The sequence below is a fragment of the Solanum dulcamara genome, chromosome 4 (assembly GCF_947179165.1).
Source record: "Solanum dulcamara chromosome 4, daSolDulc1.2, whole genome shotgun sequence".
Taxonomy (NCBI): domain Eukaryota; kingdom Viridiplantae; phylum Streptophyta; class Magnoliopsida; order Solanales; family Solanaceae; genus Solanum; species Solanum dulcamara.
Window position 1 is genome coordinate 39,528,783 of NC_077240.1, and position 144,179 is coordinate 39,672,961.

General features: G+C 36.5%; 3 protein-coding genes across 4 annotated transcripts; 2 read left to right on the forward strand and 1 right to left on the reverse strand.

Moving 5' to 3' along the window:
• The first annotated feature begins 15,737 nt into the window (after window positions 1-15,737).
• LOC129887347 (GTP-binding protein SAR2) lies at window positions 15,738-17,896 on the forward strand. Its single transcript, XM_055962411.1, has 3 exons — window positions 15,738-15,992; window positions 16,888-17,019; window positions 17,320-17,896. Exons 1-3 carry the CDS (start codon window positions 15,864-15,866, stop codon window positions 17,638-17,640), a joined length of 582 nt encoding a protein of 193 aa, XP_055818386.1. The 5' UTR covers window positions 15,738-15,863; the 3' UTR covers window positions 17,641-17,896.
• A 3,270-nt stretch (window positions 17,897-21,166) lies between these two features.
• LOC129887348 (calmodulin-binding transcription activator 5-like) lies at window positions 21,167-41,435 on the reverse strand. Of its 2 annotated transcripts, XM_055962413.1 has the most exons (14): window positions 41,330-41,435; window positions 40,958-41,216; window positions 37,973-38,098; window positions 37,414-37,529; window positions 35,568-35,656; window positions 35,355-35,400; window positions 31,251-31,413; window positions 30,794-30,913; window positions 30,626-30,687; window positions 24,860-25,255; window positions 23,687-24,384; window positions 22,466-23,009; window positions 21,739-22,041; window positions 21,167-21,638 (listed from the first exon to the last, which is right to left on the reverse strand). In XM_055962413.1, the coding sequence occupies exons 2-14, from the start codon at window positions 41,019-41,021 to the stop codon at window positions 21,594-21,596; spliced, it is 2,772 nt and encodes a 923-aa protein (XP_055818388.1). In that variant the 5' UTR covers window positions 41,022-41,216; window positions 41,330-41,435; the 3' UTR covers window positions 21,167-21,593. The 2 variants fall into 2 exon arrangements, with proteins under 2 accessions (XP_055818388.1, XP_055818387.1); XM_055962412.1 differs by having other exon boundaries at window positions 40,958-41,415.
• Window positions 41,436-65,270: 23,835 nt separating this feature from the next.
• Window positions 65,271-65,594, forward strand: LOC129884207 (uncharacterized mitochondrial protein AtMg00860-like). Its single transcript, XM_055958545.1, has one exon. The coding sequence runs from the start codon at window positions 65,271-65,273 to the stop codon at window positions 65,592-65,594; it is 324 nt and encodes a 107-aa protein (XP_055814520.1).
• The last annotated feature ends 78,585 nt before the right edge of the window (window positions 65,595-144,179 follow it).

Genomic DNA, 144,179 nt, shown 5'->3' on the forward strand with positions numbered 1-144,179 from the left:
ACGCAGGTAAGCAAAGGAACAAAAGATATCTGTTGGGTAAGGTATTGAAGTAGAACTGAAATGTAAAGTTGTAAATTGAAAGGAAGAGTAGACAGGAAAGTGTAATAGGGGAAGTTCCAGTGGACGTACGAGGTAAGTCCATTTTCATACTGTTGATTGTAGGCGCCCTGTGTGGCTGCGATATGATATGATATGATACATATATATGTATCTTTATACATGTTGGCCCTGTGAGGCACTGTTGGTATTTTCTGCGTACAGGTTTGAGATTGTAAGAAATACAGAGGGAACTCTGCCCAAATATTCCTAGAAATAAAAAGAGAATAAGATACAGGGCTGTAGTATGTCTTAAAAGGTCGTGCCCATAATAATGATGAGATTTGGCTAAACCAAGAGTATGGCTGACCTCGAGAAATAAGTTAATTACTGAATTGATGGCAATAGAAACTAGGAGGTCGATATTGATATGGTAAACCAAAGTTGGAAAAGACTTGTGACCCTAGGGAGATGATTTAGAGAATATTGGTAGTTTTGGATAGAACGATATATTAAGGCCCCGACGGAATTGATACACAAGGATAAACTATGATGAACTATATTTAAAAGGAGTAACAGCATGATTAAGACAAGAGTGCAAGGGAAACAAAATTGTGACGGATATAAAGTATTAATAGGATAGCTTGGGAGATATTAAGGTTAAGAATAGCTAAGAAGGGTAAGTAACCTATAGTAAGGATCATGAAAAAAGTTAAAAAGTGTTATACTATGGGTGGAATATGAACAGGATATGATATGAATATAACAAGGATTGTTATGAAAATAAGTAAAGCCTAGTGAGAAAGTGGCTAGTGATAGGACATGATCCTTGTAATAAGAATATAAGGGTAAGTGTGAAACGTAAAAGTGGACTAGGGAACAAATAAGAAAGACATATCAGGTTCCGTAAGGAAAGTTGCAAATAAAGATTATGCGATAACGGAAATGATAGCGAGCACAAGGAAAGAAAGAGTAACCAAAAGGAGTAAGGAAGAAGAAAGCGAGATAATAGTGTAACAATAGGTCATGACATGTGTAGCCAAAGATACAAATGCTAAAAGTGATGAAACTATGAAAGACCAAGCTGTTGAAGGATGAGCAACAAATAGAATGGGTGTTAGGGAATGATTGGTATGATACGAATAAAGATGGATGGAAAGAATACATTTTGGAAATAAGAAAAAGGATTATGTGGAAGTAATGTGTTCCGAATAATACAGAGGTAGTATAAGATCCCTCTTGTGCAGAATAAAATATAGACATAGACAGGATAAATGATAAGAGAAATCTACGGAAGCACCCAAGATAGATATGATTAAATGAATGTAGATACGGAACGAAAGGGGAACATACAATATGAACTTAAAAGTGCAATACGACTACATGGTTATAAGGTAAGGCCCTGATTGAGGCGAACTTGGTAGGTTCTTGAGAAACTTAAAAGCCGGTGTTGGGTACAAGTAAGGGCAAGGGGTATAAGGTACAAAGGGGTGGTACATGCACACAACGTCGCCCTGACAATAGTGGAATCCTTAAGAGACAAAGACGGTAAACTTAAGGAATAAATGGTGCAATATACATTCATCCCAAGAAACAAAGGATATAGGCTGGGATAAAGCTACTCTTGCAAGAGAACCTTGGACAATTATCGTCGGAATATAATATTTCCTAATTGAAATTGGAACGACTAAAACTGCTAATTAACTTTTGATAAAGATAAGTGAAGTGTGACCCTGGATGAGTTGTTCCATGGGTCACATTACACAAGTATAGATTAATAGATAAGATATCGCACTATGTATGGAAAGGTTCTCGTCGCTTCGTGACTTAGTCAAGGTTTCATACGTACAAAATCAAGTTATAAAGGATGAAGAAATAGATGGACATGATACGGTACCAAGCAGATTAGGAAAAGAGATTGGATGAGTTTTGAGATTTGACAAAGGTAGAAGTACCCCCCCCCCCCTAAGGGGGGAAGTGGGTGAGAAGAATGCAAGGGAAAGATGGAAATAATGAATACTACATTATAGGGGACATGGATGTTTAAACTTCAAGAAGATCCCGTGCTGAAGCAAGTTAGAAGGGCTAAAAGCCAACAATAATGAGATAGAAGTCAGAATGGTATTTAAGGCGGTGTCAAGAAATTTTTGGCAAAACCCTACATGATATAACGTTATAAAATGGATATGTATACAAAAGAAAGGGTACAACTAGATAAGGGTATCGAATAACTCAAGAGATTGTGTGAAGGATAACGATACCATGCGGGGTTAAAAGCCAAGATGTTGGCTATAGTGTTGGTCAAAAATGATGTTGCGATAGATGAATAACCAAGGAAAAAGGACAGCAAGCCTCCTAGGATTGGAAGTGAGAAGATCAAGGAGTAAATAAAAGAAAATAAAGAAGTATGATAAGATGGGATAAGTGAGTTTCAATGTGGATGATATAGGTGAAGCAGAATGAATCTAGAGACTAAAAAACTACGTCTACCTCATACAAGTTGTACCGGCAGGGTTATGCAACCTATGAATGTGTATGTGTTACGTATAGGGACAAGTGAGTAAGTACGTGGTAAAAGGAATAAGGGTTCAATAAGGACAATATAGTTATAATATTTTGGATATGTTACAGAGAGGTAGAGAAGAGATATTTGTACTTGTTCCCTATATCCAAAGGTAGTCTAAACTCCTAAAAGGATTGAAAGACAATGATTATAGAGAACTCTTAAAAATCCTCGTAAAACCCTATAAAACGAGTTAACATTCGAGGATGAATGTTCTAAAGGGGGGAAGAATGTTATATCCCGTACTCTTGTACCTTGGAAGGTTCTTAAGCTTCTTAAGTTTCTTAATCTTGTTAATTTTTTAAGTTTCTTAAAAGGTTTGTAAGCTTCTTAGAAGTTACCGTGTGAGCTGGATAATCTATAACGCTACCAAACAACTCTAAGGAAAGGAGAATGTGACACCCCATAGTAGGAAAGATTGGAAATATGGTTATAAGAATCCAGAAGAAGTTGGAGGCCAAGTTATGAGTCGTAGGACTCGACGTATGTACATAAGCTACCTACTTGAAAATCTTACATACTAAAGCTACTTGAGTGCATACCAAGCTTACGTAGCAAGGATTACATAGGTTCGTAAAGTAAGATGAGATTACAAACCAATGAGGAGGAAAAGAGAGTGACACATGGCAGCATGAGGGAGTGCCACATGGAAGCAGCTGGGAGTTCCACATGACAGCAGCTGAAGCAAGGGGGTGGCCCCACCTGCCACGTGGCATCCCCTAATGAGAGGAGAGGGTGCGTAGGCCCTATGAGGGCTTGACATGTGTCACCACTTAGGAGTTAACATATGTCACCCCCTAAAGTAGCCTATATATATAAGTTTTATGATCATCCTTATCCAACAATTCATTCTTATCTTCAAAATTCTAGAAAACTCTAGAGAAACAAAAAAGAGAAGAAACTCTAGCTAGAAGAGAAAGAGAGCCACAGTTTTGGAAGGAAAAAAGAGGTAAGTTATCCGATTTCATTTCATAAATTAGTTGTCTAAGGTATAACACGAAAGTATGAAGGTGTTATTAATATAAATTTATGGCTTGGAGCAGCACCAAATGGACAACAAACAGCCACGAAGTTTCAATCGCGCTAAAAAAACTTTAGAGGTGAGTTTTGGCGAGTTTCAAGCAAGGTAAGGTTTTCCCTTTCAAATTGAAGTTTATTATGTGGTTATAAGGTATATTACATGTCTTAAATAATGTTGGAGGTGGAAAATTTTCATAAGGATTGTTGACGTTAGAAACAAACTAAATTGAAGTCGTTATAGCTAAATTAAAGTCGAGTAGTGTGTTGTGATTGTGGTGCTGTGGTTATAGCTAGTTTGGTTGTGTGTTGCAGGGATGGAAAGTGATTTAAAAAGGGTGTGGGTGCTTCTGGTTTCAGCCACATGACCCTCCGTTTTATATTGTTAAAGATTTTACGAAATAAAGGTTAAAAACTCTATTTTGGTATCGTAGTTTTAAGCGAGTTGTTTGGAGTTTGTATTGTGTAAAGTTGAAGTGATTTACTTGTAAATATGCTGCAGGTTGTTGTTGATGGTATGGTTGTTGATATTTTGGCCAAGTTGAAATCTCGGGGATGTTGAAGTTATAGGGGAGATGCTGCCCGATTTTTGGTAACTTCGGAACTAGTAATAAGCTAGTCAAGGGAAATGGATAAGGAAATGATTCCTATGGATATGTGGTTGTAGAGTTGGAAACTGTAAAGGGAAAGGTCATTAACCTTATATTACTTTCATGTTAAATAGGTTCAAGAGACGACAATGCGAACGTGTTAAGAGTAATCCATAAGAGGTATGTAAAGCTTGTTCTTTCTCTTGGCATGTCGTTGGCATAAGTATGTAAAACTTATTCTTTATCTTGGCATGTCGTTGGCATAAGTATGTAAATCTTATTCTTTCTCTTGGCATGTCATTGGCATAAGTATGTAAAGCTTATTCTTTTTCTTGGCTTGTCATTGGCATAAGTATGTAAAGCATATCCTCTCTCTTCTTTTGACATGTCTTGATATAAGTATCACATGATGCAATCTTTGGGGAGTATCCCATCCATAAAGCTCCGAGCAAGATTTATGAGTCTTACCAACTTCCTAATGTTAGAACTTCCATAATAATGGAGCTACGGCTCTCAAGCCTTCTAGATGATGGAGGGTAGTAAGTATGTGAAGCTAACTTCTTTTTCTTGGCATGTCTTAGCACAAGTATGAGATGCGTATGAAATTTGGGAGTAATTCTATTCTTAAAACTCCAAGTATGGTTCATAAATATTATTCACTTCTCGATGGTAGAACTCCTATACTAGTTGAGTTATTGCCTCTCAAGGCTTCTATGTGATGGAAAGTAGTAAGTGCGTAAACTATCATCTCTTATCGTTTGGCATATCCTAAAAGTAAGTGATATGTATACAAGTTAGGGTAATCTCATTCTTAAGTTCCGAATAGGATTCTTGTCTCTTACTCATTTTCTGATGTTAATGCTCTTATGGTAGTTTAGCTACTACCCTCAAACCTTTTGTATGTAAAACAGGAATTGACGTGTAGAAGTCCATATGCTCACAGACGCTATAGTGAGTCATGTCCTTACTTTTATAAGCTCATATTCCTAGGGACTCTATGATGACCAATGCCTCTGATTTCATAATCCTTTTGGCATTACTTGATAAATGCCTATGATTCCTGAGACTCTAGTTGATACGACCCCTAATGACACTTAGAGGGCACTTGGGATAAGTACCATTCTGAACCTCAAAAGATAGTCCAGTATGATCGTTTTATTGAGTCTCAAATGATAATAGAATGATTATGACATCGAGTCCCATAAAGGGTCGGATATGGTATATGATGATTATGACATCGAGTCCCATAAAGGGTCGGGTACGGTATATGATGATTATGACACCAAGTCCCATAAAGGTTTGGGTACGGTATATGATGATTATGACATCGAGTCCCATAAAGGGCTGGGTACGGTATATGATGATTATGACACTGAGTCCCATAAAGGGTCGAGTATGGTATATGATGACATGATGACACCGAGTCCCATAAAAGGCCGAGTACGGTATATGATAATATGATGACACTGAATCCCATAAAGGGTCGAGTATGATATATGTATGTAATGATATAATATGATGATATGGTGTTGAGGTATGATATACGATTATGGCCTCGGTCCCCATAATGTGTCGGGTGTGATATATGATAACGATGTGCACAATTTGTTTCGTCAGACATAGGTACAGTGCGTTATTGAGTATCATATTATTTCCTAGATCTCTACTTTAGATGTGACTTCATTTATGAAATATTATGCTTTATATACTCAGTACATATATTGTACTGACCCCTTTTTCCTCGTGGGGACTGCATTTCATGCCCGCAGGTCTAGGTACTTATTTTAGAGATCTGCCGGCTTAGGCTTTTCACTCAGCTCTTTTGGAAGTGCTCTATTGTCCCGGAGTCCGGCCTTTTGGGAAAAGATCTAGTGATATATGTATTTATCCAAGGGTACGATAGGGCCCTATCCCATCATATATTATTGTAGATATTCTTAGAGGTCTGTAGACATGTGTGGGGGTGTGTGTAAATGTGATCCAGCCATATGTGGTTCAGCTGTACTAGTGCAACTTATGTTTTGGAATGTCCCCTTCCCAATGGAAGCCTTGTCGGCTTGCATGCCCTTATATGACATGATGCAAATGAAAGAGGCTATATGCTGATGAATTTTCTATCACCCTTTGGATTCTTATGTATAGTTCTTATAGTTGGCAATTTTGTATATGGGGGTCCAGTTCAGACCCCAGTCACGACCTATGGAGTTGGGTAATGAAAACCTGTATTCAGGAAATACCAGTAATGCCATGCAAGGCCAACGTATATGTACATCCATATCGTATCATATCAAAACCATAATACCTCACAGGGCCAACATGTATATATTCATATCACAGCTACCCAGGGCGCCCAATATCAACCACAGTATAAAATGATGGGCTTACCTCGTATGTCCAACTCGAACTGCACCCGTTACACTTTCCTTTCTACTTTTCCCTTCAATTTTCAATTTTACATTTTAATCATATTTCAATCTTCTTACCTTATCCAGCATGCCTCTTTCATACTATTACTTACCTGTATACTGTGTAGCTTCCAATATCATCTGTCACTTTCTTCTGTCGATGTCGTTCTTCAACTGAAACCAAAGGTTAGTAAAAAAAAGAATTTCATTTCCTATGGTTGGGTTCTATCGCACGATCTAAGACAAAAAAGAAAGATAACATCCTAAATTCCCTATAGCCTCCTGTTTATAGATATTATGCATAACACACCAATAAACAGGACTCTACTAGACACAGTCTGTAGACATTCTGAGGACCAAACCACTCTGATACCACTTTTGTCACGACTCAACCCCAAGGGCCATGACGGGTGCCTGAACTGGACACTCACATGTATCCCTGCTAACTATAAGTACACATGCCTCCTATTTGAGTTATAACATACCAATAGACAGCATAAGGCAACACAACGTATAAGCCAATAAGTCTATCATAACATGTAGGGTCACTTCATAATGAACACACGTGCGAGCCGATAAGGCTGCCACGACAAATAGAACGATCCAAAACATAAGACATATAGGCACAATTGTACACCCGTACATATATAACCCACATACATGTCCACAGACCTCTAAGAGTAAGAACAATAACATAAGGCAGGACAGGGCCCCCGCCGTACCTATGAACAAATAAATATATACATCGAGGGTTAGTATCAAAATCTAGGCCCCAGCACAATGGAGCACCTCTGAATAACTGAGTGGGACTTCTATGCTGGCAAATCCCCAAATTGTGTATCTGTACCTGCGGGCATGAAATGCAACCCTCCTCCCCCCGAGAAAGGGGGTCAGTACGATATGTGTACTGAGTATGTAAAGCATAAAACACTACAAGGAGCGCACAGTTGATATAGGGATGTAGGGAACAAGTATAACAATTAATAAATCACTGTACCTGCATCTTATAAAACAATGTTATGTATCTCAGTGTCATATTCCGTATCTGTCCCGTTGTGGGACTCGGTGTTACAAATATATCATTATGTCATCATATGCGTATATATACCATACCCGAACCTTTATGGGACCCAGTCAATAATCATGGCATCTTACCATCATATACATATATCATACCCAGCTCTTTGTGGGACTCGGTCATGCCCGGCCTTTTATGGAACTCGGTCATACCCGGCCCTTTATGGGACTCGGTTATACCCGACCCTTTATAGTATTCGGTCATACCCGACCCTTGATGGGACTCGGTCATACTCGGTCCTTTATAGGATTTGGTCATACCTGGCCCTTTATGGGACTCGGTACCATAAATATTTCATCATAACAGCATAACTGATATCAAAGACATATCAAGAGAGAATAAGGGTAGCTTTACATACTTATGCCAAAAATATGCCATGAGAAAGAAGGTAGCTTTACATACTTATGTCAAAGACATGCTAAGAGAAAGAAGGTAGTTTCACATACTTATGCCAAAGACATGCCAAGAGAAAGAAGGTAGCTTCACATACTTATGCCAAAGACATGCCAAGAGAAAGAAGGTAGCTTCACATACTTATGCCAAAGACATGCCAAGAGAAAAAAGGTAGCTTCACATATTTATGCCAAATACATGCCAAGAGAAAGAACCTATGTAATCCTTGCTACGTGGCACTCTCTCATGCTGCCACGTGTCACCTTTTTTTCTCCCTCGTGGGTTCATAATCTCATATTACTTTATGAACCTATGTAATCCTTGCTACATAAGATTGGTATATACTCAAGTAGATTAAGTATGTAAGATTTCCAAGTTGGTATCTTACGTTAATAAGTCGAGTCCTATGACTCATTACTTGGCCTCCAACTCCTTTTGGATTCTTATAACCATATTTCCAATCTTTCTTACTATAGGGTGTCACATTCTCCCTTCCTTAGAGTTGTTTGGTAGCGTTATAGACTATCCAGCTCACATGGTAACTTTTAAGAAGCTCAAGAAGCTTTAAGAAGCTCAAAGAAACTTAAGAACCCTTGTAGAAACTTAAGAACCTTTCAAGACTTAAGAAGCTTAAGAAGCTTAAGAAGCGTTCCAAGGTATAAAAGTACGGGGTATAACACTAATGAGGAGGTATGTGTGTCTAAGAAGGAATACTAAGTCACAACCAACTCCCCTACCGAGAGTCAGATGATGTGGAATAGAAAAAAGCAGCACACAATGGTTTTAGAGTCCATGAACGTTGCTGCACCACCTTTACACACATCCCCCAGTTGAAGATGGGGAACAATCAGTAGCAGAGGACAGTGATTAAAATCTGGGATCCCAATCTGGCTCTAGGTCCATATCTAAGGGAGGAATACCGTAACTCCCATCAATATCCATTCAAACAATCAGGAAACCCAACCGGTGTTGTTGAGTACATGTTTAATTATTATCAGATAAGACAAGAGTTGAATGACCGACATAACTCCAACTAGGCCATTACTAATAAGTCGCGTGTCTTGACATCCAGCCTTGATGCGGTTCCAAAAATTTGAGACTTATTATACCGGCATCAATGTGAGTGGATGACAACCCCCTTGGGCAAATACAGTCTAGTGATAGTCCGTGAATTCTACGCCTCCTATATGGCCATGATAAAAAAATGCACCGACTACAGTAAAGGAGTTGGAGCAGCCTTCTCTATTGATCACACTAGTTTAGGAGGTCCCAGTTAATCTTTTTGAGGAGATGGTCTGACGGGTCCTTTATGGATCAAATTCTTAGCTGATCACCCTGATAGATGAGTTTGATCATAAGATGAAAATAGTCCAAAATCAGAATGTGATAAAGGACCCGGCATAACGAGAGGAGTTGATAAGGTACATCACTGGTTATATTTACAAGCAAGGTATTGTCGCAAATTAGGTATCCTTTCCTACCCCAATCAAAAGAGCCTCACTTAACTTTGTGGTAAAGTTTTGGTGGGCCATCATCAGACACCATCTTTTTCTGACTATGATCGATAACCATTTGACTCCAAATAGAATGGTGATGGTAGCTTTTTTGATGGACGGCTACGAGGTCGACTTCTAGAAAAACATCACTATCGAGATCCAAGAGAGAGCAATCTGAAGGATCACCACCATCCCATTCTTGTGCTTAATTGCCAAATTATGTAAAGAGTCTACGGTGCCAATGATACATGGGGTTTATAGGGTTTATACTATGATCGAGGTGACTTAGACTCAAGATGTTAAGTTGATGAAACACGATATAAATCCAGTTGCCCAGCGACAAACCCATGACCAGAGGTAAGTCTGCCTGAGATGTCAGAGCTAAATGCCAAGAGAGTTGTACTCAAGGAAGAGCATACTGGGGAGACGTGTGGAGTTGACACCACGACTGCCCTACCTGCCACCATCCCTCTCTCTATCATTCTGTGACTATATTCGGCCAGCTTAGTCATTATTTCGGTCGGGTATCTTCATAGTTTGGTATAGAGGAAGACTCACATCGAGACATAGTTAGCCATACTAGACAATAACCTAAGTTGTGGGGCTGAGAAGCGATAAAGTAGTTTGATGAGTGGGATAACACTAAACTATAAGCTATACTAAATGAGCGAGACTGTGGCATAAATGGCCAGATAGATGCCTTCGAGTGGAGGGTGACTGAGCATTTTAGGACCGCACTAAGCTTGTTAGGACCGAGCCTATGTTACAAGCTGAGAAAGTCCTATTGTGATCCTAAGTCAATTATTCGAGATTCTAAGTATTGAAAATAAGGGCAAGCCTATGATATTATTCATGAATGTTTGAATTTCTTTTGTGAGAGTGAGCGTTTACCGAGTCCCTGTTCTTAAAGAAATATGTTAATATCTGTGTGAAAATGCGACTTTTTTTTAGTGAGGACACAAGTAACATTATTGAAAAATAATTATCTTGGTGATTGTTGTTTGTGTATGAAAACATGTTCATTGGTATAGTGATGTCATAAATAGATCCACATGAGTTATCTTGATTTGAGATAATAATTGCACTAATATTTGAATGAAAAGTTGGAGGGTGTTGCGAGTTGAAAAGCCATGTGATTATCGCAAATTCTTGATCTTATTTTGCTTAGTATCGTCGTGTGATAGTAGCATTACTTGAGGACAAGCAACCATTTTAAATTGAGAGTGATGATGTACCATGAATTTATGGTACTTATAATGCTTTAAACTTAATAAATTTCATGTATTTTAAGAATTAGTTAGTAGACTTGATGTTGTTTGTGTTTGTTTTATAGAAAAATAGATCGTGGCGATAAGGGATGAAAAATAGTGAAACTGCTGCTGCAACTTGGCATCTACGAGGCCAAGCTACGAGTCATAGGTGGCATTCGTAGAAGCAGTGGTAATCTATGAAGGCAAGTCTGGATTTACGATAGGTGTCTACGAGCCATAGAATGAATCATAGAAGCTGAGCAGAGACTAAAGCTCAAGGACTTGTCCTACGATGGAAATTAGAAGCGTAACAATTGTTACAAGCCGTAAAAGTTGCCCGTAGGAAAGAGATGATGAACTGAACTAAAGAATGTGTTACCATTGGGTGTATGACTCGTCACTTGTCCTACGATTCGTAGGAACGGGTCGTAGGACCTTAACCGACCTAATTTTTCAGTTTTTCCTAATTCATTTTATTTTGGATTAGTTGTATATAAACAAGTTTTTTAGATTTTTGTTAGTTTGTTATGCACGTTTTTTGGGTTTGAGATTAAAGCATAAACTACTTTTGGATTTAATTCTTGGATTCTTGGATTTTTACTATCAAAGTTTACTTTCTTATTCAATTGAAGATTTTGGATTTTCATACTTGTTATTGTAAGTGCATGATTTATTTTAACTAAATTATTATGAATTGTCATCACCCAATTATGAGTTGCTAATTCCATAGCTAGGGTTGTGGGAACCATGAAGAATTAATGACGTAGACCTAATAAAACATAATTCTTAAATAGTGTGACTGCATGTATTTTTCTATCCTTCACTTTGATTATTTTTTAACGAGTGCATGCATTACAACTCGCCTTATCCTTACTTGCTGAATCAAGGAGGTAACAGATAGGAAAAGGTATTATACAACGATATTTGAGGCCATCAACCCTCATCTAATAGCTTAAATGGATCAAGGGATAGCTAATCTGGGATCACTGGCAAGGCTTAGTAAAGCATACATCTGTAGACGGATCAGGTTGCATGGTGATAATCACTTATTTGCTGGATCAAGGACCTAGGTGAAATTAACTTACTAATTCTGCATGTAACACACCAGAAAGGAATTCTAATATAAGGTTCTACATAGTTAAGAATTTTTGGGGAACACATAAACTCTAGTTTCGTCTTTCATTGGAATAAATCAAATTAAGTTGTTACCTGATACTTGCAATCGAATCAATTAATTATTTTTATACAACCCCCCTCTCCCCGCTTTAAGGAAATAATCTGATTATAAAAACAAATAATAAATAATTAACCTAAGTCTAAATCATATTACTCGTGAGATCGATCATAACCTTCATTAGGTTCTATATTTGATCAAAGACCATTTTATACTTCTTCGGGGAGGTATAATTTTGGTGTATTTGCTTCCTTCTCATAATTATGGTAAGCGTCCTCATGTATTTACCCTTATCATTAATATATACGACATTCACCTTCTATGTAGGGGCACCCATCACATGCTTAGTTAATAACTTCATTTGTGTCATTAACTTTTTCATTCTTTCGTCTTTAGCTTCTTCTTTGAGTTTTCTTTTAGTTGAAAACTTTTGGGTTGATGCACTGCTTACTACCTTAGCTTCTCTAGTATTCCAAGCCTTGTTTATCTTGATCAGCCAGTCAATCAAAGTATTTAACTCCTCATAAGTGTGGTCTATTAGTGAACCATCTGCAACATTATTGGCCATAGATTTGTTGACTGCATATAGTAATCTATAGAAGCTTTCTATCAACACTTTATCCGATAGCTTGTGATTCAAACACTGAACTACCTTCTTTTTTAATCTAAGCCAAGATTCATGCAGCGCTTCACCTAGCACGTGTTTGAAGTTGCTAATCTCATCCCTAAGTTATATATGTCTACTTGAAGGAAAAAATCTCTCCAATAATATACTTGTAAGTTCCACCCATGTAGTGATAGATGCTTCTAGTAACTCCCCAAGCCATGTAATTTCTTCACCAGTTAAGGAGAATGGAAACAACCTCAAATATGATTCCTTCTTGAGAGATACACGTAGGTTGTAAGCTAGATATACCCTTGCGAAGGCTTTATGGTGTTTATTCGGGTCTTCAAGAGATAGACCACCAAATAAACCCTTCATACCCAGTAAATGCAACAACGTTCTGGTGATGTTGAAAGTAGCATTTTTCACTAGTAATGGAGGTATAATGGCCCCAACATGGCCGCCCATTTGAAAAACAATCTTAGTTACCAATCCATGGTTGTGTTCGTCACCCATTGCAAAATTAGCCTTCGTCGCTTGACTGTTCTCTCTATTTCTGGGTCAATTTGAATCAGGGGAGATCCTTGACTCCAAGTACGAGCATAAACTGTGGAAAACCCTGAAATGGGCAAAAGCAACAACCAATGTAATTTGGGGAAAAAATAATAGCTACCAAATAAATTTTTATAAATCATAAAATAATAAATACACTCCTCATCAACGGCACCAAAATTTTGATTTCACCCAAACTACTCTCTTTAACATAATTAAAGTGATCAATGTAAAATAAAATAATTCAACTAGGTTGAGGTTGAATTCCACAGAGAGTGTACTACAGTTTGTTGATGTTGATATTCACGAAAGTAACTATTATTGCAAAATTGTATTTTAATTATAATCTACTAACTAATTTAACTACTTGAATTTTTATCAATAAAGAAGATGAACTAGGGTTACAATTCTTAGATATCTGAACTCTAACAAATACTTCACTATCCATTCATTCAGGTGTGTTCATTGTGCAAAACTAACAAATCTATAAGTCTCCCAATGTCTCTTGGCTCAATTAAGAAAATATCACCATAAGTCTTTCTTAGGCACTTGGATGTCAAATTAATTTGGTCATCTATCAATAGTCTCAAGATAACTATCTTCTCTCGATCTCAAGTTATTAGATGGTGGTTGTAGCACCAACTCCTTGTTAATGAACTTTTTTCCTAATATATATCTTTATGGTCAAACAGATCATAATATAGGTGAGTTTTTTTTTATTAATGATTGTCAATCATCTAAAGAAAAATGATAAGTATGAAAGAAAATGTCACAATTCAAGACTAACCCTAGTTGCGACATGGTTCTTAAAGAAACAAGTGCCTTCAAGCTAACCTCATGGCATGGCATTACACTAAGATTCAAAAATAGACAAATAAAAATAGATGTGAAAGCTAAAACTAAAATTATCTGAATAAGCCCAAACACTGAACAAGAAAATATGTGATAAATTCTCAAAAGTTGATATTGACTCTAACCATTTGAAAGCCTCTACTGCATAAATAAGTTGTTAAGACAAGCCCCTAGCTAACTCCAAAATCTAGAGGAAAAAAAGTACATAACGGAATGAATGATAGACCATCCTCGGAGAATGGGGACTCACCAAACTGGCTATGAGCTAATCAGAAATAGCACTAACTATGTTGTATATGGAGCATCAGAACATATATTATAAAATAATATAGGCAAAAAGTATGCATTCATTACTTTGAATGGACTGAGAATGAGGAATATGCATAATTAACATGATATCTAAACATACTGAATATGTAAAACATGTTGATGCAATAATCAAGTAAATACATGAAAACTAATTAAAAAAATAACTGAGATAACAGAAATACTTGATCATGCAATAATTGAAAAGTCTGACTGTGGAAGCTACCATTAACTACATGTAATCATATGAGCTACAAAATGGAGTATGGTGTATTACCTCACCAAAATGGCCTAATATACTTGCCAAGGTGGATCCAGTAAACTAATGTCTAACTGGAACAAACCTATGATGGCACGTAGTTCTAAGACTTTGAGATTGCTACAAAAGGACCATTAACGCTGACCTTCATCCTTCATCCTTCATCCTACACACATAATTTCGCCCGGTGCTAAATAATACTCCCATAAAAAATATACAGGGGAGAGAATGGTGAAGAAACGTAGGAAGGAAAATTTAGGAGAGAGGGTCAGTTGATTTGGAGTGAAAGCATAAATTATGGAGATAATTAAGTGAGTAGATAAATTAGTGGTTCTATTTTAAGTTAATTTTAAGGAGTGATGTATCTCAATATATCTAAATCCAAATTTGATACAAAACAGCAAATTAGTGAAATAATATGTAAATATTTAAAAATATACGTTAGATCAATAGATATAATATGTATATGTGTATAATTAGATAGTTTTTCAAAAAACAAAAATATGCAGCGAACCCTTTTTGTTCCAGTAATGATTGATATGTTATATTATCTTGGACCCATTACATATTTTAGTAGAAACAACTTATAACTTATTTTTTTAACTCACTTTTAAAATTATATTACATTTAAATATGAATATTATTAAGATATTCTTTGTAAAAAAGTATAATCAGACACAATTTAAAATAACATAATTTTAAATAATCAAAAATTTAAAATCAATGAATCAACCCCATTGAAAATTTTATCAATATTAATAATATTTATCGAATATTTATTTTATATTTAATAAAATAATTTACTATCACAATTTATTTTAGATCAAAAAATTATAATTATTTAATCTACACCATTTAAAAATAATAAACTTATGAATAAATATGGGGTAACCTTTCTCACTACTATGGTTATTAAATGATGGTAAGAAAGGGTAAACAAATTGTCTAGCAGAGTTGTGATGACGTGGAGCTACGAAAGTTGATGGCTAGCACTTTTCTGATGACGCGCAGCACCCAATAGCCTCTCTCCAGATCAGCAACAAGACGTTACCGGCCAATTCGAGTCACCATCTTAGTCACACTCTACAAAACTTATCTTCATATGCAACTGGCTCCTCCATTAACCAGTTAACTTCATCCCCCTGTATAAATTGTTTTTACCTCATTCCACCACCGAAACCCAAAGAGAACTTGAAAATTTGAACGCCTCTGTTCTGTCAATCTTTTTTTCCCGGTGATTTTCCAGCGCTGTTCGTCCGTTGTCTTGATCAATTATAAAGAAGAAATCATGTTTCTAGTTGATTGGTTCTATGGGGTGTTAGCATCACTAGGATTGTGGCAGAAGGATGCAAAGATCTTGTTTTTAGGGCTTGATAATGCTGGCAAAACCACCTTGCTTCATATGTTGAAAGATGAGGTTCTTTTTCTACTTCTTCTCTTTTGTTTCTCTCCCTCTTTTTAGGCATCTAAATTCAATGAAGAAACGAGAACAAATTAGAAGTAGATGACCATATAGGTGATCAGGGGCGTATGTAGGCGTTTCGCTAGATTCACGTGAATCTATGCTCCCTCTCTAGATCATACAGCAGTGTTATAAATACAGTAGTGTTATAAATGATGATTGAGTATACCTCTTTAAATTTAGGTGAGAAAGTCAAATTTTATTACTATCTTATTTTTTTTATTCTAAAATTAGATTACACCTCTCTAAATAGTTATTTAGTTATTAGTAGAACTTTTAGCCTTTTAATTAATATTTTTTTCTTTAATCTTTCAAAATTTCCAAGTATCACATTGGAAATGCTTAATCTTTTTTAGCACTGTAATTTTTTTATATAATTAAATCAATATGTATATTAAAACTAGTAGTACTAGATAATATAACATACTGTCAATGGTTCAACCAATCTCATATTTTTTAATTTTATAGAACCTCAATTATGCCTAAACACTCAAAGATTACTAGCATTAGAGTTGTGGATCTTAATAGATGGGAAAAAACCTTGCTTGTTTTAAGAAACAATCTAATTACTTGCACTGGAACGGAATGAATACAGAAGATTCATATAGCTGACCTCAACTAGCTTCCAATGGAGTCTATTATCGATATGTTTGTCAGTTTGTGTATATGTGTAGTTAACTTTGCGTCATATGTTTTGAGTACATGGTGTTTAATGATGGAGATAGTAAATGTATAGTATGCTTAAGAGGTTGAGTTATTAAAACCAGTTCAAATGTTTTATTGATATTACTTTTTTGCTTATAAGGGTTGTTCTGTATTGCTGACTAAATTCATTTTTAAATTGATGCAGAGATTGGTGCAGCATCAACCTACACAGTACCCCACGTCAGAGGAGTTGAGCATAGGGAATATTAAGTTCAAGGCTTTTGATTTAGGAGGACACCAGATTGCTAGAAGAGTCTGGAGAGACTACTATGCCAAGGTGAGTACTTATATGGTTAAGAGCAGCTGTTTACTCATTCCGAAACGGGTTATTATTTGCACTTTCTAGTTGTATATCACATTTATCATTATGGACAGACTTATCTTTTTGGAATGCAAATTGTGACATTTTGGCTTTAATCAGGGTCAATGTTGTGCATCATTAACTTCATGTTTTTTTGTTTTTTTTTTTGGAAATCAGTATTGATATGAATGCTATGCAAATCTGTTGTAACTACTTTCAAATTTCGTGTTTCCCATACTCTACAGCTGCTTGACAAGAAAGTTCTCTCGTTTGCAGGTGGACGCTGTTGTTTATCTTGTGGATGCAAATGATAGAGAGAGGTTTCCAGAGGCGAAGAAGGAATTGGATGGGCTTTTGTCAGATGAGTCGTTGACAAATGTCCCATTTCTCATTTTGGGAAACAAGATTGATATACCATATGCTGCTTCAGAAGATGAGCTGCGTTATCACTTGGGCCTAACTGGTGTGACCACTGGCAAGGGTAACGTCAACCTCGCTGGTACCAATGTCCGTCCAATCGAGGTGTTTATGTGCAGCATTGTGCGCAAGATGGGATATGGTGAGGGCTTCAAGTGGATGTCACAATACATCAAGTAGGAGAGTTAAACACCACAAACTTGTTGGCCAAGTTCCTCTTTGTGATCCCAATCAGTAGATGTGTGAGGGGGCCAAGAACAGAGAGAACTTCTCCGAATCAGGAAGGTAGCATGTCGGGTTACATTGTATTGGATAAAAGCTACAGCTTTGCACTAGCCTCTTTCTAGTTTTATTTTTACTATTCCCGATAGAAACTTTGTACAGGGAAAGCACAATAATGAAAAAAGGGCAGTCCTTGTTCTTTATCCTTGCAATATTTGGCTCATTTCTTGTCCGTTGTCAACTCTTTCTAAGGGTAAAATTTATGCTCATTCAATTTCCCTCAACTACCTTGCCAAAATGCAACAGATCCCCTGTGTTTATGGAATAGTAGAAGTTATGCTTGTTATACCACTGAAATGCACGCCTACTCTATTATATATACTAAAGCTTCTGGTGCCTTTTAGAAATTACCAATATGAATAACTAGTTTTCAGCCAAGGATGTTAACTATTTAATCCTCCATCAGCTTCCTTCTTCACATCAACAAAAAATATCTGTTCACACGGGAGTTCTCTGATACTTGGCACAACTGAAAAGTTAAGACCTCCAAAGTTTAGAACTCCTATTGTTTACATCTATAATGGCTATATCACAAGATTAGAACGATATGTTGTTGGGGTTAATTTGGTTTTGATGGCTGTACACACTTTAAATATCATGGATTTAATTCTTCATATTTCGAATTCTTACACACCGAGTCTTTTCCATAGCTATGTAAAATTAGGGACCAAATAACCCTATGTAACAATAACAAATTTTCAAAAACTAGCAAGTCTCATAACCAAACATATACAACCTGCAAACCAATTTCACAAAATTAGAGATGTTAGAGATCTCTATCTTTCTTTCTATCTTCTCTTTCATCCTATCTTCACTTCCCACAAATCCTAGTCATCATTGTTCTGCTGTTCGCGGTACGCGCTCTATCGCCACTGCTATTGCACCGCCCTCGTCCATCGCTTCCCAACAGGAAAATTGCCAAAGTTTTGCCAGAAAATCAAATGACTAGATCTGGTCGTTGCCCCTTTTTTTTTGGCCAGAGTTTTCTTCTTTGATGAAGTTCTCTCCCATGGCTTCTAACCTTCTTCTCTCCATGTTCACTTATATATTAATACACTCAAAATTACACCTTAAGATGATTTAATGCAATCGCATGCAAAATATAGTAACTCAAACATCGGATCAAGCTTTTCATTTTTCACTAAGTCTTTGTCTAATAACATTTATTTATTATATAATTCTCGGGGATCGGAGCTTAGAATACTCAGACAACATTAGATCTTGTGCAAACATTCATCATTGTAGCTCTAAATCTTCATACGGCTTTCCTTTAATCACAATATTATCTTTATCTCGTTTTTACTTATATTTTCAAACATATTTAACTGTTAAAAACTAAATTTAACGTGTTAAGCTAAGACAAATATTCTTGAGCTCCTCGTACAATCATACGTACCATTTTCCAGGTAAACCAATATATAAGTTGTATGTTGTTGTATGTACTTGTATGTCTGTGTAAATTTTATTGTAGGTATAGTGATACATAACATAAAATAAACATTCAGCAGATATACAATGAGATACACCAAACATACATTCTAAATAGAGGGCTCTTCCTTGGTGTGATTGGTGCCTTTAACATTGTTCTGCATAAACTATTTTGTATAAACAAGCTCCATCTACAAAATATGGAGACTAAAAAACAAAAGCGGAATGACCTGGGAGCCTTGTAAACTCATTTAAACACAATATTTTAAATCCTTTTTGGACAACTCAGTGGTGCGTGAATTATAACCGATTACACGTCAATTTCCACGTCATTTAAAACTGCCACATGGAAAATTACATGTTAAAAGTCTAAAATCTCATATTTCATTTTCTCTTTGTTCAAACAAATCCACATACTTTTCTCACCCTAATATTTGTCCTTTTGATCTCATGATATTATCGATTGTTGATGATATTTGAGTGCGATTTTCAGTCTCTCTTTATATGTTTACTAACCTCGTCTTCATCTAGAATAATATCTGTTTTGTTCATTCTTTTTTTGGTCTTTGATTTTTGTGCATGTCGAATTTTAGTCTTTAGGAATTTTAAAAGGATTATCGTGGGATTTTTTGAAATTTTGTTTTTTTGGGGAGGTGTTTGATGAAATCGGAGAAAGCTATTTTTTTTGGTGTGATAAAATTGAAAGTAGAAATCTATTTTCTTGGTATTTGATGAAAATGGAGTAAGATGGAAGATTAATTTTTTTTTCTTTTTTCTGGGTGTTTGATGAAAATGAAAAAAAAAATCTTATGTGTGTTTGATGAAATTGTAGAAAGAGAAAATTTTCTTTTCTTGGTGTTTGATGAAATTAGACAAAACTGTTATATCAAAGATATTGAAATTTGTGGATCTAATCAGAAGATTAAGGTGGGAGAAAATTTTGTGAAGAGTGGTTATTGAAGAGATATTTATATAAGTGGTGGAATAGATAAATAAAGATAAACAGGTGAAAAAGTATCAAAGATAAAATCAAAAAATTGAAGAAGAAAATCGACCTATAATGAAGGATCTACACAAGTAAAAGGACCTGGAAAAAAAAAAGAACAATAGCAGAAACAAAAAAAAATAATGGGAAAGAAATTTGGAGAGAAAAATTGAAGGAAAGGCAAAATTGAGCTCAAATTTTGTTCAACAATGGTGTTGGACTAATTGGGGAAGAAGATGCATGTTATAAAGGTTAAAAGTGATCAAAATTGACTTTTCAGAAGGCCTCATGCGCATAAAATATGTGTATTATATGCACATAAGACAAAAAATGCCACATAGGATGACATATCACAAAAAGAGTTTAAAATATTGTGTTTCAATGAGTTTAAGGATTCAGTTGGCAAAGTATTGAGTAAAAGGGTCCAACAGACAAACGGAGCCAAGTACAAGCGTCTATCAGGTCATTCCGCCAAAACACTAAATATAGACTTCAATGGTAGAAAAAAGAAATTTCAAAATGTGAACAATCTGTGGAGCGATAGCTTTAGGGAAAGAAATTTTTTTAAAAAATAAATAGAGGTTGAGTTTCAAACTGGAATATTGCGGGTGCAATTGGTCTTTAAATACGTGGGGGTGTGGGTTGTGCGTTGATAAAGGGATTCTTACATGGGTAGATGTCATAATTGTTGGGTAATCAGAATTTCCACGAAAAAGCCAAAACAGGGTTCTTTTTTCCTAAATATGCTACTATTGGTAAAATAATGCTAAGCTTGGTAAGTAGTTGATAATGTTTATACTAATGGTATTATTAGTCTTGTAATATTTACCCCGTATAAAAATCACATTAAAAGATTCAAGGCATCCAAGCTCAACTATGTATTGTGCCATTGAATACAAAATCATCATTTATGACTATCATTGACGTGTTTGACTGTTTGTAATGCTCATACGAGCTCGATTATATGGTCCCATGCCCCATTTGATCATAGAATAGTCTAGCCATAGCATATAATCAAACATTACATATTATGAAATCAATACTGCAGATATTTGACATCCTGGTCAGGCAAGACGCCCGCTGATAGCAAGCTTTAACCTCCCACAACCACAGATACAACATGTCACTGTTACTCCTCTAGAAGGTAACTGTGAGTGCCAACCCACACTTTTCTAAAACATTTGGAGGGTCGAAGCTTCAATGGTTACACAATCTACCAATTTACAACATCTCTACCTATGTACAAACTGATTTGCAAAATAAGCACACAACCTATATTTCTCAGTAGCTACGACCGGGCAAGTCTTTCGTTCTATAGGGATCATGTTTGTGGGAGGGGGCAGGGGCTATATCACAATGCTTTTTAGGAAGGTGGATCTTTGCCCGGGTTACTTCTGTAGCTCCAAATATTTCAGGGATGTACTTGTTTCTTATCTTCTTAACCTATCTGGATATCAGGATTGAGAAGCCTTTCATATTCCAGCTGCAAAACAGCAAATATGGTAAATGTCAAGTGATGAATAACATCTTGAAGTTTGTCTCCCCAATTTATCAAAAAGAAAATAAAATAAGAGCTCCCTTACTGTAGCATTCTTATGTTCCAACTTCATCCTACTATATTCTTCTTGTGCTCGCTTTGAACGAAACATGGCCTGAACTCGTACAACAGACCTTTCAACACGCTCTTCAGCTTGTATCCTACTGGCTCGGAAGAAGTCCTCCACATCACCATCAGGCTTGATATCCACTGGTTCACTAGATTGAACCTGAAGACCACGAAAGCCTTTTCTCTTCAAACGCCATCGCAAGACTGCCTTTTCAAGCACCCCAACAGACCAAACTATCTTGCGATACTGCTTCCGTTCTTGGAAACCACGGAACACGGCCTGCATAAACCAGCGTCAGGTTCCACAATTTAAATTTGTCCCATCTGCTTAATAAATTATTTACCTTATCCCTCCCCCACCCTCTACCAACCAAAAGAAAACAGTCTACAGTAATAGCACCAAGCAGTATCAACAGAATAGCATTAAGTAGCATATTGAAAAGAAAGAGCATCCATTGCAGGTTTATTGCAATATTCTAGATTTGAGGAAATTAATGTGTAGACAACAACGTATAATCTCTTTTGCCAATTCACGAACACAATGCGCACCTCATCTCAGTGAGCAGATCACTTGAAAATTAAAGAAAAATGGAACACAGTACTAACTTGGATCAACCAGACAACAAACAGTTTAAACTTCAGATCTTTTGATGGAAGAGGTGGCTCAAATTATTCAGCCAAACTTGTGAGAAAAGGCAACTTACTTGAATTTTGATCGCATGACGCCGCATGTTAAGAAATTCTTTCCGCATTTTCCAAGTCCGGAACCTATATTGGATTCGTGCAGCAGCAGCCAGTTTTTTACGTGACTCATAATTGCGAAAAGCATGCTGAATCTTCATAGCAGCAACTATATTACGTGCTTCTATCTCTGGATTTAAAGACTCAACAGCTTTGGTCTGTAATTTGAATGACTGTTCTCTGAATGCAGCCTGTATACGTGCAGCAGCATCAGCAGCAGTACGATAAGCAGCCAAAGTATCTTTTAGATACAGCTCCTCCTCTGTGAAGTTTCCAGGGTTTATAGGTTCGGTAGTGGTCTGTAAAGAACCACTAACATTTCCAGCTAAGGTCATATCCTCAAAGTGTGCAACTAAAGCCTTCTCTGCAAGATAAGCCCCCAAACCGTCGAAACCATTTTTAGATGCAAGATCAGCAGCAGTGGATCCACCAGGGTTCTCTGAATTGGGGTCTGTGACCAAATTTGGTTTTGCACCAGCAGATAGAAGGGTCGCAACCATTTTCTCCCTGATAATCCAAACTCCCAAAAATAAGCAACTAATACGCTGGAAAATTTTTAATATTCAAAAATAAATTTGCCCTACTATGTCTTCATTTCCTTTAAAGAAGAAATTCCTTTTTCTGGTTGGGGGAGGAGGGAGGAAGGAAGAAAGGGGGTCTCTTGATTCAGACATTTGGTGGACAGCAGAAAAAGATATACTCAAATCAGAAGAAGCTCCGTGATTTTTTTCAACCAGTGTTATTAAAAGTGAAAGTGCAAAAAAAAAAAGCAACAACCTCCATGGGATTTGAAGCAAAAGCAAGTAAAGCACATGTTTATTTTTTATAGTAAAGCGCAATTTATGGAAACCAAACAATGTTAAACATACATGAATTTAGTACAACAATAATTAAATTGCAATTAAATAACTAATTTCAACATGCAATATATAGTAAAGCCAATATTAATCCAACTCATCAAAAGTTGAGAATAAAGGAACCACCAGTTTTCTGTTGGATCACTTTGGGCGTCATTGTTTGAAATGCACATTTCTGTTAAGCACATGACTTCACTTGTGAAGCGGTAACCCCTCACTTCACATTGCTTCATCGCTTTAAGCGACGTACTGTTGGCTTTTAAAAACACTATTTTAAACAATGAAATAATAACGATTTCAAAATTCCTAAACTGCAATAAGGATTACCTTCCATAATGAGCAGCCCAGTGAAGAGCTGTCCAACCATGCTTGTCCCGGTAATCCACTGATAAGCCTGACCAGGTAAATGGATATACAGCCCAAGTATAACCTAGGATAGCACACAAATGGATAACCCCTTGACCTTGCTCATCCCGCTCTGAGGTCTTACACCCTTCAATAACTCTTTCCAACAGCCATTCATGAAATTTGGTTTGCAAAGACAGCTCGAACAAGCAGTCTTTTGCATGTATGAAAGGGACTTTCCTGTCTTCAATTGATTTGATCAAATATGCCCAATTATCAGTAATGTGGGCACATTTTCGAACAAATCTCTTTGCATCTTTCAGAGAATTTTGGTGTACTTTACTGGAAAAAATGCTTAGGCTCTTAGACGTAGAGAAAAGCAAATGAGCTAGTCTCATTTGAACTCTGAATTCATCCCAATTAGACTGGTCCTCCAGAGGAGCTGTCCATTTATGTGCTGAAGGAGCTCGGAACTCAAACGTCATGACTTGACTGATCGGTGTGCTACCATCAAAACTCAAATATAGATTTGCCAATCCAGGGGCTTGAGGTGAAATTACACAACGATATACCCCAGACTGCACAAATTCTGCAGGAAAACAAACATTTGCACATACACAGAACAAATTTGACTTTGCCAGTTGTGATTGCCTTCCTGGAAAATTCCCAATCACTAAGATCTGCAATGATAAAACAAATAATAAATGTTGAGATCGTAGATAAAAAAGAATGTGCACATCTTGGAACTCTCACCTCCACACAGAAACTGGCTACTGCAAGAATTATATCTAAAGTTTCAAGGAGTGAATTTTCTCTCTGATAACTTAAGTGCACTCAATTCACGAAAGCAGTCAATAGAAAAAGCATGCAAAGCTGAACAAATTATTTGTTTATTTAATTACTTTTTGATAAGCAAGATAGGTCTTGATTGTCACCTAAATGTTATGTTATGTCAAACCTGGACATGTCTAATGACGTGCTGATATTCCATTAATGCAATGAGATTGAAAATTTTTCTCTTTTCATATAGAATGCAAACAGAACTTTAATTAAAATATGGGATGGAACATTCCTTCTCTCTTATCATGAAGAAGGTTTTATTCTTGTGAATTGATACTATTATAGCAGAGTAGCAAGGCTTTGAAATAAAAGAACCTTTGTTTCTTCATTTGAAAGAGCCCAAGAAGGAGACATTTCTGTTATGTCGAATATCTGCTGTATTACATATGATTGATCCATAGTTACTGAAGATTCAGGAGTCATCAACTCATCTGCAGATCCCGGAGAATCACTGATGATGTAGTTGATCCACCGTCCAAAACTGTCTTGAGTTTGAAGACCATCCTTGTTAAGACTATCAAAAGAAACACCTGCACCCACTGTCGTTACTCCAGATTCTTTCTTCCGAAAATTTGAAGTCATCTGACCATCCCCGGAACAGAAGGACATGTCGTTTGAAGGATTAAAATTTACATCATTGCTTCCAGCCACTTGGCCAACAAAACTTTCTAAGGTTGCTATAGGTACTCTTGATATAGATAAAGAGCCATCCTGTAAATCACCATTATTATTAGTCATACAAAAGAAAAAAAAAAGAAAAAAAAAATATATATATATATATATATTACATGGAATCCAATTAAATAGTAAGGAGTTGAATTATTTCATTGCAGAACTTGACAGTTGAAGAAATAGACGTAAAGCACAAGTTACAGGTTAGGCCAATAAGACACGATGCAAAAGCCAATCTTTTTTTCTGAAGGCGTTCGCCACCATGATCCTATACAAGGTATACAACATTGACCTATACACACGTTGTGTGTGTGTTGTGTGTGAATCTATCTAATAACGAGCATTTCATCGTGTGAGCAATGAAAAAGCAGGCACTTACTATAAAACTGTAGAAACTTTGGGGACACAAAATTCTACCCAAAATTTAAAATGTCCTAAAACTACAAGGTTAATCATGGTGTCCATTGGAGTAATGTAGAAGTTACTTGGGAATATCAAAATCTGCAGAGCCGAAAAGATAGCTTACTGACTTCGACAGTTGAAGTTATTTAAAAAGAAAAAAAGAGTTTGAGAACAAATCAAACACAAATCAACAAAATTGACAATTTCTGAAAAATAATTAGCAATACCAAAGTTATTTCAATTTCTAGCCCGAAGAGTAATTAGATAATATTGATTTTGGTGCTACTTTACCCTTTGCTAGATATATGTCAGTAATCATGTAGAGAATCCTTTACAAATTTTTTTTGATACAGGTAACAGTTATATAGATATCACCAGGTATATTGTACAAATTGTGTAGTACCCCTCACTAAGTATCTAATTACAAAAAGGATCACAACTACTACACTAGTCACACACTGTCTAGAACATCAAAAATATCTTCACTTTGTATTAACATTTCCTGTTTACAACAAAATAAAAGAGGCCTAAACAATTCATCTTGAACTTCTACATGTTGCAATATTTGTCCTTGAAACATCTCTGATTCCTTTCTGCCCATATAAACCACCATATACATGCTGGGACAATCTTCCATCTCTCCTCATTGTTGGCTGCATTACCATCTCTGTTCCAGCATTGTTATACTTTCTTAATGCTACCTGGCATCACCCACCTAATTTTCCTTAGGTAGATAAAATCTCTGATTCCTTTCTGCCCATATAAACCACCATATACATGCTGGGACAATCTTCCATCTCTCCTCATTGTTGGCTGCATTACCATCTCTGTTCCAGCATTGTTATACTTTCTTAATGCTACCTGGCATCACCCACCTAATTTTCCTTAGGTAGATAAAAAAAAATTCCATAGCTAGTCAGCCCATCTGCATTGTAAGAAAAGATGACTGATTGTCAGGGCTTGATCACCACAAAACTTAGCATCTAGAGCATAGTCAGAACTGCTTCTTAAGCCAATAACCATCTAAAACAGGCCACTTTGTATTGAATTTCAACTTTCCATATCATTTTCCATGGTAAGCAATCCACCTGATTGTTGCAGGAATTTAGAACCTTGTAAGCATATTTTACTGAGAAATTCCTGTGACAGTCAGGTTGTCAAACCAGCCTATGCTCCAAGAACCAGTGAAGTGGGAAAGAGGGGGCAGCCCGGTGCAGTAATCTCCCACTATGCGCAAGGTCCGGGGAAAGAGTGTTGTAGAATTCTGCTATTCTTCCGGTTTCCCAATTGTTCAAAACTCTTCTGAGGTTGAGATTCCATCCTTGTCCAAACCACATATCAGTCACTGTTGCTTATTGTTGTTGACACGAGATGAAAATTTCTGGATATAGTTGATTGAGAGGGGCTTGACCAATCCATTTTTCATTCCAAAATGAGATCTTCCTTCCATTCTAACCTTCTACCACAATTTTGACTGAAATAGAAGCCAGAGATTCCTGATGGATCTTCAAATGCAACATTCATATGGAGAAGATACATGATTTGTTGTCCAGTTGCCTTCTTCTCCATATCTTACTCTGATGACATCTTTCCATAACATATTGTCTTCTGTGGCCTGCCTCCATAGCCACTTCTTCAACATCAAACTCTTATTGTGAGTTTTCATGTTCCTGACTCCCATTGCCCCTTCTTTCTTGCTGTTAATCAACTCTTCCCATTTCATTAAATGGATCTTCTTATTATCTTCTAGTTTTTCCTTGAAGTATCAATCTTGTTGATCACATTAGCAGGAAATATAGACATCACATAAGTGGACATTGCATCAAGCACACTGTTGATTAAGGTTAATCTACCCCATTGATATGTATAAACTCTTCCAATTTGTCAACCTTCTCTCACACTTTTCTAGTACACCATTCCATATCCCCTTTGATTTGTTTTTCGCCTCCAGAGGCATACCCAAATAATTTGTAGGTAGTTCACCCACAGAGGCGGATCTATGTTGTTGGGAGGGGGTGCCGCGCCAATCCCCAATCTCGATTGAAAATTTGTATATACATGTATATTTGTATATATATTTACAAGGAACGAATAATTATTAAACGTGGCAGCTTAGAAATAATGAGTCTTGTGGTGCTAGTGATTAAAACGTAGGTTTACTACCGTAGGAATGCAAGTTCAAGCCAATCTTAACTAAACCAACAGAGCAAGTCTAAATTTTGTATGCAAATTTGCTAATAAATATTAAATATTATCTGGTTCTACGTTGGAGTTTTTGCCATAGGTTACTGTTCAAAACAGCATGGCACCCACAGATTCAAAATTTTGGATCCGCCTCTGTTCACCCACCCTACCTCCCGATATGTTTGCCAATTCTTGAATGTCATTCACCTCATTTACTGGATAAATGTGGCTCTTCCCACAATTAATGTGGAGACCAGATATTGCTTCTAAATAGGATGAAAATAGCCCTCAGAATCAGAACTTGACTTTTCCTTCCATTGCCAATATGAAAAGGAAAGGGGGTAAAGTATCCCCGGTCTAACCTCTCTGTGAGGGGAAGAATCCAGTTGGGTTACTGTTTATCAGGACTGAAAAATTCACTGTACTAATACAGTGTTTGATACACTTTGTCCATTTGGAACCATTTCTCATCTTCTGAAGGAGCTCAAGCAGATATTTCCCTTATAAATGGTCGAAAGCATTTCGGATGTCTAGTTTGCACAAAATTCCTGGCTCATTACTCCTCTATCTAGCTTAAACACATTTATTAGCTATTAGTATTGCAGCCATGATATGCCTTCCTTTGACGAAAGTCATTTGTTGTCTGTCCACCAATCTGTGTATCACCTTCTTCAACCTTTCTGCTAGATATTTGATATGATCTTGTATACACTCTTAATTAAACTGATTGGCCTGAAGTCATTCAGTTTAATAGTTCCCACTTTCTTGGGGATAAGAGCTACAAAAGTGAGTTGTAGCTTTTAGCAAAGAACCCTTCTACGTGAAACTTCTGTAGAACTGCTACCACCTCTGATCTAATCACCTCCCAACACTGGTTGAAGAAAGCCAGAGTTCCATCTGGTTTGGCAGCATTTAGAAAAGCGGTAAAGCGAAACAACGCAGAGGCTGGGCCCTTCAATGGCCTGAAGCGAGGGAGGTCCAATGAAGGGGGGCTTATCTCCCTGAAGTGAGAGGCAAACAGAAGCAAAGTAGTAGGAAGCATGAACTTTTTATAATTTAAAAAAAGCTGGACTCTTTTTAGAAGAAAAAAAGTTCTAAGAAGAGTCCGACTTAGGGTTCACCTTCCATCGACTGCAAGTGCAACAAGTGCGACTCCACTTCTTCCTCCAGGTTCTTCTTCTTCTTCTTCCAGGTTCTTCTGCTGCGGGAGGGGCTGGCAATTTTTCTTTTTCAATTCTTGCTTGCAGTCGTTAGAGTTGCTGACTGTTTCCTCTGTTTTGCTGGACTGTTTGCTGGAGTTTCCTCTATTTTTTCTTTCTGGGCTGGTTTCTTTGTCTTCCCACTTTCTTCTTTTTGGGATGGTCTGGACTGTTTGCTGGAGTTTAATAATTGAATTTTTCATTTTAGTTTATTAATTTAATTGTGCAAGTTTATATTAGTCTTATTTAGAAAATTGCACTTCACTTCATCACTTCAATGAAGCGAGCACTTTGCTTAAAGCGTGCAGTGGGGCCTTGTCGGTTGTTTCCGCTTCATGCTTCCAAAACCACTGGTCCTGGTGCTTTGTCCCCTGCACATGATCTGATACTTTCCAAGATTTCCTGTGGCTCAAAGGTGGCCATCAACATTAATCGTGGGACAATCTCTCAATTGAACTGTTCTTGAATTTCCTCCAATTCAGCCAACTGCTTAAGAACATTCTGCATCAGTGAACCAACGGTGCCTTGAATAGTTCTACTTCACTCTTTCAACTCTTCATTCAGAGCATTTAGCTTGAATGCTACAATATAGTCAGCTTTACTAGAACAGTAAAAGGAGTCACCAGTTCTTAACTTTTACCCCAAAATTTTCAGTTTGCAGCCCCCAGTTCTCAAACTTAAAGTATGTCTTAGGAGTAGCTTGGTGGAGTGTATTAGAAAAAATAATGCAAGCATTAGCTTGGTGTATTAGTAGTACCTTGTTTGGTACATTTTTTCATACCATGTATAACTAATGCAAGTATTAGTTATACATACTATTGTGTATTGAGGTGTGTATTACTCCATGGTATTAGTAATGCAAGGGCTTTTCATGCATGCATTAGCATGGTTAAAGACACAATTGCCCTTAAGAACTTTTTCTACATCTTTCCCATCATATTTATTGAGGGTATTTTTGTAAATAAATATATTTTTGAAAAATTATGCAATCCATGTTATTTTTAATACACCAAACCAACCAGTGAATAAGAAATAATTTCTCCATAACTGATAAGCATAACTAATACAAGCATTATTAATACAAGCATCACTAATACACTCTATTTAGCATTATTCTTATACATTCTACCAAACGACCCCTTAGTGTATTCCCAGTCACCACATTGCAGTAATCCTGGAGAGTGGTCAGAAGTCACTCTGTGAAGAATGGACTGCTTTATGTTTCTGAAGCTTGTATCCCATTCCTCTGAAATAAGGAATCTATCCACCACATTAATAAAGCTTATTACTTTATTAATGTATTTTATACTTATTTTTCACTTTTATTTTTATTTGGTATGATGATGACATGAGTTGAACTTAAATAGAGAAACATGGACGGTGAGGATTTATATAGCTGACCCCAACTAGTTTGGGAATGAGGCGCAGTTGTTGTGCTAATTTACCCTGCAGGAATCTCCTTATTGCCTACGAGAAATATATATTCTAACCTACTAAACAACAAATAGGGCCTCACATTAATTTCATTAAATTTAATCTTGTAGCAGCAAAAGATGAGAGAGAGAGAAAAGCTGGATGGTGGAGAATTGTACTAGTGAGCAAGCTGCATATTAGAACCGCTTACATTGAGGCTGTAACCATTAACTTCACATTGACTATGTTGAACAACTGAAGCTCTTCCTCCCACTGTACATGGTTACAAAATGAAAGATGATTTATCAATGAATTAGGTAAATGATCAAATAACTTTTTCACAGGCTACAAGCACCAATTCTACTAGAATCCAGTGTACCTTCTTGAGTTGCCATTAGCTTATTAGGATCGTTGGGTGCCAAAAGCTCATCCCAGTCAAGTGTATTAATCTCAAGAAGTCTCTGTTCATGAGTTTTGGTGACCATATCTCTGTTAGTCTCTGCAATCAGTAGAAGACAGGACTTAATCTAGCCAATTTCTGAAGGGGAAAATAGGTTTTAACTTATTAGGAAATTTAAATCTGAGATCTAATAGCATAAGTAGGTCACTATCTTGTTGTATGATAAATAATTAGAAGTTTATAATAATAAAAATATCCCATTATCTTCAAGAGTAATATTGTGTTTATTTATGCAGCTAGTGTCAGCTATTACTTAGACAGAAGGATTAACACGTTGCTTACATCTCCACTCCTAGATGGATCAGTTCAGGCAGTTGAGATTCTACTAAATAAAATCACAATAAGATATCATTTTTAGAAAGTAACTTTGCAGTACCTGAATGTGCATGTTGGCTGGCACCATACGCCTGTTCATCAACGGAATTACATTCCTCTGATAAAACCCAACCAGATGGGTCGGATGGATCTGAAATTGAACTAGAATTAACTGGGGTGGCTGGAGAACCCTTGGCAACAGAGGTCGCTGGGGAGCCCCGTGTCTGCATGGTAGACATAGACAACAACTGAATTAAACCATTGATAGCTACTTAAAAAGGGATTTATTCCAGTACAAGTAAAATTCCGTTTCTATTTTGGGGATGGAGTAAATAATTTTATTCATAATGGGAAAATCTCCTCATATACAAGCAATATATCAAAAAGTAGAGAATCTACAAGATGATATGATTCTCTAGCAATGACATAGAATCTTAAATGCAAACTGAAACCTCATAAGTGCACCAAAAAGAAGCAAGGAATGAGATGAAATTCCTCAAGTATGCATAGTCGTTCTCTATCCCTTCAAAAACCATTATATTTTTCTGCTTCTACAAAACCTGCACTAGTGGCATTAGTGCAATGTTCCATATTCTTCGACTTCTTTTTCTAAAAGTCCATTTGGTGAGTACATCCTTAACAGTGCTCGACATTGTCATTGCAGCCATAACCATCTCAGCATCTCACACTATGAGTGATTTATCACCTGATAATGTAGGAGGTGATGATCCATATCTTTTTTTGTTTGATAACTATGGTGTCCGGGCCAGCTTGCGTGCAAGTGATGATCCAGATCTTCACCAAAGCATTTGCACATAAAGCACCAACTAACATTTTAAATCCTCCTTTTCCACAAATTTTCAATGTTGGATTGCTCCCCTTGTCGACAGAGTAAGTAAAAAAACACCTTTCCTGGTGCCGCGCAGATCCAAACCAATAAGTGTGGAAAATTCAATTCTTTCTCGACAAGTGCTTATGGTAATATGACTTTAATGAAAGTAATTCATCTCTTACAGCTCCCCATCTCCCACGATTAAAGAGTCCATGCTAGCAGAGGCACCAAGATGAAAGGCAGCAAGCATGACCCGACACATCAATATCTTGGTAACTTTTTGAAGTAATATCTTGGTAACTTGAAATCAATGTCTCAAAGATGTAGCAAAAAATTATACTTCACCATCCAGAAGTTAGCCAGACTTGCAATCAAACAAATTCCAGGAAGTACAAATGGTGACAACATTAACATGGTACACTGGGAAGGAGCCAAGTGAGCCGTATAAATCACGTAATGTTACAGGTCTTTCTGGTCACCAAGTACAAAGTTTTTCTCATTCAAAATTACAGTTCATATACCAAAGCATGGCAGTGCTTACAATCACATGCACAAGACTTGTTAGTGTGTAATCTCACACAATTTTGACGTAGATGCAGTACCAAGAACCTCTATCTTTGGGTAATTGGAGCACACCAGCCCAGCTCAGATAACTGCATAAACTACCATTATACCAGAACCGTCAGCGTGGAGTCACACTTCGGCTCCTTTTTTGGAGGATAAAGAAGTCATAGTCACCTCCCCTTGCGTTATCAACTTAGAGGTAAGCATTTGACAACAGAATTGTTTTTTGAAAAATCAGTATCATAGAGAAAAAGGAAAAAAATGAATACCAATTTCCACTGCATAAAGATTATACCACCATCACTAGTCCCCAGTTCCCTCTTCACTCCCCACCCAACTACCCAAAAAAAGAAAGAGAAAAAAACGAGAAAGGATTCACAAACATTTTCAGACTCCTAAAAAATTTCTCTGATTTCATCTCCCTATCCTTTCTCTGATTTCATCTCCCTATCCAACAAAACCTGTCCTCCCACTCACTGCATGTGATGGCAGAAGGAAAAGAACAGCCTTCTGTTACAAACTTGAAGGTTTCAATTAGTGGTGGCAAATGGGTGGATTGGATCGGATTTGGGCGGATTAAAAATGGATTGAGCTAAAATGGATTGGGTAAAATGGTCCTAACCCACTTTAATCTCCTAAAACTTATAAAAAAAAATTAAACCTTTAACTAAGTTAATTGAAATCAACTTTAACAATAATTCTTTTTACACATACTACAAACCTGTGTTTCACAATACCATTCTTGCTAGTTTCCTTGAGGGAAAATTAATGACAATCAGAACAAAGTTGTGAAGTAGAAATTTGTTAATATATTCTTATAGTATATGTTTAGAAGATATTAGTTTAAGAAATCTAGTAAAAATTAGAGATACATCAATCCTAAACACGTGATCTTTATTTATTGATCTGCATAAAATTTCTTTATTTATTGATCTGCATAAAAATTCTAACTCGTCTCATCCCTAACCCAACCTAATACAAAACCCACTTTATCTGCATAAAAATTATAACTCGTCTCATCCCTAACCCAACCTAATACAAAACCCACTTTAAATTAACACAACTAAGCAACAAATCATTTTTCACCTCTTTTATAATTAATTTCTGCACCAACATGACCAATGAGTTCAAACTAGCGATAAATCAAATCTAGACCCCAGACCACTAAATCATGACTGGATTAAGTGGTAGACTTAACTAATGTACACATTAAAATGAATTGAAGATATAGGTTGGTGTTCGAAACATTCGGAGTGGATATGAAATTTTTTATTTGAATTTTCGATATTCGAATTGAAGAAATTACAATCCAAATTCGATCCAAATAAGTTTGGATTGGATTAGTTAAGTTCGATTGTGGATTAATTGATTTGGATATTTAGAATTTTCGATTTTGACATTTGAGCCTATAAGGCAAGCCATAACAATTAACAGCCTCAATTCAACTAATAAATGTCAAAAATAAAATCCAAAGCCCAATTCATATTCGAAAAAACAAAACCAAATATCGAAAAAGAATTGGATTTGGGTTGACCCAAACTATGTCCACCCCTAGATATGAGACCTCTTCAATCACTTTTTCTATCCAATACACTAAAATGAACTGAAGATATGAGGCCTCCTAAGTGTGGAGTTGAAAATGGGTAACATTTATATCTCACTTTTCTCTTCTTCTTTTTTTAATATACTAATTATTTATTCTTATTAATTTTGGTATTTAAGTTATTATTTTATATATTTTTTTGAAATGTATTACGTTTTTTATACAAATAATTTTTCGTAACTTAATGAAAGAATTCAACTACAGAAAGGTTAAATTATTAGTTGTAAAATTTGAATGCTTCCTGTTAAAATCATTTGGTCAAAATGTAGTACTCGGTAATGTTTTACATTGACAAAAAAGAAAAGAAAAATGAAAAGTTCAGAATAAATAAAATAAAGAAGTCCAAGTCCCAATAATAAGTATCCCACAATGCTTGGAAATGGGTAACATTCATATCCACGGTTTCTCATGATTTGAGAGCATTTTTAAGTTAGCTTTTTGGCAAATATGGATACCCATATTTGTCCATATTTTTATGGGTTAAAAATAGATTGAAAATCATATTTACCCATCTGAAATATAAGTGATCTAACTCACTAAAATATGAATTAGATGAGCTGATTTTATAAATATGGGCTGAAATTGCCAGCTCTAGTTTCAACCTTCTGTGACAGAAAAGGTGTACCTACGCAAGGCATTGACAGCGTAGATGGACTGGACAGCTGTACAAAAATATTTACATAACACCTACCGTCATCTACATAGTTAATAACCACCTAACATCTACCTGTGATACACCACATATAATACTGTTCCTTTTGTAGTTACCAATGCCAATCTGTTCCCTTCACACTAGGAATCTCAGAAAGCCAAGACATGCAGAAACATTCCTATATTGTGTTTTGATGGTAACAATGAGTTAATAAAGCCACAAAGGTGAAGTGTTGGTCAAACAGTTTAATAACAGTGTCAGTCTATGTAATAGTATTTGCTACGGATTATTCAGATGACATTCTTCTAAATATGAAAAGTAGAACCAAAGGACTTAATGTTATATATCCCAAAAATATGGAGGTGCATATATGAATGACAGTTATTTTCCCAGGAAGTCTAAACGAGGACAACAAGAAACTAGAACACGCTGATACGGATACGTATTGACGAAGGAATTCGTTTTTTCACAAGTGATATGTATTGAAGAAGTTTCCAAGATAAAGGAAACAAACCTCCTGAGTTTCGCGATAATGAACAAGGACTATGTGTTCCAAAGACCTGATACAAGCATAGCAATGGATAAAATCAAACTCAAAGTATACAAGCTGTTTCATGTAAGTGGATAATGTATCAAGTGATTTATCATTGCAGTTAACTGAAATAAAAAACAAAGAGGAAATCTTCTTATTGGCTCAATGCTATCAGCAATAAAATGTATTCCATACTTGTCAAGTAGCCAGTAACATCTCCGAACAAAGGTCGGGTGCTCTTCTCCGTGTGCATAGTATACATGAATCCGTTCATCATTACCAACCTGCACTAAGAAACAAAATGAATTTGACCAGCACAAAAAAGATTGCAAATCTTACCTGAAGATCTTGAAGATATATATCTTCTGGAAGAGACCAAATCATCACAATTTCAAATAGAGAAGAGGACAAAAGACATGGATGGGAAGAGTACAACATTGAAACCGAAAGGTTCATATTTGCTTCACAGGGGAGACATTCTATTGCATTCATTGAACAAAAATATTGACAACTTTTATGCATCAAGCTATAAAAGAGAATTCACACTTGCCAATTGCAAATTGCAAATATAAAGCATCTGATGGTTCTGGTGTAGGATGACAAAAGAAACATACTATGAAAGGAAGAAGGGGAAAAAACTAAAATTCATGATAAATTGTTCATAAGAAAAATGAATATTGAGAAAGACAAGTTATCCAAAGATTCTGCAGAAAGCTAGTTAGGTATTACCAACTAAAACTAGGTACGGACAGTTTTAAAAATGACTGCACCCTAAAGCAAATAGGATTACTAGAAATTCTCCTTAGCTAGATGAAGGCAGATTGATAATTTGCTAACTGAATTTGGTCATTTTAAATCTAGCTAGGTCTTTGCAGTCACCTTCAGACGTAGCCAAAAAAGAGAAGAGTAGCAGTATATACTGGTGATACTGGAGATTGTCTTAGTTCCACAAGTCTTTTGGCAAAAAAAAAAAAAAAAACTTGGTTACGCCATATTGAGCTTTGATTAATCCTTTATGCATAATTAGCTCCAACAATATCGATCATGGCCATTCTAGCTTGTTCCTGAATGAGCTCCAGATATTTTATCAGATAGATGTGTTTATTCTTTGTGCTTTCTTAGCGGCTAGTGCCATGTCTAACCACCTCCAGTCATGTAGCTGCAGTAGATGAATATTTGACAGACCACCGACAAACTTGTCGCCTGATTACGTACTGTGCAATTAGAAGTTTTCTCAGATTCTGTGTTTAGTGTGACAGTAAGCTCTCAATCATCAAAGGTGATGCATTATAGGAGAGAATATGATTCAAATATTCACATATTTTCATTATCTCCCATCGATTATGCTTGAACCTGTATTCTGAAAGCACTCAATGACATCTGCTACGTGCATTAATCACCTCAGCAAGTCAGCATCTTGAGTTCAAATCCAAAAGACAACTCGAGGTGTTACTTCGCCTGTACAAACATTTAACTTTACATCCCATATTTTATGCCACTAAACACTTGTCCATAGCATGTGATAGGCTACAATTTTTTTTTCAATTAGTGTAAGGTAACTGTATCGACAAAGGTTGCTAACCTTTACATGGGGAACAAACTGATGGCAACAAAAGTAGAGTTGTACAACAACTACATACACAGTGTAATCCAACAAGTGGGGTCTGGAGAGGGTAGGATGTACACAGACCTTATCCCAAACTTTGGGGGTAGAGAGGCAAAAGTAGAGCTGTACAGAATAAGTTAATTCATAAGAACATTCAGCAAATGTAAGTGGCGTACATGATTTCTACGATTAAGCCGTATAGATAAAGTGGAAAGGGGTTTTCTTATTATCTTAAACTCCGGTGTTCAATTTACATCAAATTTACTTATACAAAAAAAGAAGACAGATTTCGAATCAGCAACTATAACCTAAAAGGCAGAAAGCAGATATATAGCAGCACCACAATGAGGAGCACCTGTCCATTGGATAAATAACAAGCAAGGTAGCAAACAATAATGGAAAATATGGACACACTCAAGATCATTTGACACTCACTTTTAAGTGTTCATGAGCTTCTTTTACAGTTTTCCCATCCTTTTTCTTCTTCCAGTTATGACCGTCTTTGCGAAAATTCCTGAGCATCTTACGATCAAACAACACAATTGTGCCACCTGTTGTATTGATACAAGAGAATATAACATAAATCAATAGAATCTATCATGTCCTAGGAGTTCCGTTTACTGACACCTTGTTTTAATAGGTAACAACATACCCAGTGTAATCCCACAAGTGGAGTCTGGGGAGGGTAGAGTGTGCGCAAACCTTACCCCTACCTTGAGAGGTAGAGAGGTTGTTTCCGATAGACCCTCGGCACAAGGCAAAGCATATCAAAGCAGAACAAAAAAAACAAATAACTAAAGTAAAGGGATCTTTTTTAATAAGTAAATGTTATAATTCACTAGCAATCCTAAGCACTAAGTTTAGTGCTGGGTATGACTTCGTGTACTGATGGCATGTTCCACTTCCTTTGATATTTCACTCATATGCACAAAAGAAATAAGAAAATTGCAAGACAAAGACCATTACAGCACATTCACGCTTAGAGAGGCATTACTTGGTGGCAAGTTTACAGGCTTGACAAAGATGTTGAAGTACTTGTAGTTGCACAATATCGCATGTATCTCGTTTGGTCGGAGCCACCTCATCTTCGCTTCTTTCATTATACTGGGAATATCCAAATCTGTGCAACCAACAGAGAATATCACTTTAAAACAGCAAGGATGATTCAAAAAAGTAAGTCAACCAAAAGCGAAATTACAAGCAATAGCGGTTAGGTCAGAGGCCAATTCTGATTGAGCTTAGCAGTGATGTGCCTCTACACCATGAGTTCGTACATCCATCTAATCATTGTAAGATCAAGGGACCTTTTTTGGCCATCATTTCACACTCATTTTTCAGGAATTAAGGAGCTCGTGTTTTGTTTCCATGATGATCTGGCTTCCTAACTCCCAAAAGGAAATTAAGTTCTAGCTTCACTCTTATTTAATTAATAGTAATTTGTGAGAAACACCTTCACACTTGATAATACTTCATTCACCAGAGTGGCCAAGGAAGCAAATTTACTTTGTTCTGATTTCTGAGTATTTCACCACGATAGGTCTTGTTAGTTTGATTTGTGGAACTTGACCAAACGATTAGATAAAAAGAAAGATTTGGATGAACATACATTCAGCCAATCCTTCCACAAGATAATCTAAAGTATTTTAAAAGTCACGATAAATACAATTTATTAAAAAGAAAAAATGAAGTTAAAATCCAAAATAGAGATAAATATCAAGTGCTTTTAACATGTTATGTGTGTCCTACTGGCTACTGCCCTTGTGTCTCGCATGCAGAGACACATTAACTGTACAATACAGTTCTTAAAAAAATCAATAGTTGGAGTGCTATCCATTGCACAATGACCCTTCTCACTATCCTCAAATGCGGATATGGATTTTAGAGTAATAAAGTAAATCCCTTTTTTCCTTTTTGATAGGCCATTTCAGGGATTGTCACAAATCAATTACTATAAGTCGCAGGCCAGCTCCTGTGCAAAGCAACATGTTTTCATAATAGTCGTGCAAAGCAATAAGCATCTTTATGTCTAACTCAATAAAACGACATTTGGACATTATTTAAATTTTTGAAAACCACAGTACAACATCTGTCATTCTCATGCACTTGTCATTTATGGTCGATGATGCACCAAAGAGCTTGGCCTCTCAGTCAAAGAGATGAAATGAAAACCATGGGAGATCAGAAATCATATCTCTACAGAGGAAAAAAAAAACACTGGCTAAGCCTTGATGGATAGAATTACGAGTACGTGTTGGTGGAAAGTAACATGTGCCCGGCGAAATAGTCAAGGTATGCACAAGTTGGTCCCGACACCACCGTTATCCAAAAAATGGTCAATAAAATTGATACTCATGATAATTAATCAAATTGATATGTTTTAACCATCCCACCAAGTTACTCAAGTCTTCGTCAGCCTTTGGTCCTCAAACCTCAACCTCAACCCCATATACGTTACAACAATAACAACCCAATGAAATCCCACAACATGGAGTCTGTGGAGGGTAGAGTGTACACAGACCTTACTCCTACCAAGATAGGACGGTTGTTTTCTGGAGACCCTCGGCTCAATAAAAGCATAAAAAGATGTCAAATAAGGCTAAGAAATTAAAAGCGATATAGGAAAAACAAATAACGAAAGCGTCACAGATAAAATAGAGTAATCAAAATATAGAGAGTAATAAATAATAATAGAAATAACAGAAATCAGAGCAGACGAAATTGTAATGCGCTAATGCGCCTACGAATAGGGAAGAATAACGAGACTATGTACTAGCCTTCTACCCTAATGTGGTTCCTCCACACCCTCCTATCTAAGGTCATGTCCTCGGTAAGCTGTAACTGTGCCATGTCCTGTCTAACCACCTCTCCCCAATACTTCTTCGGCCTACCCCTACCTCTTCTGTAAACATCCATGGCCAGCCTCTCACACCTCCGCACTGGGGTATCTGTGTCTCTCCTCTTCACATGCCCAAACCATCTCAGTCGCATTTCCCGCATCTTATCTTCCACCGAGGTCACTCCCACCTTGTCCCGAATAGCCTCATTTCTAGTCTTGTCGCTCCTGGTGTACCCACACATCCATCTCAACATTCTCATCTCGGCAACTTTCATTTTTTGAACGTGAGAAGTCTTAACTGGCCAACACTCCGCCCCATACAACATAGCGGTCTAACCACCACTTTGTAGAACTTGCCCTTAAGTTTTGGTGGCACCTTCTTATCACATAGCACTCCGGAAGCGAGCCTCCATTTCATCCACTCTACCCCAATACGATGTGTGACATCATCATCAATCTCCCCGCTGCCTTGCATGATAGACCCAAGATACTTGCAACTACTTCTCTTTTGGATAGCCTAGGCACCAAGCCTAACTTCAACCCCATATACATTAAGAGGCTAATAACATGGCAGAGAGATTCTCATGAAACTAAAATAAGGAACAGCAGAAACATTGCTTAGCTATAAGTTTAGTTCTTCAGGAGTTATTTTTTCATGGCATAGATTGAAGAAATGTGAATGACAAATACAAACCTTTGTAATGAATTCCATGAAACCAAATTTCTTGCACTTCGAAAATTGTCTTTTTTATTCATAGTGCTAGTGCTTAGACATATCATTAATTTTCACACACAACATTGATATTATTACTCCACTTATGTTCCCAGAGCATAGTCAGTCCTTATTCCAGGTAAAGGAAGATTGTGGTAGGTTGACCATCCTGTGAACAGGTGAAATTATTGCATCTTACCATTGTTTGGGCTTGACGCTTAGTTATTGTTGTGATAATATTCCAACAAACTTTATATGCCATAATCCCAGGGATTACTCTTAGCATTAAGACTTACATGTTCCTACCTTAATCTTTTTGGTACCTTATTCAAAGTTAGCCCCTAAAATGAAGTGAACTGCTCTTCTGTCACAAGTACACAGCCATGCCCTTTTGTGCATAATACTAACAAAATCAAAGTAACAGATAATACCTTGCAGAGTGCGGAAACCATGAATTTCCTTCCCAGTGAGTTGTCCTTCTCTGCTGCTTTCCATAATGTAAAGAACTCAAAACTCCACCAAACCAATCATTCAATGTCAGAATCTTTACTCCAAGAACCAATACCCCATCTAAAAACCAATCATACCCATGAATTTTTTAGGAGCGAATTCCGAAAATAGTAAAGCTTTGTAAATGATCAGTCAAAACCTAGATATGCTGCTTTCCATAGGCATAACGAACTTCCAAACCTATCAAAATCATACAAAGTTAGAATCTTTACTTCAAGAACAAAAAACGCTTGAATTTATGAGCTAATTGTTGAAAAAGATGAAACTTTGTAAATGATCAGCCAAAACCCAACTCAGATATGAATGATGCCTATGACCAGTCGTTCTAATGAAAACACATCAAGGCTGCTTCGACTCTGCCCAAGTGTCAATATAATATTGGGGTGACCTAATCCCTAAAAATTAGTGTAATAATTGGGAGGCTAATGGGGACAACATACGGGTCGGATCAATAAATGCCGATATCATTCGTATAGATTATCCGAGAAAAAGTTTGAAAAATATCCGTAATCTATCTATCTATATCTATCTATACTGTATTAAAAGTATAAATACTAATGAGAATTCTACTAGGACTTATTTATTTTTTATTTTTTTAAAAAAAAATGGGGATTATAATATATAAGCAGTGAAAGCTCCGCAACCGAAGAGACAACGAGAGAGGAGGAAAATAAATTCTAAAATATATGATACTATTTTCTCAAATTATTTAAAAATTAAAAAATCAATTAAATTTGTGTACTAAATTATATAAAGTCGTCTTTTTGTGAAGGTAATAATGTCAAAACTTTTCATGCATCTTTTCCCCCTAAAAATACATAGAAGTTCTTTTTATCCACTGGAGATATATTTAAGATTGAATTCTTTTCCCCTAAAAATACGTTGAAGCTTCCTTCTTCTACTGAAGATACATTTAACATTAAATTCTTTTGCCCAAAAAATCCGTAGAAATTTCCTTTTTCCACTAAAAATACATTTAACATTTAATTCTTTTTTGAAATAGGACTCTTCCTTAATTTTATAGTTATTGTTGTGATATAGATAACATATTGTATTGCCATAATTAAGTTTTCTAAGATTATTATTTAACTATACAAGAACCGAAAAAAATCATTGAGAGGATAAGTACAATTATTCATATGAATTTAATTTATTTAAAACCTACACTATCTTAATACTGATAAATAATTTATATAAAAAAATCTTCAATATTAATAACTAAATTTTGTATATTAAAAAACTAAATTAAAAGAACTTTAAAATAAAATAATATTTTACTTATAAGAATCCTTTCCTATAATTTAAGAATTTCATAATACTCCTTTTAGGTTTGTAGTAACGTAGTGATTACAATTCTAAAAAATTATAAACTAAAAACACTTGGCTTGTTTTTTCAAAAGAAATTGAGATAATTAAAGACTCATTTCTACTCATTATCAGACAAATTAGGTTCTTGTTCGAAACAAATTCGTAAAACTTCTTTTAATAGAACTCAATAACTACATACATATGTTATGTAAGGGCACCAAAAATTTTACTATTTGTACTATTAGAATAAGTTTTGTGCTTCTCTTTTTCGTCTATGTTACCTCAACTTATTTCTCATGTGTTGCTTTGTTACAGGTTTGTAATAATTTCCAAGCTTGTCTTTTTAAGTTGTTCGTATTGTTAGCCTTTAGATAGATGACTTTTAGTTTTTTTCATTGCAATTTTTAGGTTATCATCTTTTGCTTGAACAAATCATAAACCTTTCTGTTCTTGTTAATTACAAGCAGTTGTTTTATATTATTATGTCCATACATAATGTATATTTTTAATTTGTTACAAGTCATTTTGTATAATTATGCTCATATATAATGTAGTTCATTTTTTCTTTATCTTATTTATTTAGATTTTGCTAATTTTGTGTACCAACAACATAATTTTCATTGATATCAATAGTCAAATTATATTCGTATTGATACAGGAAACACACTCTAAATAATAAGGTAGAGAAAAAATAAATTACATTATATATGAACATAATAATATACATTTAAGTTTGTTTTTTGCTCCTCTTCAAGTACACTTTTTATCTTTAAAATCTTACTTTACATTTTTTAAGTTTTGTACTTAATAACATAATGTATACACAATAATTTATTCTTTAGATATGCATTTATTATTAATTAGCGCAATACATACTAGCAAAGCACGTACACTGAACTAGTATTATGTTAAAAACATGAAGACCCTTAAAATGTTAATTGAACTTTTTGCCCTTCATTAAAAGACTTCGCTTTAGATAAAATCGTCTTTTCACCATTTTTCTTCAATTATTATATCATTATTTTAATGACATTGAATATTGACTATAATAAAAATTAAATTGAAAAGAATCTTTTTCCAACTAAAATACACTTGATCCAAAAAATAATAAACTATTTTTTATTTAAATCTTTCCTTGTTTAAGCTATATTAAAAGTCCTAAAATTTAAGACTTTAAAATCAATTACAATTTTATTAACCTATAACAATCCTTTCTTTATTAAACTAACTAATTATAAGAGAAATACTAAACAAAATTAAAGAAGGAAACTAACGTATTATACCTATTTCAAGACAAAATTAAAGAAGGAAACTAATATATTGTATCTCTTATAATTAGTTAGTTTAATTTCTAAGTTTATGGAACACTTCTAAATCAATTAATTTTTCATTAATATAATATTGACTACTAAAATATATGAGAAGAAAAAAATAAATGAATCCTAAAATATATGGAAAGAAAAATAAATTAGTCTTAAAATATATGGTAAGAAGTATTAGTAGAATTAAGGTAGACTCCTAAAATATATTGAAAGAAGAGTTAGAAAAAAACACTTAAAATAAAATATATGAAAAGAAAAATTAATGTTTGAGTGAATTTAATACAATATAATATAATTTTTTCCTCAAAACAAGGATTCCAAATAATCTTGGATCCTTTATACGTGCATTAGTTTGTTTGGTTTGGGGGAGGGGGGACGCTACCCTTACACAAATTTATTCTTTTTTTAAAATTAAAAATGAATAAAATATTTAAAGACTTCAAGTCAGATATACCTTGTCATGTTTAGATACTTCAAAAAATTATTTAACTTCAATTTGCAAAAGACAACTTTTCATGTTCCTTTCTAATTATTTTTTATATACGCCAATTGTTGTAAATTTCTTTTCATATACTTCAATTCATGTTTTTGTTTGTCCTAATTGTGATTTAATCTATTTCTATTTTTATTTATTTAATTGAAATTGTTCTTCAACAAACTTTTGATTATGTCCATGACATGTACTTGTGGTTTCGGGATTTTATTTTCACAAGGAAGGAAACAAAGTTGATTTGTTTTCAATATTATATCGTTCAAGAAATGAAGCAGGTAATTTGTATTGGTCGATATTATTTTTATATATGTCAATTGTTGTGAATTTCTTTTCTTGTACTTCCATTCAAGTTTTTGAAAATTTGGTCCTAATTGTGATTTAATTTGTTTCTATTTTTGTTTGTTTAATTGAAATTGTTCTTTAACAAACTTTTGGTTAGGTCCATGACATGTATTTGTGGTCTCAGGATTTTCACAAGGAAGGAAATAAAGTTAATTCGTTTTCGATATTATGTTGTTAAAAACATGGAACAGGTAATTTGTATTGTTCGATATTATTTTTATTTATGTCAATTGTTGTGAATTTCTTTTCATGTACTTTCATCCAAGTTTTTAAATTTTTTGTCGTAATTGTGACGTAATCTATTTCTATTTTTTGTTTATTTGATTGAAATTGTTGTTCAACATACTTTTGATTAGGTCCATATCATTTACTTAGGGCTCGAGATCTTATTTTTGGAAGGTAGGAAACAAAGTTGATTCGTTTTCGCTATTATTATTAATATTTAATTTAATTTTTAAAATTTCATTGACCAACCAAATTATAAAAAAAATAATGAATATTGTTACGAATGTGATACAACAACATGATATATAACACTCTGTGAGCACATGATAAAGTATTTCGATTAGACATTTTTTATTCAAATTTTATCACCTTCTTTGATTATACACATTAGCCTTAATAAGTCATAGAATTTTAGGATTCTTTCAAAGGAGGTGACATATTTTACATGGTTTATTAAACTGTATAATAGAGGCTTGAGAATATGCAAAAATAAATAAAAATTAAAAGTGTTTAATAAGAATATTTTATCGTGTGTTACCAATACTATATAACAAATTCAACTAAATCCATCATATTTATGCTTTCATAAGATATCAAATTCAATCATTATTGTATCAATATAATAACATTCATTGTTATTATTTAAACTTATGTTAGCGTTTATTGTAACATTAATAGCTTTTTCTCAAACAATTGTTGCTTTTATCGCTTTATATTAATTGACGCAATGTACACGTGCAAATCACGTACTCTAAACTAGTTATATAAAATTCTTATTCCATATGTTTCTATTTATATGTTATCTTACTAAAAATAGATGATCCTTAATATTTATTATTTCACAAAATCAATGCATAAATGACATTATTCTTTCTATTTTACCCTTGTGAGTTATTAGCCTTGAAAATATACATTTGACCAACATAAAAAAACTAAGTAAATAATTCATGTTCATTGGTCAAATTAATTAATCAAAATAAATTAATTTATGTTTATTGATTGAAAACTTGACTTAAAAAGTAATTAAATAAGGGTAAAATAGTAAACATACGTAGTTTCTTAATGCATATGAAATATAAAATGGTAACATATAAATAGGAACGGAGGGAGTGTCATTTTTACTAATTCTTTTTATAATTTAAAATAATTATATATTATCTCACTAATAAATAATTATATATCAGATGCACTAGATATATGTACCTTTGATACTAGATCCACTCTGAAATACATATACATGTGGAGAGAAGTGAGCAAAAGAGGAGAGAGACAAATGAAATAGGAGGGAGGTGAGCGAGAGAGCCAGTGTATCTAAATATATGTGAATCACACTAGATACATGTATCTCGAATACCAGATATATTTTGAAATACATATACATAGGGAGAGAAGCGAGGGAGAGAGGCGAGCGAGATAGAAGATATCCGAGCGAGAGAGTTAGTGTATTCGAAATAAAAGTGAATACACTTAGATACAATGTATTTGAAATAAATTACACCTAATCTAGATGCGCCATATATATGTACCTTGAGAATGAAATCTAGAACGAATGATAATTTTGAAAACTCATGAGAAAACATATAATTAGGCCCTAAAGTAGTGGGATTTGTGTTGTTTGCCCAAAAAAATTTGTTGCAAGTTGCAACCAATGAAATTGACACGCAAATTATATTCGGGTACATGTGGACCTGGTAGGACTTGTGATTTTCCTCTCTTTTTTTTCTTTCTTTCAAGTGAGCTCTCTAAAATAAATCATGTAATAACATAATTAATTATCTTCATTTTACTTCTAGATTACGTAGATCACGGGTCCAATATATCTTACTCCCTTAGTCTCAATTTATATGGCGAAGATAGAATTTAGGGAGTCAATCATTTTTTTATCGTAATTATTTTAAATTATTATTTATTATGATTTATAACACTTTTAACGTAATTTATAAATATATAAATTATTGGAAATGTCTTTACTCCCTTCGTTCTAATTTATGCGACACGAATCGCTTTGAAGAATCAACCAAATTTTTTCTTGATCGTATATTTTTTATACGTCATCAATCCAATATATGTCACTCCATTTATCCCAATTTATGTGGCACAAATATAATTTCAAGAGTTAATAAAAAAATTAACCATAATTTTAAAAATTTTAAAATTATTTTAAGTTGTTAGTTATTGTAATTTGTAGTACTTTTAACTTCATTTGCAAATATATATAAATTATTGGAAATTCATTACTCCCTCTATCCCAATTTATTCGGCGTGGATAAAATTTAAAGAGTTAACCAAATTTTTCTTTGATCATAATTTTTTTGTGTAGTTTACATAAATTTCATGGCGTTAAGAGCTAATTACATTATTTTTCTACTCTTTTCCAAATTATAAAAATCACTTAAAATTTATGGATTTCAGATACATTATTGGACTTCCGAATAAATCAGTAGACATCTGAATATATAGAGGAGCGATGTATCCGAGAGGAGATTTTTGAAATATTTTTAAATGGTAGAGAATTTTATAGATTATGGTAAAATAAGATGTGTATTTAGGTAAATTTTCTTTTTTTTAAAAAAAAATTAGTCATTGGCCCAATATGTGTTACTCCCTCTATCACAATTTATGTAACACACATAGAATTTCAAGAGTCAATAAAAATTTCTTTGATCGTGATTTTTTAATTATTTATTATTATTGTGATTCATATAGTAATACAATGACGATGCAAGAAAAAAACTCATTGCTACAACGAAAGCCCCTTAAATTAGTAGATGGGGGGAAAATAGAGCAATCCCTATTTCACAATACATTTTTCATCAAGACATAAACTGGATGAGATAAGTACCACAAACACTTGGTTTAGACTCACTCTGTGGTCCCAAAGTCTTATATGAAGGTCTATATCATTAGGTCGCCTCCCAATGGAACACAACACAACATAGCAACGCGAAACATCAAAATAATCAAAAGATATAAGTTTTTAAAGCTTTTCTATCTTGAGCTCTTAATAGCTCATTTCACTATGTGGTCTCTAACAAGGGTACTATAGCCCTAGACATCCATCACAAATGGACGGGTCACATCAGATACAAGTAAATAATTGTTCTTCCCTAAATAGACAAGAAAGAAAAAACAATTGGAGAATTAACTAACTCAACAAAAATTGGGGGATACTTGCTACATATGTCTGACTTGATCTCCCAAATGACCTCCTTATTTGTCGTGGACTTACGACACTTTTGATACTTAAAAATTAGGATTTGTGTAAATTCTATAGTATGTTTTAATAGATTTGATGTGTTTTGTAGTTGTTTTGCATGAAAACATGATTTGGTGGCTACGTGTTGAAAAATAGATGCAACAGACACATTTTGGTCATGTATGAGCCACTCTATGGACAGTGGTTGGATCCACAAGCCATAGATGACAGTCGTAGTTGATATTCAGACACTTGGAAAAAACTCTAAGGTTTATGAGTTAGCATAACGACCCGTAAAATGTTCTACGATCTGTAGAATGTGTTCGTGGTTGATATACAGAGAGTTGAAAAAAAAGAGTTTAAATTGTACGAGTGATAAATACGAGCTGTTTAAAGTATCTAGATCCGCAAAATTTTATCATAGTCAGATATTGAAGGTGCACTGAAAGCCTAATTTGTGCAAAGGGGAAGCACGAGCAATTAAAAGATTCCACGGACCATAGTTCTTATACGTGGAAAAGGTCCTGGACTATGCCTCGACTGCCATCCACGAGAAGTACTCCACTACTTTAGAAGAGACTACGACCCGCAGATGGGTCCGTAGAAGTTACTGAATCTAATTTTCCTAGATTGTTTATGATAGATTTTTGATGTCTATAAATACTTTTCCTAGGTTTTCTTTTACACTTTATGCTTGTTTTTCGGTCTGAACACAGAGAGAAAGGAGTACTTTGATTATTTTCTTGATTTTTGGAGATTAATTACATATTGATCTTTGGTTTTTGACTTTGCAATTTAAGTTTTTGGATTTCTACTATTCATCTTGTAAGTGCATGGTAATGCTAAATTTATTTATCATTAATTGTTATCATAAAAGTATGCGTAGCTAAATCCACAACTAGAATTATGAAAACCATGGAAAATTAACGAAGTAGGCCTAATAACTAGTAATCCTTGAGATGTGTGCATGCATGTATTATTTTTCCCTTTGCTTTAATCATTTTTTAATAGTGGCAAATATTAAAACTCGCCTAATTCTTACTTGCTCGACCAAGTGGGTAATAGATGAGAAAAGGGATTATACGACAGAGATTTGAGGCTACCAACCCACATCTAATATCTTGAACTTACCCGGGGATAGCTAATTTGGGATCAAATCTAAGGGTTAATAAAATATACACCCAAGACTAACCACGTTGCGAGGTGAAATTTATCTACTTTGGAAACCATCCACTTTGGTGATAATTAATTTATCAATCTTGCATGCTACACACTAGAAAAGGTTACTAATATATAGCCTTACTAAGTTATGAACTCATAGGGTATACAAAACTGTAGTTTCATATTTTATTGATTCAAACACTTGAAATTATTACTTTGCTACTTGCTAATTGCGAAAGTTATTAGTTTTTATACAACCACTCCTTCTTTAGAAATAATACGACTAAGAGTGCAAATAAGTACAATTGACCTAAGTCTGAATCATATTCCTCGTAAGATTGACCCTAACCTTGGTTAGATTCTATATTTAAACAATGACCATTTTATACTTTTTTTGGGAGGTGTAATTTGGGCGTATCTAATTTTGGTGTCGTTGTTGAGAAATTAGCTTTTAGATTAGATTAATTGTTTATTTGACTATTAGTCCTTATTTCCCAATTTATATTCTCTTTGTTGTTTTTGTTTTGTTTAGGTTGAGCACTAGTGTATTCCAGATACACGGAGTCAAGGCAAACCGTTGATTCCACTTGATCTTTAACTTCAAAGAGCTTTGAGGAGAATGGCCAACAATGGTGCTCGTGAAATTGAAGAAGAAGTTGTAGCTAGACGTATGGCTGAGCAGGAAGCTATAGGCGTAGCCCAAACTAGGAGAGATGATATAGTTCGCCAAAATGCTCCAAATAATCAAAAAGAGGAGAGTACAAAAACTACCTAGACATGTGCCCCAAGGAGATATTTGGGATGAGTATGATGTTGGGTGTACGGGTGCAATTGTATTGCCTCTGTTGCCTGTAGGAACAAAGTTTGATATCACTAGCAACATTATTCAGATGTTGAGCATATGAGAATTGTTCGCTAGCAAACCAATTGATGATGCCCTATGCACTTGACAATTTTTGTGAGTGTTTGAAAGAGTAACGAAAACAGACCTAAAGTGAGCACAGATGCCATTACACTGTGGTTATTTGCATTGTCCTTGATAGGAGAAGTAACTCTTTGATTGGTTGAACTCCTAGTAATTCAATCACCACATGGAGAGAAATGTGAGAGGTGTTTCTGGAGAGGTTCTTTGCACCATCAAAGAAGTTGTTGCTAAAAACTAAAATATACATTTTCAGGCAACTACGTGGAGATGCTTTATATCATACATGGGATTGGTGATGTGTCGCATATTCACGATATTTTTGATGCTCAAAAAGGTGAATTAGTGTGCGTTGCAAGCATGTTTCTATAGATATGAGGTGGTTTTTGTTTGTTTTCAGGAAAACTAAGTCGTGCACAAGTTTTAATGATTCTGTGGGTTTAAGTACTATTTTGCTGAGTGTTGAAGAGTACAAGCCTCAGCACCGACCATAGTGCCTTACACGGGCTGTGGTGGTGGGCGTGGAGATGATGAGAGAATAAAGTTGTATTGGAGGTACTAAGTACAACCCCATGAAACCTACCATGGACCATAGTGCATTGCACGAACTATGGTGGGTATCGTACTGCTGATCTTGTGAAGGTGCTGATGGTTAAAGTTTTGGCCAAGTGTAACTCCATGGAATCCATCACGGTCCATGGAGTCCACTACGGATCGTGCTGGATGATCGTGAAGGCTGAGGGCAGATGTAGGAGAATTGGCAAAGTCTATCACCACGGAGGTCAATACGAGCCGTATTCCTCACCACGGGCTTGAGGATTGCCCGTGCATAAGTGAAGAGCTACATAGTATTGAAGCCCAATTTAAAAACTACGGGAGAAAGACCACAGACCATGAGGAAGTTAAGCTGTATGCAACCACAGCCTATCTGGAATGGCCTACTTCTTACTCAAGCAAAGCTGTATGCAACCGCATAGAGGAAGTTAAGCCAATCCCTCTATTTTCATCTTGAAAGATTCGGAAAAATAGAACATGCTCTACCCCTTCCTTCGATTGCTTTCATTTTTGGCCCGATCAGGCTTCATCTTCTTATCGAGATAGCCATTTAGCTTGCTTTCTTGGGACTAGCCTTGAATACTAGCCATTTTCTTCTTTGCTATGATCTTCCCAGTAGTTTATATAGGAGCTATAGCCGTTTCATTCCTATTCGTTGTTATGATGTTCCATATTCAAATAACGGAGATTCACGAAGAAGTATTGCGCTATTTACCAGTGAGTGGTATTATTGGACTTATCTTTTGGTGGGAGATGTTCTTTATTTTAGATAATGAAAGCATTCCATTACTACCAACCCAAAGAAATACGACCTCTCTGAGATATACGGTTTATGCCGGAAAGGTACGAAGTTGGACTAATTTGGAAACATTGGGCAATTTATTTTATACCTACTATTTCGTTTGGTTTTTGGTTTCTAGTCTTATTTTATTAGTAGCCATGATTGGGGCTATAGTACTGACTATGCATAGGACTACTAAGGTGAAAAGACAGGATGTATTTCGACGAAATGCTCTGGATTCTAGGAGGACTATAATGAGGAGGACGACAGACCCGCTCACGATAATAAGGAGAAGCAGTGGTTCGAATCCACATCGTGAGCTTTAGTGCACAAGTCGTCGAATCCCTTAATTTGGGGCAGGAGTCTCGACGACAAGTCGTGCCTGCAGTTGTTCATGCACATCAGACAGAATGTTGAGGGCTTGAAAGAATAAGATACGTAGAGCGTGAACCAAGGTTCATAGGCGGATCAAAGTCGAAAGGCAAAGCTGTTGGTTAGACGTAGACGAAGCCAAAGTATAGTTAGACGAAGCCGTAGGAACTCTTGCAACGCAATCCCAGCTACAGGAAGCTAACTCCCTAAGACGAATGAGTCACTTTCTGATCCTTACTCCCCGAAGGAACTCTTAGCCTAATAGCTACATGAGCTACATTAGGTTCCGTAGGGTTAGCAATACAAGAATCTCGATTTGAAAATACCTGAGGTAGGATTACTCAACGATCCTTGTTACCTTAACTCCCTTCTCCCGGGATGAAGCCTTAGAAGGAAAAGTATAGGCCAAAAAGTCTTTAGCTTTAGATGTTATATGAACCCCTAACAAGGAACCGTAGGCATAGAGCTATCGGGTGACTTTAGTTTTCTTAGTTGGTTTAGGATTTGGTTTTGTATTTCTATAAATACCTGATTTTTTTTAGGGTTCAGTGTTTTTACTAGTTTTTGAGTACTTTGTGAACATAGTGAGGCTATGCTTAGTTACATTTGGAGATTGATTTTTGATATATCATTCCGATTGTCATCCTTTATTTGTAATTCATGTGATTGATTTGAGATTGATTCTTTATCTGCGTAGGTATTAATTCATAAATTCTTCACAAATTCTTATTCTTTTACTTACAAGTATGAGTAGCTAATACCACAACTAGGATTGTGGGAACCATGACTACTTAACTAAAATAGGCAAAAGTAAGATTGATATTCGTGATTTGTTTTTGCATGTATTGTGATTTCTTCATCTAAAAGTCTTTTTTTAGTGAGTGCACGCATTAAGAACTTACCCATATTCGTTGCTTTCCCAGGAGGGAGGTAGTGATTAAGAAAAGACTTCACAATAGAAATTCGAAGAGTCTGGCTTCGAAAGAAGGGATAAACTTCGTCTATGTTACTTGAGACCGGGAGGAGATAGTACTCTGGGATCTAGGGTGAGGGTTAGTAAAGTATATATTCTGAGACTAGGAAGAGATGAATGAGATACGTCTAAGAAGGACTGGGAGGTTAATTAGATGTTACCCAACTCGCTAGAATTTATATGCAATACATTGAGCGATATCATGAATACGATTAGCCTATTAACTTATAAGTCATGAGGAGCACAATCCTAGTCTAGTTTTCATATTATTTACAACCTAACTTTTGTTTATTTGTTATTAATTTGTCATTTGTTCTTAAATCATAAACAAAATCCCCCACTTTTACTTTATGTAAGTTTATTTTTGGGAAGTAGCAACTACGACTGAATAGTGATAGCTAATAGAACTTGTTTCAACCTATTCCTTGTGGGTTCGACCCCGACTCTTAGTTGGATAAAATATACTGCTAACGATCGTCTACACCTCTTTTGAGAGGTGTAATTGAGCATTATCAAAGTGGCGCCATTGCTGGGGAATAGGGTTTTGAAATATTCTATTAGTTGCTAATTCAGTTTGTAGTTCTATTTCCTAATTTTACTTTTGGTTTCTTGTTTATGTTTTTGTAGGGAATAGATAGTTCATGCCAACCACCCAAAGTAATGGTGAACCACTACTTCCATACGATCTCTAAATACATGGTCAATTTGAAAGATGAATGTGCAAGAGAGTGAGGTGCTACGACTGAAAGAGCTGGCTGAAAATCCAGTCAGGGATAATGTTGACAATAGGGATGAACTCAATGGAGCTTTGCGGGATAGAGATCAGAGACCTGCAAACTTTTCTCTAGTTGATGATGATGCTGATACGAATGGTGCAAGAGCTACTAGAGCTATAGTAAACCCACCACTACCTCAAGGTGTGAAGTTCACTATCACTAGTACTATGTTGCAAATGGTGAATTTGAAGGGACTATTTAGTGAAACAGCTAATGATGATGCCAACCAACACTTGATGAACTTTCTCGGCACTTGCAAGTCATCTGAAATCCCTAGGGTTAGCCAATCGGCTGTGCGACTACATTTATTTCCATTGTATCTTTCTGGGGAGGCAATGAAATAGCTGAATGAACTTCCACATGACTCTATCACAACTTGGAGGGAGTTGAGAGAGGCATTTTGTTACACCCCATACTTTGGTACCTTAGAATGCTTCTTAAGATTCTCAAGTTTCTGGGAAGTCTCTTAAGTTTCTTAAAAATCGTTATGTGAGTCAGATCGTTTATAATGCTATCAAATAACTCCAAGGAAAGGAGAACGAAATGCTTCATAATAAGGAAGATTGGAAATAGGGTTATAAAAATTCGAAAGGAGTTGGAGGCCGAGAAATGAGTCGTAGGACTCGATTTACCTACGTAAGCTACCAACTTAGACGTCTTACATACTTGAGTTGCTTAAGGACATACCAAGCTTACGTATCATGAATTACATAGGCTCCTAAAATAAGACAAGATTACGAACCCACGATGAAGGGGAAAAGACAACACGTGGAAGCCAATGGAGGAGTGACACGTGGCAGCACCTCAAGCAAGCAGGTGACCCACCTACTTAGGGTCAAGTAGGTGACCCGCCTACTTGGGAGGTGGGGCCCACAAGGACACGTGGCAGCCCCTCCTTAAAAGCATGGATCCGTGGCCCAATAAGGGTTTGACACGTGTCACCATTAGGGGATGACATGTGTCACTTCCTAAGGGACCCTATATATGTATGTTAATTAATCTTAAGTCATTTGGAGTCCAAAAATCAGCCAAATTATAGAGAGAAACGTGAGAGAAAGAGAGCTTACAACAACAGCCACAAATTAGAGGAAATTAAGGTAAGTTTTTCACTTTTCTTTCGTGAATTAATTATCTACGGTGTTCCTCAATTACGTGGAGGTGTATATATGTATATTACGATGCCTACGGAACCATATTTTCAGTTCTTCACTTGGAAAATTAAGAGAAACGTAAAGAGAAAATGCTAGGGAATAGAACCATTTTTGGAGGGGACAGTTGATAGTAATATTGATATAACTTCTTGTGTATAGCTTAGTTTCGGGTGATTCAATATGTTTTGGAAATATATTTCATAGGTATATAACTTTTATTTAGACTTTTAAATCCAGTTTTGCTTTTAGCTTTGCGAAAAAGGGTGATGAAGTGTAGAGGAGGTACTGCCCAGATTTTATTTTGGAAATCCTACACGGACAGCTGTGAGTATTTTGGGCCTATATTTTCGTACAAAATTGTTGTAGGGGTAATTCAAAATTCTTTGCGACCTTGATACACATGTATATAACTTTCATTGAGGCCACAAATCCTGTTTCCCTCAATTACCCCTCCGAAACTAAGCGACAATATAAGACAGTGGGCTGTCCAGATTTCGCATTTTGATAGTTTTGGCGAGTTTGAAAGGTTTAACATAAGGTAAGGCCTTTCCTTTTAAATTGGAGTTTATGGTGTTGTTATAGAGGGTATTATACATTGTGTAAGTGGCTGGAAATGTGAAAATATGATAAATATGTTTGACGCCCGAAATAAATTAAATTGGAGTCGCTAGAAGTGAATTATCATCGAAATAAAGTGTCGTTCTTGTAAGTTATTACTACAGGGGTGTAATTATTGTTGAAGGGACTAAACGCGTTCTAAAAGGGGTGTAGATGCTTCTAGTTGCAGCCACACGACCCCTCATTGCGTATAATGAAAGGCGTTACAAAATAAAGGCTAGACGCCCTATTGTGCTACCACATTTTTGAATAAGTCATTTGGAGTTTATGTTGTATATTGTTGGTGTGAATTGCTGCAGGTTGTTGTTATTGGTTGGCTGTAGGTCTTAGGGACCTAATTGGAAATTTGGATAGGGCACATTATAGGAGAGGTGCTGCCTAATTTTCATCGACGCCTTAGTGAATAGCAGAACTAGTCGAGAAAACGACTAAGGAAATAGATTCCATTAATACTAAGATGTAACCTAGGGTGCTGGAAAGTAAAAAAGGTTGATATTCATACTACTTTCATGTTGAATAGGTTCAAAGGACGGCGAGGCAAGCAGGATAAGGAATAACTCAAACAAGGTATGTGAAACTTTCTTTTGGCATGTCTTACATATAAGTTATGAATAGTTTATACATATGAAACATGAGAATAACTCCATTCGTGAAATTCCGAGTACAATTTATAATTCTTATCCACTTCGTGATGGTAGAACTCCTGTTATAGTTGAGTTATTGCCGTTTAAGGCTTCTATATGATAAAAGGTAATATATGTAGAGCCTATCGCTTCTTTCTTATGGGACGTCTTAATGTAAATGAAATAAGATATGATTTGAGTGTAGAGGTAGTTCTTGTTGTAAGTTCTGAGTATAACTCGTGACTCGAGTTCACTCCTAAATGCTAAGGGCCTTAAAGTAGTTAAACTACGAGCCTCGAGCCTTCTATAGACTGAATAGTGATTGGATGTGTAAGCTCCTAAACCTGGGGGTTCTTGGGCATACTTTACGATAATGGTTGAGGGATATTAGATATGTTACAGAGTTTTGCATGCACGTATATGCATTATGATATATATATGGATCGGGCCGGACGTACCTCGACACATTTTGCTATGTAAGGATCGGGTCGTACGTTCCACGACAGATTATGCATTATATGGATCGGGCTGTCGTACCTCAGAATTATTATACATTATATGGATTGTGTCATCGTACCTCGGAATTGTTATACGATATACGGATCGGGCCGTCGTTCCTCATCATTATTATATGATATATGGATCGGGCTGTCGTTCCTCGGCATGTTCTTTCTATATACAGGGATTGGGCTGTACGTCCTACAGCGTTAATGGCATATATATACCTATCATGATAGATGATGTATTTGTAACACTGAGTCCCCGAGCGGGCCGGATACAGTATGTGATAGTGGTATACATGACTTTATTTTGTGAGGTGCAGGTACAATACCCTATTAAATGTTATACTTGGTTTCCTGCATCCTTGGTTCAGTTGTTATCTCAATTATGTTGTGCTTTTATACTCAGTACATATATCGTACTGACCCCCCTTTCTTTGGGGGCTGCGTTTCGTGCCCGCAGGTACATATGTTCATTTCAGAGACTCGCCAGCTTAGGATTTCTGCTCAGCTATGGGAAGTGCTCCACTATTCCGGAGTCTAGCTTTTTGGTATTGGTCCTCCTGTGTATATATTTATTTGTTTAGGGGTACAGCGGGGGCCCTGTCCTGCCATATGATACAATTATTACTCTTAGAGGCCTGTAGCCATGTGTTTATGGGTTATTTGTAAGTCTATTTCAGTTGTACTCGTACGACGTATTGTAAATATTTTCGTGTTATGGCAGCCTTGGCGGCTTGCATGCCTTTCCTGTTGTGACACAGGTGAAAGAGGCTACAGGTTTATAAAAAAAAAGTTTTTGACCCATTGAGATTTTTGTATACAGTATCACATCGCACACGATTCAACTTGACTATAATTGATAGATACGTATACGGGGGTCCAGGTCAGACCCCAGTAATCTACGAGGTGGGTTGTGACAGAAGTGGTATCAGAGCAGTTCGTCCTTGGAGTGTCTACAGACCGTGTCTAGTAGAGTTTTGTTTATCGGTGTGTTGTGCACCACATCTATAGACAAGAGGCTACAGGACATTTAGGATGTTACCTTTCTTTCATATCTACGATCGTGCGATAGAGCCAAGTCATAGGGAATGAAATTCCTCATACTAACTTGTGATTTCAGCAGAAGGACAACATCAATATAAGAAGGTTACTGACGATATTGGAAGTTACACAGCACGCAGGTAAGCAAGGCACGAATGATAGGTGCCAGGTAAGGTATTGAATTACAGTTGACATGTAAAGTTTAAAATTGAAAGGAAAAGTAGACGGAAAGTCTAAACAGGTGCATTTCGAGTTGGACATACGAGGTAAGTCCATCAGTTTATACTATTGTTGATATTAGGCGCCCTGTGAGGCTGCGATATGATGTGATATGATACGTATATATGTATCTTTATGCGTGTTGCCCTTGTGAGGCATTGTTGGCATTTTCTGCGTGTGGGTGTTGAGATAGTAAGAAATACAGAGGAAACTCTGCCTAAATTTTCTTAAAATTAAAGGAAAATGATTTAGGAAAGACTGGTAGTTCTGGATAGAACGATATATTAAGGATAACACTAACTAAGAAGGGTAAGTAACCCACAGTAAGAATCGTGAAAAAGATTAAGAAGTGTTATACTATGGGGTAGAATGCGAACAGGATATGATGTGAATATAATGAGGATAGTTATGAAAATAAGTAAAGCCTTGTGAGAAAGTGGCTTCGAATAAATTGCTACGTGACTTGAGTACCCATAATTAGACTGGATTAGCACCTAATGATTGTGTTAAATTGTCGTACCTAGGCAACCAAAGGTATGGAAGATATAAAGGAAGGCATAGATATGGTGCAGTATAACGAATATGTTGGAAAAGAATCATACGTATTGGAAAATTGGAAATAAGGGCGTAAGGTAGAACACAACAGATAGTGACATGGGTACACCCTAAAGGGGGGAAGTGGCTTCAAGTAATATCCCATACTGGCACGAGTTAATAAGATCTAAAGGCCAGCAATAAATGGATAGAAGCCATGATACCGGAGATAGTGCGGAGAATTAATAGTAAGGACTTGAATAGTATGACATCAAAGAATAGGTGCATATAAAGGGGATGAATACAACAAGAGAATTACAATGAGAACTTAAACATACTGTAAGGAATAGCCAGGCTATACTCGACTGAAGGTAAGACGTTGGTAATAAAGTTACTGACTACTAATATTGTGGTGTACAAGCAGCAAACAAGGAAAGGATGAGAGATCTCTCCTATACTGGAATATGAGAAAACTCAAGGGTAAGTAGAGGAAGGAAGTAAGAAACGATACAGGTTTACGTACAGACTAGTATGGTGATGCTAAAGCATCTTTCGGGCTATTTTAAGCTCCTACACATGTTCGTGTAAAGGGTGTAATATGATGTATGGTAACGAAACTGGAAAGAAGTAATGGAAAAGAAATATCACCTGTTCCTATGCCTACAGGTAATCTACCTTCTTAAATAGACCATATGAGTTGATACAAGGCCTATGAACGGCAGCCAGTGCAGAAGAATCCTGAAGCACTCGTAAGACCTTATGAGGCTAGTTAACATTCGGGGACGAATGTTCTAAAGGGGGGAAGGATGTTACACCCCGTACTTTGGTACCTTAGAATGCTTCTTAAGATTCTCAAGTTTCTGGGAAGGCTCTTAAGTTTCTTAAAAATCGTTATGTAAGTCGGATCATTTATAATGCTATCAAATAACTCCAAGGAAAGGAGAACGAAATGCTTCATAATAAGGAAGATTGGAAATAGGGTTATAAAAATTCGAAAGGAGTTGGAGGCCGAGAAATGAGTCGTAGGACTCGATTTACCTATGTAAGCTACCAACTTATATGTCTTACATACTTGAGTTGCTTAAGGACATACCAAGCTTACGTAGCATGGATTACATAGGCTCCTAAAATAAGACGAGATTACGAACCCACGAGGAAGGGGAAAAGACGACACGTAGAAGCCAATGGAGGAGTAACACATGGAAGCACCTCAAGCAAGCAAGTGACCCACCTACTTAGGGTCAAGTAGGTGACCCACCTACTTGGGAGGTGGGGCCCACAAGGACACATGGCAGCCCCTCCTTGAAAGCATGGATCCGTGGCCCAATAAGGGTTTGACATGTGTCAACTTTAGGGGATGACACGTGTCACTTCCTAAGGGACCCTATATATGTATGTTAATGACTCTTAAGTCATTTGGAGTCCAAAAATTAGCCAAATTATAGAGAGAAACGTGAGAGAAAGAGAGCTCACAACAGCAGCCACAAATTGGAGGAAATTAAGGTAAGTTCTTCACTTTTCTTCCATAAATTAATTATCTACGGTATTCCTCAATTATGTGGAGGTGTATATATATATATTACTATGCCTATGGAACCATATTTTCAGTTCTTCACTTGGAAAACTAAGAGAAACGTAAAGAGAAAATGCTAGGGAACAGACCCGTTGTTGGAGGGGACAGTTGTTAGTAATATTGGTATAACTTCTTGTGTATAGCTTAGTTTCGGGTGATTTAATATGTTTTGGAAAGGTATTTCACAGGTATATAACTTTTATTTAGACTTTTAAATCCAGTTTTGCTTTTAGCTTTGCAAAAAAGGGTGATGAAGTGTAGAGGAGGTACTGCCCAGATTTTGTTTTGGAAATCCTACACGGACAGCTGTGAGTATTTTGGGCCTATATTTTCGTACAAAATTTCTGTAGGGGTAATTCAAAATTTTTTGTGACCTTGATACACATGTATATAACTTTCATTGAGGCCACAAATCCTGTTTCCCTCAATTACCCCTCCGAAACTAAGCGACAATATAAGACAGTGGGCTGTCCAGATTTTTCATTTTGATAGTTTTGGCGAGTTTGACAAGTTTAACGTAAGGTAAGGCCTTTCATTTTAAATTGGAGTTTATGATGTTGTTATAGAGGGTATTATACGTTGTGTAAGTGGATGGAAATGTGAAAATATGATAAATATGTTTGACGCCCGAAATAAACTAAATTGAAGTCGCTAAAAGTGAATTGTCGTCGAAATAAAGTATCATTCTTGTAAGTTGTTGCTGCAGGGGTGTAATGTATTGTTGCAGGGCCTAAACGCATTCTAAAAGGGGTGTGGATGCTTCTGGTTGCAGCCATACGACCCCTCGTTGCGTATAATGAAAGGCGTTACAATATAAAGGCTAGACGCCCTATTGTGCTACCGCATTTTTGAATAAGTCATTTGGAGTTTATGTTGTATATTGTTGGTGTGAATTGCTGCAGGTTGTTGTTGTTGGTTGTCTGTAGGTCTTAGGGACCTAATTGGAAATTTGGATAGGGCACATTATAGGGGAGGTGCTGCCCAATTTTTATCGACGCCTTAGCGAATAACAGAACTAGTCGGGAAAACGACTAAGGAAATAGATTCCATTAATACTAATATGTAACCTAGGGCGCTGGAAAATAAAAGGGGTTGATATTTATACTACTTTTATGTTGAATAGGTTCAAAGGACGGCGAGGCAAGCAGGATAAGGAATAACTCAAACAAGGTATGTGAAACTTTCTTTTGGCATGTCTTACATATAAGTTATGAATAGTTTATACATATGAAACATGGGAATAACTCCATTCGTGAAATTCCGAGTACAATTTATAATTCTTATCCACTTCGTGATGGTAGAACTCCTGTTATAGTTGAGTTATTGCCGTTTAAGGCTTCTATATGATAAAAGGTAATATATGTAGAGCCTATCGCTTCTTTCTTATGGGACGTGTTAATGTAAATGAAATAAGATATGATTTGAGTGTAGAGGTAGTTCCTGCTGTAAGTTCTGAGTATAACTCGTGACTCGAGTTCACTCCTAAATGCTAAGGGCCTTAAAGTAGTTAAACTATGAGCCTCGAGCCTTCTATAGACGGAATAGTGATTGGATGTGTAAGCTCCTAAACTTGGGGGTTCTTGGGCATACTTTACGATAATGGTTGAGGGATATTAGATATGTTACAGAGTTTGGCGTGCACGTATATGTATTATGATATATATATGGATCGGGCTGGACGTACCTCGGCATATTTTGCTATGTAAGGATAGGTTCGTACGTTCCACGACAGATTATGTATTATATAGATCGAGTTGTCGTACCTCGGCATTATTATGCATTATACGGATCGGGCCATCGTACCTCGGTATTATTATGAATTATATGGGTTGGGCCGTCGTACCTCGGCATGTACTTTCTATATACAGGGATCGGGCTGTATGTCCTACAACGTTAATGGCATATATATACCTATCATAATAGATGATGTGTTTGTAACACCTATTCCCCAAGCGGACCGGATACAGTATGTGATAGTGGTATATATGACTTTATTTTGTGAGGTGCAGGTACAGTACCCTATTAAATGTTATACTTGGTTTCCTGCATCTTTGGTTCAGTTGTTATCTCAGTTATGTTGTGCTTCTATACTCAGCATATATATCGTACTAACCCCCCTTTCTTCGGAGGGCTGCATTTTATGCCTGCAGGTACAGAAGTTCATTTCAGAGACTCGCCACCTTAGGATTTCCGCTCAGCTATGGGTAGTGATCCACTATTTTGGAGCCTAGCTTTTTGGTATTGGTCCTCCTGTGTATATATTTATTTGTTCAGGGGTACAGCGTGGACCCTGTCCCGCCATATGATACCGTTATTACTCTTAGAGGTCTGTAGCCATGTGTTTGTGGGTTATTTGTAAGTCTGTTTCAGTTGTACTCGTACGACGTATTGTAAATATTTTCGTGTTATGGCAGCCTTAGCGGCTTGCATGCCTTTCCTGTTGTGACACAGGTGAAAGAGGCTACAGGTTTATAAAAAAAAAGTTTTTGACCCATAGAGATTTTTGTATACAGTATCATATCGCACACGATTCAACTTGACTATAATTGATAGATACGTATACGGGGGTCCAGGTCAGACCCCAGTCGCAACCTACGGGGTGGGTCGTGACACATTTCTAGAAAGGTTCTTCCCACCATCTAAGAAGATGCAGATAAATGATGAGATTAATGCTCATAAACAGTGACCTAATAAAGCTGTGCATCAGACTTGGGAAAGATTCAAGCAGAAGCTAAAGTAGTGTCCAAATCATAATTTGACTGACGAGCACTTGAAAGAGATATTCTACAAGTCTTGCAACTTTGTGACCAATCTAGTGATAGATGCGGATTATGGGGGTTCCTTTATGGCTAAGAAATTTCAGGAAGCTACCACAATTCTGGATCAGATCGCAAAGAGCAATATGGCTTGGTATACTAGAGATGCGGATTATTTGGGATTTATGTTTTAGATGTCAATAGAGCAAAAATGAAAAGAGGAGGAATGTGATTAAGATATGGCTCACATGAGAACGCAGATGGACTTATTGACCAAAAGCCTGTTAGCTGGAAGACTAGAGAAGGTGAAAGTTGTGGTTACTAGAAGTTGATATGATGAGCCAGACTTTGATTATTTTGGAGGAATCCAAGTTCTTAAATAGCCAGGGGGTTTCTGAATATACAACTCTAGGAACTAAGGTCAAAACTTTCAAAGAGAAAACTACTATGAACGAATCAGAAATCATGATCAAGAAGGGTGGCAGAACAATGAGAACTACAAGAATGACAAAAATGGGGTGTATGTGCCACCTATGAACCGAGAGCAAGCTGGTAACAATAATGGTGGATCTTAGATGGAAGAGATGATGGCAAAGGTCCTATAAAAAGTTGAGGCAATTGAGTCTGGAGTTAGAGATATAAGAGGCAACATTCTAATATCAGCCAGTTAATGGATTCACACACTACCTCTATCAAGCAATTAGAGCATCAATTGGCCAGTTGTCAGCAACACTTAATCAAAGGAAGAATGGTACTTTGCCTAGTGATATGGTGCAAAATCCTAGGAACATTGGGCAATGCATGATAGTGACAACAAAGAGTGGTAAGGTACTTTCTGACACTATTATTGCAAGCACTAAGCAGACTAAGGATGCAGCTTCTGAGACTAATAGGTAGGATAGGCATCAAGCAGATAACGCAGTTTTGTTCGATGACGATGATGAGATAGCATTGGAGCAGAAAAAGACCAAAGAGAATAGTTATACGCAAAAATAGAAGTACAGAGACCTCACCCTTTGCCACCTGTTCACAAGCCACTACATCCATTCCCACATAGATTGAAGATAAAGATCGAGGATGGAAAGTTTCTGAAATTTATTTCAATGCTTAAGGAAATATTAGTCAATATCCCATTAGTCGAAACACTTGAGCAAATGCCAGGTTATGCCAAATTTATGAAGGATTTGGTTACAAAAAAGAGGATGGTTTTTTTGAGCCAATCAACAACTTACATTACTGTAGTGCCATTGCTACAAGGTCACTACTGGAAAAGAAAAAAGATTCGGGCGCATTCACCATACCTTGTACCATTGGTGCTTTCGATTTTGCAAGAGCTCTATGTGACTTAGGCATAAGCATAAATTTAATACCGTTAGCCATCTACAGATAATTGGGCTTGGAAGCCCCCAAACCGACTTCTATGCGGCTGCTGATGGTGGATAGGTTTGTTAAACACCCAGTTGGAATTTTGTGTGATATGTTGGTGCGAGTGGGCAGGTTTATTTTTCTTGCTGATTTTGTCATATTAGATTGACAGGTTGATTTTGAGGATCCTATCAACTTGGGTAGACCATTTTTGGCGACTAACAAAGCATTGGTAGATGTGGAGCATCAAGAACTCATATTCAGACTCAATGATGAAGAGGTCAAGTTTAATGTATATGCCACTATGAAGCAACCAACGAATATGACCATGATGTTTGTGCTCGATATTGGGGTAGAAAGTGTTGTTGATGTGCCCATTAAGGAAAGGCTTGCTGTTGAGCCTTTAGCAGCTGTAATCATAAATTTCGACAGTAATGGTTTTGAGAGGTACGATGAATCTGTAAATGCTTTGCAGGGTATGGGTTCTCACTCATATTCTCCCAAGAAGCTTGACCTTGACTTAAAGAACAGGACGAGTCCACCTACTAAACCATCCATAGAGGATCCATATATACTTGACTCAAAGAATTGCCAGTCTATTTGAAATACGTATTTCTTAGTTAGCATAACACTTTGCCAGTCATTATTGCTGCAGATTTGAGTGAAGAACAGGTTATATCACTGGTGGAGGTATTGCAGAGGTATAAGCTATTAGGTGGACTATTATTGATATCATAGGCATTCCTCCTGGCATTTGTACTCATAAAATTAAGTTGGAAGAGGATTGCATTCCTAGTATTGAACACTTCAGAGGAGATTAAACCCACCTATGCAAGAGGTGGTAAAGAAAGAAATCATTAAGTGGTTAGATACAAATGTGGTCTATCCCATATCTAACAATAATTGGGTGAGTCCTGTTCAATGTTTCCCTAAGAAGGGAGGTATAACAGTTGTTGTAATGATAAGAATGAGCTAGTCCCACTTAGGCTAGTCACTGGATGAAGAGTCTATATGAACTACACAAAGCTTAACAAATAGACTTTGAAGGATCATTTTCCAATGCCTTTCATAGACCAAATGTTAGATAGGTTGGCATCCAAAGGTTGGTACTATTTTTTTGATGGGTACTCTGGCTACAACCAGATCTCCATAGCACTAAAGGACAAGGGGAAGACCACCTTCACATGTTTTTATGGCACCTTTGCATTCAAGCGCATACCATTTGGAGTATGTAATGCTTCTGCCATATTCTAGCACTGCATGATATCTATATTCTCTGACATGGTGGAGGACACTATTGACGTATTTATGGACTATTGTTTAGTAGCAGATGATACTTTCAATGACTGTTTGTTAAATCTTAGTAGGGCTTTGCATAGATATGAAGAGGCTAACCTAGTTTTAAAATGAAAAAAATGCCATTTCATGGTCAAAGAGGGTATTGTGCTAGGTCATAAGATTTTTGAAAAAGGGTTGGAGATCGATAAGGTGAAGATAGAGGTGATTGAGAAATTGCCTCCTCCTATCTTTGTAAAGGGTGTCCACAACTTCCTTGGACATACAGGGTTTTATAGGCATTTTATCAAGGAGTTCTCTAAAATTGCACACTCTTTGTGCAAGTTATTAGAGAAGGAGATAAGGTTTTACCTCGATGAGGAGTGCATGAAAGCGTTTGAGTGCTTGAAGGAGAAGTTGATCTTAGCTTCAATGATTGTTGCTCTTGGTCTGCCCTATTTGGATCATGTGTGATGCTAGCATTGTCACTTTGGGGGTTATGCTAGGGTAGAAGCGCAACAAGATTTGTCATCCCATATACTATGCTAGTGAAACGCTAAATGCAACTTAGAAGAATTACACTGTCATCGAGCAGGAACTGTTGGCAGTAGTGTACGCATTTGAAAAATTCAGAGCGTACCTTTTGGGTCCAAAGTGATTGTGCACATTGACCATGTAACCTTGCGATATTTAATGACCAAGAGGGATGCTAAACCAAGGTTGATCAAATGGGTCTTGTTGCTTTATGAATTTGATTTTGAGGTGAAGGACTATAAAGGGAGTGAAAATCAGGTAGCTGACCACTTGTCTGGGCTAGAAGATGAAAATAAAGGTAAGGTTGAGCTTGACATTGATGATTCCTTCTTAGATGAGCAGGTTTTAGCTGCCACTCCTGATCGCATTCCTTGGTTTGCTGATTATGCTAACTATCTTGTTAGTGATCTTATACTTGAAGATCTTACTTTTCACCAACGAAAAAAGTTTTTGCATTATATTTGTAGGTACTTCTGGTATGAGCCATACCTATTCAGGATGTGTGCTGATAATGTCATTAGAATGTGCATCCCAGAAGCAGAGATGTTGAGCATTTTGGAGGCCTGTCACTCATCACAGATAGGTGGACACCACAGTGGGAACCGGACAGTGCAAAAAATATTGCAATATGGATACTACTGGCCTACTATCTATGAAGATGCACATGACTTGATGAAGAGATGTGACCAATGTCAAAGGCAGGGGAATGTATCTAGGCATCAGGAGCTACCTATGACACCAATCCTGGAGGTGGATTATTTAATGTATGGCGCATCAATTTCATGGAGCCATTCGTGAGTTCATATGGGATGAAATACATCCTTGTAGTAGTTAATTATGTCTCTAAATGGGTAAAAGATGTCGCCTTACCAGATAATAAGAGCAAGTGTGTTGTTGGTTTTCTACGAAGAAATATCATTTCCAGATTTGGGACTCCTAGAGCTATTATCAGTGATAGGGGCTCCCATTTCTGCAATAAGATCTTTTGGACTCTATTGGCGAAATAAGGTGTACGATAACACAAGGTAGCTACTCCATATCATCCCAGTCTAGTGGGCAGGTTGAGGTGTCAAACTGAGAAATTAAGGAGATTCTAGCGAAGTCTGTAAATGCCAACAAAATTGATTGGGCAAAAAAGCTTGATGACGCTCTATGGGCATATTGGATAACTTTCAAAACATCCATTGGTATGTCCCCATACTAGTTAGTATTTGGAAAGGCTTGTTATTTTCCTGTAGAGATGGAACATAAGGCGTTATGGGCCTTAAAAAAATTGAACTTAAATTGGAGTGAAGCTAAGCATATGAGTCTGGCTTAAATTAATAAAATGGGTGACTTTCATTTACGGGCATATGAGAGTGTTGCTCTTTATAAAGAGAGGATGAAACTATACCATGATAGGCCTATTGAGCAGCTCCAATTCAGCAGTGGGGACAAAGTGTTGCTGTTTAATTCAAGGCTGAAGTTGGTTCTAGGCAAGCTAAGGTCAAAATGGTCTGGACCTTTCACCATCACACAAGTATTTTCTCATGGAGTAATGGAACTTGAAGCTCAAGATGGTCATAGGTTCAAAGTGAATGGATAGCGAGTAAAATGGTACTTAGGATCTTTGGACAAAGTGAAAGTGGTTGAAGAACTCTAACTTGATAAAGTTTGAGTAGTCAAGGGACCTACGTCGTGTCGCGACATTAAATCAAGCACTGTTTGGGAGGCGACCCAAGGATTGTATTAGCATTAGATAGGTTAAATTTTGTTATTTCATGTTTTTATAGTGTTATGGTGTTCAGTGAGTGCATGGTCTCATAGGAGGAGAAAAACATAAAAATATTTGGCATAACTCCCCACTATGGACACCTAAATAGAAAGTATAGGGTACCACGCCCCATGGTGGAGTGGCGTGATGAGCATACTCTCCAAGACCCTCAGGATTACGGGCCATGAAGGACTTCACATACCATTTTGCCTTCCGTGATTCCAGGTAAGGTCCCTTACCTGTTCTCCAAGTCCACCAATACGGTGGGCATTATGGCCCATGACAAACTTCACGGATCGTTTTTCCCTCCATGCAACCCAGGTAAGCCCACCTCCATTTTCTTTAACTCCCATGTCACGAAAGAGCATTACGTTCCGTGGTGCTCTTCATGAGTAATCACTATGGGTCATGAAGCCTAGTTGGTTAAATAATATTTAGTTGACCCAATTTTGACCCGGGTTCAAATTAATTAAGGTTTTTTTGTTTAGTACCTATTTACCCCAAAATTTGGGTCATTCTTCACTTACCACTATACTAAAATACAATGAACAACCTTCCTCTTCCAAATTCCTTGTCGTGAAAACCCTTCCCTCTCCCAAAGATTCAAATTTCCAATCGTATTTTGTAAGTGTAGTTGTGTGCCCTAGTACTTGGAATGGTGTAGTCAACTAGGAACAAAACAAGTAAGTATTCTTTTAAATTTCTTGTATTGTTGCTTTGTCTTGTTAAGACTGTGAGGCACATTGTGAGTTACATGACTGGGATAGGTTCGAGTTTATTATATCTGTAATGGTTCAATTCATTGTGGTAGTTGATTTCGAATTTATGATTATGTGACATAGGAGTTAAGTGCATAATGATATTAGTTTGATATTGTAAGCGTACTTATGTTTTGTATGTCTAATGGGATGAAGTTGTTTCAAAGATTGTAAAGTTTGGTTGTTAATGGCGGAACTGCGAGGTCAGGGATAATGACCTTTACCACAGACCGTATTACACTTCACGATCCATAGTGGAGGCCCATTGTCCCCCCTGCTGAAAATTTGTAAGTATTGGATCATGAAAGGCATTACGGACCGTGAAGTTCATCATGGGCCATGGTGTTGTTCTGTGGTTCCTACATTTAGAAATTTTTCAGAGCACTCCCTGAGATATAGCCACTAGAAGGAAATACGGAAGCCTTCATGGTCCGTGATGATCTTTACGCCTCGTGATGGTCTCCCGTACTGCAATACTTGGACAGTTTTCTGAAATTCTGAGAAATACAAAAATATTTTTATATTCAGTTTCCATTTGCGATCACCCTATGTTAGATTGAGCGACGTTACTCCTTAATAGTTATTGTCATGCTTGTATGAATCAGGGGGAAGTCTGAGTACCCGTTTTAATTCTTCTCATTGTTTTGTTCAATTACTTACCATTTGGAGCTTTTGCAGGTACCATGGCATAGACACACACCAAGAATGCTTTACAATACTAACTACACCACTCCTCGTCCTAAGAATCAGAGCATGAGTCAGAACATGAGTCAGAGCAAGGGTGGGGAAGTGATGAATCAAGTGGGTCGGAGGTCTAGGTAGCTACCCATATCTCTCCTCATGCTTCCCATATGACTAGGTCCAAAGTAGCTACCGAGACTGAGACTACTCCCTCCCAGTCTGAAGATAAGGCAACCGGCTCAGCTAATGAGGCAGGAGGGGATGATGTACAATCGAGAGAGGGGGTAGTGATGCTGTTGAGGAGAGTGCTACTGGTGCTGGGGATGACGAACTGGACTCTATAGAGAAGTTTGCTCATGCAAAGGAAAGTGACCTAGTTACACGCCAAAATGTCATAACCTTTTTGAGAAACAAGTGGTTAGTTCTGGGCCAACATGATATCTTTCTGAATGGCCTAACTAAAGGGTCTAATGGCTTGTGTAAATGAGACATTGTGCTAGAGTTTCGAGTGGTCCCTGAAAACCTCTCCGCCTTACCTGAGCTCAAAGACCTCTTCTACAAGCATCATTTTGGGTAGATGACTAAAGACGCATGATATTATGGTGAAAATATAGTTTGCGATTTCTATTCGGCCTATGTAACCTTAATGTTTAATGATATGACTGAGGGGATCTCTACAAAGAGAAAAAGGGCATTAGCGTTAAAGCAACTACCGTATGAAGTCATAATTTGAGGCATGATAGTGGATATCTCAGAGACTACAATCAACAGGTTCCTATATGGCCCGAAATTCTAGAATGATATTGAAAAAGGTCTTTATGAGCACCAAAACCACGAGGTTAGTGATGTGGCAAAGATGGGTCATCCTGTAGTGTGCCAAATGATTATGGAATAGATAAGAAAACATATTACTACCGAGGAAGTAAATGCGCCATAGGTCGCAAATGAGAGGCAGATGATTTCTAAGACGTCCCTCACGTTTCCAGCTAAGTTTTGGTGTTCCATTATCCATGCTCATATCTGACTAACTGCAAATGATAACACCCTTCATTCCATGCAGGCATCTTTAGTAGCCTACATTATGGATCGGTTTGGACTACACAATGAGAGGCTAATTACGACTGAAATTCAGGACCGAACATTTAATGAATGGACTGGACTCCCATACCCCTATTTAATCACTGCGTTATGCGAGGCTACGGGGACAGTGGTAAATTATCACTTTGATAGGCTCATCCCAGCAACTAAGTCCACAATGCGGCACTCATAAAGGATTTGGACAACCTACTATACAAATCTAAGCTGGGCCAAACTATTGGGCTAGTCACTATGCCTACAGACCCACCTCTTTCTACTCTTACTTTGGAGGGTGAGACTTCATGCCCTCCACAGAGGAGGTCACCAAACAGTCCGAGTGTTATACCAGGCCTAACCCATCTACACCCGTGGTTTTAGGTATGATGATAAATTTCCCTTATGCATTCCTTAAGCATATGGTGCAGGACCAGAGGTAGATATGGGCATTGGTTGATCAGGTGATTGAGCAATTACCTAGGGTGGTCTAGACATAGATACAGGAGGAGGCGACTTATATTTGAACCGAGCTCCGATAGGAGGTGACACTGATACAAAGCTGTATTGATGGCCTTGAGGCACACATCACTACTTAGAGAAGTCGTCTAGGTGATGCAAAGACTGAGTCCTTAAAGAAAGTGTTGGCTGCCTTAAAAAAAGCTATAGGTAAATTGGAAGCAAAGCCGTCCTTTACTGTCCCAATGAGTGCTATAAATACTTTGCTATAATTGTTGTTGGTACCACCCGCACCTATAAATCTAGATGGAGTTTGGGGCTCCATTTCGGCACCCGAGCCTGATAAAAAGGGCAAGGTCAAGAAGTGGCGATAGAAAGATGATTCCCAGATGATGTAGAAAAGGCTAGGAAAGCATAGAGAAAAGAGGAAAAAAGGGCTCGATGCACTTTCCAGAGAGAATTTTAGGAGAAATAGAGATGCAATAGCTTGAGCATCATCCAGTGGTGCTACACTTTCCAGCGCTCCAGCTGAGACTATGAGTAAAGTTCCTCCTAGAGCACTTTCTCTTGCTATAGGCAATAACCCTTCAGGAGAGCCTACATCATTGAGTTCACCGGCCGATGCTGGTGTCCCTACACTACTACCGACTGACGCCTAGGGCGTCATAGGTATGATCACTCCCTTTTTACCTATTATTGAGTTATTTAATGTGCAATTGAGGACAATGCACACTCTTTTGATAGGGGTTGGGGCATTCCTGATTCTTAGAGTTTTTTTTGCCATATTTCTTTTCTCTCAAGTATTTATCTAGTAGAACCGACATATTTTGGATTGTTATTATATAAATACAAGAGTCTGTAGATGGATATAATAGCCTTTGAAAAAAAGGAGTTGAGTTAAACTAAAATGACTCCCAACTAAAATTTTTGTGAAAACACTATGTGATTGATTTGTTTTTTTTGAAAACTGACGTGTTAGGATCTGTGTAGGACATGGTACATATTGACTTATCAATCAAATGCTAGTTAGGACATGACTAGGTTGATTAGTGCTTAATAGTATAACATACGTGTCATGTGCGGGTGAGCTAAACTACTTAGTTTGAGCAATGCACCTATAAGCTAGAACTTGTCTGGTTTGTCTTACTGAAATGATTGAATAACCTTATTAGGACATGATCATAGGCCATTGTTGATAATGAGTCACTTAACCTAAATTGAACCAACCAAATGAAATTGTACCCTTTGAACAAAAAATTAGAGCTTTAATAAACCTTTTCTTTGAATAAATGAAATTTACCTTCCCTTACTGTCAATGAATCGAAATTTTGGCTTGGTCCCTCCAAAGACATTGTGGACCCCAACTCAGGACAAAAGCCTAAGTTAAGGGTGGCCATTATAAGGAGAATCAATTTTGTGAACCTTTATCTTGGCCCTAGTCCCTCTTAGGTGATTATGTACTTTAACTCAGTTAGGGCATGAAAGGAATGGTAAAGTGAGAGGAAAATAAAATCATGGGTTGTGTTCACAAATGAAAAAGAAAATTCTATGCAAAAATGAGTCCTAAAGAAAAATAAAATAAAATAGAGTGAACAAAAGTGGAAACCAAACTCGAAAAGGAAGAATGAGGAAATAAGGGAACAATAAGAGTTTGGAGGGTTGAAAACAAGCAAGCTAAGACAAAGTAGCATTTAGAGGGGCAAAATAGTCACTTTTATCCTAAATATATCCTACCCTAACCTCGATCCTACGGTACAAACCTAAAAAGTCCTATGGTGATCCCAACAAGGTTATTCAAGAGTTAAAGTATTGAAAATAAGGGTAAGCCTATGGTCTTTACTTCTGCATTGTTTGAATTTCTGTTGAGAGTGCGAGAGTTTTTTTCCAAAGTCTCTGTTTATTCTCTATACACTATGAGAGAGACTTCTTTATGGAGAGGGTACTATGATTCTATTATTGAGTTGTTATATTGTTTGGTACACTATTGGTTGCATTTGTTTGGTTGACTGTGAGTAGTGTTATATCATAAATAGATCCTTGTGCGTTAGTTGGACTGCCAGTGTATTGCATAGTTGGAAATGAGTCATGGTTAATGAGATGGGGCTGCTATATATCTATACTACAATCCTTTGTATTTGCAAGTCGTGTTTTTTTGTTTTGTGTCATTTCTTGAGGACAAATAATAGTTCTATGTTGAGGATGTTGATGTGTCACATATTCACGATATTTTCGATGTTCATAACGGTGAATTAGTGTGTGTTGCAAGCATGTTTCTGTAGATATGACATTTGTTTTGTTTATTTCATAGGAAAACTAAGTCGCACACAAGTTTTGATGATTATGTGGGTTTAATTACTGTTTTGTTGAGTGTTCAGAGGTACGAGCCTCACAATGGACCGTAGTGGCTTGCACGTGTAGTGGTGGTGGGTGTGTAGATGATGAGACAAGAAAGCTATGCTGGAGGTACTAAGTACTACCCTACGAAACCCCCCATGGACGTAGTGCATTGCACTGGCCATGGTGGGTGTCGTATTGCTAATCTTCTGAAGGTGCCGATGGTACAAATTTTTGCCAAGTGTAACTCCATGGAACCCATCACGGGCCATGGAGTCCACTATGGATTGTGCTGGATGATCGTGAAGGCTGAGGGAAAATGTGGGAGAATTGGCAAAGTCTATCACCACGGAGGTCAATACGGACCGTATTCCTCACCATGGGCCGTGGGGATTGCCCGTGAAGAAGCGAAGAGCTACACAGTATTGAAGCCCAAGTTAAACACTATGGGAGAAGGACCACAGACCATGAAATCCAGTACGGTCCATGGTAGTCGAGCGCGAAACGTGCCGACTTCAGTTTTCCTAGTTAGTTTAGGATTTGGTTTTGTAATTATATAAATATCCGAATTTATTTTATTTTTAGGGTTCAATATTTTTACTAGTTTTTGAGTACTTTGTGAACATAGTGAGGCTGTGCTTAGTTACTTTTGGAGATTGATTTTTGATATATTATTCCAATTTTGATCCTTTATTTGTGATTCATGTGATTGATTCAAGATTGACTTCTTCATCTGCGTAAGTATTAATTCATGAATTCTTCAAAAATTCTTGTTCTTTTACTTACAAGTATGAGTAGCTAAATCAACAACTAGGGTTGTGGGAACCATGCCGACTTAACTAAAATAGGAAAGAGTAGGATTGATATTCGTGATTTGTTTTTGCATGTGTTGTGATTTCTTCATTCAAAAGTCTTTTTTAGTGAGTGCACACCTTAAGAGCTTGCCCATATTCGTTGCTTTCCTGGGAGGGATGTAGTGATTAGGAAAAGACTTCACAATAGAAATTCAAAGAATTTGTCTTCGAAAGAAGGGATAAACTTCATCTATGTTACTTGAGACCAGGAGGAGATAGTACTCTGGGATCCAGGGTGAGGGTTAGTAAAGTATACATTCTGAGACCAGAAGGAGATGAATGATATACGTCTAAGAAGGATCGGGAGGTGAATTATATGTTACCCAACTTGCTAGATTTTGCATGCAATACATTGAACAATATCATGAATACGATTAGCCTATTAACTTATAAGTCATGGGAAACACAATCCTAGTCTAGTCTTCATATTGTTTACAACCTAACTCTTGTTTACTTGTTATTACTTTGTCATTTGTTCTTAAATCATAAACAAAACCCCCCATTTTTACTTTACGCAAGTTTATTTTCGGGAAGTAGCAACTACGACTAAATAGTGATAGCTAATAAAATTTGTTTCAACCTATTCCCTATGGGTTCGACCCCGACTCTTAATTGGGTAAAATATACTGCTAACGATTGTCTACATTTCTTTCAAGAGGTGTAATTGAGCGTTATCAATTGGTTTATAGAGAAGTTGAGAAAAATGCCTAACAACATAATATTAGACAATTCACTCCTATAGATTTTCTACAGAGCATTAGATTATAACGCTAAAGTAGTGACAAACACTATCACAGGAAAAGCATTCATGAAAAATACTTTTAAGGAAACTGTTAAGATATTTAACTGAGTCACGAAATCTAACAGAGCTTATGTTGTAGGTTTATCAAGGACTCATTAAGACAAAATCAGGAGATATTTAGGAAATAAACCAGATGAGGACTGAATTCAACATTGTTGTAAATCATATTTTGGATGATGGACTAGAGAAAGTTAATGTTGTAGGCTCGATGGGCAAAACACCAGCACACTAGGAATATGGGTATGAATAAGATGGTTACTATGCCAATGATGTGGAGGGGGTTTGTGGACCAACGCCTAAGGATCTATTCAAGATACTTCAAGGAAATCAAGGTCTAAACTTCAACTGAGATAACACTTCAGCCGGTGTGGGTATAATGGAAGAAACAGGGCCCATGATAAAGATGGTGAGTGGACAAAGAGAGATAATTATAAGAATGATAAAAGTGGTGCATACATCCTGCTTGGAAATTGAGAAGGAGGACCAAGTCTCTCAAGACTCAAAGATATGATGGCTAAGTTGCTAAAGAAAGTTGAAACTTTTGATGAAAACATTAAGGAGATGTAAAATGACATATCGGGTATGAATCAGAAGGTGGAGTCGCATGCCATAACCATTAAAAAGATTGAATAGCTACTAGGCCAGATGTCTAATACCTTGAACCAATACCAGAAGGGGACACTTCCAAGCACTACTGTCCAAAATCTAGAAAATGATGGATAATGCATGGTAGTAACCACCCAAAGTGGTACACAGATTGTGGATCCACTAATGCTGGTAAACTTAGAATAAACACGTGATACTGATTTTATTGATGATGAGAGATTTGTTGAAATAAAAGAAAAAGTTGATGGCGAGAAGTTCATAAAAAAACAACCTCAAAAAGAGAAGAAAGAGCTTGATATTGCTAATGACAAGGATAAGGAGGTAGAAGAGGAGTGTGAGCTTCGAACCAATAGACAATTTGCACCATTACAGTGCAATACCCACCCATTCTCTTGTGTAGGAAAAAAGTATCCTGGAGCTTTCACTATGCCATGCACTATTGGAGCCATTAACTAGCTAAGGCCTTGTGTGATTTCAGTGCTAGTAGTAATTTGATACCACTAGAAGTTTTTGGATGACTGGCAGATTGCACGGTAAAAAGCCCGTGGGTATTTTATATGATATGCAGGTAAAGACTGAAATATTTATATTCCCAAAGGACTTTGTTATCCTTGATTGTGAGGTTGACTTTAAGGTTCCTATCATCTTGGGAAGACCCTTTCTAGCAATTGGGCATGCATTGGCCAATATGGAAGTCGGGCAACTAAAGTTTAGATTGAATAATAAAGAGTTAGTTTTCAATATCTTTCGATCAATGAAGCACTCTAGTGATATGAGAGTGGTCTCAGTGATCGATGTTTCTAATCAGGTGTAACCAGAGGTAATGATTGAAGAGAGATTGGGTATCGAAGCATAAGCTGCAGTGCTTATGAAATTTGATAGGAGGATATTGTTGAGTGTGAGGAGATAGTTGGTGCACTTTATGGCATGGGAACCTACTTTTATGCACCAAAGAAGCTTGACTTGGATTTGAAGAATAGCGAAAGACATCTTGCCACACCATCCATAGAGGAGCCTCCAGTGTTAGAGCTTAAAGCTCTTCCCTCTCACCTGCAGTATGTATTCTTGGGTACTAATAACACTTTACTGGTTCTCATATTAGCCGATCTAATTAAAAGACTAGTGGAGGCTTTGACATTTGTATTAGGGCATTTCAATAGGTCCATTGTATGGTCCATTATTGACATTATATGTATTCCACATGGTATATGCTCTTACAAGATCCAACTTATACTAGACTGCAAGCCCAATATGGAATACCAGTGTAAACTGAATCCACCTATGTAGGAAGTTGTCAAGAAGGAAATCATCAAGTGGTTGGATGATGGTGTGGTTTAATCTAATAGAGACAGTAAATGCGTGAGCTCAGTCCAATATGTTCTAAAGAAGGAGGAACCACTGTGGTTCCAAATGCAAAGAATGAACTCATTCCTATGAGATTAGTCATAGGTTGGAGAGTTTGCATGGATTATAGAAAGTTGAATGCGTGGACCAAAAAAGATCACTTTTCTATGCCATTCATGGATCAAATTTTAGACCATTTTGTGGGAAAAAGGATAGTATTGTTGTAAGACCTTAGAAATTTGGAAAGTCCTAAAATGAGGAACAAAGAATAAAAATGTAGAAAACTGGTACCAGGTGTCGACCACCGACGTCCATCATGGGTTATAGTGCATACCATATCACGTGATGAGCCACTGTGGTGGTGATTCAGAGGCTTAGATCTATAGGGAAGGGACCACGATGAGTGACGATGGATCGTGGTAAGAGCCACAGGCCGAGAAATTCTTCGTGGTGACCCCTCCCAAAGCCCTCAAGAAACATTCAAAGGCAAGGACCATAGATAACTACCACGGGCCATGGAGCTATTCATAGACCATGGTATGTTTCCCTTGTGGTCACTCTGCAGGCCTCCTACAACAATTGTACCACATTCATGTTTCATGGGCCGTGATACCCTTCACCGACCATGAAAGTCTCCGTGAAGAAAGTTTAGAGAACCTCCCTGCAAACTCCCAAAAACTTTTCCCAAGTTAATTATCACGGGACCTCACCATGAGCTGTGGTGAGGCTTCCTGCAGGACCTGCACCATGGACATGTTTCACGAGCCATGATGCCCTTCACAGAATATGAAGATCTCCGTGAATAAAGTTTAGAGACCCTTCCTGCAAACCCCCAAAAACTTTTCCAAGTTAATCATCACGAGACCCCACCATAGGCTGTGATGAGGCCTCCTATAAGACATGTAGCACGCCCATGTTTCACGGGCCGTGATGCCCTTCATGGACCATGAAAATCTCTGTGAAGAATGTTCAGAGACCCTTCCTGCAAATTCCCAAAAACGTTTCCCAAGTTAATCATCACGGGACCCCACCACGGGCGGTGGTGAACACTACGGATCGCGAAAGGTTCCCATGAAGCTAGTCCTGCTAGATTTTAAATAGGGGCATTTTGGTCTTTTCTTGAGTTTTAATATTGAAGTATGGTGGTTTAGGGACTGAATAACCCTATCTAAATCCCTAAATGTTTTCCAAACACTTCATTCTTACCCTTAGACTCAAAACACAAAATTTCCTTCCTCTCAAAGTTCTCCCAAGGGTTTCAAGAAAAGCTAGGGTTTTCACTTCAAGGTTCTTCATGTCTCCACCCTCAAAGCTTCCTTTAGAAAAATATTTCCCCAAGGTATGTAGGTCTCATTCATGGGTTATTCCACCCATGATGCCCAAGTGAATATCTAAACTCAATATTTCAATTTAAATGTGAAATCTTATGGGTTTTTTATATGATGATTCCAAATGCATAGATTATTATCTCTTTGAAGTTTATTTACCTATAATGGTATATATTGAATCTCAATTTCATGAAAAAAATGATTTATCAAGGTCCTATTATAAAGGCATGCAAGTAGCTTTAAAGATGTATTGGTGGCTTGTTTTAGGATGTTTTAATTGATGCATTTCCATTACTCTCGTGTATGCTAACATTGTTTTAAATGTATTTTGAAGGTTGAATAAAATGAATCCACCTAGTTTCATTATGTTGAAATAAAGTTGAATTGAAAGATTTGACTCCAAAATGAATATTTATGAAAGCAAAATGTGTATGATTAAAGGGAGTCTTATGAAATCAAAAAAGGATGATAAGGGCTTCTTAGCAAAAAAATGGATATGTGAAAGGAAAATTCTCACATATTTGAATCAAATGAAAGGTTTTAATGAGCTATTCTACTGAATGATGATTTGATGTCTAAAGTTATATGAATACTTATGTTATTATGATATTTAAATGCTATTCCGTGGGATTTGACCTAGCATCGAATGTAGCACATAGATGGGGACTTGACCTAGCATTGAATGTAGCACATAGATGGGGACTTGACCTAAGGGGTCCTTAAGTAAAGTTTCATGTTGCATTAACTATGCGCCAATATAGGAGCCTTTGTAGGCTTAGGGTAGTAGATTCATAAATAGTCCTTAAAGTTAGAGTTAAAGAAATGATTAAAGTTGACGGATTCTACCCTAAAAGTAGTCTTCCTATGCCAACGTAAGAGGTTATGTTGGATTCCATGTAATAACTTGCATAGTCTTAAATGTTAGTTATGGTTCCCACAAAATGAATGTTTAAAGGTTATTCCAATGAATGATTATGCATGCATTGCATTATGTTCCTTATTACATAAAAGTTCTAATGTTTCTTAAATGTTCATGCATGCCTACATACTTAGTACATTTAAAGTACTACCACATACTCTTTTACCTATATAATATCACCATGTAGGGACAAACATTGCTTCACCCTCTCTTCTACGTGGCTAGTTTGATCATTGAAGGCTACTACTTGGTAAGTTCCTTTATTTCGAGAATAATACCCTTTTTTTACTTTCTAGCTTATGACATGTATAGACTCTTAGCTACTTTTGGTACTTTTGACACTATATTTGAGGGTGATCTAGGGATATATCTTAGCCCCCGCCAATTCTGTTAGTACAGGTATGTTTTGACATAGATATATGATGTTTGAAGTCGGTAATGACTCTTCTTCTATGATGTTTTTATTTTTATTTCTGGTTATTATTGAATGTCATTACCTTTGAAAAGCTAAATGAATCTAAAAGGCTTGGGTGAGGTACCTCCGAGTGTCCCATTTACCATGTCGAGCCTAGGCCCTAGGCTTGGGTAAATATTGTCTGGATGGTTATTCGGGTTGCAATAAGATATTGGTTGCACTTGAAGACCAAGAGAAGACCACTTGCACCTATCCATATAGGGATGCCTGCATTCAAGTGCATACCTTTCGGATTATGTAATGCGTTGGCAACATTTCAACGTTGTTTGATGTCAATATTCCCAAAGATGGTAAAGGACACGATTAAGGTGTTTATGGATAAATTCTCTATAGTAGTTGATTTATTTGATGATTATTTATCCCACCATATAAAGAGTGCAATTTGATACTTAACTAGGAGAAGTGTCACTTTATGGTGATAGAGGGTATAGTCTTGGGCCACCAAATCTCCATCAAAGGAATTGAGGTTGACAAAGCTAAAATTGAGGTGATTGAGAAATTGCCCCCACCTGCCTCTATAAAGGGTATGAGAAGCTTTTTGGTTCATGCTGGGTTCTATCGCCGATTCATCAAAGACTTATCCAAAATTTCTCACCCATTATTCATGTTGCTATAGAAGGAGATGAAGTTTATTTTTGATGATGCATGCTTGAAAAAAATTGAAGTATTAAAGGAAAAGTTGATTTTGGCCCCATCATAATTACACTGGAACCAGCCATTCGAGATTATGTGTAATGCTAGTAGAGTGGCGCTTGGCATAGTCTTAGGGCCAAGAGGTAAGACGATTCTACACCCCATATTCTATGCCAACAAAGCTCTCAATGTTGCTAAGAGAAGTTACATAGCATTTGAATAGAAATTGCTTGCAGTGGTCTTTGCATTTGAGAAATTCATATCTTATTTGCTTGGCACCATAGTCATTGTGCACACTTATCCTGCAATACTTTGGTATTTGATAGAAAAGAAGGATGTTAAGTTGAGATTTATTTTAGGAGTGTTGCTATTGCACGAGTTCAATTTTAAGGTGAAAGATCGAAAAGGAACTGAAAATCAGGTCGGATACCATTGTCTAGTTTAAAGGAAGAAGCAATGCTGAAGCTGGCAGATGGTTTTGAGATAAATTACACTTTTTTTGGATGAGTAAGTACTGGCTGCATCATATGATCCGATTCCTTGGTTTACAAATTTTGATAATTACTTAGTGATGTGGTACCTTAAGATTTGTCTATTCACAAGCACTGAAAGTTAATATCTGATGTAAGGAAGTTTTTCTGGGAGGATCCATACTTATTCCTTGTATGTGTTGATGGGATTATTCATCATTGCATACCAAAGGTAAAGATGATGAGCATATTGGAGGCATGTCATTCTTCGCCTGTCGAAGGTCATCATAGTGGTATCTAGACCATCCATAAAATTCTACAGTGTAGGTATTATTGGCTAATGATTCACCAAGATGCAAATGAATTTGCAAAACTTGTTATTAGTGTCAAAGAGAAGGAGGTATTTATAGGAAACATGAGTTCCCACTCACTCCTACTTTGGTGATTGAATTACTCGATGTGTGGGGCATTGATTTTATGGGTCTCTTTGTGAGTTTTAGTAGGATGAAGTACATACTCATAGTTGTTGATTATGTATCCAAGTGGGTGGAAATAGTAGCGCTTCCCAATAATAAAGGCACAAGTGTCTCAACATTCTTGAAATAAAATATCTTCTCTAGATTTGGTATGCTGCCGACAATTATTAGCAATAGAGGTTCCCACTTTTGTAACATGTTGTTTGTGCTCTACATGAGAAATATGAGTTAAGACATAGTGTAGCGACTCCGTAACACCCCCAATTTAGTGGAAAAGTGGAAGTTTTAAATCATGAGATAAAGCAAATCTTGGGGAAGACTGTGAATGCCAACAGAACAGATTGGTCCAAAAAGCTTGATGATGCCTTATCGGCATATATGAATGCATTTAAGGATCTTATAGGTATGTTTCCTTATCAACTCGTATTTGGGAAGTCTTTTCATCTGCATGTCGTGCTTGAGCGCAAAGTCATATGGACTCTCAAAAAGCTAAATCTGGATTAGGGAGATGCATCTGATCAACAGTTGAGTCAACTAAATGAGCTTGATGATTAGATAAAAAGCATATGAAATTTCAGCCTTATACAAGAAGAGGATGAAGATTTATCATGTATGAATGGAAGATTGAAAATTGAGACTTTGCACCTGGTAATCTTTATGTTCAACTCAAAGCTTCAGTTGGTTCCTGGCAAGTTGAGGTTAAAGTGGATGGGACCATTTTGAGTGGTACCAGTATTCCCATATGGTGTGATTAAATTGGAAAATGACGAGGGAACATAGTTTAAGGTAAATAGAAAGAGAGTGAAATCTTACTTAGGCACTACTGAAGAGATCACGGAGGTGGAAACATGGTCTCTTGGTCAAGTCTAAATAACTAAGGAGCCTGCGTCGTGCCACAATTTTAAATTAGGAGCTGCTTGGTAGGCAACCCAAGATATCTTTTAGACATAAAATTAGTTTAGCTTAGTATAGGATAGATATAGTTTAGTTCTCGTTTAGACTTAGGGAAAATAAAGGGTAAAACTAATGGTTGTGGAGTGTAGAGGAAATAGACATAGAATCTAGAAAAATTCAAGGTAAGTGAGTGTCTACGAAGTAGGATTTACAGGTTGTGATTCACTCCACGGCTTGTGGATCCTACTCGTAGAACTCAGAAGAATTTTTTTTAGCCTGTAGGACTTTTTCTATGACCCCATGTACGATTCGTAGTTCAATCTACGAATCGTAGAATGATGTTCATAGAAATTAGAGAGTATGAACAACTGCAGGTTTAGATCTACAAATATCTTTTATGGATCATATTTTCAACCACTGTCCATAAATCATTTTCATATATCTTAGGTATGTTTCTTTAATTCCCATCCTTAGAATTAAATCCACAAACTCTTTTTATGATCCGTAGAACCTTCTATGAATTGTAGATTGGCTTCGTGGATCTTAGGACAGATTAAAATTGCCTAACCTGACTGCGATAGATTTTTTAAAAATTACATAACTTCAATTTCCTTCTCAGTTTTCCCTCAAAATTTTGACTCCCATACCGTAATACTTCCCTTCATCATCAATTTTACCTCTCTCCACAAAAATCCATCTTTCAATAAAATTTGATAAAATTATGGGTCTGTCTAGGGTTTTAAGTAACAACAAACACTATGCATTTTCCCTCTTCAATTCACTTACTTATCCCTCAAAGTCATTCAAGATAAGTTAAAATACTTTTCCTTGAAAGTTATGAGAATTTACTTAAACTAGGGTTGTTTAACTATGATTTTGAAACTGATAAACCCTTGGAATGGTAGTATGTGAGTGTATATGCTTGTTGGTATGCTATAAATCATTGTGATTGTGTGATTTTGAATGCTAAATCTCTTACGGAATTGAAATGTTATGAATCAAATTGACCAAACATTGAATGTAGGGTATACAATGATTTTGAGGGTCTTATATGGACCATGATTTGTTCCCTGATCCATAGTTTCCCCTCATAACTTAAGTCATATCAAAATCATAAATAGGATGTATGCCATTTACGGTATGTAGATTCATCTACATATAGCAGATGGTGCTTATGATTTAAAAGTTTTGAAACCTGCAAAATAATAAATGAGAAATATGAGATCATTTATGAGTCATAGATGAATCTATGGACTATAAATAGTTCTCATAGTTAAAACTTTATCAACCTAAAACTTCTGATTTTCACGAGAGGTATCTATGGACCATGGTTCATTCTATGAGCTGTAAAGACCACTTGTAATCGCTAGATCAATAAAAAATACAAAAAATTTAAGTTTTCATTTTTGTATTTTTTCTTTGTTTCTAGTGTACTGAAAGGTATTCTGGTAGGTACTATGCCTCCAAAATAAAATTGAAAGTGTGGGGGAGCGGCTACCATACCAACTAAGAAGGTTGGGACTCGAGAGTTTCATAGCAGAATTCAAGACAAATCCACTAATGCTGAACATAGTGGGTTAGAAGAGGTATGTGCAGTCTCCCCTAATTCAAATCTAGATCTCTGATCCATGTGACATAACTCCAAAGATATCATGCCCATTTCTTAGCCACTATAGATAGAAGAGCCTCCTACTACCCATACTCTCCTTAGTCTGAAGAGGGAGAGAAGTCAGCACATGAGGGTAGCAATTATGATCTATCAGGGTTCATCTTGGGAGAAGATCAATAGAGTGAACCATCCGCACAAGCCAAGAAATATCATGACAATATAGAAGCTGCACGAGAACAATCTTCTAGGGCTTATGATCGAATGCGATGGTGTGTCCCAAACATGTGAGATATTTATACATGGGATTCCATATGATCTGAGAAAGAGATACCTAAAAAGAGTATCTTTGAGGAGCCATGGATCTGGACTGAAGGTTTAGCTGCTATCCTAGACATACAAGCCACATTCCACTAATACCAATTTGAGTGGATGGTTGCACCTTTTGAGATTTATAGTCCAGCATTGGTATGAGTGTTTTATTCTTCATACACTGCTACAGTTGCCCAGACTACTCCAGAGCATGCATAGATATTAATCATCCCTTACTCACCAGTGCACTTGTTCGTGGGGAACCTATTGATATTTCAGAGCACACCATTCACCTTCTCCTATATAGGCCAGACAACGAGCTTCCCATAGCCAATACTGTGTTTGATCTCCGAATGAGATAGTGTGGGATTGAAACAAAATGAAGGATTGAGCTTAAAAGGATGATTTACTAAGATGGGTGGCCTATTATATAGCCGAGCAGGGAGAGGATGCTGAGTGGGTGACTGGCTCAACACCTATTAGGAAGGGATTGCTAAATTTTATGGGGAAGTTTTAGTGGACCATAGTCCATTCCCAACTTTTTTCTACTCTTATGGACAATACCATGACTCCAGACCATGGCTTTAGCAGCTAACATCATAGCGGGGTATGATATTAATATCCCATTGTACATTATCATTGAGATTCATGAGAGGGAATTTTGAGATAGTAGTAGCATCTTGTTCCCTTCCTTGATTGATAGATTATGCAGAGATTTAGGTATCGAGACTTTGTATGACATTGATCATCTGATTGAGGTGAGTAGTACACATGATGTTGGGTTGATTAAGAATGATACTAATCTAATTGTCCAAAGATGAGTCACTCATCCAGAGATTCAGGTACCTAAGTTATTTGAGAGACCGACTGCTGATCCAAATTTTGAGGGTTCCATTCTAGAGATGAGCACTTCTACAGAGGGCCCAATGGTCGCTGCCGCCACATCTGATGTACCATCCTTAGTGATTACTACTGGAGTTCCATGCCCACCATATTTGGGCATGGTTATGATTACTACAGAGTTCCTTCATGAGCTCATCCAGTGTTAGATGCAGATTGAGACACAGTTCGCACAATTTATCCAACAAGTGTGACCATGGGTCCAAAGTTTGATTGCACAATTATGGAAGAGAGTGGCTGCAATGATATATTTTGTTATTAATAGAGTATCCCTAAAACTCTATGGTTGGGTTGATACTTTTGAGTTTCTTGTGACTGACTGGCTTTGGGGTGTCCAGATCCCTAATATATAGGTATTACAGGCACCAGTGGCCCAACTTAGAGTAGATATTACTTCACTGGCCACCACTTACATACCAGTCCACACATCTTTCCCTATACCCATGGAAGAGGCTCCAATTTTATGCTAAGTCTTTTTTTGAGGATGATCCCATGATAAATCATCGGAAGTAAGTGCATAGTGATAATAGCCTTGATCCTACTATTGAGAGACGTAGAAGAATGAGCAGCAAAATATAGAGGTTGATATGCAATGATCCTTGAAGGAACACAGAGTTTGAGAGAAGAAGGACCAATAGCGGGCTGTTGGTGCATCTGTGAGTATGAAACTAGTTTATATGAGTTCCACCTTGATTGATTTTGAGATATCGGGTACTACCATAGGGTCTAGTTACTTCACAATCAAACTACGACTCTTAGGCGCCACAGGTATGTCTTTACCTCTTGTTTTACTTTTCTTTTGATATATTGAGGATAATGCACTGTTCTTGTTGATGGGGTAGGGTAAACGCCTTCCAAATAGTTTTGAAGAGTGTCTTGGTGAAGTTTGAGTAACCATGATATCATAATTGGGGTTTTCTTGATGTGTTGTTGTTGTAAGGACCTTTAATTTCTGTTGAACTAGCATGTTTATAATGTTTTATAAAAGTAGAAGAAGAATAGAAGCACTACATGAAATCCATGGCACATTTTTGATTTGTAATAGGAGAATGAGACCGCTCCAAGTTTTTGATATGTTACGTTTTGGTATTTTTGATAGCATGAGTTTGTGGATAGTTACATGACATTAGGTATATTGATGTGAAAAGTGTGACTTAAGTGAGGTATTTTCTTTGTTCTTACATTGTATGCCCACTCAAAACTTGCCCTATTAGTCGTACTAAGATTCTAGGACTATTGGTTAGGAAATGATCATAGGCTATTTTTGAAATTAACCTACTTAGCCTAATACGATCGACTAAATGAAAATGTTTATCTTTCGATCCAAAATTTTGAGCCTAAGTAGACTATTTTATTGTATTACCCTATTCACCTTCTGCATTTTTCATGTTAATCTTTGCTTTGACCCTGGTCCCTTCTTAGACACTGTATACATTACCTCAGGCAAAATTCCTAAGTTGAAGATGACTATTTTAGATGAAAAAAAAATGGGGTATGAAAAGAAAGAGTGATGCGAAAAAGGGAAATAATTGGGTGTGGCAGATGTTCACGTATATAAAAGAAAAAAGAGGATGAAAAAGAAAGAGAAGAAAAAAAAGGAGAGAAAAGTTGTGTATGAAAGAGGTTGCCACACCCAACAGTTGTTATAAACTGAGTAAATAAAAGGAAAAGAGGAAAGGAGAAAACGTCAGTTAGAAAGTGAAGTGAAATTAGCATAGTGTTGAGGAGGGAAAATAGTCACTATGTCCAAATGTACCATACCTGTCCCCAAGCTTATGTTATAAGCCGAGTAAAGTCCTATAGTGATTTTAATCCGACTGTTCAAAAGTTAAGGTATAAAAAATAAGGGAAAGCCTATGGTATTGTGCATACATATTTGGATTTCTTTTGTGAGAGTGAGTGTTTACGTAGTCCCTGATTTTAAAAATTATGACATTATATATGAAAGAGACTTCTTTCTGGTGAGATACATGAGTAGTGCTGTTGATTTTTGATTCTCTAGGTGATTGTTGGCTGTGTATGTAGCCTTTTGTTTATTAATATGGTGATTTCATTCATAGATCCACATGTGTTAGCTTGCGAAGTGATGATTTTGCACTATTTTTGATATAAAGAGGATGGGTCATGCTTATTAAATAACTGATGAAATCCATGTGATTGTTGTAGGCTCTTAGTCTTCTTTTGTTACATTTGTCGTGATGTGATAGTTGCATCAGCAGCTTGAGGACAAGTAACAAATTTAAGTTGAATGTGTTGATGTACCATGGATTTACAACAACTTTTACGCTTAAAAACTTAGAATTTGCATAAGTTCTCTAGCGTGTTCTAGTATATTGGATGTGTTTCTGTAGTTGTTTTGTAGGAAAATGGGATTTGGTGGCGATGTGTTTAAAAGCAAATTCATTAGGCAAATTTTGGTCATGTACGAGCCACTTTACGCATTGTGGTTTTTTCCACGAGCTGTAGATGACAGTCGCAGTAGATATTCAGACACTTGGAATAAAACCTTTGGTTTATGAGTTAGTATGATGATACGTAAAATATTCTTCGATCCGTAGAATGTGTTCGTGGTTGAGATTTAGAGATCTAGAAAAAAGAGTCTAAATTGTACAAGTGAGAATTACAAGCCATAAAAGTAACCATAAAATCTGATTGTAGTTAAGATACTAAAGGTGCATGGTGTGAAATTCCATTGTATTCGAGGAGTCAAGGATTTGCTAGGAATTCCGGATCGAAGAAGAGGCAGATCAAACTATGGTGCGGAAAAACCAAAATCGATATGAATGGAAGAAAGCCTAATTTGTACGAAGGGGAAGCATGAGCCGTAAAAGATTCTACGAACCATAGTTCTTGTTCGTGGAGAAGGTCCTGAGACTATGCCTCGAACGTAGTCTAGAAGAAGTACTGCACAACCCATAGAAGAGACTATGACCCGTAGATGGGTCCGTGGAGGTTGCCGAATCCAGTTTTCCTAGTTTGTTTAGGATCAGTTTTTAATGTATATAAATATTTTTCCTAGATTTTCTTTTACATTTTATGTTTGTATTTAGTCTGAACACCTAGAGGAACGAGTGCTTTGATTATTTTCTTGGTTTTTGGAGATTAATTACATATTGATCTTTCGTTTTTGACTTTGAAATTCAATTCAAGATTCTGGACTTTTACTATTCATCTTGTAAGTGCACTGTAATGCTAAATTTATTTATTGTTAATTGTTATCATACAAGTGTGAGTAGCTAAATCCATAACTAGGATTGTGGTAACTATGAAGAACAAACAAAGTAGACCTTATAACTAGTAATCCTTGAAAAGTGTGTATCCATGTATTATTTTTCCTTTCGCTTTGATTGATTTTTAATGGTGACCAACATTAGAACTCAGCTTATTCTTACTTGCATGAAGAAGGCGATAATAAATAGGAGAAAGGAATATATAACGGATATTTAAGGCTAACAACCCTCATCTAATATATTGAACTTACCTGAGGATAGCTAACTTTGGATTAAAGGTAAGGGTTAGTAAAGCATATACCCATAGACTAACCACATTGCGAGGTGAAATTCATCTACTTAGGCAACCATCCACTTAGGTGATAATTAACTTACCGATCTTGCATGCTACACACTAAAAAGGTTATTAAATACAGTCTTACTAAGTTATGAACCCAGTGCGAACACAAAACTCTAGATTTATCTTTTATTGATTCAAATACTTGAAATTGTTACTTTGCTACTTGCTACTCTCTAAATTTAGGAACATTAGTTTTTATACAAACACCCCTTCAAAAATAATACAACAAAGAGCTCAAATAACTGTAATTGACCTAAGTTTGAACCATATTTCTTGCGGGTCGATCTTAACCTTGGTTAGGTTTTATATTTGAACAACGACCTCTTTATACTTCTATTGGGAGGTGTAATTTGGGCGTATCACCTCCTCCATAGGATGGTTCTTCCACTAGACCTTCATATATTAGACCTCTCTAGATTTCAGCTTATAGACCTCTCTATATAAGGTATCCATTAGCTCTTCCTTATAAGAAAATCTCTCGTCAAGTAAAACTAAATCCTAGTGAATGATATAAGTTCCATCACCGTAAAATTTTTTCAACATAAAATGAAATACTGGGTGGACTCCTGATAAACCTAGAAGCAAATCCAATTTGTAGGCTACCTTCCCCTAACATCTAAGGACCTAAAATAGACTAATGAATCATGGGCTAAGTTTACCTCTTTTCCTAAACCTCATAGCTCTCTTCATGGGTGAAACCTTAAGCACCACTTGCTTTCCCACCATGAATTCCATTTCTCGGACTTCTCAATCCACATATTCTTTCTATCTAGTTTGGGTTGCCAAAAACTTGTTTTGTATCAACTTGACCTTCTCCGATGATCCATTTAGAAAATACCCATGATCTCACTTCAAATGCATCAAACCAACCTATAGGGGATCTACACTTCCTCCTATATAATGTCTCAAACGAGGATATGTCAATGCTAGAGGTATAACTATTGTTTTAAGAAAATTCCACCTATAGTAAGAACTAGTCTTAATGACCACCTAATTCTATCACATAAGCATATAACATATCCTTTAAAATCTATATTATTTGCTCAAACTGCCCATCGGTCTGAGGATGAGGCTATACTAAGATCCATCCTAGTACCCAACTCAACCTGCAAAGTCCTCCAAAATTTAGAAGTAAACTATGTACCTTTATTTGAAATAATGGAAACTAAACCCTATGTAACTGAAAAATCTCTCGGATGTATATCTTGGCCAACTTCTCTACATTATAGGTCATATGAATCAGTATAAAGTATGAAGACTTAGTCAACCTATCAACAATAACCCATATTGAGTCAAACTTACCCAAGGTCTTAGGAAGATCAACCACAAAATTCATCGCTATTCTCTCCCACTTCCATTCTGTAATGGGCATCCTCTGAAGTGTTCCACCCAGGCTTCTGGTGCTCATACTTTACTTATTGGAAATTTAGACACTATTAATGAGCTCAACAATATCATACTTATCCTTGTAAGACCCCAAAAGTTAAAAAGTTAGAAAAATGGAGTTTAAAAGAAAACCTCAAAAGAATTACACTAGGTGGGTCTTCACGAGAACATTGATGGGCTGCAGTTCTCTTCACAAGCTGTAGAAGTTCATAGGAAAATGGGAATTTGGGAGAAGGGGTATACGGAGGTCTATACGGGCCGTGAAGTTGTCTGTCAACCCGACCTCTTATCGACCTAAATTAGTTAACCCCAACAGACCCACTCCACAAGCTATAAGATGGTACACTAACCATATTGGGGTCCGTGAAAAAAAGGGCTCGAGTGACCTTGGGGAGAACCTACTTCACGGGTTCTACGACCCATGGTGGATTTGACGGGCCATCAAGGAGCCCATGGAATTTAAATATTCCAGCCTTGTTACCCCCTTAGTTCATAGGCAGGACCACAGACCATGAAGGGGTACACGGTCCATGAAGATCCTCCGTCCTAGGCCCCGTCCAATTATTTTATTAAGGGTGTTTTGGTATTTTCCCTATTTTTTCAATAATGTATTTGGACAATTTTCAGTACAAATCCTATTTTAGTAACTAACCCAAACCCTCCTATATCCCTTATTCACTCCCATTAACCCAAAACATAAATATTCTCTCTAAAAGTCTTCTCCCAAGGTCATCTTCTTCCTCAAGCAAGGTTTCAAGGAATTTAAAGTTCAAGTCTTCAATTCAAGTGCATTTAGTGCTTTAATTGTCTAAGGTATATGAGAATTCATCCATGGATCCTTCCATCCATGGAGTCCCAAAGTCTTTCTCTCAAATTCTTCTTCTATGATTATCTTCTAGCCTTAATTCTTATGAAATTGCATTGGGTAAATTCAATTATGGGTTATTTCTTTATCATTGATTAAATTATATTTGATTTAAGTTTCAATTGCATGATTTCAATTGATTTTCATGGACCCATGCACTATGCTATTTTCAAGTATGAATTTAAAGAATTATGATCATGATTGCTAAAGGATTTCTATGAATGATTTATGAATGACTATCAAGGACTTATGAATGATTCACGATAAATAATGAATGATGTTTCAATGATGTTCAAGCAATTATATATGGATGTGAAAGGAAATTCTCACACATTCACGATAAAGATGGTGAAAGGTTTTCTCACCGACTCACAATTCGTAAGGATTGAAAGATTTTCTCATTCTTGTATGAATTAATCATGTTAATGAGCTATTTTTATGACTATTTTATGATGTTAGATGGATATCTATTATTGCCTTTCCTAATGATATTAATGACTATGATTTATGACTTTAATTGGGATAATGACTAAGCACCGAGAGGACTTTTAGGTGGGGTTCGGTCCAGAGTATTATGTAACGACCCAAGGGGACTCTAGTAGCAACCTCTAGTCCCTAAGTGCATTGCCTATGTAGGTTTGCCTTTATGGAATAGCTAGTAGATCCACAAATAGCTCAAGTTTAAGATGTTCTCATGGAGTCTACCTAAAAAGTAGTCTCTCTCTTCTCAATGCAGGAGTTATATTAGATTCCATGTTATAGCTTAGATGGTCTTATATTTTGATTAAAGGACCTATCCCACACAAAGGTATATGTACTAGTACAAGTTCTCATTATGTTTATGATGCATTGACCACATGATTATGATATTCAAATATTTTCAAGTTTTACTTATATTTTTAAGATATTGGTCGTGCATCCCATGTTCATATTGATTATGTACAATTATCATTGTTCATGCATGCTTCTCACATACTTAGTGCATTTCATGTACTAATGCTTACTTTTTGCCTACATTGTGTCATAATGTAGGGTCCGATGACCATCACACACCTCCCACTCATGGCTAGAGTTTGAGTACTATTCTCCTACTATTGGTGAGTCCTCATGATTCTACGATGAGACATCTATATTTTTATTATTCCTTATGACTTTTACTTTCATGTTGGTGAGCTAGGAGCATGTCCTATGCCCCTTCTAGTAGTAGAAGCATGTTAGATATTCATGGAGTCTGTGTTGTCATATTCTTTCAATATTGATTTCTCTTTTATTGAGATATTCATGTTGAGACTTATTTATCACTTATGATATCCTTTGATGTGGTCTTGTCTATTTATCTTATGTTTTATATGCTAAGAGGCTTGGTTAGGATCCTTCGGGATTTTAATCGCCGTGTCACACCTAGGGCATAGCTTGGGTCATGACAATCCTACCCCACTAATAATGATATCTCACATCATGGTAGATATATTTCAGTAGCTCTAAGATGTATTGAATATCTAGAGCTTTGTGCCTCAGTCAAAATATGTTTTACCATATTATCAACATGAGGAACACAGACATACACACATCTTGATCCTTAAGACACTTTCATAATTATTTATGGCCTCCTTGTCCTCTCCTTGCAAGACATTTTCCTGAATCTTGCTGAACTTGACATCTTTACACTGTCTGGACCTTAATCTGATCCAGAAATAAGGAGCTTGCCTTCAGAAGCTTAATAAGAATGTTAGCTAGAGTCTAAACCTCTCTACTAATAGACGCCTTACAACATCCTAATGACCCTGGCCACCTATGCTTTTGGACTTCCTACTCAAAGCATCAACTACAACATTGATATCATAATCTTTAAGTAAATCCCTCTATCTCTGCCGCCTCAAATTTAGAATCCTCTGAGTAAACGCGTGTTGCAAGCTACGGTGATTAGTGAATACTTCATAGTGGAAATTATAAAGATAGTGCCTCTAGATCTTTAGAGAAAACACCACAACTGCCAACTCCAAGTCAATAGAAGCATATACACTGACTTTCTTCTCCTGCATCAAAACAACACCCAAACCAAAATATGAAGCATCATAAAAAAATAAGAAAGTCCTTACCCTCCATTGATAAGGCTAGAATGGAAGTTGTGGTCAACAAAGATTTGGGATTTTGAAAACTCTCTTCATTTATCAGACCACTAAAACATAACATTTTGAGTCATACGGGTTAGCTTGGAAGCAATAGAAGTAAAACCCTTCACAAACCAATGATATTAACTAGAAATCCCACAAAACTACAGATCTTTGTCACAAAAGTGAGCCTATCCCAATTCTTAACTACTTCTCTTTTTGTGGGTCAACCCTAACTCCCTCTTTTGAAACTACATACCCTAAAAGGACAATGATGGCAACAAAAATTTACACTTAGAAAATTATGCATACAACCTTTTTTCTTCAATAAGCCCAAGACAATTCTTAGATGATTCTCATGCTCTTCCTTACTCTTTAAATAAAGAATATATCATCGATGAAAATGATCACCAAAAGAATCCCCATAAGTCTTAAAAATACCATTCATCAAACTCATAAAACCAGCTGGGGCATTAAATTTACCCTGTAACTTAGACTCAACTGTCATTAATTATCACGCCCCGAGTCTAAACCCTAGGCATGGGCGGCACTCAGAAACTATTCGTGATTCCTAAGTGAAACCTTAGCCTAAGTAACTCACTAAGTGGAAGAATTTAACTCATAAAAGTAACACAGATAGGCATAAACAATTATAAGAGATTAACTTCTCAAAATAATGTCTCAATACTCAAATATATAAATATGAGATAAAACTCAGTGTTTTCAAAACATAGCTCAAATGAATAAACTCAAACTCTATCTGACTAGTCTATGAAGTCTTTAAACTGACTCTGAAATAGGTACCATGACAGGCCTAAATCCATCTCAAATACTAATAATGTAAAGACTGAAAGTAAGAGTCAAGAGCGCCTCTGGATGCAAAGAGGTCTCACTAAAAGCTGACAAGAATGATCCTTAATGGTACGTCTGTTGATGATGTCTATCATGTGTGTCTGCATCATGAAAAGATGAAACATCAAATGACATCAGTACATAGAATGTACGATATGTATAATGGCAGGAAGAAACAAGTAATTCGAACTGGAGATTGAAGTAACCCATATACAAAAGATTGTGAATATATAGTAAACAATCAGTTTAACTTACTCAACGTGAAATATGCAATAAAAGCATCTTAAAATAATATAACTTTACTTTTTTGGAGAATTTCTCTAATTGACAACCATTACTATGAGCTTCTTGATGATATAATGTTTATCCACGTTGCCAGAGCCATCCCATACCTTGCTAGGGTAAGGGATAAACTTTAACTTATGGATCCATCTTATGAGACTTCTCATAGGCAATTAGGAGTCGCCCGACTTTTGGTACGATGGTATCCTACACTATCTATGTAGTTAATGGAACTAGAGTTTTTTGACTCTCATCCCACTCGATGCTCAATACTACTCTCAAAAATTATGAAATGTAATGTTCATATAGCTTTATTATTTCTTTAATTCATACTTGTCAACTTCTTTCTCAACACATGCTCAAAATATTATTTAAGCTAAATACTTTAACTCCTTTAGACTTGATGGAAAACATGCTTAAAATTAGTGAAATAAGAACATCACAACTCAAGTACTATATTATATTCAAAACTTCTTTCTCAATTAGAATATGAAATGTACCATTCTTTAAACTCAAATCAGTGCATAAAATATAAGCAATGAGAATGCACTCAACTAGGGTTTATGTGAATGTGAACATGAACATAACCAATAACTCAAATCATGGAAATCAACACAATTTACTCATATATTTATAAAGGACTCAATAAGAAATTTATATAGATAATTCAAGAACTCAAGTTAACGGAATTGAAACTCGAACTCAAACTCAATCTTTACTGAATAAAGATGTAGGGCACGAGGATGAACTTAGTCCAATGTTATGTACTTGGGAGATCAATGGTCTAGAAGAAACTCAAAGAAATTATTTAGAACGTTTGAACCCTAGCTTCTTCTCTTCTCTCCAATCCTTACTCTTAAAATATTCTAAGTGTTAATGAGAGAAAAGATACATTGGATACTGATACGAGACTAATTTTAGTCCCAACATGTCTTGGGTTTATTTTGACAAATGTGGGAATATATTGGAATACCCCCACTTAAAATTGACTCTAGGCCATCTACATGCACTTTTACGGACCGTAGAGTCTTCTACAAACCGAAGACCACCAATCATAGAACCCTGGGTCCAAAATATGGACTCACTAGAAATTGACCTATGGGTCTATGACCACCCTTATATAGGTCGTAGACCATTATACTGGTCGTAAATATACCTCGTGAGACTCGACTGGGAGTTTGGGACTTGGGGACTACAAACCCTTTTAATGGGTCATGGAAATTCCTATAGGTCATACACCCTATCATAGGGTCTAAATGCATATTCTAGTAGTTGCTGTAATATGTCACTCTTTCCATGAAGGGACCTTACGGGTCATAACTTTCTATGGGTCATAACCAAACTTGTAGAAGGAACCTTGAAGATTGAAATTTTGGGTATGTGTCAAGAGGTCCTTCGAGCCCTTCCTACGACTCGTAGAATAGTCTATGGCTTGTAGGTTGGCTTGTGGTCCGCTGGCAGTGGTGAGTTTTCTTACTTTTCTCTGGGTTCTCAAAGTCAATCTAAGTTAGAATAGTACGGAGTATTTCAATATCTCTCTCTTGGTATTATTCATCCTCGAATGATGACTAAGATATGAATTTTCTCAAGGCACGAATATAATGCATGAACTCAAAGACTCAAACTCATGAAGGTATTAACTGAGAGATAAGAATAGGGATATTACCTTCAATATCAATACTAGGAGGAGCGAATAAATATGGGTACTTGGATTTTATATCCTCTTCTTCTTTCCATGTAACCTCCCCCAAAAATTGATTTCTCCACAAAACATTGAATGAAGTGACCTCTTTGGTCCTCAATTTATGAACCTGACGATCTAGGATTTGGGCAGGAATATCCTCATAGAACAAACTATATTTCACTCTAATGTTTTCTGTAGGAACAATAAGGGAGGATCTCCTAATCATTTTTAAGCATGTAGATATGCAACAGTGGATGAACGACATCTAACTCTTATTGAAGCTCCAACTCAGAGGTGACATTGCTAACTCTCTTCATAATCTAGTAAGGACCAATGTATCGAGGACTAAGCTTCCCTTCTTCCCAAATCTCATGACACCTTTCATGGGTAAAACTTTCAGATACACTTAATCATTTACTTCAAACTCCAAGTCACTTCTCCTAACATCAATGTAAGATTTCTAGCGACTTTGTCAATAAGAGAGTCACCCACTAGGGTTGACACAACAAAAAGGTCATCGCAATGACTTTGTATAATTGAAAACTTTAACAGCATCTGGGAAGACTTTGAGTTCTATCGGTCGTCAATGCATAATTATAATTCTGGCCACCATTAGCACTACATTATCCCCTTGGCCTTATCCTTTACTTGATGAAAATTGTGTCCCCCTCTTTATAGGGCGTACTAAAGTAGATGACCCAAAACATCTGGCATAGCTAGTCAATAAAGTGTTGAAGGTCCTCGCTGTGGTCTGTCCTTGTATACTAGGAGGAAAATAGACAATGAACTATTGAACCCTCCAGCTTCTAGGCCCTTTAGAAGGCCCGTATGTATTATATGCCACTGGTTGGAGTAGAGTGGTTGTTAACTGAGCCAACACAAATAAAACTCCCAAATTCTTGATCTATAGGAATCAGAGGAACTGGAGGTGCTTCTGGAAGTCATGTAGATCTTGGGGCCTCCTGATATGAAAGAGGTGCCGGGGAGGAATGTGAAGATGTCTCCCCTAATTCCTTTTGGTGAACTTCCCTAGAAGGTTGTGCCTTTTTTGTACCCTATGATGTGATGCCAAAAATACATATATTTAATCACTAATTGCCTTACATTTAGTCTTTTTATTTGTCTTTTTTGAACATAAATTTTATGAACTGTGCTAAATAACAGCGTAACTATTATATTACCACTTACACATTATGTGAATACGATGGGATACGATCGCCAATAATGGCTTTCCGTTGGTTTGTGTATTTATTTGTAGGATTAATCTAACATAAAAATGAAGAAATTTGGAGCCAAATGACTTAAATATGAAACATTAAAGAAGAAAATCAAGAAGGCAGTTTAATGGAAGAATTTTAATATTATATTATTATTTTCATATAAATAATAGTAATTACAATTGTTAAGTTCAATTGAAATGCACTTACACATGGCAGATGCAATAGACAACAACATTGTTGAAGCGGCGCACAATACTGTGTCACATACACAGTTTAATTCCTTTTGTGTTTGGATTTTCCAAGTAGTTTTGAATTCAATTATTTTATTTGGGGTTTTCTATATCTATAAATAGTCCATAAAAATATAATTTTAGAGAACTAACACATAACTCAAAATTAACTTTTAACCTAGCACTTAGATTTTTATACCTTGAGAATTTTGGAAGAGCGATCGTGAAGACTGGAGAAAATTGGTTTATTCTTTTCTTCTCTATTTTTTATATTTTATTCAAGAATTTAATCTTTTGAATTTCTTCTACTCATAATTTGATTGTCACAATTTAGAAATTATAGACAAAATCTTAAGCTCATAGTTGTGACTCTATATATATAACTTATTCTTATTTTATAGATTGTGATGACCCTATCTATCTTAGAAGTAAAATTGAGCCATCTTGATTGAGACTTGTGCCATGGGTGGTGAGGTTGTTTGCATATATTCCATATTTTGCATCTTATTCTAGAACTTACCCTGCATGTTATTGAAGCAAAATAAAAAGTATTTCTCTGTTTAGAAGATGATAATAGGCTTTCTTTGATTTGTCTTGTAAAGTTTAGCCTTTTTTCAGCTATTATATCACTAGTTTGCCCTTTTGAGTCTGTAACCTTTACTGGTAGCCATATTTTTGCCTTGACTCTTTTGTTGAATCCCTAGTTGTTTACCTTGCTTCCTCGAGCACTATAGCATATACTTCTTATAATTGTTAAATTTGAATAAAAGGAATGGTTGAGTGCAAAAAGGTAATCGATGATAGCTACAAAGTGATAAAAAAAGTCATCTTCGAAAGAATGTGACATGAAAAAAAAAGAGAGAACAAAAGTTACTTAAAAATAATAGTAATAATGATTGAAACATTCTCGATGAGATGACATTACTAGTGAAATAATTATTGAAGAGAGGGCTGAAAAAAAAGAGAAGAAAATAATGGGTGATAAAGTCTAAAAGTGCAAAGTGCTTAAGGAAGTGTAAGTCACTATTATATAATTTTCCTACCCATCCCCTAGCCTATATTACAACCCGTTAAAGTCCTATTATGTTATTCGAGCATGCTTAATTATTGGAGATGTACGTAATGGGCAAGTTCTTTGTGCATACATGTGAATTCTTTTGTGAGTGTGAGAGTTATTCTTTGATGCTAAGTTCTTAATTTATATTCAATTATTAAATTGAGAGTGTAGACTATTTCTTCATGTAAAAGCATTTGTTTCATGATAGATAGGTGATATTATTAGTTTTCTTTGATGGAATAGGTGATCAACTTAATTTTGATGAGTTAGATTCCTTCCTTAAAGTTAGGAGGTTAGATATTTGTTTTTTATTTGTATGTCTTGCATAATGATCGAGAATTGTACTTGATATTTTGAAATTTATGTATAGCCTAATTGTTTGTATCAACCGAAGTGGTGGCGTTCCTAGTTTGATTCTTTTTAGATGAGCTTTAATGCTTGCTCGAGGACAGCAAAGCTTAAAGTGTGGGGTGTTGATGTGAGACCAACTATACATATTTTTAATCATTAATTGCCTCACATTTAGTTTTTTTATTTTTCCTTTTTGAGCATAAATTTTATGGACTGTACTAAATTGTGTATTTTATTTATAGAATTAATCTGATGCAGAAATGAAGAAATTTGAAGTCAAAATGAATTAAATATGAAAGATTAAAAAGAAAATCAAGCAGACTGCTTAATGAAAGCATTTTAATATTATATTATTATTTCCATATAAAGAATAGTAATTAAAATTGTTAATTTCAATTCAAACATACTTACACATGGCCGATGCAATAGACAACAACATTGTTGAAGCGACGCATAATACTGTGTCACGTACACAATTTCATTCCTTTTGGGTTTGGGTTTTCCAATTAATTTTGGATTCAATTATTTTATTTGGGGTTTTCAACATCAATAAATAAGTTGATAAAAACATGATTCTAGAGAATTAACACACAACTTAAAATTAACTTTTAACCTAGGACTTAGATTTTTATACCATGGAAATTTTGGAAGAGCCGTCGTGAAGACCAAAGGAAATTGGTTTATTCTTTTCTTCTCTATTTTTTATATTTTCTTCAAGAATTCAAGATCTGTATTATATGCCAATGGGTGGAGCAGAGTGGTTGTTAACCGAGCCAACACAAACAAAACTCCTGAATTCTCAATTTGTAGGAATCAGAGGAACTGGAGGTGCTGCTGGAAGTCATGTAGATCTTGGGGCCTCCTGATGTGAATGTGGTGCTGGGGAGGGATGTGAAGATTTCTCCCCTACTTCATCTGGATTAACGTCCCTAGCAGGTTGTACCTTGTTGGTACCCTCACTTGTGGGTTCATCTAACTTCCGGACAACTAATCTCTGATGAGGCACTAGCTCCTTTTTTTGTAGAAGGACATTAACCATCATAAGTCAATGAACTCAACCATTATGACCGAGCTCTATAGCATGATTAGAGTAGAATAAGGGTAACATTCTTAAATAATGTCAGTAGCTTCTTGCTTATAGAATGTGGTGCACAATACATTTATAAACAAAACTCTACCAGACACGACTTGCAGACTCCCTAGGATACGATGTTGCTCTGATGTAAAGTTTGTCACGCCCAAACTCAAGGGGTGAAATTGGCACCTAGTGCAAAAACATAGGCCAAAATTGACCCTGCAAAACCACTTGCTAATAACGCATGGCAGCCATACACAGTTAAAAAAAACAAGTATATCTCGGCTTATAAATAAGCCCTCGGCCTGCAAGGCCCATGTCAACAACTCTAGAAAGAAAACCCCGAATGAATTAGTTGGTACTAGAAATGTTAGAAAAAGTGAATGAACTACTCCCAATGGTTCATATAAAGCAATAAACAGGTAGCACATAAGTCCTGTTGGGCTGTCGAGGCTACCATGATATCTAGAAAAGCATAAACGCTATGTGGGTTATCGAGGTCACCATGATCTCTATACAAAAATTGAAAACATGTATATATAATGTAAACTAGGTTAGTGAGCTGCTAAACTGCCAACAAAACAACAAGGGCCAATTGGTTAACAAGCTATAACTAATAAACATAAAAGGCCAAAATGGCCACCATCATTGGTATGCAATCCAATTGGCTAGTCTGCAAGCCTCTATGAGTACAATACTTGGTGGAACAGGGCCCTGACCTACCAAAAAACTATAAATAGCAAAAAGGCAAACCTCTGAGATTCTAGCAACCCTTAAAAGGAACAGAGTCAACCAACTCGCTGAAGCTTGTTTATGCTACTCAACAAGTCTTTCTGATTGTCGCTCAAGACTTGTAGGCATGAATACAGTACCCCTAAGAAATGGGGCATCGGTACGAGGTAATATAGTGAGAATGTAAGGTAACTGAAAGCTGAAAATATAGTATAAGTACTAGACAAAAAAGGAAGGGGTGAAACACAAGTACAACACCTATCTCCCTGTAGGCTTGATCTACCCTCCTCGTAGGATCGGTCTACCCAGCCCGTATAGGCTCGGTCTAACAATGAATCTGTATACTCTAGAGCCATGCTGTGTCAGTGTCTACTGAGGACAAAACAAGCTCTTAGATGGCAGCTAGGCAATAAAACATCATAACAGTAACAAGTAATCACAATTGATCAAAACACAATTATAACATGATCTTCTAGGCCACTAGGCAAGGAGTAGAGTGTCACTGATAGACATTATATCATATGGTGTTAGCCAACTCAATAGAATAAGGCGACAGGTCAAATAATTACAATATACCGGACTTAACAAGAATAGGCCATTAGGATTATGCTAAAATAGAAATAATAGCTTTGATATACCTTTCCATCAAGTCCCCAAATGTGTTTCTAATAAGCTTGGAAAATCAAAAGTAATGCAATAATGCGAGAATCAACCATGCTACAAAAATGAGCCATAACCAATAGATAAGGCATTAAGGTCGTCATCATGACAAGCCAACTTTTAACTCAACAAACTAAATCATAATCTCAAAATAACCAAAAGCTAATAACAATAACAAGATTCTCTCAATATCTCACAAGAGAGGCAAGCTCCCGAGGTAAATATAACAAGGCATACATCACGCCATTCAATAAATAACCTCCGTATGTAACACCTAAAAGTGGCGCACCAATCCCAAATCCCTTCATCACTATAATACCATTAATATACACATCAAAACAGCTCAAAAAACACAACAACTAGGTTTCCTGGAGCCACGACACTCAAACTCAGCCTCGTGGCCCAAAAACTGAAAAAACAACAAAAAATGTAAATACACGAGGTAGGTGATTCAATGAAACTTAACTTAACCAAAAGAATTCCATTTATCGAGCACAAGAATCTGCCTCAAGTGTCCAATACCATCCCAACTCCGCAACTTTAAGAAAATGCACTAAAACAAATCCTAGGTCATAGTGACACTCTACTCCTTCACTATTATTTGATTCTTTCCTTCCGCTTGTGATATAACTCCTGGTCCTTAAGTGTTTGGGGAACAATTTTGAGATAGTTGTAATGCTCCTCCTCACTCTTTGAATATATCAAAATATATTTAAATATGATAACAAACATGTCTAGATACTATTTAAACACTATCCATCAGGTCCATAAATGATGCAGGAGCGTTAGTCAAATTAACAGACATAACTAGGAACTCATAGTGACCATACCTGGTTGTGAAGGCAATCTTTGGAATGTCACTTTCTCTAACTCTCAATTGATGATACCCTGATTACAGGTATATCTTAGAAAAACAAGTGGCACCCTGAATATAGTCGAATAGGTCATCGATTTTCAGAAGAAGGTACTTATTCTTTATATTAACTCTGTTCAACTGACGATAGTTAATGAAAATTCTCAAAGAACCATCTTTCTTTTGGATGAATAGAACATGAGCGCCCTAAGGTGAGACATTCTAAAGAATCGTTATCTAATAGATCTCTTAACTGTTTTTTCAACTCTTTTAACTCCGCAGGAGTCATTCTGTATGGCAGAATAGAAATAGGTTGAGTATTCAAAAGAACATATATTCTGAAGTGTATCTCCCTACCAGGAGCGACTCCAGGTAAATCCTAAGAAAAGACTTCAGGAAACTTACTAACAATTGGGACTGACAAACGGGATGGTGTCTCCATACTATCATCTCTAAGTCAAATAATATGGTAGATACGTACCTTAGAGAATAACTTTCTATCATGACCCAATTTCTTAGATGATGATGGCACCTACTATCAATCCACCAGTAGGTAAACCCCATAGTCCGGAACCATAGGCAACGAACTATCACAAGTGGAAGGAAAGAATCGAATAATAGTTAAGGAGTAGAGTATCACTGATGACACCTACTATTAACGCACCAATAGGTAAGTCTAACCCCATAGTTCGGAACCATAGGCCACAGACTGGCACAAGCAGAAGAAAAGAATCAAATAATAATAATAATAATAAAAAAATAAGAATAAGATAAATTCAACAAGATAACCCCTAAGACCTGGTATTAGTCGGTAGTCGAGCTACCAAGCTAACTAAGGAATAAAGGGTTATATAGTTACAATGATAATAATAGTAATACAGACTGTGTTTGAATTAAAATAAAGACTAGTCCAAGCCCAAAATAAAGAAAGATAGGCAACTCTGAATGCCAAGAGCTCACCAAGCCTCCAAAGTCCAAAGCTACTCCGCACGATATCCAATCAACAAAGAAAACCCTTACTATGATTTACAGGGTGCAAACATGTAGTATGAGTGCCAATGGCACTCAGTAGGCATCGACTGACTGGGCTCTAAAGATAAAGCAAGTATAAGGAACATGTAAGCATGTAGTATATATCACAAGTAACTACTAAGAATAATAAGAAATCCTACAATAAGAACAAATGATATAAGGAAAGAAGAAAATAGGAAATAATCAAGGAAACAAAGGGCGTACCTGGTGGAGCCAGCCCAAGATCTAAACACGATAACACACTATGAAGAGAAGACAACTAAGTGACAACCTACTAACAGAAGTAAGCACAAATATCACATAAAGGCCCAAAGGACCGTATCAACTAAATCCCTACAAAAGATAGATAAGTAAGAACAACGGAAGTAACTACCTTCAAATAAGAGATCACTCTTTATACCGCCACAAGTTCATAAATAGTAAGACAATACCTTCCGAGCCCCTGTGTGCCCAGGAAATTCACTCACAAACAAGTAAACCCACACAACATCCCATACTACTGACATGTACAAACAACTATTCTGGTGATAGATAATGCATATATGCATGTAAGCAATACAGTAAAACCAGTAGTACCATCGATGCCCATCACCTCATACTAAGATATATACACCTACTTCTAGTCCCGTCTAGGAAGTAAGACCCCTGCGCCTCTATAGGATTGCTATGGGGGGCTTGGAAATGCCCCTATATACCTGCCTGGTCCCGATTCAGGTCTTATATCAATATCGATATCAATATGTATAGAAAAGGTCAAAAATCTCTACAACTGGACTAGTATCATAAATGAGTGCATCCTTGATGCCTCGAATCAATATAATAAAATGAGTGCATCCTTGATGCCTCAAATCAATATCATAAAATAAGTGCATCTTTGATGCCTTTGGTCCACTAAAAATAGTAGTAATAAAGGTAGTACGACCCCAATTTGAAAATTAGTATAAAATAGTTTGGGTTACAACCTAGCTTTCTCAAATCAATGCTAAAACCAATGCATGCACCGGGGTCGACTACATTCGTGAGAAAACAATGATCTAATGTAATGCATGTCATCACCAGCACCCAAACAACACAAACAATCACACACAATAATGACTCTATAATCACCTTACCTTATAGAGCATATAAATAAGGCTCGCAATGCAATCGACCTCTAATCAAGTCCTAGAGCTCAAATCTACTTCTACAACTAAACCGCAAAGACCAAAATGGAACTCAACCCTAACTGGGTAACAATAAAGAGGATATGAAGAAATAGGTGCTCAACTAGTCAATCAATACCTCTAGATTTATCTAGGAAATATCACCTCGAGACTCATAACCATAGATAGCCCTACCAAACGGCAACATGAAAACATTGGGGATTCTAACTCTAAATCCAGAAATAGAATCCGATAGTAATTCATAAGCCGAACCTGGTGAAAATCACTCCACCAAGGCTCCAAGGTAAGTACATCAATAATGAAGGACACTAAGTGTCATAAACATATGCCAACAATGGCTACAACAACTAAGGTTCAAACCATAACTCAAGCCTAAGGCACAAATCACCTAAAATAGGTTAATCAAAGCCAAACTAAGGCATAATTCACAATCTTATCAACGAGCAGGAATATCGCATAAAGGCAACTATCCTAAGGCTCATATCGAGAAAATAAATTAGAATTCAAGCCTAACCTATCATATATAATATAAACCATAAGCACATTATGCTAACAATACTTATTGAGGCTCAATCAAAAAATAGGAGACCATAGCCTACCTCGAAGACAAACACGCGCACTCTAAGTCTGCTTCCCAATAGCTTTTTACTCCAAAAGCAACTCCAAATTCTTCCAAGCTATCAAAATATTGATCACCTCGTCAATATGAATATTTTGACACTAAAATTATATTTTTCGCAGATGGACCCAAAATTGGGTCTAAAATAGGATTGTAGATCCCGTATTGAGAATCTCAAAAATGACTCTGTGAAAATGTTCTAAACACATTATTGAGATTGTACCCCAAAATGAGGCACAAATGGATGCTTAAAAGGACCTAAATTAGCCCAACATTTCAAAACACCATTAAAGCCTTAACTATACTTTAGAAGCCCCTTTGGGCAAGAGGTTACGTCAAACCGATGATCTTTATTATCCCACAAAACTATAAACATATAGCCACAAATCCAATGAACACAACACACTTGGAATCATTCAATTTTTACCTCTATAGTTCTCAAAATCGCCAAAAAAGGAATGGGGTCATTGCTGGTTCGTGTCCGTCTTTTATCTTAAAGACTAGACGATATTGGTCTTCGCGATCATAGTGACGACCACCTGGTCCACCCCCTAACGAAAGCCCTTTACGATCGTGGACAGAGTCCTCACAACCGCGATGGCTAAGCTGTATGCTTCTCCGCGATTGCGGAGGCTTTATTGCGATCACAGTTAAGAGGATCTCTGGCACCAGAAGATAATGCACCAGCTCAAACTTGAGCTTTGAACAAGCTCTGATGGAATGCTTGGGATTAGTTTGAAATCCCGTGCACGAAAATAGACTATTTTACCCCACCAAATTCTATATTCCAAAATCAATGGCGCAGTCAAAATTTCCATCTGAGATCGTCTCAACAAAATATGGGTCCCACACCCAAGCATAAATTTTTCCAATTCTACAAGGAGGCTCAAAATAAGATCAGAAGCCTCGAGACACAAACGAAAAGTCATTCTAGACCAAAATTGATATTCCGTAGCTAATTGCACTGGCAAAATTTAATTTGAGAATGTTTACCCAGAAGGTTTAACAATGTCAACCATAGGCCAAATTTCGAAGACCATAGCGCCAAATGCCCCCAAACTCACACCGATTGCTTTGATACTCGGGACGACCATGCTACTAGCCTAATTTGACCATTTCGGAGTTGATGGAATCATCAAAATCTCGGTCTGAGGTCATTTTTTTGGAATTTTAACTAAAGTCAACTATTCAAACTCTAAGAGCTCCAAAATAGGGAAATAGGTATAAAACCTAAACAAAAAACCAGGAAATTGAACTATTAGTGCCAACAAGTCATGAATGGCTTGGGATCACTATAGGAAACCTCTAAGCACTGAAAAGATCATAAAAAAGTTGAAAATGACTTTGGGGGTCATTACACCCTCCAAGTAATTTTTAAATAAGGTATTTTTATATTGACTTCAAGTCATTTATGACTTGCTGGTCTAACTGTTTAGTCGCCTGGTCGTTCATTCTGGTTTTAGGTTATTTTCCTTCTTTGGATCTTTTATAACTTGAAAAGTTGACTTCGATCCTAAATTTAGGTAACTGAACTCAGAACGAGATTGTGATGGTTCTATTAGCTTTGGAATGGCCAAATTAGGCTAGTAGCATGGTCAGCACGAGTATTTTTGTAATTAGTATGAGTTTGGGGCCATTTAGCACTTTTGCCTTTGAAATTTGGCCTACGGATGACTTTGATCAACCTTCTTGGAAAACACACTAGAATGAAAATTCTAATAGTGCAGTTAGTTTTAGAATGTCGAGTTTGGTGTAGAATGACCCTTGATACACCTCTCAAGGATTCTGGCCTAATCTCGAGGCCCATTGTGGAATTTAACTCAAAATGACACTTGGGTGTGGAACCCACTTTTCATTAAAATGATCTCGTATGGGAATTTTGAATGTACCATTAAGTTTGGAACATCAAATTTGATGGGGTGGCATATCTCATTTGTTTACACGAGGTTCCTAATGAATCACGAGCACCCTATCAAAGAATTGGACATGCCAAAGTCCATTTTGCATCAGTTGAGTCTGGTGCTAGCGAACCCTAGTTTCTAAAGCGACTACCGCTAAATAGACCAGGCACATGGGGGAGGGGGTCGATAAAATAAAAGCCTTATCGCTAAAGTAATGGGTCGCTTAAGCAACCTTATAGGTGTCTCTTAAGTGATTATCGAGTTCACTTTTCTGACACCTGAGACTTAATTTAAAAGTCCTATTTTCAGTTATGGTGCTATCTTTGAGACACGATTTCTCTCTCAATATTGGGGAGATTTAGGAGATTCAAAAGGCAAAATTGCGTGATATTTTGAGGGAAATTCAGTGGTGTGTTTAGAATTAGGATTAAAGGCTTCATTTGAGGTTAATTAACCTTTTTACCAACAACTTTAGTGGTTTTTATGCTTAGGTGAGAATGTTGATGCATGTTTGGATTGTATTTATTTTGATATGTGAATTGTGTTTCTTTTTTGGAACATAAGCTTGGGGTATAATTTAGGACCTATTCTGAGAGTCAATTCTATAAGTTACGAAGCTGGTCCCATAATTCTCGACTTTGACTCTGAAATTGCCCCTATTTGAATTTGATAATTTTATTGTCATAACGAGCGTATTGATGTTGTTATTAGTTTGGCAGCATTCGAAGAGAGTTTGGAAGGGAAAAGCACTGGTTCCATGAATTGGAGCTCGAGCGATCGGCCTATAGGTAGGTTACAATTTCCCATTTTTAGACTAAGCATGTTTAGGCACTTATATACTAATTTGTATGTGTTTGAGGGGGTTTTAGTCCCTACCTTAGTATTATGGAATCAGTTTAAGTCCCTGGCCTTACTTAGACTTGGTTTGATTCCACCACCATTATTAGCCTTGGTTTAAGTCCATCACTACTTACTAGCTTTAGTTTGAGTCCTTAGCTACTATTACCCTAGTTTAAGCCCATGGTATCTCTTACACATGGTTTAAGTCCACGATTATCTATCACTGGGGTTTGAGTGCTTGGTCTCTTTTGCACATTGTTCAAGTCCATGATTATCATTTACCTTGGTTCAAGTCCTTGGTCTCTATTGAAAGTGGTTCAAGTCCATGATCATCCACACCTTGGTTCAAGCCCTCCATTTTTATCAAATCTCAGTCCAAATCCCCGATCCTCTTTTACTTTTTGGCTCAAGTCATTAACTATATTCAGCATTGGTTAAAGCTTTCAGTTTACATAATGGTTTGATTCAAGTCCGCGAAAAGTTGTGGCTTTAGTGGAATTTCACTTGATCCTCTCATGTTACTTCAGCTAACTCTGCTTTTGTTGTGCTCATGGAAGTCCATTCAGGTTGTTGATTCTAGACTTGTACATGAGCATACTAGTCAGATTTATAGGAGCCCGGTGGATATAGTTAGTTCTCTCTTCCTCTTTGTGTGTTGAGTACTCTCATGTACATACCTACATTAACTTCTTGTTATATCTTTGGTTATAATTCGTTTCTCCTATTTTAGTTTACTTTTGCTTATCTTGTTTAGTCAATCTATGATACCTCTTAGTTACCATTGTTTTTGTACTCATACTAGACTCTGCATCTATTTTCGTGATGCAGGTCCGAGTACTAGCTATCAACATTAATTTAAGCCAGATGCAGTCTTGATCAGAGGAAAGGGTGAACACATAGTATTTTGGATTTACTCATCTCTCTCTCTATATTTTGCCTGTCTTTGGCTTTTTTAGACAACCTTGTTTCTACGGTCAACTTTTAGTACTTGTACTCACTTTAGTAGTTCTATACATGTAATTTCTAGGTTCTGGGAAGGATCTTTTGATTTATTTATATTTCATTTTGCTTCCACCATTTAGTTGTATTCTTGTTACTTTATTATTATATTTAGTTTGAATGGTTAGTCTTCTACCCTAACATACCATTACTCATAGTTCTGGGATATGGGTCAGCTTGCCTACTAGTGGGTCATAGTAGGTGCTATAATAACTTGAGAAATTGGGTCATGACAAGTTGGTACCAAAGCTCCAAGTTCATCGGTCTAACTTTTATAGAGCTAACATTTAGTAGAGTCCTGCAGATTAGTGTAGAGACATCCGTGACTTATCTTCGAGAGGCTACAGGATGTCTTTAGGAACTTGTCTCCTTTGTATCATTATCGTGCAGTATGTGCCTTATCAGTTTCTAAAAATCCCACTTGTTTATCTCTTTTACAAGGATGGCTCACACGCGTGCTAGGGATAGAGGTTGCCCTAAGGTCATGCCATAGCTACAGCTCCAGCTAGGGACAGTAAACAGACTCTAGATCTGGAGATAGAGCCACCAGTAGTTCCAGTACATCATCAGCCAACCTTGAAATAAGATTTTGGCAGTTCCATTAGCTCCATAATAGCTAAATTAGTCTGGTAGCATGGTCAATACGAGTATCGAGGCAATTAATATGAGCTTTGGGGCTATTTGGCACGTTTACTTTGAAATTTGGCCTATAGTTGACTTTGGTCAACCTTCTTGGCAAATGCGCTTGGATGGTTAGTTCTGTAATATCGAGTTTGGTCTAGAATGACCCTTGGTTAGCCTCCAGAGACTTCTAACCTAATCCCAAGGCTTGATATGGAATTTGGATCAAAATGACACTGGGTGTGAGACCCACTTTTCATTAAAATAACCTGATATGAGAATTGTGAATGCACCATTGAGTTTGGAATGTTGAATTTTATGGGGTAGCATATCTCATTTGTGTTCATGGGGTTCATATAAAATTACGAGCACTTCATTGGAGAATTAGACATGCCAAAGTCCATTTTGCATTAGCTGAGTCTGGTGTCATCGCTAAAGTGACCCCTTATCGCTAAAGCGATTGCCGCAAAAGAAACTTTTGCTAAAGCGACCAGGCACTTGGGGATGGGTTTCACTAAAGTGAAAGCCCCATTGCTAAAGCGACGGGTTGCTTAAGTAACCTTGTGTCACTAAAGCGATGCCTTCCTCTTGGTGGGTGTCACTTAAGTAATTATTGGGGTCGCTTTTGCGACACCTAAAACTTATTGTATAAGTCTCATTTGTAGTTATGGTGCTATCTTTGAGACAAAATTTCTCTCACAATATTGGGGCGATTCAAAAGGCTAATTGTATGGTTTTTTGAGGGGAATTTAGTGGTGTTTTCAAAATTAGGATTAAAGGCTTCGTTTGAGGTAAATTGCCCCTTTTCCCTGCAACTTTAGTTATTTTTTTTGCTTAGGTGAGAATGTTGATGCATGTTTGGATTGTAGCTATTTTTATGTGTGAATTATGCTCCTTTTCGGAACACAAGCGTGGGGTACATTTAGGACCTATGCTCAAAGTCAATTCCATAACTTATAGAGCGGGTTCCACAATTCCCGACTTTGACTCTGAAATTGTCCCATCTCCAAAATCAATAATTTTAATATCATAACGACCGTATTGACATTATGATTCAATTATTGGTAGCGTTGAAGCGTGTGCGGTTGCCTACATATAGGCTATGGTTTGTCCTCTTTAGACTGAGCATGTTTAGCCACTTGTATACTGATTTGTATGTGTTTGAGGGTGTTTAGGTATTGAGCATGCTAAATTCCTTGAATTCACATCGTAGTCTCTATGTTTGAGAAATTCAGGCTAGTTAAGCATATTTCTTGTTACGTGTTGATCATCCTTACCCTGTGGTGTGTATGGTAGGCTTTTTTTTTTATGTATTTGGAAGAATGTTTGGCCTTAGTCTAGGCTTAGACTAGCATTTCCTTAGACTTGCATAATTTTGGTGCCATTAGGCCTTAGAACTTCTCCGATGTCATGTCAGACATCTTAGCTCCTTGTAGACTGATATAGCATACTTGAGTCTGATAGTATGAGTTTTAGGTAGATAGTAACATGGATTGGGACCTTATATCCATAATTCCCTATTCTTCTATTGGTTATGTATCACTTGGTTCTTGGTTCCAGAAGTCTATTCGTCGATTCTAGTTGGTTGTGGTTCGGGCTGGAGTGATTTATTAATGGCTCTCAAATTGGGGGTACTCCTTGTGATGCTCGCTTGGCCGTTGATCCTGATTCTGACCGATTCATCTCAGCTCATTGTTCAAGTCCCAAATTCACTCCATTGGGTCTTTGCCTTGGTAAAGTTCCCTCATGTTTAAGTTCCTGCCCTTACTTAGCCATGATTCGAGTCCACCACCATTATCAGCCTTGGTTTAAGTCCATCTCTACTTTCTAGCTTTGGTTTGAGTCCTTAGCTGTAATTACTCAGTTCTAGTCTGTGGTCTCTCTTACACGTGGTTTAAGTCCATGATTATCTATCACCGGGGTTTGAGTCCTTGGTCTCTTTCGCACATGGTTCAAGTGCATGATTATCTATTGCCTTGGTTCAAGTTCTTGGTCTCCATTAAAAGTGGTTTAAGTCCGTGATCATCCATACCTTGGTTCAAGTACTTAGTTATTATCAAATCTCTATTCAAATTCCTGTTGACTCTTCGGTTCAAGTCCTTAACTATATTCAACATTGGTTAAAGCATCAGTTTTACATAATGGTTCAGTTCAAGTCCGCGGGAAGTTGTGGCTTTAGTGGAATTTCACTGGACCCTCTCGTGTTACTTCAACTAACTCTGCTCCTATAGAGCGTGTGGGAGTCCATTCAAGTAATTGCTTTTAGACTTGTGCATTAGTGTAACCGTTAGTTTATAGGAGCCCAGCGAATCTAGTTAGTTCTCTCTTCCTCTTTATGTCTTGAGTACGCTTGTATACATACCAACCTTAACTTCTTATTTTGTCTTTGGTTATAATTAGTTTCTCGTATTTTAGTTTACTTTTGCTTATCTTGCTTAATCTGCCTATGATGCCTACTGGGTACCTGTTATTTTGGTACTCATACTACACTTTGCATCTATTTTGGTGATATAGATTCGAGTACTAGCTATCAGTGTTGATTTGAGTCAGCTTCAGTCTTGAATGAGGTGAGGGTGAGCACATAACATTCTGGATTTACCCGTCACCCTCTGTACATCTATTTTTCCTATCTTTGGCTTTTTTAGACAGCCTTGTCTTTATGGTCCACTTTTGGGACTTGTACTTACTTTGTAGTAGCTCTGTACATGTGACTTCCATATTCTGAGAGAGATCTTTTGATTTGTATATATTTCATTTTGCTTCCGCCGTTCAGTTGTATTCTTGTTACTTCATTATTGTATTTAGTTTGAATGGTTAGTCTTCTACCTTGACACCCCATTAGTCACAATTTTAGGATATGGGTCCTACTGGTGGGTTATAGTAGACGCCATCATGACGTTAGAAATTTGGTTGTGACATGGTGATTGGAGGAAACGTACCTTAACCAAAAGTATTTCTTTTATTGAGAACAAGAATCTTTCTCTGGGGTCCAACACCATCCGAACTTCACAACTTTAAGAAAATGCACTAAAATAAAGCCTAGGTCTTAGGAATTGATTTCCAAGTTTAACCCATGAGATTCTAAGCAAAGTAGGTGTAGAACCTTACCTCAAAGTATCCCGACCATGTACATAACTAAACAACCAGATTACACAAGAAATTCCATCAACTACAATGAAAAACAATAAGAAATAACACAAAACAAAGCTTAAGACGAGGAGAACATTTCTCCGAACTTGAGCTAAGAAGGAATCAAGCTAGAAGAAGGTGTTTTCTTACCTCAAAGGTCTTGTAGAACTCTTCAATGGCGCTTGGACGTTTTTACTTTGAGAAAATATATAAAATATATTTTTTAAAGTCGAAAAGCACCTTTTAAATTCGGCCAAACCCCACCCGAATCTGTGACCTGGTTTCCCCAAGACAGGCTGTGATAAAATGGTCATAACTCTTTACTTTAATGTTGAATTGTTGAGCAGTTTTATGAATAGGAAACTAGACTTGTAGGCCTTCGATTCAATATGTAATAGGTCCCCTGAATCCATATATATTGGTAAATATGCTCCTCCCAATTTAGTACCTAAATAAGATCATATCAAAACTTTCTTTTAATAAATCCGCCACTTGAGATTTTTGTTTCAAGGCACTCCTTGACCTCTAACTTCCATCAAAGAATTTCAATTGACATTATGAAGTTATTACTTTGTATAACCACCAAATTTCCATTATTCTCTAAACATCTCAATAATGACGACGTAGATTATGATAATTGGCTTGTCGAACATAAACTTGTTATTTCAAATATTACAAGCTTTTGGGGCGTTAAATCCTCCCCCCTTAGGAACATTCATCCTCGAATGATAATAACATATGTGGAATCATATAAAACAACATAGGAACGCATATAACAACAAAAAACATACATTAAAAACTCAACCACAGATCTATTTTCTGTCTAATTTGAAAATTATATGAAGGAGTGAACATGCTAGAATATGTAGATTCCATGTATTCATTGGCTTCATACGTTATCTTTTCCATATTACAGATCTGCCACAAGACATCTTTTTGTGAAGTTATATCTTTATATCTCAATCATCTTATTTGGAAATCTACTATTGCGAGAAGGAATATTTTATAGGATAGATCCTCTAAAATTTGAACATCTACTGTTGGCACTTTACATGATGGATCTCCTATACAATCTGGTAGCATCAAAGCATGAAATATCCAGTGTACTGCCTCTAACTCAGGAGGTAATTCCAGCTCATAGGAAAGTTGGCCTATTTGTAACAAGATGCTATAAGGCCTAGTGTATCTAGGGCTCAACTTGCCCTTTTTGCCAAATCTCATAACACCCTTCATAGGTGAGACTTTCTGAAAGACGCAATCATTGACATCAACCTCTACGTCTCATTGCCTAATATTCGCATATGATTTTTGATGGCTCTGAGCTATCAACAACCACTCTCTAATTAACTTAACCTATTCCACAACTTGCTCCATTATGGCTGGTCTAAACTATCCTGATTCTTTAACCTCGAAACAACCAAGAGGGGATAGATATTTTCTTCAATATAAAGCCTCATATTGCGCCATGCCAATGTTGGAATAATAATTATCATTATGAGCAAACTCAAAAAGTGAAAAGTGATCATCCCAATTTTCTTTGAAATCTAGCACAAATGCCCGTAACATATCCTCGAACGATTGGATTATACATTCAAATTATCCATCAATTTGAGGGTGAAATGATATACTAAGATTGGACTACATCCGTGGACCCTTCTAGAAATATCTCCAAAAATGTAATGTAAATTATGCCTCTTTGGTTGAAATGATTGATATAGGGATACCATGCAATTTAACAATCTCTCTAATATATAACCTTGCATAATCTTTAACTGAAAATGCGGTCTTGACCAACAAAAAATGGGTTGATTTTGTCAGCCTATTAATAATCCCCCAAAAAGAATCAATCTTTTGTCGCAAGTGAGGCAAACTTGTAACAAAGTCCATAGTTATTGCCTTCCAATTCCACAAGGAAAGGGTATATCTTGAGTCAGCGCCCACTGGGTTTCTGGTGCTTGACCTTCACCTGCTTACAATTAGGAAATTGTTCTATAAACTCAAAAATATCTTTCATCATCCTAGGCTACCATTACATCTCTTAAATATCGTGATAAATCTTGGTAGAACCTGGGTTAATAGAATATCAAGAATAGTATGCTTCCCCCATAATCTATTGTCGAAAACCTACAATGATTGGAACACACAATTGTATCTAGGATCCTTATGTTTTCGTTCCATCATCTCTGCAATTAGCGATGGTATGGCTGAGTCTTGAATTGTGACTCCATTATCATAATTGAACTACCTAACCCTTAAGTTAGCTAGCTGATGAAACTTTTAGGATATCTCCCACTCATTCCCTCCTAAATATGATAAGATACCCTTCAATTTATGACTTAGGGCATCCGCTATTATATTTTCCTTCCTTGTATGGTATAAGATTTCCATGTCATAACCTTTTTGTAGCTCAAGCCATCGACGGTGTCGCAGATTCAACTCTTTTTGTCTGAAAATATACTGGAGGTTTTTATGATATGTGTAGACATCAACATGCATGCCATATAATTAGTTACTCAAAATATTCAAGGCATGAAGAACTATGGCCAACTATAAATCATGGGTTCAGGAGTTTTTCTCGTGCTCCTTTAGGTATCTAGAAGTATAAACAATTTCCTCACTATATTGCATAAAAAAATAACCCAACTTGGTGCCTGAAGCATTACAGTACACCACATAGCACTCTCAACCCTCTGGCAAGGTCAAAACTAAGGCTGAAGTCAATCTGCCTTTCAGCTTTTGAATGTTCTATTCATAGTCTGCGATCTATTGAAACTTAGATGCTTTTTTGAATTAGCTTTGTCAAAGGTGCTGACAGGGAAGATAATTTCTCTTTGATCCTCTTGTAATGACTTGGTAAACCAAAAAAAAGAACTATGAACTTCTATCGGGGTTGTGACTTTAGGCCAATCTTCACAATTTCAGTATTTTGTAAGTAAATCTATATACTAGTGGCTAATACAACATAACCTAAGAAGGCAACAAAATGCAACAAGAGCTCACATTTTGAGGGCTTAGCATACAATTTGACTTCAGAGTAACTGAAGCACCTCTTGGAGATGGTCTCTATGCTCTGACTCTGATCGTGAATATACGAGAATATCATCAATAAAAATAATTGCAAACAAGTCTGAGAATGGACTAAGTATGTTGTTCATCAAGTCAATAAATAATGCTAGGCATTTGTCAATCCAAAAGACATCATAAGAAAATCAAAATGACCATATCCAGTCCTGAAGGCTATTTTTGGAATATCACTCTCCTGAACCTGCACCTAATGGTACCCTAAACATAAATCAATCTTTGAGAAACATTTGGCACCTTCTAGCTAGTCAAATATGTCATCAAGTTTTGGGAAAAGGTATTTGTTCATTGTAGTCCCCTTATCCAACTATCGGTAATCTACATCCATGCATAATAAACCATCTTTCTTCCACAAAAACATTACTAGTGCACCACACTGTGATGCACTTGGTCTAATGAAGCCCTTATCTAACAAGTCTTTTAGTTTATCCTTTGATTTCTTTGATTCTATTGGTGCCATTCTATTTGGGGGAATTGATATCAGTTGTACATCTAGTAAACTGATAGCAAAATTAGTCTCTCATTATGGGGAATAAAAGGGAGCTCTTCTTGAAAAGAAAGGGCAGCCCGGTGCACTAAAGCTCCCGCTATGCGCAGGAGCTCTTCTTGAAAGACATCTAAAAATTCATTAACCACTAGAATAACCTATAAGGTTGATAGTTCAAGGTCAACATCCTAAACCCCAACAATATGATAGATGCAATCTTTAGCAAATCAATTCCTCACTTGAATATATGAAATAAATGTACCCTTTAACGTCATTGTACTACACTTTTACTCTCAAAATTTCCTTGACAGTTAAGACTGACATTACAAGATACCAACTAATGCATACCCATAATTATGTTAAAGTCCAGCATCTTTGGCTCTATCAGGTATGCAGAGGTGACACAACCAATAATATCTATCGTACAACTGCAATAAGCACTTTTAACAATAAGAGAGTCGCCCACTAGGGTAGACACAACAAAAAGATCATCATAATGACTCTGGTACAATTGAAAAATTTCACAACATCTGGTTGGACTTTGAGTTCTACATGTCTGTCAATGCATAAATATAATTCTGGCCACCATTAGCACTACATATCCCCCTTAACTTTATCTTTTACTTGATGAAAATTATGGCCTACCTCTTTGTAGGGCGTACTGAAGAAGATGACCCAAAAAATCTGGCGTTGCTAGTCAATAAAGTGTTGAAGGTCCTCTCTATGTCTTTCCTTGTATACTGGGAGGAATCTAGACAAGGAAATCTTGAACCCTCGAGCTTCTAGGCCCTTTAGAAGGCCCATCCATATTTTATGCCATTGGATGGAATAGAGTGGTTGTTTACTAAGCCAACACATAAAAAACTCCCAAATTCTTGATCTATAGGAACCAGAGGAACTGGAGGTGCTGTTGGAAGTCATGTAGATCTTGGGGCCTCCTGATGTGAATATGGTGTTGGGGAGGGATGTGCAGATGTCTCCACTACTTCCTCTATATGAACTTCCCTAGCAGGTTGTACCTTGTTGGTACCCTCACCTATGGGTGCATCTAACTTCTGGCCAGCTACACTTTGAAGAGTCACTAGCACCTCTTCCTTTGTAGAAGGACATTAACAATTGTAAGTCAAAGAACTCAACCCTTATGACTAGTTCTATAGCAGGATTTTAGTAGAAGAAGGGAAACATTCCTAAATAATGGGAGTAGCTTCTTACTTATAGGATGTGGTGCACAATATATTTATAAACAAGACTCTACCAGACATAGCTTGCAGACTCCCTACACTACAACGTTTCTTTGATACCAAGTTTTTCACCCTACAAACTCAAGGGGCACAACCGACACCTAGTGCCAAAACTTAGGCCAAAGCCGATCCTACTAAAGTACTTGATGTTTATCACGCTGCCAATTCATGGGTCGCAACTAAAACCTATTACCAAAACTTAGACCAAAGCCAACCTTGCTGAGCCACTTGCTAAAGGCGCATGGCAGCCACACATAGTCAAAAAAACAAACAAGTATATCTTGGCTTAAAATAATCCCTCGACCTACAAGGCCCCTATCAATAGCTCTAAAAAAACAACTACTCCCAATAGTTCATATAAAGAAATAAGCAGGTAGCACATAAGTCCTATTTGGGCCATCGAGGCCTCCATGATATCTAGAAAAGCATCAATGCTTTGCAGGCCGTCAAGGCCACCATGATCTCTATATAATAACTGAAAAACCTATATACTTAATACAACTAGGAAAATAAGGTGATAACTGCTACCAACACAACAACAAGGCATATTTGGCTAACAAGATACAGCTAGTAAACATATAAGGCCAATATGGCCACCATTGTAGTTATACAACCCAATTGACTAGTCTGCAAGCCTCTATGAATACAATACTTGGTGGGACAAGGCCCCAACCTACCTAAAAACTATGAATAGCAAAAAGGAAAACCGCTAAGACTCTGGCGACCCTTGAAAAGAAAGGAGCCAACCAACCCACTAAAGCTCAACTATGCTACTCAGTTGGTCTGTCTGATCGTCACTCAAAACCTGTAGGCATAAATGCAGTGCCCCAGGCAAGAGCATCAGTACTGAATAATATACCGAGCATGTAAGAAAAATAGAAAACTAAAACTGAAGTATAAGTACCAAACAAAAAAAGAAGGGGTAAAACACAAGTACAATACCTTATCTCTTTGTAACAAGACAATATAACACATAATAAGTAATAACCTGACCTAGTCCCCATAAGCTCGATAGGTACAAATAACACACAATCACTATAAGTCCTAATAAGCGCAAGCAATTTCTAAATACCTATATTAGCCCCCTTACCTGGATCCCAATGATAATCTAATCTGAATTTTCTGAATGTACATGTTTTATAAATCAATACAACTCTGAAGCTTCATGGTACAATACATTTATGCTAGCCCATAGGTATAGCCTGCCCATCCCATAAGTACGGTCTACCTGGCCTGTAGGCTTGGTATAACAATCAATCTGTATGCTCAAGAACCCTGCAGTGTCAGTATCTGTTAAGGCCAAAACATGCTCATAGGTGAAATCTAGACAATAAAACATCACAAAAATAAAAAGTAATCATAATTGATCAAAGCACAATTCTAACATGCTCTTTCAGGCCACTAGGCAAGGAGTGGAGTGTCAGTGATAAAAATTAATCATACAGTGGTAGCCAACTCAATAAGCTAAGGCTACAAGTCATATAACGACTATAAATAGGCCATGACAAGATTATTCCATCAGGACCATGCCAGAAGAATAAAAATAGCCTTAACATACTTTCTAACGAAAGCCCAAAAGATATCTCTATGAAGCTTGGCCAACTAACTACAATGCAAAAATCAACACGACTACAAAATAAGTCATAACTAATCAATAAGGCGCTAATGACACATTCATGACAAGAAAATTCCAAGGTCTAAAATATGTCAAATGACAAAAGTAATCAGCAGCTAAATTCATTGAAGAAATTCCAACAACATCTCGAAGAAGTGACTACCTCCCGAGGGAACTTAACTAGGCATTCTTTAAGCTGTTCAACTTAACAACTATCCAATACGACCTGAATAAGAATCACACCAATTCCCGTTTACCTTTATCACCTTAATACCATTAATACACAATAATAATATTCCAAATAGATAAGATAAAGGGTCTACCTAAATCCATAATATCAAAAACACTACCACATGACTTAAAAATTAATAGAAATGATAGTAGGATATGGAATTACTATGAAGGGTTGTAAAAAGAAGGTTACCTCAACAAAAATACAAGGAACTTAAAAATCTGCCTCCTTGCAAAAATATCAAACAGAGCCTAAATCAACAAAAAATCATACCACAATGAGGAGCTCACGATGTAGAGCGATTTTCGTTAAACTTCCCAGTTGAAAGAATCAACACCCATGGAGAGTTTCATGGCTTGTATTATGATTTTTATGAGTTTTTTGGTGCTTTTTACTAAAAAAATGAAGAATATAGGTTCATATAAAGATAAACTGACTTAGAGTTGGGGGCCAACTTCGAGGTGCCTGCTTGTGCAGTGTCACAAAAATGTGAATATATCTCAATTGTGAAGTCATATGAACAAACGGTTTAATTAGTTGGAAACTAGACTCGTAGACCTTCAATTTGGTAGGTCATAGAAATTCTAACTCTTTATATATTAGGAGAAAAGTGCTAAGACATTTGACCCAAAATTTTATAGAATTCTCTACTGCATTTACAATACCTTTTGCTGACTTTTATTTCACAACTTTCTTGACTTCTATACTTAACAGACGAACCTTATGCAATTAAAATAACTCATAAAATATCCTTCCTTGTATGTTAAGAAGTCTTAGTCTTATTCCAAAGGTACAAATTAATTCCAACGTTCAAATGAGCGGGGTGTTACACTAATGACGCATGGCATCCATACACAGTCAAGAAAAAAAAAATTTATCTCATCTTATAAATAAGACCTCGGCCCGCAAGTCCCCTGTTAATAGCTCTAGAAAGAAAACAACTACTACTAATAATTCATATAAAGTAATAAGCAGGTAGCACATAAGTCTTGTTGTATCGTCGAGGCCGCAGTGATATCATATTTAAGTATAAACGCTATGCAAGCTATCGAGGCCACCATGATCTCTATACAAAAATTAAAAAACATGTATGTATAATATAACGTAGGCCATTAAGTGTAACATGCCTCAAAAATGCTCACAAGTGCCTTAAGAATGCCTTGGGATTAGGCCGCTTATGCAACACATTATCTTTAATCTTTTTAGAAAATCTGAGTTCAAAATATCGATCAGGGGGTCAAAACCTACAGGAAAATAGTTTTGGTGGATTTTTAGGACCCATAGATCGAAAGATAGATTTCTCAAAAAACTGCATAAAATAGAAAGGTTCACGACAAGTCTGCGTCATGGACCTAGCAAGGGTTTTCTGACCGGGTTGGATTTTTAGTAAGGGCATTTTAGACTTTTTCAAAATTTTTAGCTAATGAACCTAGATGTTTTTAAGACCTAATTCAACTCTATAAATTAATCTAAACTTAGATTTATTGAATCCATAATGGATTCAATCAAGTTAAGTGAGATAAGCAATAATTCTATTCATTCTTCTATAATTCACTTACTCAAATATTTCTCTCTCTACAAAAGACTCTCAGGGACTCCATTGAAGACTTCATGTAAATTCACTCAATCTCTCCATCAAAACTCTCAAGTTCTTCCAAAGTATTTGGTCTGGTATTGATTCATGGATCCTTTCATCCATGAAACCCAATCAATTTCTCAAGGTTTTCTATCAAATTAAAGTATCGTATTTTATGGATTTTATGATCTCTATTTCTATAGCATGAATTATGATTCAAAGTATGATCATGAGTTTATTTTGTTCTAAATTGATGGTTATTACATTAAATTGAATAGTTTTCCATGAATTCTCCTATTTGATCTATAGGGTTCATGATGAAAATTACAAGTATTTTCAATTATACTTCCTAATGATATTATCTGTATGAATTATGTATGGGCTGATATAAAGTTTATGATCATACATGTTTTCAAGTAAATTACATGATTTTCAAATCAATTGATCATGCATTCATGTCTTACCTAAATATCAAGTATAAGCTATGATGATGAATTTCTAAGTATGAATTATGATTATGTATTTCAATTATGATCATGAACTATAAGTATGTTTCAAATGATGATTTTCATGCAAATTATGAAAAGTGTGACTTAGGGCCCAATATGGTGTCTTAAGGCCTAATCATATGAACTACGTATGTATGATTTGTAATGATGAAAGAACAATTCTCACATTACAAGTATATTATGAAAATGAGCTACTCTATGATTTCAAACCTATGATAATGACTATGATATATGAAACTATGATTTTTATGCTATGTATGTATTTAGTAGGATTTGACTTAGCACCGAATGTGGACTTAAGGTGGGGGATCGAAGTATGGGGTCCTTTACAAAAGTCTCTTGTCTCATAACTACATGCCACCATAGGATTAATTGCCTTCATGGCCCAGCTATTGAATCCATATATAGCATATGCATGCCCCGCTTAGCGGGGTAGAGTCTACCTTGGCAAGTAGATTCCCCTTTTCTTCGTTGTATGGGGAGACAACGAGATTTCATGTTATAGCTCGCATGGTCTTATTGTCGGTTATGGTTCCTTTACCATATATGTATGATCTATTAGGTATGCTATGATTTTAAATTATGCTTTTTATATGCGTTGGTCAATATAATTTTCTCATAACTTTACTTATCTCATATTACTATGTGTTTTACTTGACCATTGCATTCCATGATTTACATTGCATGTCACGCCCTTACACTTAGTACAATCCAACGTACTAATGCATACTTTTGCCTACATTGTCTCATAATGTAGGGGTTGAGATTGAAGATCACAATCATCTACGTGGCTAGTTAAGTTTTCTTATCCAACAGTTGTGGTGAGTCCTTATTTATCGGGGGACTAGTTATCGAGTTAGTTATTATTTCCAAAGTCTTTTTATATGTTTCATATTGAGGGTGAGCTAGAGACATGTCTTAGCCCCTGTCCATACTCATGTGTAGAGGCATCTAGTTGGACAAATATTTTGAGTCTATGTTGTCATGTGACATTCTTTATTTACTATTCATGGTGTAGATTCTCTTATGATATTTCTGTTTTTGCTTTACCTTATGAATACTTATGATATGTACAAGAGGCTTGGTTGGAGACCTTTGGGGTTTCAATTGCTATGTTACGATTAGGCCCTAGGTCGGGTCATGACATTGAGCCCTAAACTGCCAACAAAATAATAATAAGGCCCAATTGGCTAACAAGCTACAACTAATAAACATAAAAGGCCAAGATGGTCACAATCATAGTTATGCAGCCTAATTGACTAGTCTATAAGCCTCTATGAATATAATACTTGGTGGGACAGGGCCCTAACCTGCACAAAAATTGCAAATAGCAAAAAGGAAAACCTCTGAGGCTAGCAACCCCTAAAAGGAAATGAGTTAACCAACATGTTGAAGCATGACTATTCTACTCAATAGGTCTGCTTGATCATCACTCAAGACCTGTAAGCATGAATGTAGTGCCCTCACGCAATGGGCTATCAATACAAGGTAATGTATAGAGTATGTACGTTAATTGAAAGCTAAAAATAAAGTATAAGTACTGAAAAAGGGGAGGGGTGAAACACAAGTACAACACCTATCTTCATATAACAAGGTAATATAAACATATAACACGTAATAACTTGACCTATCCCCCATAAGCCTGACAGGTACAAACAACACACAATCCTTATAAGTCCTCGCAAGCACAACATTTTCTAAATACCCATATTAGCCCCTTACCTGGATCCGCATGATAATCTGATATAAACTGTCTGAATGTACATATGCCATGAATCACTGTAAATCTGAAGATCCGTGGTGCAATACAAATATGCTGCCCCGTAGGTACAACCTATCTGTTCCGTAGGTATGGTCTTCCAGGACCATAGACTCGATCAGCCTAGTCTGTTGGCTCGATCTACCCTTCTCATAGGATCGGTCTACCCAGCCCGTAGGCTCGGTCTAACAATGAATCTGTATACTCCAGAACCATGCTGTGTCAGTGTCTACTGAGGACAAAACAAGCTCTTAGATGGAAGCTGGGCAATAAAACATCATAATAGTAACAAGTAATCACAATTGATCAAAACACAATTATAACATGATCTTCTAGGCCACTAGGCAAGGAGTAGAGTGTCACTGATAGACATTATATCATATGGTGTTAGCCAACTTAATAGAATAAGGCTACAGGTCAAATAATTACAATATACCAGACTTAACAAGAATAGGCCATTAGGATCATGCTAGAATAGAAATAATAGCTTTGATATACCTTTCCATCAATTCCCCAAAGGTGTTTCTAATAAGCTTGGAAAATCAAAAGTAATGCAATAATGCGAGAATCAACCATGCTACAAAAATGAGCCATAACCAATAGATAAGGCATTCAGGTCGTCATCATGACAAGCCAACTTTTAACTCAACAAACTAAATCATAATCTCAAAATAACCAGAAGCTAATAACAACAACACGATTCTCTCAACATCTCACAAGAGCGGCAAGCTCCTGAGGTAAATATAACAAGGCACACCTCACGCCATTCAATAAATAACCTCCATATGTAACACCTAAAAGTGGCGCACCAATCCTAAATCCATTCATCACTATAATACCATTAATATAAACATCAAAACAGCTCAAAAAACACAACAACTAAGTTTCCTGGAGCCATGACACTCAAACTCAACCTCGTGGCCCAAAAATTGACAAAACAACAAAAAATGTAAAAACACGAGGTACGTGATTCGATGAAACTTAACTTAACCAAAAGAATTCCATTTATCGAGCACAAGAATCTGCCTCAAGTGTCCAACACCATCCCAACTCCGCAACTTTAAGAAAATGCACTAAAACAAATCCTAGGTCGTAGGAATCGATTTTCAAGTTTAAGCCCTGAGATTTTCAGCAAAGTAGGTGTAGAACCTTACCTCAGAGTAGCTCAACCAGGTACTTAACTTAACAACCAGATTACACGTGAAATTATTTCAACCACAATGAAAAATAATAAGAAATGGCACAAAATGAAACTTTTGACGAGCAGAACATTTCTCCGAATTTGAGCTAAGAAATAATCAAGCTAGAAGAGGGTGTTTTCTAACGTCAATGGTCTTGGAGAACTCTACAATTGCTGATAGAAATTTTAATTTGAAAAAATAAAAAAATGACCCTTTTTGAATTTAAAAAGGACCTTTTAAAGTTGGCCAAACCCAACCCGGATCCGTGACCCAGTTTGCTGGACAAGCACTTTTTACTCTAATGTTGAACTGATGAGAGGTTTTGTGCATAGGAAACTAGACTCTTAGGCCTTCAATTTGATATGTAATAGACCCCCTTACTTTATATATTAATAGATATGATCTTCCCAAGACAGTACCTAAACAAGATCATATCAAAACTTTCTATTACTAAATCCGTCACTTAAGATTTTTGTTTCAAGGCACCCCTTGATCTCTAATTTCCTTCAAGAAATTTCAATTGACATTATAAATTTATTACTTGGTATAACCACCAATTTTTCATTACTCTCCAAATATCTCATTAATGATTGACATAGATTACGATAAATTGGCTTGTGGAACATAAACTTGCTATTTCAAGTGTTACAAGATTATGGGACGTTACACTCCATGCAACCTAAATATCTCTCTAATGTATAATCTGGCATATTCCTTTACTAAATTTGTGGTCTTAACGGGCAAGAAGTGGGGATATTTATTCATCCTATCCACAATCACCCAAATTGAGTCATGTTGTCTCCGAGGCCGCGATAAACCTGTAATTAAATCCATGTTAATTATCATCCACTTCCACTCAGGAAAATCTATATTCTGTACTACACCACAAGGCCGTTGATGCTCAACTTTGACTTGTTGGCAATTCGGGTACTTGGACACAAAATATGTGATTTTCGCTGTATACCATTCCACTAATAGACTTCTCTAAAGTCATGGTACATCTTTGTAGAGTCCGGATGAATTGAATATCTGGATCTATGGGACACTACCATGATTCTGTCCCTAAGACCATCAACACTCAGAACACACAATCTACCTTGATACTTCAATACTCCATCTCCCCTTTTGGCAAAAGCCATCACTTTCTTCTTGTGAACATCTTGTTTTAAGTGAAGTAAAATATGGTCTTGGTCTTGATTTTTCTTCACCTAAATAACTAATGAATACACAACCCCATTCTGAAAGATAACACCTCCTTTATTAGAGTCCATAAGTCAGACTCCCAAATGTGCAAGTCTATGCACTTCTTTGGAAACCTCTTTCTTCTCTTCCTCAACATGAGCGGTACTCCTCATGGATAACCTGTTAAGAGAATCAATAAAGACATTAGCTTTACCTAGATGGTAGAGAATACTCATATTGTAGTCTTTGAGCAACTCAAGCCATCTTTTTTGCCTCAGGTTCAACTCTTTCTAATTAAACATATATTGAAGGGTCTTGTGATCGGTGAATCTACAAGCACGCCATATAGGTAATGGTGCAATATATTGAGAGCAAACACTACTGCTGCTAACTTTAGATTGTGATTCAGATAATTCCTCTCATGGATCTCAAGATGTCTGGAAGCATAAGCTATGAATTTATCTCTTTGCTTTAAAATATATCCCGATCCAACTCCAGATGCATCACAATAAATGATAAAACCATTTGTGGGCAGGGACAAAATTGGAGCAGTAGACAACCTCATTTTAAGTTGAAAACTTTTCTCACAAGCATCTGAGTATTGAAACTTAGTCTTCTTTTGAGTCAACTTAGTCAATGGAAACGATATGGACAAAAAATCTCCTATAGTAATCCAACCCAACCCAAGAAACTCCTTTTATCAGTCGGTGATATGGGTCTGGGCCAGTTCTAAATGATTTCTATTTTCTACGTATCAACTTGAATACCATCACCAGAAATAATATCGCCTAAGAATGCCATAGTTACAAGCCACAACTCACACTATGAAAGCTTAGCATACAACTCTTGGTCCTTAAGTGTTTGGGTAACAATTTTGAGATGGTCTGCATGCTCTTCCTCACTCTTTGAATATATCAAAATATCGTTAAATATGATAACAAACATGTCTAGATACTATTTAAACACTATCCATATGGTACATAAATGATGCAGGAGCGTTAGTCAAATTAACAGACATAACTAGGAACTCATAGTGACCATACCTGGTTGTGAAGGCAATCTTCGGAATGTCACTTTCTCTAACTCTCAACTGATGATACCCTGATTCAAGGTATATCTTAGAAAAACAAGCGGCACTCTGAATATGGTCGAATAGGTCATCGATTCTTAGAAGAAAGTACTTATTCTTTATATTAACCTTGTTCAACTGACGATAGTTAATGCAAATTCTCAAAGAACCATCTTTCTTTTGCACGAATAGAACATGAGCGCCCTAAGGTGAGACATTCTAAAGAATCGTTATCTAATAGATCTCTTAACTGCTTTTTCAACTCTTTTAACTCCGCGGGAGTCATTCTGTATAGCAGAATAGAAATAGGTTGAGTATCCAAAAGAACATATAGAACATATATTCTGAAGTGTATCTCCCTACCAAGAGCGACTCCAGGTAAATCCTAAGAAAAGACTTCAAGAAACTTACTAACAATTGGGACTAACAAACGGGATGGTGCCTCCATACTATCATCTCTAACTCAAACAATATGGTAGATACGTACCTTGGAGAATAACTTTCTATCATGACCCAATTTCTTAGGTGATGATGACACCTACTATCAATCCACCAGTAGGTAAACCCCACAGTCCGGAACCATAGGCAATAGACTATCACAAGCGGAAGGAAAGAATCAAATAATACTGATAATAATAATAAGAGAAAAAAAATAAGAATAATATAATACGATAACACCCAAAACCTAGTATCAGTCGGTAGCCGAGCTACTAAACTAAATAAAGAACAAAAGGCTTATACAGATACAATGAAAATAATAGTAATGATAACACAGACTATCTCCGACTATAAAATAAAAACTAGTCCAAGCCAAAATAGAGAGAGATAGGCAACTCTGGATGCCAAGAGCTCACCAAATTCTCCAAATCCAAGAGCTGCTCCACACAATATCCAAATCAGTAGTGAAAAATTGCACTATGATCTGCAGGGTGCAGAAGTGTAGTATGAGTACCAACAAGTGGCACTTAGTAGGCATCGACCGACTAAGCTCCAAAGATAAAGCAAGTATAAAGAACATGTAAGCATGGAGTGCATATCATAAGTAACTAACAATAATAATACAAAAGCCTGCCATAAGAACATCTAATATAAGGAAGGAGAAGATAGGAAACAAGCAGGGGAAAAAATGATGTACCTGGTGGCACCAGCCCAAGACCTAAACACGGCTACACACTACGAAGGAGGACAACTAGGTGACAACCTACTAACAGAACTATCACAGATATCACATAAAGTGCCAAAGGACTGTATCACTAAATCCCTGCACAAAAGATAGATAAATAAGAACAAGGACAGTAACTACCTTCAAATAAGAGACCACCCTTTATACCGCCACAAGTTTTCAAATAGTAAGACAATATCTCCCAAGACCTTGTGTACCTAGGAAGTTCACTCACAAATAGGTAATCCCGTAAGACATCCCCGACTACCAACAAGTACAAAAAACTATGTTGGTGATAAAAAATGCATATATATATGAAAGTAGTGCACTAAAACCAGTAGTACCATCAATGCCTAGCACCTCATACCAAGTTATATACACCTACTTCCAGTCCAAGCCAGGAAGTAGGACCCATGTGCCTCTAGGGGATCTCCATAAGGGGCTCGGGAATTCCCTTATATACCACCTAGTCCCGATCCAGGGCTTATCTCAATCTATAATATGAGCGCATCCTAGATGCATCGAATAAATATCATGAAATGAGTGCATCCTCGATGCCTCGAATTAGTATAATAAAATGAGCGCATCCTCAATGCCTTGAATTAGTATAATAAAATAAGTGCATCCTCGTTGCCTCCAATCCACTAAAAATAGTAGTATTAAAGATAGTATGCCCCCCCATTCAAAAATCAGTATGCAATAGTTTGGGTTATAACCCAACTTTCTCAAATCAATGCTATAACCAATGCATGCATCGGGGTCGACTACATCTGTGAGAAAACAATGATCTAATGTAATGCATGCCATCACCAACACCCAAACAACATGCACTATCACATAAAATAATGAATCCATAAGCACCCTACCCTCTAGAGCATACAACAGGGCTCACAAATACAATCAACCTCAAATCAAGGATGAAATCTCAACTATACTCATCTAACTCAAACACATGGACAACAGGGAACTCAACCCTAACTGGGTAAAAAAAAGGAGGAAAAAAGGAAATAGGTGCTAACTAGTCAATCAATAACCCCAAATCCAAATAAGGCACAATCTCGAGAGTAAAAACACAATTAGTCCTGCTAATCGGCATAAAGGAAAGCATATAGGATTCTAACTCTAAGTTCGGGAATGAGAGCCAACAGCAATTCACAAGCTGAACCAGGTGGATATCTCCACACCAAGGCTTTAAGAGACGTGCTATAATAGCGAAAGATACTAAGTCTCATAACTTCCGGCCAACAACGGCTACATCCACTAAGGATCAACTCTTATCCAATTCTAAGGCGCTAATCCGCCATCCTTATAAACATCAAACTATTCATCTGAAATAGGATAATGAGGGCCAAACTAAGGCATAATAAATAAGCTTACTAACTAGAAGGGAAATCTCATAAAGGCAAACTAGCCTAAGGCTCATACCGGAACTAAGAACCAAAAATATAGGAATCAAGCCTAAACCATCAGATATAATCCAAACTGCAAGCAGATTATACTAAACAATACCTATTGAAGGTCAATCAAAGAATAGGAGACCGTAACCAACCTTGAAGCCAAATAGGCGCGCTCCAAGTCCACTTCCTAGTAGCTTTTCGCTCCAAAAATGACTCCAAATGTCTCCACGCTATCAAAATGTTGATCACCTCATCAATATGAATGTTTTGACACTAAAATCATATTTTTCAGAGATGGACCCAAAATTGGGTCCAAAAGAGTTTTGGGACCTACAATAAGAGTCTCGGAAATGACTCTGTGAAAATGTTCTAAATGCATTATTGAACTTTTATCCCAAACTAAGGCATAAATTGATGCTCAAAACGACCTAAATCAGCCCAACAATAAGTTTCACCATTAAATTCCAAACTAAGCTTTGGTAGCCCCTTTGGGCAAGAAATTACCTTATTACAGCGCTTTTCGAAGCTCCCCAAGCACTTCCACACTTAGACAAGATCAACACTCTCAAGAAATTATATTTTTAAGATGTGAGGAATATGCTGAAAATGGGTCTTAAAATGACCCTCTGATGTCGCAAATGCGAAACTGCAGTTCACTTAATTTAACCTCACCAAAAAGGCGGGCCTCGCTAAAGTGGGACCAATGTAGCTAACGCCACATATTGCTTTAGCGAAGCCCATGTCGCTTAAGCGACAACCGCCGATGGCCGGCAATCACTAAAAGCGATGGCCTGGTCACTTTAGCGACCAAGGGCCGCTTTAGCGATAGCATCAGACTCAGCCATACCAGCTAAGTTTTGGAAAAGGCCAACCCTTCGACATTATTTTCAGGATTCATTTCGAATTCCGTGCATGTAAACATGCTATGCTACCCCACCAAATTTGACGTTCCAGACTTAATGGCATAGTCAAAATTTCTATCCGAGGTCATCTCGAAAAAATATGTGTCCTATACTCAAGCATAATTCTTGCCAATTGTACAAGGAGGCTCGAAATGAGACCAAAAGCCTTGAGACATGAATAAAATATCATTCTAGACCAAACTCGATATTTTAGAGCTAATCGCTCTGATGAAATTTCAATTCAGGCGCGTTTATTAAGAAAATTGACCAAGGTCATTCTTAGGACAAATTTCAAAGGCCAAAGTCCCAAATAGCCCCAAATTCGCACTGATTGCCTCAATACTTGGGCTGACCATGCTACTAGTGTCATTTGACCATTTCAAAGCTTATGGAACCATCAAAATTCAGTTCTAAGGTCATTTACATAGAGTTTTGACCGAAGTCAACCATTCAAACTCCAAGAGCTCCAAAATAGGGAAATAAGCATAAAACCCAAACGAATTACCAGGGAATCTAACTATCAATGTCAGAAAGTCATAAATGGCTCGAGGTTATTACAAGAAGCTCTAAATAATGAAAAGAGTGAAAAAAGTTGAAAATAACCTTGAAGGTTGTTACAACATCCACTACTAAAAGAACTTTCTTCCTCGAAAGTCAAAGGATAGAAAAGAATCCAAGGGCACAAAAAGATTAGAAAGATAGGCCCACAAACTCTGCCAGACCTACAAGTACCTTCTCGAGTCGAGAAACGCCAACCCAAGACTCAAGCTAAAAGGAAGCTCCCCAATTTTCACTTTTCTCTTTCATAACTCAAACCAACTTCCAATTTCTCTCTTTTGATACTAACTTTAATTGAATGCAACAGACATCATCCGATATAAGCCAAAATAATACATATTTCCTAGAATTAGTAACTCCCAAATTGTATTTTTTGCTTTATGCTCCAAACTCCAGATTATTTAGTCATCATAGGTATCTTACCCATCATAAACCATCGTAACAACTCCCAACATCATCTGTACATTTTCCCCAATAACCACGAAGGATATGCAAGCACCACCTAAATATTAAAGAGCAACAAGAATTCAAAATAAGCAATCTCTGCCTAGGCACAAGCCAAGGTTCTAACCCAATGAATCCCAAAACCAAGAACTTGATTCTGAAACCTATCTTTCAAAAATGAAACGACCTCTTAAAGGGGAAACCAAATCCATAAGAGGAAACTGAACTAAGATCAACTCCAATGTCACTCTACTACCAATGGAACTTCTAGAAAATCAAATCAATATGAGAATCTAACTAAGATCAATGGAAATTGATGCCATGAGTCCATGTATCCCTTCACGAGTGCAAATCTGAGTAAACAACCAATCTAGGAGCAAAACTGGCCCAATAAGAAGTTTGTTAGCATATTAAACCTTTCAAAAGTGACCCAAAGAAACCGAACCACTGCGACAAACACCACAAGCTAACCGTTAGTGCAAGTTTGAACTAACCACCCAAACTCAAGAAAAGCTAAGCTGCCAAATAACTATTAAATAGATCAACCCATCAAAAGCAACCCAAATGAAGCTAAACCACCACAAGGTACACTGCCAACTAGCCAATCACAATGACACACACGAACCTCGCACCCTTTTTTGAATGTGGCAATAGTTCTTCCCTGCATCTACCATGTTTTAAATCTCTTAAACCTATATAAAAAACGAGGGTTCTTTTTAGAACTTTCAATTCTTGATATTCCTGATGTTTTCTTGATTTTTGATGTACTCTTATGAAATCTTCCATGAAAATTATTTTGTTTTTGCATATACTCCCATATACAGATTTTTGCGTTATTAATTCATGTATTTTAAAAAATAATTTTATTTACATGAGTTTTCAAAGAATGTTCTTATTTCATGAGTTTTCATAAGTCTTTCATTAATTTTGAAAAAAATTATGAAAAGACTTGTGTTTTGATTTAAAACATATATTCAAAATATATTTGTGATTTAGAGCGCCAGGCTCATTACTATGAACAATTCAGAATAGAATTTTGAGAATAAGACCCCCCAATATGAAATTGCTTTTCAGATCAGGTTTAACTATTATTGTGAGAAAATACTATGTTTGGGAGGATATTTTAACATCAGAAATGAGTATGGGTTCAGATCACACATACTTTTGAAAATGCATAGCCAACATAGGATAGGGACATACCTTTGGTTCGAAAAGTTCCTTTTATGCAAAAGGCTTAGCATGAACTTATAATTAAGTTAAGTTCTATACTCCTACAAGTTATATAAAGGTATCCCAATCAAGAAGAGGCTAGTCGTCATATGCTCACATAGTGGTCCATTGGTTATAAAAAAACTTCTTAAATAAAGAAAACTTAATATATTTTTATCCAAGTATGATTTATGGCATAAGGCCATGATTTATAAAGAGTTATGAAAAAATGCATTGCATTTAGACATCCAGTTAGCCAACATTCAGTTTAATTATCAGTTTCTTAGTTTCAGAAGTTCAACTTAAGCTCTTTATTGGCACTAATTAATTTAGATAATCATAATACTTCATACATTTCAATATTCAGATTTTTCATGATCTTGATGTCTATAATATTCATGTTCAGTTGTTTGGCTTTATCAATTACATTACCATTTTAATTCAACTATTTTACATATCGTACATTCCATGAAATCACATCATTTAGTGTCATGCAGATTAGGGATTTAGACCCAATTCCAGATGATTTTTTATTTTCACTTACCTCATCTTTGGTGAGTTATCATTTCTCTCAGAAGACTTAGTTATATTTAGTTCAACTCAGTAGTTAGTTGATTAGGTAAAGGTAAATTAGGGGCCTTGTCCTATTAGACTATAATTCTTATTTAGTTTTAAAGTCTTCACAGATAGACCGTTAGTTGAGTATGAGTTGAATTATCCAGATTTATAAAAGTATAACTTTCTACTTTATTGCATAAGTTTAAAGTTCTTAACTTACATTTCTGTATTTCCACTTATCTTTTGGTACTAACAATAACAGTATGCCAGACTAAAGGTACGGGCAGCCAATAATGGCATCAGGTACGGGTCTCACCCAGGGTGTGACATCTTCTAGGTCTTTCACACAGAATAAGGTGCATTGGAGGTCTTCACAAAAGTCAAGGTTTTGTACTTATCTTTGGCCTTGTTTGCACCAGAATTATAACTAGTGGAAACTTTGGACTATGCAGAAGGATTGATGTCTTTCACTAGGTGGGTTGTCTCACATGGATGGATTATTTAACATGTTTTATGGATTATTGAGAAATTGATGCTTTTCTAAGAACTAGTTTCTTGAACAAATGATTTGGACTACTTGTTTCAAAAACCCTAATAGCATATTGATGGATATTGAATGTATATGCTTAAGGATTGAGTCTAAAACCTTGAACTTGTGAATGCATGGTTGTGATTGGGATGGGAGCATGATGATAGTGTTGATGAACTTGATAGTCCTTTATATTTTCATATTTGAACCCAAGTGAATGGTCTCAACTGAATTTTGTCATAAATGGTTGCCCAAACTTCTCTTAAATAAATAATTGGGAATGATTGAGAAATTGATAGGTTGAAAGGATTTATTGATAGAACTGATGACCTGATAAGAGTCCATTTGAGACTTATTGATTTGGTATAATTCCGATTGATTGTCTTATGAACTTTGAGTCTTGCAAGGAATATCAAGCACAAAATTGGGTAGGAGTAAGTAGTAACTCTAACCCAATAACTATGCTGCCAAACGTAGGAGAGGATTGAACCATTAAGTCCGATGTTTCCAAGTTTATTGTCCTGGCATAATATGACTCTATTGGTTTTGGATACATGATTGGTTGATTTGTTCTTACCCTGGAAAGGTATTAAACGGATGTGGCAATAACGTCAGCTTGTTGTACTATCACTAGCTCATAAATACTTGTTGTTGGATAAGAGAAACTGTCATATAGGTCTTGATAGTACTTTGGTTGGATTGAATTGTATATGATTGGTCGTTATCTAAATCTTATTCTTGTTTAGACTTAGGACATCTTGATTGAGTTGTTCACCTTTTCTATTTGAGATCTCTGAACTGATTTATTCTACCTTGATGTATGTTTTATTTTATTATATTACGTACTCTTACATTCTATGTACTAACGTCCATTTGGACCTACATCATCTTATGATGCAGATATATGTTCTAGAGATTATCAACAAGCACACTATTGAAGATCTGTTTGCTTTCTAGCTAATTGGTGAGTCCTCCCCTGCATCCGAAGGATCCATATGTTTTATTCTTGCTTTGAGACTAGTCTTTCTATTTTGATTTGAGGTAGCCAGAAACCTATAATTGGCACCATTTAGACAGTTCTTAGAGGGTTCATAGAGTAGATTGTTGATGTTGTTGATTGGTATTGTATTTTAGATAGTTTCCTTCATATTGGTCTTGTTGATTTGATTTAGATAGATTATTGGCCTTTGGCCCTATGTGGAGCTATTTTCTTAATGAGTTAAGTCTTACGCTGATAGAATGTTGATTGAATGAATATGTGAAGGGGCCAAGTGGTTTTCTTAGGGACTAGCAATACTCTTTGAGTGTCGTCCATGCCTAGGGTATCTTTTCGGGGATTGACAAAATTTGTATCATAACACAGAGTTCAAAAGTCCTAGGGTATCTATGAAGCCGTGTTTGGTAGAGTCTTGCTTATGGGTGTGTCGTGCACCACAATAATAATTAGCAGGCTATAGGACATTAGGAAATTGTTTCACTTTTTCACACTCTGAGTTCGTTCATGTCACGACCCAAATTCGGGCCATGATGGCGCCTATTATAACCCTCGATTAGGCAAGCCAAACCTAAGAAAACTGGAAAATAAATCTCAATCTAATTAACTAATTAATAACATAAGAAGGCTGAAGCAAAAAATATAACCAAGAAAAGTTGGGCCAAGATATATATATTTAATTACAATATAAAATATACACAAGGTGCTATAGTGACCAAATGAAATGACGAACTAACACTACACCAAACCCGGACCTACTGTCACCTATACAGGAGCTACTAAGTATAAAAGCTGACAATATGTGTAAATATACAATACATATCTGACTGTCCAAAATACAAAATAAAAGTCAGAGCAAAAAAGGGAATATAGCAAGTCTCTGAATGCCAGGAGCTCACCACAGTCTGGATCTGGCACCTCTACGGATGATCAGGCGCGCGCTGGGGGGGGCTTATACTGGGAGCTGCATCAAAAAGATATAGAAGTGCAATATGAGTGACAAAATACGAGGTACCCAGTAGGCATCATAGGATGACCGAGCCCAAAAAGAATAAATATATAATAAGAAACACGATGATACTAATAACAATAAGAGATGAGCACAACTATAAATACGGAGAAAGAGGGTGCGGGAATAATCATACAGTAGTCAAGTAAGCCCGACCAATCATGTAAGTACAATAATGATCTCAAGTGGTAAAATGCTAAAAGAATACACAAATGCTAACTCGTAGCTAAGGCTCAATATCCTCAAAAATATCATGAAGCACCTGAAATTCACGCCTCGAGCTTCCTGATAATAGTAGTAATAACAATAACCCGAATATGTATCATGGGCCGCCATAATTTCACACCTTGAGCTTCTTAATAATAACCCAAGATATGTATCAATGGGACGCCCGAAATTCACCCCTCGAGCTTCTCAATAATGATGATGATAATAATAATAATAACAACAACAAAAGAAACTTAATATATGTATCAACGAGATGCCCAAAATTCATGCTTCTAGCTTCCCGATAAGAAATGCCATAATTAAAAATATCATCAGTATTTTCTTTAAATCATTACACTTATTCATCAACCAAAAATCTTGAAATTTCCATTTTTATTCTTTCCTTTAGAAAGGGTTTTTAACAAAGGCGAGGCAAATCAATACAAGTAGTATTCCAAAATCATATATTACTCACCTGAGACTCCGGTGTATCGAAAGAACGGCCTCAGGCCTAATATTTCAATATCATAAACAACCAAGCCATAAACATAAGACAAGAATCATAATGAGCGGTCAACAGACTCCAAACAAGTCAACAAGATGCATCCTAAGTTCAAATCACCTAGGAGAAATTTCTAAGTATCCTAAAAGATGTAAATAAGTGAAGAAATCATCTAGACTAAGGATCCAATGGCTAAAACCCCAAATTAGTCACTAACGATGATCATTATTTCCAAAACTATCCATGGAATATCAACATCTAAATCATCAACCAAATCATGCATTACTACACAAAATATACCAATTCTAATCAAGCCAAGTCTAACAAGAGTAAGACATAGCCTACCTCAACGTTGAAACCACACCTGAACTGCTAAATTTGAGTCTTTCTTTTCCAGGTCACCTCCAAAAAATGCCTCTCTATCAAATTATCAAAAAATACATCAAAACCAAGAAAATGATATCCATATTGTTATAATTATAAGCGAAACTAAAGTCAAAATTTGACATTGGGACCCGGTCACAAAATTAAAAAACCAAATCCATCACAAGGTCCCAAATAACTTGAGAAAATTGTGCCCCAAAAAACAGGCACATTTCGAGCACCAGAAGAGCTCAAATAATCCCACCAAAGTCAAGCCCTACAATATTTCAAAAATTCAAGAAATAATGGATTTAACCAAAACTTACAAGATGTTTAGGATGGAAAATGGTCTCAGAATGTTCCCACAAGAATCCCCAACGCACCGAAATGAAAATGATCGAAAATGGCCAAGAATTACTCTCTAGATCACTTTTTTTCTAAGTCTCAAAATGGGACTTAGACTGCTGAAAATGGGCATTTAATTCACTGAATTCAATAATTTTGTTCATCACTATCGCGAGGCTCTGTCCTACAATCACGAGACTTAGACAAATTATACTTTACAATCATGACACTCATCCTCGCAATTGCGAAGTCCAAAGACCCTAACATTTGCGATCACGGCCCTTGGTTTGCGAACACGAAGAATAAAGTGGCATGCACCAGCAGTTAAATTAGTGCTGAACTTCGGAGGATGGAGCTTTTCTCTGATGGGGGGTTCGGAATTCATTCGAAACCCCATAAACGCAAATGGACTAGGCTACCAACTAGAAATGACATTCTAGACTCAATGGAATTGATGGATTTTCCAACGGAGGTCATTTCGTTGAAATATTGACCAAAATCAACACTTTTCAAAGAAATCTTCCAAAATGCACAAATGGCCTAAAACTAATTCCAAGCACCTTGGGACCCAAGACAAATGTCATTCTAGAACAAACTCAGTGTTTCAAAGCTAACCGTGCTAGCAAAATTTTCATTGAGTGCGTTTACTCAAAATGTTGACTCAAGTCAAACTTGGCCAAAACTTTAAAGTTATAATGACAAATTGCACAAACTCAAAACGAAGACTCCAAAACCCAAACCAACCTTCCTACTACACAAAAATGGACCTTCCAGAGCTGATGAAACTATCAAAATTCTTATATGATTCCCGAATCTCCGACTATTGACTAAAGTAAACTCTTTCAAATTTTAAGCCTAAAAAATGGCCAAACTACCGAAAAACTCAATCGAATACCTTGGAAAGTATGTCACCCACCCCAATATCATATATAAGCTATAAAGAAGCTACAGGAAAGGGTAAAATGGTAAAAACACACAAAAGAGCGAAAATGACCTTGGAGGTCATTAGAATGCTAAAGATTTTAACTCTAAAAGTTCCTTCCTTATTTGTGCATTACACGTTTGCTGATAATTCCTTCTAAACACACCTCGAGATAGAGGAATGCCACCATTACTTAAGTCTAACAAATTGAGATCCCCCCACTAGCTAGAGTGAGAACTAGAGGACGACATACAAGGTCCACTGAGGCTCCCCAAGAGCCTACTACTTGGCCAGCTCTTACTTTAGAAGCTAAATTCAGAGGTACTATCGCCATGCTCACTCAACTAGTAGCTGGCCAGAGAGGTAACCAAAGTACACCGGCTCCCAGCTCTACATCCCAAGAGCCATCAGCTTTGGTGAGGATCTGAGACTTCTTGAGAATGAATCTACTAGTTTTCATGAGTTCTAAGTTTGAGGCGAACCCCATAATTTTATTGACGAGATAACAAAGATACTGAAAGAAATGCATGCTACTGAAGTTGAGGGTTTGAGTTAGTTTCCTATTAACTCAAAGATGTGGAAAACATGTGGTATAACTAGTAGGAAGAAGGTAGAGGTAATGATGTGAAGCCTGCTATTTAGGATGAGTATGTGGGAGAATTCTTGGATCACTTCTTTCCCCATGAGTTAAGGGAAGAAAAGGTGAAAGAATTTGTAATTCCTAAACAAGAAGGGCTGACTGTGAAAGAGTACAACCTTAAGTTTGTCTAGCTATCTAGGTATTCTCTGGAGATGTTCCCAGATATGCGGTTTAAGAGGAGGAATTTTGTCGCTGGATTGGGAAGGCATGTGAAAAAGGAGTGTAAAGCATCATTGCTGGATTTTTATGGTGTATGCTCCTCAAGTAGAGGATGATAAGAGTAAACACAAGGAAGAGCACTTGAGAAAGATAGAAAAATCAGTTGGCCATGAGAATGAGTAGAGGTAAAGTTAGGGCAACAGGTCCTTCTTTCAGAAATGGGTCTTCCAACTATGCTCCATCAGCGACAAGTGCACCAGCACTATATAATGGGTATGATCAGTAGGTACAGAGTCACCAGAATTCCAGGGCCCATGGTTCTCAATCCTAAGTTAGTGTGGCTAAAGGTTCAAAGGGAAAGCCACATTGTGGCAAGTACAGTAAGATCCATTTGAGAGAGTACAGAGAGGGAAAGAATGAATGTTACAAATATAGACAAGTGGGTAATTTTCATAGAGAGTGTCTGACATATGCAACAGAGCCCAATTTTCTATTGCGGCACTGCCAGCTATAGGTAATCAGAGAGGTACCACTTTAGGTATAAGTGGAGGTGCAAACCGTCTATATGCCATGGGTAGACTCTATGATCAGGAGATCTCTCCAGACATTATGGCGGGTATGATTCTAGTCTTTAATCTTGATTATTATGTTTGATTGATCTAGGTGCCACATTATTATTTGTATCTACTTATGTGGCTAGTAGATTTGACAGAACTCTTGAGTATCTTCTTGAACCTTTCAATGTATCTACTCTTGTTGGTGAGTCTATCTTAGCTAAGAGAGTCTATAAAGATTATAGTGTGTCTATCTATCACATGGATACCATGGCTGACTTAGTTGAGTTGGACATGGTTACTTTTGATGTGATTCTTGGCATGGACTGGCTTTATGCTTGTTATGCCTCTATTGATTGTAGGACTCGGATTGTTAAGTTCAAATTCTCAAATGAGCCTATCTTAGAATTAAAGGGTAGTCTTGTTGTGCCTAAGGGTAAATTTATTTTCTACCTTAGGGATAAAAAGTAAATCTTGAAAGGGTGTATTTATCATATCATACGAGTGAAAGATGATAGTGTGGAGTCTTCAACCCTCAAGTTTGTCCCAATTATTAATAAGTTTCTTGAAGTCTTTCTTGAGGATCTGCCTGGAGTCCCTCCTTATAAGGAGATAGACTTTGGGATTGATGTCTTTTTGAACATACAACCTATCTCTATTCCTTCATATAGAATGGCTCTTGTTGAGTTGAAAGAGCAACTGAAAGATTTATTAGACAAAGGGTTTGTTAGGATGAGTGTCTCACCTTATGGCGCTCTTATCCTATTCTTGTGAAAAAAAGATGGATACTTGAGAATGTGCATTGACTATCGTCAACTGAACAAGGTCACCATAAAGAGAAAGTATCCCCTTCCTAAAATAGATGATCTATTTGACCAGCTTCAGGGTGCCATTTGCTTCTCAAAGATAGAGTTCAGATCAGGCTACCTCAAGTAGAAAGTGAGAGAATATGACATCCCAGAACCACCTTTAGGACCCGTATGGTCGCTTTGAGTTTCTTGTTATGTTTTTTTGTTTGACCAACACTTCTGCAACATTTATGGACTTGATGAACATAGTATTCAAATAGTATTTTGACATGATTGTGATTGTATTTATAAGTGATATATTAATCTATTCAATGAGTGAGGAGGAACATTCTAATCATATCAAAATTGTTCTCCAGACTCTCAAGGATAGGAAGATGCATGCTAAGTTTTCAAAATAGGAATTTCGGCTTGCTTATGTGGCATTAATTCCTTTGATTTTGAGTAAATCTTCGGATTTCAGGTATGTAAGGCTTCAATGAGAGTATTCTTTCCACTCTCATGTGTAAAGCATTTTAAATATATGATATATTATGTTTATTTATCCAAATCTTTTCAAGCTTTACTCTAAGGTATGTGAGTATTGATTCATGGATCCTTTCATCCACGAAGTCCAAATGAATTATCAAAGTTTTCTATTTAATTCAAGTATGAAACTTTATGGGTTTTCATATCATGATTCCAAATGCATAGATTATTAAGTATTTGAAATTTAATTACCTATCTTATATTAGAGTATATAAGGCTTCAATGAGAGTATTCCTTCCACTCTTATGCGTAAAGTATTTTGAATATATGATAAATTATATTTATTTACCCAATTCTTTTCAAGATTTACTCTAAGATATGTGAATATTAATTCATGGATTTTTTAATCCATGAAGCCCAAATGAATTATCAAAGTTTTCTATTTAATTCAAGTATGAAACTTTATAGGTTTTCATATCATGATTCCAAATGCATAGATTATTAAGTATTTGAAGTTTAATTACCTATCTTATATTAGCGTATGTAAGTCTTCAATGAGATTATTCCTTCCACTCTTATACGTAAAGTATTTTGAATATATGATCAATTATATTTATTTACCCAATTCTTTTCAAGCTTTACTCTAAGGTATGTGGGTGTTTATTTATGGGTTCTTCCACCCATGAATTCCAAAACTCTTTCAACTAAATCTCTTGATTTTGAAGTAATATTTTCTTATGGGTAATTCTAATTTCTACTTAATAGCATGAATCATGGTTAAATTAATAATTATTGATTTATTTTGATGTTAAATGATTTCATATGTATGAATTGATGGTTTGCAAGTAATTTCTCTATTTAGCTCTTTAAAGGTTCTTGAAATTCATGGAGGGTTATTTAAAACATGATTTTTAATTAATGGATTTTAAAGTATTTATGCATAATTTCATTTACATACATATTTGAAAGTTGAAGTGATTTAAACCCACCTAGTTTTACTATATTTTTAATGAAGTTTGACTTGAAATCTTTGACTCCAAATAAATATTTATGAAAGCAATGTGTATACCAAAAGGGAGTCTTATGAAATAAATTAATAATAAAATGCTATGAATGATGAATTCTTTGTGTAATAAGGACAATTCTTGCATATTTGAATTACCGAATGTTTTAATGAGCTATTCCACCGAATAAGATATTTTGAATTCTCAAGCTATGGTATGAATATTTTGAAGTATTAAATTATTCCGTGGGATTAACTTAACACCGAATGGGGCATTGAGGTGGGATTCAGTAAGTGAATCCTAGTAGCAACCCCTTATCTCATTAACTATGTGCCAACATAGGAGCCCTTGTAGGATTAGGCTAATGGATACATAAATAGCCCTTAAAGTTAAAGTTAAAAAAATGAATGAAGTTGACAAAGTTCTACACAGTAAGTAGTCTCCCCGCCAACGTAGGGGGTTGTGTTGGATTCTATGTAATAGCTCGTATGGTCTTAAATATCGATTATGGTCATCTTCCCACAAAATGAATGTTTTAAAGGATATCTATATGATTGATTATGCATACATTGCATTATGTTTCATATTACATAAATGTTTTAATGTTTCCTCAATGTTTATGCATGCCTACATACTTAGTAAATTCAAAGTACTAACGCATACTCTTTTGCCTACATGATATCACCATGTAGGGACCGGTGCTCCTCATTGTTCTCCTCCACTTGTCTAGTTGAGATTTCGTTTGAAGGCTACTTTTAGTGAGTTTTCATATTTAGGGAACAATAATCCTTTTTCTTTCTAGTTTATGATATGTTGTGTAGACACTTACTATGGCAATCATTCTATTTTAATTGAGGGTGAGCTATGGACTTGTCTTAACCCCCGATAAATCTAAAAATTAGAGGTATTATTGGAAATATATAAGTTTAATATTTACTATTATGGTTTCCGCTTGTTTTATTTTGATCATTACCTATGAAAGGCTAAATGAGTGCTAAGAGTATTGTTTGAGGTACTTTCAGATTTCTCATTCACCATGTCACATCTAGGACCTAGACTTGGGTTTTTATTGTGTTTGCATATAATAATAGCTTCCATTCGAGCATTCAAATGGCTCCTTATGAAGCTTTGTATGGGAGGATATGTAGATCGCTAATTGGTTGGTTCAAAGTTGGTGAAGCTGAGTTGATTAGGCCATACTTGGTTCACCAAGCCATGGAAGAGGTTAAGATCATCCAAGAGAGGTTGAGAACTACTTAGAGTCACTAGAAATCCAACTAATGTTAGGAGAAGGGATTTGGAGTTCAAAGTTCATGATTGGTTATACTTGAAGGTTTCACCCATAAAGGGTGTAATAGGATTTGGGAAGAAAGGGAAGCTTAGTCCCTACTACATTAGTCCCTATCAGATTATGAAGAGGATTGGTAATGTCGCCTATGAGTTGGAATTGTCATCAGAGTTAGCAGCTATCAACCCTATGTTTCACATCTCTATGCTTAAGAAGTTTTTAGGAGATACATCACTTGTTGTCCTGACAGAGAGCATTGGGGTGAAAGAGAGTTTGAGTTAGGAAGAGATTCTAGTCTAGATTTTGGATCGTCAGGTTCACAAGTAGAGAACCAAAGAGGTTACATCCGTCAAAGTTCTATGTGAAATCAATTCATTGAAGAGGCTATCTAGGAAGATGAAGAGGCTATGAAAGCTAGATACCCCCATCTATTCGTGCCTCCTAATGATAATATTGATGTTAACATTTCTTCCTCTTATCTTTGAGTTGATGTTCATTCCGTGTTTGATTATATGATAAGTATTCTTGAGTCCGAATAGTGATTGTTTGATTGATAGAGTATTTGAGTTTTGATTGTATTCGTGCCTTGAGTAAATCCTTAGCTTGGTCTTCATTTGAGGATGAATGATCCTAAGGGAAAGATATTGTAACACCCTGTGTTATTTTAGCCTAGACTAAGTTTGAGAAACTTACGAAAAGTTGAGAAAATTGAGGAAGGTAGATTGTACAAGTTGCTACATCAACCTACGACTCGTAGAGGATCCTACGGATTATAGGATAGACTCATCTAGTTGGAACTGGAAAAGGAAAATTTGGCTAAGTGTGAAGAGGATTTATGAGTCACCTTAAGACTGGTAAGGATGTTGACGACTTATAGAAATGAGTCATAGAGTCATTGCCTGATTTCTAAAAAATACAAGCCTCAGTACTTTTGTTACCATTAAACAAGATGAGTTGTAGTAAGTGTTATGATTCATAGAAATAACTCATGGAGGAGATTTCGACTCAAGATTTTAGGGTTTGGAAAAGTTGCAGGACGAAAGGGTCTTATGACTCGAAGAAGTCTATACAATTCTTAGAAAGAGATTTGTAGACCCCCAATCTCAGGATCCTCAGAAGGATTTATGAGTGGACTTGATGACCCATCAAAGTTTCTAGAACGACTCGTATACGACTAGAGTTAATTTTATGAAGGATTTTCTAGTCTTTTCCCACCCATCCCAAACCAAAATCTTGACATTTTGGGACTATTTGGAGTCCATTAACAATACCCTTTATGCCAAGAATTCTTGTTAACACTTAAAATTTTTGAGAGCAAGAATTGGAGAAGAGAAGGAGGGCTAGGGTTTAAGTTCTTCAAGTCAGGCCATCAAATCTTTTATTGTTCTTCAAGTCTATGTATGTAAGGCTAAACTAAAATATGGAATTTGTTCCTCCATGTGCCCATGATTGTGATAGATTGATTGTGAATGGATTGAGTCCCCAAGATTGTGTTTCTTGAGAATTTGTTTCTTAAATTTAACATGTTTTATGGATCATTGAGAAATTGATGCTTTTCTAAGAACTAGTTTCTTGAACAAATGATTTGGACTACTTGTTTCAAAAACCCTAATAGCATATTGATGGATATTGAATGTATATGCTTAAAGATTGAGTCTAGAGCCTTGAACTTGTGAATGCATGATTGTGATTGGGATGGGAGCATGATGATATTGTTGATGAACTTGATAGTCCTTTATATTTTCACAATTGAACCCAAGTGAATGGTCTCAACTTAATGTTTTCATAAATGATTGTCTGAACTTCTCTTAAATAAATAATTGGGAATGATTGAGAAATTGATTAGTTGAAAGTATTTATTTAATAGAACTGATGAACTGGTAAGAGTCCATTTCAGACTTATTGATTTGGTTTTATTCGGATTAATTATCTTATAATCTTTGAATCTTAGGAGGAGTATCGAGCATTGAATTGGGTAGGAAAAAATAATAACTCGAACCCAATAACTACATCGCCAAACGTAGGAGAGGATTGAACTATTAAGTTCAATGTTTCCTAATTTATTATTATGACAGGAAAATACTCAATTGGTTTTGGATCCATGATTGGTTGATTAATTCTTACCTTGGCAAGGTATTGAATGGACTTGGCAACAATGATGACTTGTTGTACTATCACTAGCTCCAAAGCGATGGTTGTCGGATAAGAGAAACTCTCATATACGTCTTGATAGTAATCTGATTGGATTGGATTGTATATGATTGATATCTATCTAAGTCTCATTCTTGTTTAGACTTAGGACATCTTGATTAAGTTGTTCACCTTCCCGAATTGAGATCTTTGAATTTACTTGATTCTACCTTGATGTGTATTTTATTTTGCTATATTACATACTCGTACATTTTATGTACAAATGTCCATTTGGACCTGCATCATTTCATGATGCAGATACATGTTCTAGAGATCATCAACAAGAACACCATTGAAGATCTGTTTGCTTTCCAATTGATTGGTGAGTCCTCCCCTGCATCCGAAGGATCCATATGTTTTATTCTTACTTTGAGACTAGTCCTTCTATTTTGATTTGAGGTAGCCCTGAAATTGTCATTGGCACCAAATAAGATAGTTGTTAGAGGCTTCATAGACTAGATTGTTGATTATGTTGA

Bases quoted from the DNA above. Each gene is read 5' to 3' on its own strand.
- LOC129887348 (XM_055962413.1), bottom strand. From the start codon at position 41,021: ATGGAAAGCAGCAGAGAAGGACAACTCACTGGGAAGGAAATTCATGGT. The intron at 37,530-37,972 runs GTAATGCCTCTC...TCAATACAACAG, and splicing joins GCCTGTAAACTTGCCACCAA to GTGGCACAATTGTGTTGTTT. The intron at 35,401-35,567 runs GTATGGAATACA...TGCTTGTATCAG, and splicing joins TGTTACTGGCTACTTGACAA to GTCTTTGGAACACATAGTCC.
- LOC129887347 (XM_055962411.1), top strand. From the start codon at position 15,864: ATGTTTCTAGTTGATTGGTTCTATGGGGTGTTAGCATCACTAGGATTG. The intron at 15,993-16,887 runs GTTCTTTTTCTA...AAATTGATGCAG, and splicing joins TTCATATGTTGAAAGATGAG to AGATTGGTGCAGCATCAACC. The intron at 17,020-17,319 runs GTGAGTACTTAT...TCTCGTTTGCAG, and splicing joins GGAGAGACTACTATGCCAAG to GTGGACGCTGTTGTTTATCT.
- LOC129884207 (XM_055958545.1), top strand. From the start codon at position 65,271: ATGGTCAAAGAGGGTATTGTGCTAGGTCATAAGATTTTTGAAAAAGGG.